The 106656-nt window shown below is 35.5% G+C and overlaps 2 protein-coding genes and 2 pseudogenes across 6 annotated transcripts; all 4 read right to left on the bottom strand.

Moving 5' to 3' along the window:
• Positions 1-8394: 8394 nt before the first annotated feature.
• Positions 8395-44239, bottom strand: LOC141554122 (uncharacterized). Of its 4 annotated transcripts, none has more exons than XM_074285701.1 (5): positions 43843-44239; positions 43187-43268; positions 24177-24303; positions 23391-23486; positions 8395-22056 (listed from the first exon to the last, which is right to left on the bottom strand). In XM_074285701.1, the coding sequence occupies exons 1-5, from the start codon at positions 43893-43895 to the stop codon at positions 20504-20506; spliced, it is 1911 nt and encodes a 636-aa protein (XP_074141802.1). In that variant the 5' UTR covers positions 43896-44239; the 3' UTR covers positions 8395-20503. The 4 variants fall into 4 exon arrangements, with proteins under 4 accessions (XP_074141802.1, XP_074141804.1, XP_074141805.1 ...); XM_074285703.1 differs by having other exon boundaries at positions 43791-43909; XM_074285704.1 differs by lacking the exon at positions 43843-44239 and adding an exon at positions 43521-43689.
• Positions 44240-61547: 17308 nt separating this feature from the next.
• Positions 61548-62802, bottom strand: LOC141553311 (trafficking protein particle complex subunit 6B pseudogene; annotated as a pseudogene).
• Positions 61548-73685, bottom strand: LOC141554123 (uncharacterized). Of its 2 annotated transcripts, none has more exons than XM_074285706.1 (5): positions 73582-73685; positions 72942-73020; positions 66067-66193; positions 65268-65363; positions 61548-63765 (listed from the first exon to the last, which is right to left on the bottom strand). In XM_074285706.1, the coding sequence occupies exons 2-5, from the start codon at positions 72972-72974 to the stop codon at positions 62819-62821; spliced, it is 1203 nt and encodes a 400-aa protein (XP_074141807.1). In that variant the 5' UTR covers positions 72975-73020; positions 73582-73685; the 3' UTR covers positions 61548-62818. The 2 variants fall into 2 exon arrangements, with proteins under 2 accessions (XP_074141807.1, XP_074141806.1); XM_074285705.1 differs by having other exon boundaries at positions 73530-73650.
• Positions 73686-98450: 24765 nt separating this feature from the next.
• On the bottom strand, positions 98451-99035 carry LOC141554124 (RNA polymerase II subunit A C-terminal domain phosphatase SSU72 pseudogene; annotated as a pseudogene).
• Between the last annotated feature and the right edge of the window lie 7621 nt (positions 99036-106656).

Raw genomic sequence — 106656 nt, forward strand, 5'->3', positions numbered from 1 at the left:
TCTGCATATCAAAAGAAAGGAATTCAGTTAAATGCAGGTAAACAGCAAGTTACGCTTTTAAGTTAGCCACAGTCCTTGTCACCTAACTAATGACATAAGAAAAGAAGAATGGTATTCTCATTGTGGTCAAAGGATATGAATGGGGGTTTTCAGAAGAAATAAGAAGTATCATAGAAAAAATGCTCCAAGAGAAATGTAAATGAAAATAACTCTGATATAACACCTCACATCTATCAGATTGAGTAATGTGATAAGATCAATGACTGATTCTGGAGAAAATGTAGAAAAATAAGAACACTAATGCATAGTTCACTGGTATTCCAACCATTCTGCAAACAATTTGGACCTATGTCCAAAGGGCATATAAAACTGCATTCCCTTTTACTACTTGGTCTGTATACCAGAGATCAAAGCAAAAAAAAAAGGAAATGGATCTATATATACAAAAATATTTTCAGCTCTTTTTGTGGCAGCAGAGTATTGGAAATTGAGCTCATCATTTGGGAAATGGCTGGATAAGTTGTCCTTTTTGGTTTTAGTGGAATAGTAGTGGCTTAGTGCTCTATGCACTGTGCTTGAAATCAATAAATCCTGAGTTCAAATGTGACCTCACACTTAATACCTCTGTGATTCTGTGACTCTGGTCATTTAATTTCTGTTTGCCTTAAACTATTAGAGAAAGAAATTGTAAAACTGTTGCATTGTTTTTGCCAAGACAGTCCCCATAATGGGATCAGGGACTCCACTGAACCACATTGAACCAGCAACAATAACTTGAGGGGGATGGTTTCAGAAAAATCTAGGGAGACCCATATGAATTTATATATAATGAAATGAGCAAAACCATATAGTCTTTGTACACAGAAAAAGCAATACTCTAATGATGATCATTTTGTCAAAGATTTAGCTACTCTGATCAAGATAATTCCAAAGGACTCATGATGAAACACACCATCCACAAACAGAGAGCAAACTGATGAACTTAATGTGAATAGAAGTATAATTTTAAAAAAAATTTTTTAATGATTTTGCCACATGGGTATTATTGAAATATTTTCAGTATTACTTCCCATGCATAATTGATATATTGTCTTATCATTGGGTGTGGGAGGGCCTGGGAAGAATTTTAATTTACCTTTGCATTAATTACATTAAATTTACATTTTCACTTAATTTACATTAACATTAAATGTTACAAATGTCCAAAATAAATTTTATTATTTTAATGTTTATATATATATATATAAACAAGATTTGGAATTATCTACAACATAAATCAGTTTATTGAACTTCTAGAATTTGGTCTTTCTTCAATAGAGTGGAAAAGCCTTTCTGCCTGTCTCATCTCTTAATGGGTATAAAATCCAGGGGGGGTCAGTTTTGGAGGTTTAAGCTTGGGTTGTAGAGCAACAGAAGCTTTGATGAATGACTAATGTACACAGCCAGAAACTGGCTTTGTAGCTACTTGATCAATTCTGGAAAGAGTCAGAGTTGATAACCATGTACAAAGCACTTCTTACAAACCCATTGTTACAGCATTTCCATCTTCTCAACTGCAGATGTTTTCAACAGGTTCAGTTTTTGAAGCTGCTGGCCTCTTCCAGCCCTTCTTCAGTGGTTTTGAGGCATCTTTTCACCTACTGCAGGGGAAGCAATATGTAATCAGGTTGTAAAGGTAGACTTGAGTCACACTTTGATGGGCTTTAACAAAAAAGTATTTTATCTTATAATCAGTAAGAAAGCTATTGAGATTGAATGATATGGTCTGACCTGTGATTTAGGAATATCAATTAGTTAATTTTATAGAGAATTTATTGGAAAAGAGGAAGACTGCCTATGTGTCTGTTTTGGTCTCAATTTGTGTGGTGGTTACCTACACTTATAGAGATGGACAACTCCTTTATAAGTTATTGTCTTAGACAAATCATGATTCAAGAGGACTGAAAATCAATCTGTACTTATCTTGCCTGAGCTCTTCCTAACTTCAGTATCAGATTAAGCCTCTGAACAGATTTTGGAGTGACAGAATTCACAAATCAAACATTTGAAGTGTAACAAATTCACAGCAGAAAATACCTTGGAAGGACTTCAGGAAAGTTCTCTCTCAATTGGGTGGGGGATAGGAAGAAGGGAGACATGAAGCACAGGGAGGACCCACATGGAGAATCTAGTGGAAGGGTATTAACCAAAATACAGCAGCTTCCTGGTTCAGAAGCCAGTGAATCAGTAGGTTAACTGTGAGACTTCCAACTCAATTACAGAAGGCAAATGAGCTCCTGAACCCCAGCATAACAAGCGCAATTTGGCCACATCTTCCCACCCCCAGTGGAGAAGAATGCTGGTAGCAAAGGCCCAGGGTAGTATAAAAGCCCTATTGCCTTGTAGAGGAAATTCAAGAAAATCTCCCCTTTACCTAGGTGTAGACATCAACCTTTAAAAATGAGTAAAAAAGGCAAAAAGAGTTCTGGCTATAGATAGCTTTTATGGAGACAGGGAAGAACAGAATTCAAATCCTGAGGATGTTAAAGGCAAAACAACTCTAGATGGAGTCTCAAAAGGGTATATGAGTTTGTCTCTATCTCAAAAGACTCTCAGAAGAATTCAAAAAGGATATTAAAGAAAAATGGGGAAAGGAAATCTGAGTTTTGCAAGAGAAATTGGAAAATGAAACAAATTGAAGAAACCAAATTACAAAATAAGATTTGATGAAATGGAAACAGAAAACAACTTGAAAAATAGAATTGGGGGGAGGGAATCCAATGAACAAAGCAACTCATTTAAAAAGTCCAATTGGCCAAATGCAAAATGAGGTAAAAAAGCTGATTGAAGAAAATAATTCACTAAAAATTAGAGTTGAATAAATGGAAGTGAATTATTCAATTAGACATCATAAATCAGTTAAAGCCAAAAAAATGAGAAAATAGAAAATGTGAAATAGCTTATTGTTAAAAAAAAAAATGACCTAAAAATAGATCCAGGAAAGACAACCTAAGAATTATTGGGCTGCCTGAAAACCATGATGAAAAAAAGTATGCTTAGATAACATCTTTTAAGAAATCATCAAGGAAAACTACTCTGATATACTAGAACCAGAGAGTAAAATAGGTATTGAAAGAATCCATTGATCATTTCCTGCAAGAGACCCCCAAATGAAAACTCCAAGGAATATTGTTCCTAAATTCCAGATCAAGGAAAAAATACTGCAAGCATTGAGAAAGAAACAATTCAGATATAGATGAGTCATAATCAGGATTACCTAGGATCTAACAGCTTCCACTTTAAAGGATTGAAGGACCTGGAATATAATATTCTGGAGGGCAAAGGAGCTTGGACTGCAGTCAAGAATCAACTATTCAGCAAAACTATTATCTTTCAGGAGAAAAGGTGGATATTTAATGAAATACGGAGTTTTCCATTATTTTTAGAATTTTAGAAAAGGTATGATAAACCTTTGGAGAAAATTGAATGGGGACAGAAAGGAATATATTTTTTTCCTTGGTGGTACATGGAACCTACACAAAAATTGGACATGTATTCATAAATACCTCATAAACCCCTCAAAAAAAATTTTTTTTCCTCTGAGGCTGAGGTTAAGTGACTTGCCGGCTAGGAAGTATTAAGTGTCTGAGATCAGATTTGAACTCAGGTCCTCCTGAATTCGGCTGGTTCTCTATCCACTGTGCCACCTATCTGCCCCCCAAAATTTCTAAAATTGGGTTTACAGCATGTCCAAACCTCCTGCAGTGGAGTGTGTTGACTACCATTGCAAATAGAATAAATATAAGGAAAATAATAAAAAATAAATAGGAATAATAAATTTAAAGGAATAGCAGTGGTAGACCAGGTGAAGGGGAAGCTTTGGGTATTTGCATTTCTTATCTTTTGCTGCTATTGACCCAGACTCTTCCCCCCATGTGAGGGAGTTTTAGTGAGAGAACTAAAATTGGTGAAAAGGCAGAATGGATTTGAGCAGTAATAGCAAACATTCCTGAAGTGGTCAGGAGGAAGAAAAGGCAAGAGATTGAGTTCACAAAGAGCCTTTGTGAAATGTAATCTTTGCAGAGCCACTACCAGATATGACTTTTTTTTTTTTTTTCAGTTAACGAATCTATTTTATTGTCCCCCACCAAATGGTGGTGAGAGTGGAGAGAAATGAGGAATGTGTAGTCCCTTATTAGTAAGGAGACTCAGCAAGTAAATTTTGCCAGGTAAGAGGGGCCAAAGGATGGTGGGAATTGGAAGCCATAGTGGGTAGAGGGAGCAGGACTTTTGGAGCTGTTTGGAGAACTGATAAGCAAATGTAGGGTACTGTTGCCCAAAACAATATAATCCAGAGGAGTTGGAGTTATCACCCAATTCAGGCATAATCTGTTAGGACTGGATACTGATATTTTGTTGCTTTGGGGAGCTGAATAATTTATTCTTTTTTCGCTTGGAGGATTCTGCTTGGCGAACTGATATTACTCTTATATTTATTTGCTGTCTGCACTTTTATAATAGTTTTGACTGCCAAAGGGGGAAAAAAAAATCACCTGGTTTTTATCAAATTCTAAGCAAGTGTTTGCTGTAGATGACTGGACTTTTCTGGAGAAGAATAAAGGGGAAAAGCTGGACAATGACCCTGGGCCTCATGCTCAAAAATTCTCTTCCTCATCCACAGAAAGAAGATACATGTCTTTAATTATGTTAGAGATGGGATAGTTTTGTTTCCTTTTCAAGACTGAACTCTCATTATGTCCAAAATGGCTTCTGGAAATTGCCATGTACTCTAAACAACAGCTGTAAATGCAGTTTGCTTCTAGTTTACATGGAGTTCCAATCAGGAGCAGCTTTTGCTGGAAGCTGAGTGATTTCTGTTCTTTTAGGCAGGAGAGAAACCAGAGGACTTCCAGTAGTGACCTCAGAGACTTGTGAGAGCTGGAGCTCCAGGGGTCTTAATAAAGGGACATTGTTCTGTGAGCGTCCCCTGGGAGCCCCTCTATTTTCTACTCCAGCTTGTACAAGTTCTCCTGGGAGCACGTACTCTTCTTCACTGGGCTGTCTGCAAGTCCAGGACATGGAAGTCCGACGGCCTTGCCCATGAAGAAAGCCCCGGGGCTGGGTAACCAGTAGTCTGTGCATCCATCAGGAGGCCTGGGGTTTTCTTTCTCAATGACACTGGGTGTCCTCGTACTTCCCCTTGGGGAGGCTCCTGCTATCCTGGGCTGACTTCTGCTGAAGGATCTCTCGCCATGGACTCAGTGATCCCCTCACAGCCACAGGCACGTCCAGAACCACGAATGGGTTTCCAACCTCTTCCATCACCATGTCTCGCAGGAAGTTTTCACTTCTCTTTCCCCCAAATTGGTCGTCCTGGGGCTTCTCCCGGGCGAGAGCTCGCCCCTTCCTGCAGTCCTCTCCCGGGCCCCCCGCCCGCTGGGCCGCTCAGAGCTCCCGGGTTCGTGGGGCTGCAGCAATGTCTCTCTCTCTCTCCCCTCCCCCCGCACCCCCCGCGCCCTCCGCGGTGAGTACCTCCTCCCGGAGTTGCCCCCACACCCACTGCCCGGCTCTGAGCCAGCAGGACGCTCGGCTCCGGGGATACTGCGGGGCTCCCGTTACACAGCCGGGCTCCCGCTGCCTCGGGACAAAAGGCGATGAAAGGGTCCGGTCGACTTCTCTTGTCTTCAGCTTTTCTCCCATTCTGCCTCTTCCCACAGTCGGCGCGCGGCCAGGCCGAGAACTTCTGCAAACGGGCATTCCCCACTCTTACCAGGTGATCGGCCCGCCCTTTCACCCTCTTTCTGCCTTGGGTTTCTCTGCCCCGAGTTGACCTGACATGGGATGACCGAGTCACATAATAGGTTTTTTCCCCAGGTTTTTCTAAACCCATCCCCCTCATCATTTCCTAGTGCACAATGGTATTCCATCAGAATCATTTACTACAACTTATTCAGCCATTACCTACGTGAGGGTATCCACTCAATTTTGCAATCCTTTGCTAACACAAAACAAAACAAAAATCCCAAACGAAACAATCAATCCTCCCCCACTCCCTCCCCAAAACACTTAGTATAAACATTTTTGTACACTTTTTCCTGATTCTTTTGAGAATTACTCCTTTTAATATAGTTTGAAATCTGATACTTCTAGGCTGTCACGCTTTACTTTTTAAAAATTAATTTCCTTAATATTCCTGACTCCCTCTTTATCTTTATAAATTTTATTTTTTCCCCTAATCTTGTTAAAAAAAATTCATAACTTGATTGGCATGGTACTGACATAGCAAATTAATAGGTAGAATTGTCAATTTTTAAAAATATTGTTTCTGTGTATCCATGAGCAATTTATATTTCTTCAATTGATTAGATGTGACTTTGTGTGAAGTGTTTTGTAATTATGTTCTTCTAGTTCTTGGGTGTATCTGGGTAGGTAATCTCAGTATTTTATATTGTCTGCAGTTACTTTAAAATGGAATTCCTCTTGCACTTGCAGCTGGGTTTTTATTTGCTACACATATTGATATGTAGATTTATGTGGGCATATTTTGTGTTCTGCAACTTTGCCAAAGTTCTAAATTCTCTCAACTATTTTTCATTGATTCTCTATGGTTTTCTGTCATATCATTTATAACTATCATCTGACAGTTTCATTATTCCTTCAATTTCTTTTATCCCTATTATTACATAGCTAGCATTTCTAGTGTAATGTTGAACAAAAGTTGGTAATGGCCATCTTTGTTTTACCTTGACCTTCTGAGAAACTTATAGTTTTTTCCTACTATAAATAATGCTTTTCCTTGATTTTAAGTACTACTTATTTAAGAAAAGCTTCATTTATTCCTTTGCTTTATAGTGGTTTTTTAAAAATAGGAACGAGTGGTATTTTAAAAGCATTTTCTGCATCTGTTCATGTTTTTATCACTGAAATTGCCAATTATTCTTATAGGTTTCCTAATAAGGAACTAACTCTGCATTCCTGATATGAACAGAATTTGGTTATTCTGTATGATCTTTGTGATAAATTGCTGTAATCTCTCCGCTAATAATTATTTTATTTTCTCAATAGTCATTACTGAAATTGTTTTGTTTTTGTTTTTGCTCCCTCTGGCTTAGGTATCAAAATCATATTTGTGTCATAGATTTTGGGTTGACTTCTTCATTCATTATTTCAAATAACTTAAACATTATTGGAATTAATTCTTCCTTAAATTTTGGTAGAAAATGCATCTGGTGCCAGGGATTTTTTTCTTAGGGAGTTCATTTATACCTTGTTTAATTTCATTTTCTAAGATAGGTTTTAAAAGGTATTCTACTTCCTCTACTGTAAAGTTAATCAATTTATATTTTTATAAAAATTTATCTACTTCACTTAGAGTGTCATCTTTATTAGCATGTTTTTGGGTAAAATAATTTTTTGAGTTCTAACTTCATCTTCATTAGTGATATATTAGTCCCTCCCTCTCCCTTTTTTTTTTTTTTTGTCCTGTTATTTTTTGTTTTCCTTTTCTTTCCTTTCTTAAATCAAATTAACCACTAATTTATCTACTTTGCCAATTTTTCAGTAAGCCAGCTCCTGGACTTATTTATATGTTCAATGGCCTTTTTACTTACAATTTTATTAATCACCTCTTGTTTTTTTCAGGATTTCTGTTTCGATTTTTAATTGGTTACTTTTAATTCATTCTATTTCTCATTTTTTTTTTTTTTGTTACATGCCCATTTCGGTGAGCTGTGCTTTTACTTTCTTTTAATCATGTAATTGTCCAAAGATATATATATAAATTCTTTTGTAAGTAGTGCTGTGGCTCTATCCACTAATTTTGGCATATTATTGTTATTATCTTTGAAGAAATTATTGGATATATCTCTGATTTGTTTTTTGACCCTCACATTCTTTAGGTTATTTTATTTTCAATTAATTTTTAATTCATGCTTCAAAGACCTTTATTGAGATGATTTTGATTTCATTATGGGCCAGAAAATTTATGTTTTTTTTTTTATCTGTGGGTTTTATGCCCTAATACATAAAGAATTTTGTGAAAGTACCATGTACAGTTGAGAAAAAAGATATACTCCTTTCTGTTCCCATTTATTTTTCTCCCTAGAAATCCAATTTTCTCTATCATAGCTAATTTTCTAAAATTCTGTTTATTGCCTTAACTTCTTTCCTTTTTATTTTAGTTAGATTTTTCTAGTTCTCAGGGAAAAGTTGAAGTTCCTCACTCACATGGCTTTACTGGCTATTTCCTCCTGTAATTTATTTAACTTTATATTTAAGAAATGGAATGCTATGTATGTTTAACATTGATATTACTCACTGTCTCTGGTACCTTTTAGCAAGATATTTCTCCTTTACTCTTTTAGTTTAGGTCTGTTTTTCCTTTGCTTTGCTTGAGATTATGATTCCTATTCCTGCTTTTTTTTTTTTTTTTTTTTTTTTAATTTCAGCTGAAGCCTAATAGATTCTGTTCTAGTCTCTTATTTTAACTGTGTATTTTTCTCTTTCTGATGTGTTTCTTATAAACAGAATATTTTAAAGTTCTTGCTTTCCTCTTCCATTTCTTTATGTGAATTAATTCACATGTCATGCTTACTAACTTTTCCCCTCCATTTTATTTTCTTCTTTTTAATCTTCAGTCTCCTTTTATTTTTACAGTATCCTCCCTCCAAAGTTTTTTTTTTCTTCTCATTTGCTTCTAATTATGCCTTTTAATTGTCCTTTCCTCTTTTCTTCCCCCCCTCCTTTTTTGTCTTATCTTCTTTTTCTACTTCCATATGGGGTAAGAGATTTCTTTACCCTACTGAGTTTGTTTGTATTCTTTCTTCTTTGATCAGATTAATGACGTTCAAGCATTGCTCATCCTTTCCTCCTCCAGTGTAAGAGTACTTCCTTTTGCACTTCTTTTATGTGAAACAATTCTCCCCATTTTTCTACTTCTTTCCCCCCTTCTCCTAATGTATTCTTTTTATTCATTCTTCTATTTTTGGAGATCCTCCCAACATTATCAACTCATATTCTTTCCCTCTCTGTCTTAACAATAAAGTTCTTAGATATTACATGTATCATATTCTCATGATAACACAGTTTAACTTAAAAAGTGCCTTAAGATTTCTCTGTCCTCTTTACTTTTCAGTGCTTCTCCTGAATCTTGTGTTTTAGTGCCAGTTCTTTTACTGAGTTCTGGTCTTTTCCTCAGGAATCCTTAAAAATTCTCTATTTCATTAAAAGCCATTTCTTCTCATGAAGGATTATACTCAGTTTTGCTGAGTAGGTTCCTCTTGGTTATGTAATCTTAGCTTCTTTCCCTTCTAGAATATAGTATTCCAAGCCCTTTGCTCCTTTAACATATTAGTGGCTAAATCTTGGATGATCCTTGACTTTCACTCCATAAATTTGAATTCTCTTTCTGGCTTCATTGGGTGTATTACCCAATTCAAATATCAAAAGAACAGGTAGAACCAACTGTTCTTATTATACTATCTTTGAAAATAATTGGGAATAGGAATCTATTTTACCATACAGGACAATAGGAGAGGAAGGTGGTAGAAGGAATGGCAGATTAGGGAAGGGGATAAGTTAGGAACAAAACACTTTTGAGGAGGGACATGGTGAACAGAGAGAAAGAATAGAGTAAATGAGGGGAAATACAGTTTGCAAGAGTGATTGTGAAAAAAACATTGAAGCAAGTTTCTTTGATAAAGTCCTCATGTCTCAAACATATAGAACACTGAGTCAAATTTATAAAAGTGGGAGCCATTCCCTAATTGATAAATGATCAAAAGATAGGAAGTTTTCGGATGAAGTAATTAGAGCTATGTATAGCCATATAAAGAAATGGTCTAATTCACTATTAATTGGAGAAATGTAAATTAAAATAATTCTGAAGTACTACCACATAATTTTTAGAGTAGCTAAAAGGAGAGAAAAGGAAAATGACAAATCGTGGAGGGGATTTGCAAAACTTGAGACATTAATGCACTATTGTGACTGTGAACTGATTCAAGTATTTTGTAGAGTAGTTTGGAACTCTGCCCAAAGGGCTGTAAAACCATACATATCTTTTGACCCAGAAATACAACTATGATATCTGTATCTCAAAAGAGATAAAAAAAAACCAAAAATGAAAAGGACTTATATGTACAAAAATATTTATAGCAGCTCTCCTTTGAAGGCAAAGAATTGGAAATTGAGGGGATGTCCATCAATTTGGAAATATCTGAATAAACTGTGGTATGTGATTATGATAGAAATCTATTGTACTATTAAGAAATGATAAGCAGGATGTTTCGCATAAATACACGTGTATAATATATTGAATTGCTTGCATTTTTAATGGGAGAAGGAGCACTGTGGAGGGAGGATGAGAAAGAATCTGGAACTCAGTTTTAAGAATTTTTGTTAAAAAATTGTTTTTTATGAGGAATATGGAAAAATAAAAGACTAAAAAATTGGGCAAATGGAAGCTAATGACTCTATGAGATATCAAGAATCAGTCAAACAAAATCCAAAGAATGAAAAAAATAGAAGAAAATGTAAAATACCTCACTGGAAAAAGAACAGACTTAAAAATTAGATCCAGAGGATAATTTGAGAATTATTGGACTATCAAAAAGCCACAATTAAAAAAAAAAAAAAAAGAGCCTGGATATCATCTTTCAAGAAATCCTCAAGGAAAAGTGTCTTGATATCCTAGAACCTGAAGATAACATAGTCATTGAAAGAATCCACTAGTTCCTCCTGGGATCCCAAAATGAAAACTTCAAAGAATATTATAACCAAATTCCAAACTGATCAGGTCAAGGAGAAAATACTGCAAGCAGCCAGAAATAAACAAATATAGATGAGCCAAGGTCAGGATTACACAGGACTTAATAGTTTCTACTCTAAAGAATGGGAAGCCCTGAAACATGATATTCCAGAAGATAAAGGAGCTTGGACCAAGAATCAATACCCAGAAAAATTGAGCATAATCTTTCTGGGGAAAAGATGGACATTCAATAAAATAAAGGATTTCAGTCATTTCTGATGAAAAGAGGAGAACTAAATAGAATTCAATCTTCAAATAGAATTCTGAAGAGAAGTAAAAAAAAAAAAGGTAAACAGGAAAGAAACAAGAATCATGTGATACAAAGCTTAAGCTGTTTAAATACTTACAAGGGAAGATGATACTTTGGAGAACTGTATCTTTATTAAGGCATTTAGAAAGGGATAGACAGAAAGTGTAGGTTAAAGCTGACTGATGTGATAATATAAAAAAAAATTAAGGTCCTAGTTGTGTGACCTTAAGCAAGTCACTTAACTCCAATGGACCTGGGGGGGGGGAAGTACCAGGGAAAAATAAAGGCATGGAAAAAAAAGATTATAGTAAGGGGAAAAAAAAGAAAGGTGGGGCAAACTGGGATAAATTGCATCATATTATGAGGCACAAAAGACATGTTCCAGTAGAAGGAAAGAAGAGAAGTGGATAAACATTATTTGAATCTCAATCTCATCAGATTTAGTTCAAAGAAAGAATAACATACATGCTCAGTTGGGCATAGGAATTTATCTTACCATATAAGGAAGTAGAAACAGACAGGGGAAAGAAAATGGAAGGGGTGGATAGAACTGAGGGCAGTCTTAGGGAAAAAGGGAAAAAAGGAAGAGGGGGGAATGATATGCATGGAGGCAGTAGTTATAAATGGCAGAAAATAGGATGGAAGAAAATACATAAGTAGTAATTACAACGGTGAATGTGAATGGGACGAACTCTACCATAAAATGTAAGCAGAAAGTAGAGTGTATCAAAAACCAGAATTCTGCAGTAAGTTACAAGAAATGCCTCTAAAGCAGAGAGACATGCACAGAGTAAAAGTCAAAGGCTGGAGCAGAATATATTATGCTTCAACTGAAGTAAAATAAAAGAAGCAGGCATAGCAATTTTGAATTTAGATAAAGCAAAAACAAAAACAGACCTAATTAAAAGAGATAAGGAAACTACATCTTGCTAAAAGGTACCATAAACAAAGAAGCAACAGCAACTCATGATCTTTTTATTTTATTCATGTAAGCATTTAGAAATGTAAAATTTCCCAAAAGAACTGCTTTGTCTACATTTCTTAAGTTTTGGTATATTGTCTCATTGTTATTTGCTTTGATAAAATTGATTCTGTGATTTGTTTAATCAATCATTCTTTAGAATTAGATTAATTTCTAATTAGTTTTGTCTATCGTTCGCCCTTTACTGCATGTAATTTTGTTGCATCATGATCTGAAAAGGATGCATTTAATACTTCTGCCTTTCTGCATTTGATTGAGGTTTTTATATCTTAATGCATAATCAAATTTTGTGTAGGTCCTATGTGCTGCTGAGAAAAAAGGTATATCCTTTCTATTGCCATTTAGTTTTCTCCAGAAGTATATCATATCTAACTTCTCTAAAATTCTATTCACTTCCTTAACTTTTTTTTTTTTTTTTGGTAATTAGATTTATCTGTTTTTGAGAGGGAGAAGTTGACATACCTCTTTTCACTCTTTTCTTCACCAGTGATTTCTGACCATCAATTCCCTCAATCTTCCTTCTCTTCCATTAGCTCCTCCCTTTCTTTCCCCTTTTCCCTCCCACTTCTACTCTCCATTCTACCAGTCTTCCCTTTTCCTTTTCTTTCCCCTCCTGTTTCCCTATAGGGAAGGGCTTCTTAAATTTTTTTTTTAACTTTCAACCCCTTTTTCCCAGAGAAATTTTTACACTATCCAGGTATATAAATATATAAAATAGGTATACAAATCAAACATTTACTAATAATAGATCATAAAGAAGTTTATTTTAAAACAATTCTTTTACACATATAATTTTTACCATTTATTAAATATGAAGGCAAATTTCCTTGTTAATGAGATGGATGTGCTTGGTTGTTTTTTTTTTTTTGTTGTTGTTGTTGTTGTTGCTTTTTACATAAAGAATTAAAACTTGGTGGTATATTTGACTGTTGCTAAATTTTTTGTGACCCCCACATTTTTACACAGCCCCAAATAGGGTCACAACCCACAGTTTAAACTTTGCTATAGATAAGACAAATTTCTATATCCAAATGAGTGTATATATTATTCCTTCTTTGAGCTAAATCTGATGACAAATAAGGTTCAAGTCATGTTTACCCCCTGCCTTCTTTCCCTCTACTGTAACAGGGTCTTTTGCATATCTTCAAATGATGCAATTGCTGTATTCTGCTTCCCACTTGCTCTTCTAGTACAATATTTATTTTTCATTCCTTAATTTTTATATTATCATATCAAAGCCATCTTATACCTACATCCTCTATGTATATTTCTAACGGTCTTAAAAGAGATACAAACCTCAAGATACTTTTATCATCTTCCCTTGTAGGGATGTAAACAGTTTAATCTTATTCAATAACATGTTTTTTTCTTTCCTGTTTATCATTTTTTGCTTCTCTTCAGTTTTAGATTTGAAGACTGAATTTTCTATTCAGCTGTGGTCTTTTCATCAGGAAAGTCTGAAAGTCCCCTATTTTATTGAATAGCTATATTTTTCCTGGTAGATTCTCAGTTGTAATCTTGGCTCTTTTGTCCCACAAAATATCATATTCCAAGCCTTTCCATCCTTTAATGCAAAAACTGCTAAATCTTATGTAATCCTGATTGTAACTTCATGATATTTAAATTGTTTCTTTCCAGCTACTTGCAATATTTTGTCCTTGAACTAGGAATTCTCGAATTTGGCTATAATATTCTAGGGGATTTTCATTTTGGCAACTCCTTCAGGAGGTAGATTGGTAGATTCTTTCGATTTCTATTTTACCTTCTGGTTCTACAATATCAGAGCAGTTTTCTTTGCTAATTTCTTGAAAGAAAATGTCTAGGTCTTTTTTTTTGATGATGACTTTCTGGTGGACCAATAATCCTTAAATTATCTAAGCTCTATTTTTCTGAGTCGATTGTTTTTCTAATCAGATATTTTACATTTTCTTCTATTTTTTCATTCTTTTGATTTTCAAACTCACTTTTTGATGTCTCATAGTCATTAACTTCTACTTGTCTAATTATTTTCTTCCAAGAGCTTTTTGTTTCCCCTGAGGCAATTGGGGTAAAGTGATTTGCCCAGGGTCACAAAGCTAGGAAGTGTTAAGTGTCTGAGGCCACATTTGAACTCGGGTCCTCCTGATTTCAGGGCTAGTGCTCTATCCACTAACAAGAGCTTTTGTATCTCCTCTTCCAATTATGCTTTTTAAAGAGTTCTTTTCTTCAGTGGATTTTGTACCTCTTTTTCTATTTGATTAATTCTGCTTTTTAAGCCTGGTCAGTGGCTTTCTATGTCAGGACTTCAGGAGCCTGTAGCTTCCCTACTTTGTTGGGATGGATTGGCCTAGTTGCACTATGGTTAGAGTTCCAGAAGTCACAATTTTCTTCTACATTGGGGCAGGAAGCCTCACAACTGGCCTTATAAACCAGGCTTGAGGGGCTTTGGTTATAATCTGTGCTGTGAGCAAGTGTATTGTCTTGTCTATACTGGGCTGCACTCAAGAGACAGAGTTTCTCAGTTAGCTCTCTGGAGGGGAATAGCCATTTTGAGAGCTTAGGAACTGTCTTGGATTACTGTCTTGATCAGAGTCTTTTAGTTGATCATTCTTGTAATTACTATTACTGTATACAAGGTACAAGGGTGTGTTCACTAGGTTTTTTCTGAAATTGTCCTTATCATTTCTTCTAGCACAATAGTATTCCATCACAGCAATATTCAAAATTTGTTCAGCCACTCCACAATTGATGGACAGCTCCTCAATTTTTCTTTCTTTTTTTTTTTTTGCTACCACACGTACACCAAAAAAACTACTAAACGTATTTTTTGTACACCTAAGTCTTTCTCTCTCTCTCTCTCTCTCTTTTTTTTTTTTCTTTTTTAATATATCTTTGGAATACAAATGTAGTAGTGGTATTACTGGGTGGAAAGGGATGATGCAGTTTTATAGCCTCTGGGAAATAGTCCCAAATGTTTCTCCAGAAATGATTAAGCCATTCCCACCACTATTTGTCATTTTCTTTTTCTGTCATGTATACAATATAATAGGTATGAGGTGGTACCTCAGAGTTGCTTTAATGTGCATTTCTCTAAAGCATTTTTTCACATAACTATTGATAGCTTTAAACTTTTTTTTCCTGATAACTGCCAATTATTAATTGGGGAATCACTGTTATTTTTATAAATCTGGCTCATTTCTTTATAAAGAAATCAAATCTTTATTAAAAAAGATTGAGATATATCTGTTTCTTTTGTATGTGTGTGCACATATTTTAAAAATTTCACATAACCAAAATTGAATAATTTTACTTTGTGACATTGATTGGTCATAACTTTTTCTCTTATCCATAAATCTGACACATTTTCATGCTCCTCTAATTTACTGATATTTCCTTTTATGTCAAAATTATTCACCCATTTTCACCTACTCTTGGTATTCAGTTTGAGATGTAAGTCTATGCCTAGTTCCTAACAAGCTACTTTCCAATTTTCTCAGCAATTTTTGTCAAATAAGGAGTTCTTGCCCCAAAAAGTTTAATATATATATATATATATATATATATATATATATATATATATATATATATGTATGTATGTATGTATTTGCTGAGGCAATTGGGGTTAAATGAGTTGCCCAAGGAGACACAGCTAGGGAGTATTGAGTGTTTGAGGTCAAATTTGAACTCAGGTCCTCCTGACTTCAGGGCTGGTGCTCTATGCACTGTGCCACCTAGTTGTCCCCATAATGAATATTTCTCCAGTTGTTTAGCACTGTCTTTACTTATGTGAAGTGTTTTATAATTATTTTTATATAGTTCCTAGGTTCGTCTTGGTAGGTAGGCTCCTAAGTGTTTTAAATAGTGTGCAGGTAATTTTAAATGGGATTTCTTTTCTATGTCTTCCTGTTAGGTTTCTTGGAAGTATATAGAAATTATGGCTTAGGTGGGGTTTATTTTAAAAATTGCAACTCTGCTGAAGTTCTTCATTGTTTCAACTAGCTTTTTAATTGATTTTCTAAGTTTTCATCATCTCATCTTCAAAAAGTGATGCTTGTTTTCACTCCTTTAATTTCTTTTTCTTGTCTTACTGCAATAGCTTGCATTTCTGGAACAAGACTAAATAATAGTGGTGATAATGGATATTCCTGTCTTAACCCTAATCTTACTGGAAATCCCTATTACAGATATTTGCTCTTGGTTTTGGATAGATACTTATTTTTAAAAAGGCTCTATTTATTCATATGCTTTCTAATGTTTTCAATAAGAATAAACATTATTGGGATAATCATATGGTTTATGTTGTTTTTGTTATCGATATGATCATAGACTTTCTTAATAAGTGTCACCTTCTACAAACTATTCAATTAATGATTAGAGACTCACAACCTAGGACTGAGGTTTTTTTCATATGGATTCCATTCCAAGAAGAGCTTTTTTTCTTGCTCTTTTCTTTTCGTATCATCCATTATATAAGAATCGAAAAAGGGGGGGGCAGCTAAATGGAGTGGGGGACAGAGCACCAGGATTTTATCAGGAAGACCAGAGTTCAAATGCAGTCTCACTCAGACACTTAACATTTCCTAATTGTGTGACCCTGGGCAAGTCACTTAACCTCAACTGCCTTGCACAGAAAAGAAAAACAAGTGAAAAACACAAAGAATTCCACACTTATGCAAGGCCTGGTAAAATGTTAATTCTCAATAATGATTCTATGAATATCTAAGGAATAAAATAATGACTACAAGGATCAGGCTGAAATCTTTAAACTAATGGAAATAAAGACTTGCAAAAACACAAAAGGGTAAAAGATATAAATCTAAAAGCCCAGGCTGTTTCTTCTTTTGCAACATGACTAACATAAAAATATGCTCTGCAGAATTACAGAAACAAAATTGTATCAAATAATTTACTATCATAGGGAGGGATAGGGAAGGAGGGCGGGAGAAAATTGGAACTTAATTTTAAAATAATAAATGCCAAAAATTGTCTTTATGTGAAACTGGAATAAAATAAAATACTACTAAAGATAAAATAGAATGTCCTTAGGAAAAAAAAAAAAACTGGTTTAAGGTTATGTGTCCCTAATGTTGTAAACCATTCTGGAGAGCAATTTGTAACTATGCCCAAAGGACTATCAAACTGTGTATACCCTTTGATTCAGCAGTAGTTCTAAGGGATCTGTATTTCAAAGAGATCATAAAAAGGGGAAAAGAACCACATGTGCAAAAATGTTTGTAACAGACTTTAGTAGTGGCAAGGAGCTGGAAACTGAGTGGATGCCCGCCACCTGGGGAATGGTTGAATAAGTTATGGTATATGAATGTAATGTAATAGAATATTATTACTCTAGAAGAAATAATGGAAAGACTTAACATAAACTGATGCTAAGTAAAATGAGTATAACCAAGACAACATTTTATACAGCAATAACAATTGTAATGGACTTGGCTCTTTTCAATAATGAGGTGATTCAAGATAATTCCAATAGATTCATAATGGAGAGAACCATATGCATCCAGAGAGAGAACTATGGAGACTGAATTTAGATCAAAGCACAGTATTTTCACCTTTTTATTGTTATTGTTTACTTGTTTTTCCCCTTTTGATTTGATTTTTTTTTTCGTGTAGCATGACAAATATGGAAAAATTTTAGAAAAATGAATGGAAAACTATTTTTACATTTATTTGGGAAAATGAAATATGTTTGTAAAAAAAAAAGTGGGGCAAAAAAGTAAACTTCTATGGTTCTTATTCTGAATGGGGGCAGAGAATTTTTTCCGCTTGTGACTTGAGAGAAAAAAATGCTGAATGTGAAGAAAAATGTTTTAGGGTCCTTGGATGTCCATGAGCTATTGCTGAGTCTTGGAATGCGGAAGGGTCGGTGACCTGCAAATGTTGGATTTAAGTCTCTGCTTAAGTTGCGGATCAAAAGGGCCATAATGCCTCCTTGAGGAGCTCCCCAGTGGATGGTCCTCACTGGTGGGGCTTGTTTGGGGAAGTAGTCCCTTGGAGCTGGAAGCAGTGAGTCCATGTTTTCTTGTGGAATTCTGGGGTTCCGAAAGTCCAATGGGATCGAGTATATTGGCTTTGCTTTAATCAGAGTTCTATGAGTTCAGGGGTGTCCCCGGTGAAGTGAGGTTTTTTTTTTTTTTTTTTTTTTTTAAGAACAACTGCACTTGTTTAACCTATATTGGATTGCTTGCTGTCTAAGAGAGTGGGGAAGGAAAGGAGGGAGAAAAATTTGAAACCTAAGGCCTTACAAAAGTGAATGTTGAAAATTATCTTTGTATATATTTGGAAAAATAAAAAGCTATTTTAAAAAATGTTATGTGCCCAATAAAAACAAATTTGCGTTAACAGAGTTCATTTGCAATCCAGAAAACAAATTTTAGTTTAAAATCCACAGCAGATCTTCATCTGTTACATTATTTAGAAGAAAAATAAGGAGTTTTTCTGTGTCTTTTTCCCTTATAAAGAGAAAAATATGTATTTTAGTAAAAATTCATCTAGCAAGAACATAGACATCATTAAGAAGATTTGTTAGGTCAATTTCAATAGAATTTTGATGGAGAGCCATCTGCATACAGAAAGTGGACTATGGGGACTGAATGTGGATCACACATTTTCACTTTTTTTGTTTCTCATTTTTTTCCCTTGATCTGATTTTCTCGGTGCAACATGATAAATGTGGAAATATATTTAGTAGACTTGCACATATATAATGCATATTGGATCACTTGCTGTTTAGGGAAGGGTGTAGGGTAGGGGAGATGAATGGTTAATACAGATTAGAAGTTCTTCCAAGTCTCTGTACAGGTCCAGCATGAAAGCTGTCATATCCTATGGGTGACTCCCCTGCCTAAAGAAAGTATCTGCCCCTCTAAAGAAACACATTTGAGCACCAATCCAATTAAATCCTGAGAACTGAGGAACAGGGGGCAGGCTGTAAGCCAGAAAAGATTGTGAGGTAGGAGGATGGATGACCTCCCGATTGCTCTCCACAAATATTTTGCAGAAACTCGGCCAAATTCCTGCAAAACATTGACACATTGCTTTCTTTGTTCAAATGAATATTCAAATATTTAAATGACTGGGATACTTACAAGCTTTGGAATCTCACCCATTTTCTGCCTGGGACTTTCCCATTGGGGAACCTGAGAATTAGAATCTGGGATCTCCCAGATGAAAACCTCAGGAGTTGGTGCTCCCCTGAATTGGCAATGTTTTCTACTACTTTTTACATTTACATTAGTATTGCTATAATTACATTAGTATTAAGGCTTATTAGCTATTGTTGCTGTTACTGCAAATTGCCTATGCATTTGCCTTTTTTATAAATCAATAAAACATCTATCTTCTTTTTCTTGTGTGTCTTATTGTAAGTGTGAATCTGAACCATAAATTTTCTTATTCATACAGGAGGGAGAAAAATTTGGAACACAATATTTTGCAATGGTGAATCTTGAAAACTATCTTTGCATGTACTTTGAAAATCAAAAGCTAGTATTACAAAAAAATTCAAAAAGAAGCTATGATAAATGGGTTTAGCTTCTTTAGGAGAAAGTTCCAAATTACTTTATAGAGTTTCCACTGTTTATTTAGAAAGGAGGGTGGTTCTGAGAACATAATACCAAAGGAAAATATTATGGAGGAAAACTCAAATCAAATACTAAATCTTTTGGATTTATCTTTCACTGTATGCTAGCTCATAAGGAGATGTACTTTCTGATTACTGCTTTACAAAGGTCAGATATATATTGAACTGATAGAAAAGAGTTAAATTCCTCCTCCATTTTTTCCCCTTAAGTTTTTACATAAATTGATTCAACTATTGCTAGTTTTGTTACTTCTGAAGAATTGGGGCTTCAGACTGAAATACTGGAATATTATTTACTTCTCATTACTTCTTAAAGAAATAGGAATTCTCAATTGTGTAATTGCATAATTTAGGGCTTTTGATGGTATTTTGAGACATGCCAATAAAATCCTAATTAAAAAGAAAGAAAGAAAAGAAAAAGAAAAGAGACACAGGCAAAAGGTTACCATCAAAATGACAGAATTTGAAGAATTACATATCGGGCCTTGATTATTCCAAACTGCTTTATACAATATAAGTTGGGACAACATCATAGCCACCTTCTGTCCATCTCCCAATACCACCATCCACTTATTATCATCTTCAACCTTTGGCAGCATAACTTCTCCCTACCTCAGGAAAACACTAAATCTTTGCCTCCCTTAAAGACTTCTGCAGAGGATAGGACTATGACCTTCTCCCATGAGGGCTAAATAAGGACTCCCTGAACTTTATGTAGGGAATCAGAATCAGAATCTAATCATTTAGGGGCTCTTCCCATTCTTCTCACATTCACAAAGAATCTCTCCAGTAAGAATTCTCTGATGCACAGTAAGATGTGTCTTCCTTCCAAAGATAGACTATTCATACAGATTCTGTCCAGGATGAATTCTCTGATGTTGAATAAGATTTGAGTTTTGATGTAAATCACTAACATCCAGAAAGAATCATGCCAGTATGAATTCTCTGATGCACAGTAAGATGTCCTTTGATCCTATAGGCCTTCCCACATATATTACATTCATAAGGTTTCTCTCCTGTATGAATTCTTTGATGTCGAATAAGTTCTGAGTTGTAGGGGCAAGCCTTCCCACACTCCTTACATTCATAAAGAATCTCTCCAGTATGAATTCTCTGATGAACAGTAAGATGTGCTTTCCTCCTAAAACACTTCCCACATTCATTACATTGATAAGGTTTCTCTCCAGTATGAATTCTTTGATGTCGAATAAGCACTGAGTTGTGATGGAAGGCCTTCCCACACTCCTTGCACTCATGAATAATCTTTCCAGTATGAATTCTTTGATGCACAGTAAGATGTGCCTTCCACTTGAAGCCCATTCCACATTCACTACATTCATAAAGATTCTCTCTAGTATGAATTCTCTGATGTTGAATAAGATTTGAGTTGCAGAGGAAAATCTTCTCACAGTCTTTACATTCATAAAGAATTTCTCCAGTATGAATTCTCTGGTATAGATTAAGTTGTGGCTTCATCTTGAAGGCCTTTTCGCTTTCATTGCATTTGTTGGATTTCTCTTCAGCAAGAATTCTTTGAGGATGAATTATATCTGAGTTGCAATGGAACATCTTCTCATACTCCTTACATTCATCAACAATCTTTCCAGGATGAATCCTCTGATGCAGAGTAAGTTGTCTCTTACACCTGAAGGCCTTCCCACAATCACTACATTCATAAGGTTTCTCTCCAGTATGAATTCTCTGATGTACATGAAGATATTCCTTCATCCTGAAGGCTTTATCACATTCACTACATTCATAAGGTTTCTCTCCAGTATGAATTCTCTGATGGACAGTAAGATATTCCTTCTTCCTGAAGGCTCTTCCACATTCACTACATTCATAAGGTTTCTCTCCAGTATGAATTCTCTGATGCATAATAAGATTTGCATTCTGACAGAATGCTTTCCCACATACTGCACATTTGTAAGGTTTCTCACCAGTATGAATTCTCTGATGTACAATAAGATTTGTATTCTGACAGAAGGCCTTCCCACATACTGTACATTTATAAGGTTTCTCACCAGTATGAATTCTCTGATGCACAATAAGATTTGCATTCTGGCAGAAGGCCTTCCCACATACTGCACATTCATAAGGCTTCTCTCCAGTATGAATTCTTTGATGTTGAATGAGAGCTGAATTGCAATGGAAGGTCTTCCCACACTCCTTACATTCATGAAGAACCTCTATATTATGAATCCTCTGATAGATATAAGATTGTGGGCTTTGCCCAAAAGATGTTCCATATTCATTATATATAGGAGATATTTCTCCAGTATGAATTTTTTGATGTTCAATAAGATCTGAGTTGAAATGGAAGGTCTTCCCACACTTCTTACACTCATACAGAATATCTCCAGAATGAATTCTTTGATGCACAGTGAGATAGTTCTTTATCCCAAAAGCCTTCCCACAGTCACAACTTTCATAAAATTTCTCTTCAGGAAATTCTTTGGTCTCTGAAAAGAAGAATAAAGAGCCAATTATCCCTGCCTTTTATTCCCTTTTCCAAAGTGCCTAGTTGCTCAAAGATTTTAGAGCTATACTCTTGCCTTCTGACTTGAGAGAACTAATCTCACTGGTCTTTCAGTAAGGATCATGATTTCGCTTATAGAAAACTATAATGACTCAAAGTTAACAGACATAAATGAATTGATTGAAGATGAAATTACCTGGGAAACAAGTAAGTCTTATTCTTCTGTTAATTGTTGACATTTGAATGGAATAATGAAATGACTATCTATGAAAAGTAGATGGCTTTGAGAGCTTGCAAATGTATCCTTACCATATGAAGTAAAAAGAAGAGTAAAGTTACTGAATATAAAAAAAAAAAGAATTAATAAGTTCAAAGTGAGGAGGACAACTATAGAGATGAACTAAAGAGAGTAAAGAAGAAATATGAGAAAAGAGGTTTATATCAGAGAACTGTTGCTATAAATTTCCACTAAAAATCCAACAAAATCTACCTTGTTAGAAACAAATTCAAATTTGTATAAATAAGATCCAATCCCAAAACAGTAAATGATCAAGAAATATGGGTATTTTTCACAATACATTATTAATGGAACATTACTCAAACCCTGGCAAACAAAGAAGTAAAAATGAAAACAACTTGCAGGCGTCATCAAATAGCCATTTGGGTAGCAAAGATATTTTAATACAACAAATTTTGGCAGATATGTTGAAATAGGTACTTGTAAAGCTATGGTTCTTATTTTCTAAAAAGCAACATTTGATTTAATAATCTTAACATGCTTAAACCGTTATTAGAAATAAAGCGCTCTCTCAAAAAATTCACAATAGACTTTGGTGAAATAGTAAAATAATTAAAACCTACAGGTCCAATGATGGGATGATGGTTAAGCAAGTCCTGTTATAAAAACATAATACTTTGCCTTTATAAACATAATTTCAAAGAATAAAGAAAAATAGGATGAGATATGAAAATACCAGAAGGTGATTCAAAAGCAAAAAGGGTATAAAGTTAATATTTTAAATGATATGCTTTTTTTTTTTAAAGGAAGAAATGTGATAGAAGTGCGGCAGAAGAATAACAAAAATAAGATAACAAAATCTTCAATGAATAGAAATATGGATCCTACACTGAGGCAACAACTTTGAGAGTGGGGGTGTACATGTGAGTAAAGAGGAGAAAAAAACCTCCTTAAGTTAAAATGAAGTTTTAAAGTCTCAATTCCGCTTGGGAGAAGCTTTAATAAGACTATTGTGTTCAACATTTTATAAAACTTTGAACTAAAATAACCAACAGAGTTGATGATTTTCATGCAGTCACCTGGATAGCTGCTTCTTTGAATATCTGGCTCTGGCATCCAAGATGCTTCCTTTGTTTCCAACTGGTTGATCACATCTGGTTTGGAAACTGCAAATCCTGTTTGTTGAAAATGAAAAAAATCCTAGGGATAATCACCTCATAATTTCATTATATAATAGACATGAAATACTCCTCCCAACTCTTTGTATAAAGGCAGGGAAATAAGAATGTATCTTAAACCACCAAAGGTACAGTCTATGTTGGTTGCTTTTTTCTGACATCATCGAGGGCTCAATGGGCTGGTTAGACAAAGAGATAGGTTGGTTATTTACTGTTGTTGTTTCTGGTGGAGAAAGAGGGTAGGACTACTTACATTTTTTAAAACTATCCATGAAATATTAATAAAAGAAATCAAGCTAGTTCAAGCTCTCTTTAGGAAAAATATAAGCAAAGTAAGAAGACCTCAAAGATATTACAAAGAACCACTGAAAGATGTTTTAGATTATGGTGGAATGGGTTACAGAATAGGACTCAGAAAAAATAATTCATCTCATCACTTTTTGCTTAGACAATAGGAACATTTGGTGTAATGATTCCTACATTGGGATTAAACAGAAAATCTTGGATTTGAAGGAACAGAGAAGGAAAGATATATTCTAAAGGATAGCACAATTAAGCAATCATTTTTTTTTCTTGACTATAAAAGGATTAGGAATACCTTCCTTTTGTATGCCAAAGAATTACTTTTAAAATCTTGAAAATCTCCATGGTATATAAATTAAGATTGTAAAAGGGAAGCTGTCTTACCCAAACAGACCAAGTTTCTATAGTTCTCCAGCATCACCTCCCTGTACAAATTTTTCTGAGATGGGTTCAAATGTTCCCACTCCTCCCAGGTGAATTCCACAGCCACATCCTGGAATGTCACTGATTTCTGAAACACCAAAAATATTTTTTTACTCAAGTATATCTCTAACTGTCATAAAGTTTGAATGTAAATTCCTTGCCAGTTATAATTGTTCCATTTACTTATTTGTAGTTCCAAATAGTGCCTGGGATACAGCAGGCATTTTAAGAATTCCACTCTCATTAGACTGTAAGCTAGTGGTTATGGTTGCTTTCTTTGCTTTTTTTTTTTTTTTTTTTTTGCTTTTAGCACACACTGGATGCTTATTGTGTGGCCCTAAGTCTCTGCTTCCAGGCTAAACACCCCCATCTTTGATCTCCCTCACCACTAAGACAGTTGCCTTCATCTCTTCATTCAATAGCTGTGCTTCTTAAAATGTGGTGCTTTGAAATGAACAAGATTGTGTTCAATGTTCTTGGAGCCATAAAAGCAAAGAGCAGAAAGTGTGTGAAAAAATTTTATAGCTGCAAGTTGTGTTAAAGGACCATTAATTTCCAATTCATATATTAAAAGCTGCAAGAACCTTTAGAATCCAACTTCGTCATTTTACAAATTAAGAGAAGGACCAGAGAGGGCAAATAATTTGTTGAAGATCAAAAGGACAGTAAAATGGCAAATCTGCACTTTGAGTCCAGGTCTTCTTGATTCCAAATCCAAAGTTCTTTTCACTATACCATGCTACCATACTCTGTTTCTACAACCAGCCCAAGCTACAACTGAGTTTATTTATATACAAAAAACATTCATAAGGGCACTCTTTGGGGGTAGCAAAGAAGTGCAAACAAATTGAATCTCACTAACGAAGAATGGCTAAAAAAAAAATTGGCATATGGATACAATGAACTATTATTTTACAATAAAAATGACAAATATGAGGAATTCTGAGAAACATTGGAAGATATATATTAATTGAAGCAGTGTGAAATAACCAGAGCCAAAACCCATTAATATATAATGACTAAAAATTTTTTTTAAATGAAAAAGATGCTGAACTTCGAGTAACTGAAATAAAATCACCTAATAGATGGCAACCACTAGAAGAGAATATTTTATGAATTGTGAGGTAGAGTTATTGTAATGGTCACTTTTGAATAACTATAATTCTTTGGTATAAAGGAGAATAAAATACAGAGAGTGAGGAAGAGAAGATTTTCCCCCCACAAATGATTGGTGAAATAACAAAAAGCATTACAGAATAAAGGTAACACTCTTTTCTAATTATTCATTTACCACTCATTTACCAATGTATTCCTACTCCTGTGGCATCATCCCTATTCTCCAAGATCTTTCAGGGACATGTGATAATGGCTAAGTAATCATTTACTTGTTTCAGAAAAGTTGGATTCTGTCTCCTTTTACTTTGGGTGTCTACTTTCTATTGATAATTTCTGGGCTCTTATTCCCAGTTCAAAGTATATTATTCTTCAAAGAGAAAACTCATCATCATCATCTTACACAACCTAACAATGGTCTTCATTTTTCTCTGATCTCTTGCTTGCCTCCAACCTAGATTTGTAAAATCTTTTTGTAACATTTGTCACCAACTGCTTTACTACTTAAAAAAATTACTGCTCTATTTCTCTTTTTAAAAATTCATCCTTAATGATACTTAAATTTTTTTATTATCATGATTATATATGCTTTAAGTCAATCAGCTATTAAGAATTATAGCCAATATCTACAACCATTTTGAAAATGTTCTAAATCCCTACTGATTGGAGAAATGCAAATCAAAACAATTCTGAAATACTATCACATCCCACTGGCTAATAAGACAGAAAAGGGAAATGACAAATGTTGGAAGAGGTATCAGAAAATTGAGGCATTAATGCATTGTTGGTGGAACTGTGAACTAATTCAACCATTATGTAGAAGAAGATTTTGGAACTATGGAACCATGGACTATAAAACTATATATATATATATATATATATATATATATATATATATATATATATATATATATATATATATATATATATATATATATATATATATCCTTTGATTCAGCAATACCACTACTAAGTCTGAAACCCAAAAGACAAAAACAAAAAGAAAAAGTTCCTATTTGTACAAAAATATTTAAAACATCTTTTCTAGTGACAAAGAATTAGAAATTGTGGGAGAATGCCCATCAATTGGGAAATTGCTTAACAAGTTGTGATATATGTTTGTGATAGAATACTACTGTGCAATAAAAAATGATGAGGAAGATGCTTTCAGAAAAACCTAAAAAGACTTTTATTAACTGATGCAAAGTGAAATGAGTAGAATAAGGAGAAAATTGTACACAGTAACAAAAATTATTTTAAGATGATCATCTTTGAATGACTTACTTATTTTAAGCAATACAACAATCCAAGATAATTCTGAAGGACTCATGATGAAAAAATGCTAGCCATCACCAGACTCTCCTCCCCCATTTTTGATACTGGCAACTTTCTTTTTCTTTTTTTTTTTTTTTTTAATTGCTTTTTCCTTCTGATTGGAAGGTAGAGAGCAGAGGAATAAATTCCTCCCAAAGCTTTTCTTTATAGAAAACTCAGACTGTTTCAGCTGATTCTTCACTTTCCAGCAACTGTTCTAGTTGATTTCAACCCCAACAATATGCCTACACATTGGGTACCCTATTGTAGCCCTCTTTTTCAGCTTGCTTTTGCATATTATTTTCCCTCATTAAATTGTAAGCTCCCTGAGCACAAGGACTGTTTATTTTCCTTATTTGTACCCCCAAAACTGAATACAGTGCCTTGCACATAATAGGAGGCTAATAAATGCTTATTTATTATTGACTTATTGAGTTGCATGTACAATTGATATTTTTTCTCTCTTTTACTGATAAATGCATAAGGCATATTAATATACTGCTGTTGTATCTATTAATTAATAGAATCATTATAGGAAGCAATTTGGTATTATGACAAAAATTCTACTAAACAGTGTGCATCTTTTGACCTAGCCATAGACACCCAAAGACATCAACAACAAAAGGAAAAAAAGGATTCATAGGTTTCAAAATATTTGCAACAGTTCTTTTTCTTATAGCAAAGTACTAGGAACAAAGAAATACCCATCAACAAGGGAATAGATGATCAAATTATACTAAATGCAATGGAACAAATATCATGCCATAAGAAACTACAAAATAGTGATAGTTTTAGAGAAACTGAGAAGACTTCTGTGAAGCAATGTAAAGGGAGAATAGCAGAACTAAGAAAACATTTTCCAAAATGACAACACCATATAATGATCAACCATAATTCCAGAAAAAAAGATGACAAAACATGCTCCCCATCTTTTGACAGAAAAGTGATTTTTTCCTTTTAAAAATTGTTTTTATTCTGGTTATATATGTACATTCATTTTTATTTGAATGCACATTTCGTTATGAATCATGTTGGGAGAGAAAAACCAGAAGAAAAGGGAAAAACCATGGGAGGAAAAAAAGTGAACAAAGCATGTGTTGATTTATATTCAGTCTCCATAGTTCTTTCTTGGATGCAGATGGTTTTCTATCCAAAGTTACTGAGATTGCCTTGGATTCCTGAACTGCTGAAAAGAGTTGATCATCACACAATCTTTTTGTTATTGTGTCCAATGTATTCCTAGTTCTGCCTGTTTTGCTCAGCATCAGGTCATGTAAATCTTTCCAGACCTTTATAAAATCAGCTTGCTCATAATTTTTTGTAGAACAATAATATTCCATTACTTTCACATACCACAACTCATTCAGCTACTCCCCAAGTGATGGGCAGCTCATTTTCCTTTTCCCTCCTTTATGATTTTCTTAGGGTATATTCCCAGCAGTAGCACTGCTAGGTCAAAGGGTATGCACAGTTTTGGAGCCCTTTGGGCACAGATCCAAATTGCTCTTAAGAATGTTTGGATCCTGATAGAAAAGTGATAAGAAATGGATTTCTTTTTCATGACTATGCTAAGTCTTGGCAGCTTTTCTTTTTTTCCTGGAGGTGGGGGAAAGGGAGAAACAGATAGGATTTGAGCGGATGACAATTAGCAATGAGTTATCAGAAAGATAGAAAAAGAGGGTCACTAATGATTTTTTTAAAATGTACAAAAGAGAACAGAAGAAAGTTCAAAAATAAAACTGGATAGCTTTTAAAATCATATGTTCAAGCTTTATATACACATGCATAAAAATAAGTTAAACCTAATTGAGATTTTGGATCCTGCAAATATAATCCTGTTTCTTTGTATATTGAAAGGATTTTCAGGAAGATCTGTTAAATTCAGAATAAAAAAGAAATAAAAAATAAGGCCAAATAATTAAGTAACATCCTTCCTCCCCCCATCCCACTATAAAATGAGAGAATAGCCCTCTATGTCCAAGTAAAGCTCCAAGAATGGTTTGGACATAAATACTTTGTGAACATTTAGAAGAAAGACTTTCTCTTCATGTCTCAGCTATCACTTCACCCTTGAAGTCTCATTCTGTAATAACTTTTCAGTCCATTACCCCTCTTTGACACACTGGTCTCTTCATATTGTTCAGTTCCTCTTGGGGTGTCCACTTTGGGAAGGGATACAAGGAACCTTGTATACATTGTCTCCTCTAGGAGATGTTTGCTAGTAATTTCTATTTGCTTGATTGTATGTATATAGATACATAAATGCAAGTATGGATAATATGTGTATGAGTGTGTGTATGTATATATGTAGAGACCAAGGAGGGAGAGAGAGACAGAAAGACAAAGGGAGAGAAAGAGAATCTGGTACATGACAAGCATTTTAACAGTCGCTGTCTGCCTGCTGGGATGAAATGAAGCAAGAAATTAAAAAACGAAATTAGAGTTTTTGAGGGAGAAAAATGGAAAGACAAGACACTTAGAAATTAAGAAACCTTACTGAAGTAGCAGTATCTCTAAAAAACCAGAACTAAGCAAAAAGAACTCAATTACACAAAATAAAGTTAAAACACTGAAAAAGAGGAAAACAAGCAAAAAAGAGATAATATAACATCAGAATTCCTAAAATACATAACCAAACAAAAAACCTGGATACCATATTAAGAAATTATAAAACTTTCCAGATATATTAGAACCAGATGTCACATAAAGAAAGGGAAGATTCTTTCTCTGTCCTCCTGAAAAAAAACAAAACAAAACAAAACAAAAAAAAACACAGAAAACTGAAAATCATTATTAATGTCAGAAAAAATTCAGAGCAATGAACCACTGTCAAGGTCCCACAAGACTACAATGCAACTGTTACAAAAGGGGAAAATCTTATTTATTTCTGTTCAGTTGGTTTTTAGTTATGTCTCAACTCTGGGGGCTTTCTTGGCAAAGATACTGAAGTAGTTTGCAATTTCCTTTTAAACTTTAATACTTTTTAAAAATTAAAAATTTTGATAAAGCTTCAGCCAACTTAAAAGGAGGAAAAGGAAAATTACAAAATATATGAAGAAAAAGATCAAATAAATCTGAATGGAATTTTAAGCACAAACTAAACAAAGTTATATGTTTTAAAAGATGAGAATAGTTTTTAAAGTTACCTTTAAAAATATAACATACTTAAATTAACAGTAAACAGAATAGAATTTTTAAATAATCTGATCCTAAATAGAAAGTAACTGTCCAAAAAAAATTGTTACTGTTTCATGTAAGGTGCTAAGTGAGTTGTCTAATTTAGCATAGTACTTAGCAATTCTCCAGCTCAGATTGCACACCTTTAGTTCACACCTTTAAACTTCTTAAAGGAGTTTACACTTTTAAAGGAGTTTACACCTTTAGTGTTCTGAAAGGAGCTTATACCTTTAAAGGCATTTACACCTTGGGAATACCCACAAGCCCATTTTCTGGGAGGATAAAAGGAGCCAGGATTCAGGAAGAAGAGGATTCTAGATTCTACCTTTGCTCTGGCTGGAGGCTCCAGAAGCCTCCCAAGAAACCTGCTCACAGAGAAAAGGATTCCTCCCAGAGGATTACAACGTGGGGCAAGGACTTATTCCTAGAATAAGGCACCCTTCAGGGTGCTAGCTTGGACTTCATATTTTGGCACCTGAACAGTCCAGTGCTTTCTTTGAACTAAAATGCTTCCACTAAATGTTTTCAGGAGGGACAGATACTTCCAAAGAGATGAAAAGCTGAGAGAAGATGAATTTGGAGAGCTATAAGAGATAAATACTATCTGTTATGACTGTCTCTTAGAAACATCTAAGCAAATCACTCTTGAATGTGGACACACTGTGTGCAAGTTTTGTCTCCAGAAAAAAGTTTTTGGATCTTCATGTTGCACTGCATGCTGGGAATTCTCCCAGCTCAGAAATCTTCAAGTTGATATTGTCATGTTCCCTGAAGGAGAAGGCTTTTGTGAGATGCACGGGGAAGACCTGAAGTTTTTCTGTGATACCAACAAAGCGCTACTCTGTGTGACCTGTTCTAAATCAGAGAATCATGAGAACCACATCCATTGGCCAATTGAAGTGGCTGCTCTACTTTGTAGAAAGTATATCCTGAAGTATTGGAAGATATTGAAAGAGTTTATGGAAGAACTCAAGAACTTATAATAGAAGAGGAAGAAAAAACGATGGCATGGGCTGTGCAGGACACTGGCTACAAAGTTACATACTGGAGGATGTCTGAGAAAGAAAGTCTTGCAATAGAAGAACACCTCCTGGGTATGAAGGATGAAACTGAGATAGTGCAACATGAAGAACTTATTGTCCAGCAGACGGATGAGACAATTCAGGGAGCTCTATCAGACGCTGAAGGACTTGGAGGCTACCCTGCAATGGAAAATAATGGAAGAAAAGAAGAAGTGGGAAGCTATGATAACCAGACAAAGCAGACTTCTAGCAGAAGTCATCCAAAAATCGGAAGAAATGCTCCTGAAGCCAAATATCGAACTACTCCAGGATGTTGTCCATGGGACTTTCCATAGGGATTATCAAAAGGTTTATGGAACCTTACACTTTAAGTTTTGATTCTCATTATTATACTGTGGCCACGCAATTTATGCAAATTTCACAAATTTAAAGTCACCAGAACGCTTTTATGTCTATAGCTTGTCTGGTAATAAAAAGATGCATTATGGTTCCAGGTAGCTCCTCTGGAGAGAGATATGCCATTTATATAACTGGCTGTGAGGAACTTGAGGCCATGATAGAATCTTGGAAGAAGAATGATATTGTTGGGAAATCCTAATAACATTGTGTGGTCACAACCCTGCAGGACTGAGAATTCAGACCTTTTGCTGAGAGGATAAATTTACTCAATGCTTAAATTAGGACCTACAGTACCTTAACCATAAACTTTAGATCTGAAGATACAAGATGTTAATGTCATTGTAAGTCAGCCATTGTTGTAGTTATGATCCATGTAACTTACTGGGTAGAGTATTGAGCATGGAGTTAGGAAGACCTGGGTTCAAAATCAGTCTCAGACCCTTATTGGCTGTGTAATCTTGCTCAAGTCAATTAACCTGTTTTCCTGTTTTCTTAAATGTAAAAGAGAGGAAAGAACAGGTTTTCCTATGGATTAAATGAAATATGTGTAAGGACATTGACAGTTTCTGACAAATTTACAGTTGACTTTTGTGTATTCTGCTGTTCAGAATGAGATCCCCAGCAGCCACTAGCAGGTGGCTCCTGCAACAGAGTTCAAAAAAAAAAAAAAAAAAAAAATCCAAAACCAAAAAACAAACAAAAAAACTTAATGACAATATTGCAAAAATTCTTCTCAAAAATTGAAAAAGGTACATAGCTAGTCTCCTTAAAGATGATAAATATCCAGAGAAAGATAAAAAATATTGGCTTACCTCATTAGTGAATATCAATTTTAAAATTTTAAATAAAATCTTTTCAGACAGACTATGGCAAATTATTTAAGAAGTCATTAATTATGAACCAATTATATTTAAATCAGGGATACAAAGATGATTCAATAATTAAAAAATAAACAATCCACATCACTAATAATTAAAATGATTAATTATGTAATAATTAAAATAATTAAAATTAAAATGTTGATCATCTCAACAGATGTAAGAACATTTTGACAAAAAGTGACATTTTGGCACTTATTTATATTCAAAAACAAAAATTGCCACATCTGGGCAGAAAGGAATTTTTCTTTTCAATTTAAAAAATATGTGTTAAAATCCAACAATAGGAAATATGCAATGATGATAGAATAAAACTGAAGTTCTTAATCTTTTTGTAGAACATATACGCTTTTGACATTCTGGTAAAAATCCTTTCAGAATAAAGTTTTTACATGCATAAAATAAAATAAAAAAGAATTGTAAAGGAAATAAATTATACTGAAATATAATCAAATATATTTAAAATACGTTCACAGATCCAAAGCTAAGAACCCCTGGATAATAGGGAGTTAGTGCTTGATTAACATTATGGTTCCTTGGGGTGCAATGACTTCTTTGAAAGGGATGCCGCTTCCTTTTAGAATATCAAGAAAGCCCTAAAAAGGGACCAACAGATGGGATAAGCCAATAAACTTGTAACAGGGACCTAAATAAATCATTCCAATCAATTAAAAAACACTGAAAAGCACTTTCAGAGTACCTCCTATGTGCTACATCAATATGTGCTTTTATTGGCTTTTATTAGCGATTTATTAGAGAAGCATGCTGTTAAAATTTTTCCTCCAGTTCCTAATTTTGGCTAAATTGGTCTTATTTGTGCAAGAGCTTTTTAACTTCATATAATTAAAATTATGCATTTTATTTCCCCATAATTCTGTTAATTGTTTGGTCATAAATTTTTCCCTTATCCATAGATCTGAAAGGTACATTTTCCCATTTCTCCTTTAATTCACTTAAGGTAACACCCTTCAAACCTAAATCTTTTATCTATTTTGATTTTACATTGGCATATGCTATCACTTATGCTATGCTTAATTTCTGCCAATCTGCTTATCAGTTTTCTCAACAGTTTTTATCAAATGAGGACTTCTTAGGTTTATCAAATACTAGATTACTATGGTCATTTATTACTGTGTATGTGTACTTAATCAATTACCCAATCTACTTTTTTAAGCCAGTACAAGACAGTTTTGAAGTTTACCACTTTGAGATATGGTTTGAAATCTGGTACTAATAAGCTGCCTTTTTTTACATTTTAAAAAATTCACTTAATGTTCCTGAGCTTTTGTTCTTCCAGATGATTTTAAAAATTATTTCTATAATCCTATAAAATAAATCTTTGGTCTTTTGATTGGTATGGCACTGAATAAGTTAATAAACTTAGAATAGAATTATTTTAATTAAACTAACTGGGCCTACCGAAGAGGAAATACTGTTTCTCTAATTATTTAGATTTGGTTTGCTTGAAGTATAACTGTATTTACATGTTCCCTAGGTTTGTCTTGGGAAATAAACTCAGAAGTATTTTATATTGACTACAATTATTTTAAATAGAATTTCTCTTTCTATCTCTTTCTTCAGTGTTTTCTTGGTAGTATAGGGAACTACTAAGAATTTATGTGGGTACATTTTACCAACTGCCACTGTACTTAAGTTCTTCATCACTTCAACTAATTTTTTTTAGTTGGTTCTCTAAGTTTATCATCACATCATCTGAAGAGTGATAATTTTTTTTTTCTTCATTGCAAATTTTAATTCTTCAATTTCTTTTCCTTATTGCAACAGCTGGCATTCCTAGCATAATATTTAATAATAGTGATAATAGCCCTGCTTGTTTCACCCCTGATTTTACTGGAAAGGCTTTAAGTTCATGCCTATTATGCATAATGCTTATTCTTAGTTTTGGATAGATACTACTTATCTTTTTAAGAAAGGCTCCAATTATGTTTATGCATTCTAGTATTTTGTTTTTTCCCACGAGTGTTGTATTTTGTCAAAAGCTTTTTCTACATCTATTGAAATAATCATGTTTTGTTTTTGTTATTGATATGGTCCTAATATGTTGACATATTAATGTTATTGATATTTTAAAATTATCATTATCTCCTACATACTATTCAGTAAATGATTATACACTCAGCCTCACTTTCCACAACATTCGTGGCCTAGAGCAGTGGGCCTCATATTTCCCATCTTCATCACCATAGACGTAATTTGCTTCCTTTTTATGCCAATCCCTCCACTGTCTCAGGTCACTCACCTCATGTAGATAGCTGTCACTCTAAAATAAACTTTTTTCTTGCTCTTTTATTTTGTCCATTATATGAGAACTAAAACAAAATGAATTTCACACTAGTGGTAAAATGAAGCTTCTCAATCATGATTCTATGAATACTTAAGGAACAAAACAGTGACTACAAAATTAAGACTAAAATCCTTAAACCAATGAACACAAATATTCCTGAAAGCATAGGAGTAGAAAGTTTAAGTCTGAAGAAGCAGGGGACACAAAGAGATGAAGTGAGGGTATTAATCATAACAATCAGTTACAATACCAGGCCTTCATTATTCCAAACTGTTTTTCATAATATAAATTGATTCCCAAGAGGTGCCTTTTGTCTATTTCTCTCTTTGTAGGCAATTTGTTTTTATGTTACAAGTACTACCTTTTCTAAGAAACAATATATCTTACCAAAAACTTCAATGATTCACTGAAGAATGCAGGAAAGATTGATTTACCATTCTTGCTAAAAATGAGTGCTTAGGTTAATAGACACATCTTTGAAACTGCCAAGTGTTTTATTTCCTATCCTAAAGCACAAGTCTCTCCCCCATTCTCCATTAATTGGCTGTTTCAAAAATTACAGAATGTGAATCTCTATCCTTCATTATTTAGCCAGTCCCATTCCTAAGAAGCTTCCATTTTTATGTGGGAAGATAATTTGAGAGGCAAAATTCAGAGGGCTCCTGTTCAAATCTAAAACTATATCCTTGATTTTACATTCTTTAATATTCTTGTGGGTTTCAATTTTCTAATTTAGGTTTCATTTCTCCAATTTAATTTTCATAACTCTGTGGAGACTAAATTCCCATTTAATTGTCACAATCCCCCACCTGTTTTTTTTTTAATTCATAACTTCTAACCCCTAGAAATTGCCTAATACTTTTTATATCCCACTTCATAAAAGTATCTTAGCCTCTGTGCAAATCTCACATAGGACAATATCCTGCTACATTTAAAATCCCAGCAATTGCTGTTAAGGTCAGGATAAGAAAAACCATGACTCCAGCCATTCAGTCAATGGATAATTAATCCCCAAATTTTCTGTTAATTCTTCTGACAGGGCTATATCAGGAGTGAAGGTATAACAACTTGCTCCAATTGTAGCACATTTCTTCTTCTCCTCTTTTCCCTCCTTTCCCCCTCACCTCCTCCTATTCCTTTTCCTCCTTCTCTTCCCTTCTTTTTCTTTTTTCTTTTGCCAACAACCTATCCAGAACCATTCCCATTCTGCTAATGTCATGCAACTGCTCTGTTATTCCCTTCACTGCTTCCTCTGGCATAGTTTATCCAATAATAGTTACCCACCAGAGTAGGAATGACCCAAATCCAGAGCTACTAGATTTCTAGCCTGGATTCACCAGATACTACCCTTGACTTAATTCTTCCTGATTCAGCTAGGGTAAAAGAAATAGCCAATTGTCTCTTCAACAATGAGATGATTCAAACCAGTTCCACTTGGTCAGTGATGAAAATAACCATCTACACCCGGAGAGAGGACTGTGGGAACTGAGTGTGGAACACAACATAGTATTCTTACTCTCTCTGTTGTTATTTGCTTGCATTTTGTTTTCTTTCTCAGTTTTTCTTTTTCTTCCTTCTTGATCTGACTTTTCTTGAACAGCAAGATAACTGTATAAATATTAACATGTATTTTAACATATTTAACATGTATTGGACTACCTGTCATCTAGGGGAAGGAGTGCAGGGAAGAAGGGGAAAATTTGGAACAAAAGGTTTTTCAAGAGTCAATGTTGGAAAAATTACCCATGCATATGCTTTGTAAATAAAAAAAAAACAATTAAGAATTAAAAACATGTACAACTAAATGCACAGTTATATAAACTAATTTAAAAATTATAACTCTATTGAAAAATAGTTGAATTCTGATAATCTCAGTGAATAAACTTAATCTCCAAGTTAAAAAAAAAATAAATCCAAAAAGAAATAGCCAGTTGGATCAGTATACAGATGCCCACTCAATCCCCAAAACAGGTTTGAGAGTGCTATCTCCACAATACCACCAGGTTAGCTTACGGTAAAATCATGGCTGAGAAAGTGCCAGAGCAGTACGTGTCACTAAAGTCCCTATGTTTTGTAATCTCTAACTGCCATGAGAAGCAAAGTGATTTCCAGAGTTGGCATGAGGGGCTGGCTGGTATAATCTGGTGGATTCCCTCACAGAAGGGATTAGGCAGAACAAAGCACTGCGATTTCCCACAGGGTTATTGTGGGAACAGGAGGATCATGCACTTGAATTCATCTTCATGTTTTTCCACACCCAAGGGGAATGGTACTGTCTGGACAATGGGACAACCAGTTGCACAGGTTTAGAAACTGCTTTTGTTCAGAGTAAAGAGTATTTTTACCAGATCTACTCGGGCATTGGTGTCTCCCATTTGCCTTGAATCCTTCACTTTCATCTTTGATTTAAGAACTGTGATTCCAAATCCTCCTCAGAGATCTATACCTATTACATCTATCCTCAAGCCATATGTTTGGCTTACTCTTTGATCTGCATTTTTCTAAATGTAGTCTAAATGCAGGCAAACCAAACCTTATTCCAAATTGGACAGACTGTTCCAGAAAATCCCCTTTCTCCATCAGGGCACAAATGCTTATTGTGATTACTTGTCTGTGGCTAATCAAGCCTTTACATTCTATAATTAGACAAGCATCAAACTGAATTGTTTTTGAGGTATCTTTTCCAGGAATACATACCCAAATTTTAACCTGATATCTCCCATTCTAAGTGGCTGAGAATTTCATATCAAATAAGTTATTTAAAAGAAAACATGTTTGTGCCACAGAACACACAGGACAGACATGTTATTCCCACATTAGGAATATATATATATATATATATATATATATATATATATATATATATATATATATATATAATATATATATATATCAATAAATCTCTCCTAAGAAAACTTCTCCACTTCTCTTCTCCAAACTATACTAAAGTTGTTTCAGATTTAATTTTAGTAATTAATAAAATAACAGCTGGGTGCCACAGATGCATTAGTAGGTAAATATTCTTACATTTTGAAAGATTTCAGCCTTAATACAAACTTATTTCTAGTAAGATATATCTCTAGTAACAGGCAGATGACTAGGCCAAATATCCATTTTCCCCTATGATGGAAAACAATTATTTACCTGATAACTACATTTTTCCAGACAGAAGTCTGCAGAATTTTTTTTATACTTACACTTTGCTCATGACTTTTAATCTGACACTTGCTCTGAATATAGACCCTTGCTGGATTCAAACTAAAGAAATAATATTAGTTATGGTGTCCTGTTAGGTTCTTACTAAGTGCTAATGAGAAGTAAAACTCCCAGTCATGGCTGGAACTAGAGAATTGTCAAGTACCGACTTAGCACTTAGTAAGAACCTAATAGTGTCCCAAGAAATTTTTTCTTAAATAGCCAAGTCTCACACCAAAGGCCTCAGATCTAAAAAGAAGGCTTATAAATCATTGTGCATAATCTCAACAATCTCAACAGATATGGTGGCAAGCATTCTAATGCTATGTTTTCTCTTTTCACATGTGCTTCCAGGGCACAAGCAAAATTAGATTTAGGACTGTCAGGTTAAAATCCTGCTTTTAGGTATTTTATTTTATTTTTAAAAATTAAATTAAATTAAATTTTATTTATTTATTTATTTATTTTTATTGAGGAAATAGGGGTTAAGTGACTTGCCTAGGGTCAAACAGCTAGGAAGTGTTAAGTGTCTGAGACCAAATTTGAACTCAGGTCCTCCTGACTTAAGGGTTGGTGCTCTTATCACTTAGTTGTCCCTTTTTAGGTATTTTTAAAAAGCTATCGATCATATTTGTTATCTTATTTATTAAACAATGAGACCATGATGTACTTAAATAAATTTAAATATTTGCTGAAGAAAAATGGTAGAAGTAATGTGTTTTGAAACAACTATTTTCAGATAATTACAGTTAATCAGAAATCTAACAAATTTCTCTTAAAATTTTCATTCATTAGAATGTTTGTGGTAGCCCTCTTTGTGGTGGCCAGAAACTGGAAAATACGTGGATGCCCATCAATTGGAGATTGGCTGAATAAATTGTGGTATATGAATAATATGGAATATTATTATTCTGTAAGAAATGACCAACAGGATGATTTCAGAAAGACCTGGAGAGACTTACATGAACTGATGCTGAGTGAAATGAGCAGGACCAGGAGATAGTTATATACTTCAACAACAATACTGTATGATGATGAATTCTGATGAACGTGGCCCTCTCCAACAAATCAGTTCCAATAGAGCAATAATGAACCCAACCAGCTACACCCAGCGAAAGAACTCTGGGAGATGATTATGAACCACTACATAGAATTTCCAATCCCTCTAATTTTGCCCGCCTGCATTTTGGATTTCCTTCACAGGCTAAATGTACACTATTTCAAAAGTCCAATTCTTTTTGTTCAGCAAAACAACTGTTTGGTCATGTATACATATATTGTATTTAATTTATACTCTAACATATTTAACATGTATTGGTCAACCTGCCATCTGGGGGGGGGAGGGAGGAGGGAAAAAATGGGAACAAATGGTTTGGCAATTATCATTGTTGTAAAATTATCCATGCAAATATCTGGTAAATAAAAACTATTAGATATGAAAAATAAATTTTCTTGCATTAGTAAGCATTAGAATTCTTGATACAGAATCTTATCTAAGTAGATGTTTACCAGATTTAAGTTTAAGAGCTAAATAATGAAAACAATTTTATTTAATCAACATGGGGTGAAGGAGTGAGGGACCTGAATAGAATAAATTTTTTTTTTCTCACCACCCCACCAAGGGAGAAGGGTTCAGGCCAGGGCTAAGGAGCAGCCTATGGGAGAAGGATGGACTATGCCCTCACCTTCCCAGGCCAACTGATCGAAAAACCAAGAAATTATGCAAATAACTAGTATGCAGTTTTCAATTCTAAATTTCCAATTAACTACTAAAAATCCTAATTAAGAATTTTCAGAAATTCATAAGTGAAAACATTTCTAAAGTATTTCACTGCACATGGGAATTTTATATGATACAGGACCAAGCTTTTTTCCTAGGGCTGATGAGTGATCTTGCTAGCAAAATGGTTTCAAGAAACTTGGCAAATGGCAAATTAGGGCAAGGGACCCCAGAAGTGGAGTTTGGAATGCAACTTCCCTTTTTCTTACCCTTAGAGTTACTGTGGATTTTTCCCCAAACACAATAATTATCAATTTTAGTTTTTAATATTATCCCCAAATAACTTAATTTTCATAAGTGATAATCAGATAGTCCTAAAATTCAGATATAACATAATTGATCACAAAAATGATAAAAATTTCATGTAATTTAGAGTCAAGTTTTTAATTTTAGTACATATACCAATTGGAAAAAAATTATTTTAAAATCAACTAATACTTCAAGTTTGTAAGATTCCCTAAATTCTAACTGGATGTTTCATTCCAATTACTTTTGGTTATATATCCCAATTCATACAAATCTTTTCTCTTTTTGTGAGCCAGAAAAGGTTCAAGTGCCTCAACTTTTTTTTTTTAATCTCAAGATGCTAACCTTTTCATCTTGAGATTTTCACCAGCACAAACCTGATTCCCATTTATGCCAATATAAACTTCTTACTGCCCTTTCTAAAATCTTATCAATTGCTTTTCTAATCAACCTTTCTCACCCCTTGTTTTTAAAACCCTTTAAAAAAAACTTTCTATAAAATTTCATAAACTTTTTAAAGTATGTTTCTTTGTTAAAAGGAGAAAGCAAGACAAACCTAAAGATTAAGAATATAGGTAATATTTCAATTATTTTGGGCAAAATTTTACAAACTTCTACCACATGTCCAGCAGGGCTGACAAAATTTTAAAATATGGCTCATACAATTTTTACAATTTAGAAAGCAACATAGCACCTTAAATATATTTCACTTATTTAAGAGATACAAACATATGACTTCTTTAGGTAAATTACTAGAGAATTTATTTATTTTTGGGAGGGGTGGGGGGCTTTAAAATCAAATCAAGTATAGTTTTAAATTTTTAGTAGCAATACTTCAATATTAATGCATATATAGTTCTAAAATCTTATTCCAAAATGCATCAAGTGAAAGTAATTCTGATCATATACAATTTAAATTTAAACACATAGAAATTTAGGTTACTTTTTTGGGGAAAAAACTCTTCCCCCTCAAAACTCTATTCTTCTAGACTCCCTAATATTTTGAAATGACAGGAAACTATCTGAGATCCGAGATAGAAACACAGGATCTTGGGAGCAAAATGGTAGTGGTTCTGATCTTCCCACAAACCTTGTATTCTCAAACCTATGTAGATGGCTTGTATTTTACTGCTCCTATTGAGAAGGGAGAGATGCTAAAGTGTAAAGTGGATTTTCCTAGTTTTCCCCAAGCCAAGTTGAATAAAGATCACACCCTTCCAAGTGCTATGAAAATAATTTTTGGACTCAGGAAGTCCCCATCTGGAGAGAAACCGAGGCTGAACTCCAGGGTATGGGGCAAAGATTTTGGGGAGCTTACAATTCTTTGAAAAGGCTGTATTGGACATACCACCTCACAAGCTGTGACCCTGGCCATTCCCCAGTCCCTACAAGGAAGAGAGAGTGTTTTTAAGAAAAATTCAGATTAGTTTGAATAAAGAACCTGATAAGCTTCTCTGACAATGGAGTAGGGGCTGGAGAGTAGTGCACAGGGCAGCAACACCAATTCTGAGCTTTGCAGCAGCAACAGTTCATGTTACTCTCATGATCTAGAGCCAGAAAGCGACTGGAAAATTGGTCAGAAAGAGATGACAAGGGTTTTCTGTGTTGGTACTGGGTGTGGGGCTAAGGACCTCTTGGCAATTCAATCGTGCATGACCCAGTTCTTTTTTTTCTTTCTTTCTTTCTTTCTTTCTTTTTTTTTAAATTAAAGCTTTTTATTTACAAAGCATATGCATGGGTAATTTTTCCAACAATGACCCTTGCAAAACCTTTTGTTACAAATTTTCTCCTCCTTCCCTCCACCCTCTCCCCTAGCTGGCGTAGTCCAATACATGTTAAATATGTTGAAATACATGTCAAATCCAATATATCTATACATATTTATACAGTTATCTTGCTGCACAAGAAAAATCAGATCAAGAAGAAAAAGAAAAACTGAGAAAGAAAACAAAATGCAAGCAAATAACAACGGCTAGGTTGTGTTCCACACTTTGTTTCCATGCTTCTTTCTCTGGGTGTGGATGGCTCTTTTCATCACTAAACAAGTGGAACTGGTTTGAATCATCTCAATGTTGAAGAGAGCCACGCATGACCCAGTTCTAGGTTGAAGGGGCAGGGTGAAGATAAGTGCTTGGGGAACAAAAGCTGCAGCTGTGGTCACAACGCCAGGATAGAGAGACAATAGGAGCCCTTATTCCTGATCACAGTTCCAGAGAGAGAGGAATGTTGATGCTTGTGATCCCAAGGGAGTAGGGCTCCTTCCCTGGGTAAGGACCAAAATGCAGAACAGGGGAACAGTGACCACGCCTCTCTGCAGGTTTGAAGATTCCAAAAGCATGCCTATCCCCAGATGTAGCTTATGAAATCCCTTGGGAGTTTCTAGACTAAGACTGCTCATCGGCAAGGGTCCCAGCTGTACACCCTGGTTGATGCCTGTCTTGTAGTTGGTTCCCCCGTTAATGGGGTAAAGTTTCTGGGGTAGAGGTGTGTATTCATTTTGGACTCATTCAGTGCATCCAGCATGCCCCAGGTCCAGTGTTTATAGAAAATACAGGAACTCCAGAACACAGGTTAAATTAGCTTCAGGGGAACAAATAAAAGACCCATTGCTACTAAAGACACTAGAATGAATGCACAAGAATAAAAGAAACTTTTCCTAAACTGGTAAGTAGCCTCTATCAAAAAAACATTCAACAACAACAACAACAAAGCAAGGTATTATCAATGATGGGGATAAACTAGAAATCTTCCTCATAAATCAGGCATGAAGCAGGGGTGGCGATTATGAAGACTTTAATTCAACATCGTAATAGAAATTCTGTCTACAGAAATAAGACAAGAAGGGCACAAGCAAACAAAACTATCACACGTTGTGATGATATAAAGATATACTTGGGAGAAGCCTAAATGAAGAACTTTATCAAAGTTGCAGGGAATAAAATAAACCACTAACAAAATCCAGCAGCAAGAGAAAGGAAAAGGAATTCCTTTGAAACACTGCAGAGTGTTGTAACTGGGGTCTCTCTCATCCAGGAACCAGCTGGCTGCAATTACAACTCCCCCGAACACAAAGGCACTGAAACACTCGGAGAAAAGGGAATTTGTGGTAAGCGAAGCCAACGTAACAGAAGTGACGATACCGTCAAAACTCGCTGATTCAGGATCGGCCCAACCAAACTCCCAAAGAATTCTTTATAGAGACAAAAAATGATAACATTTATCGGGAAAACAAGCGGCCAAGAACACCAGGAGAACCAATGACAAAGAGAAGGAACGCAGCCCAATCAAAGGCAGAAATCATCACCACCCTGCGTTAAGGAAGCAGAAACCCGGCGGGTGATCAATGGATCGATCAGGCCCCAAATGCACGGGAACTCGGGGACCACCGGAGCCTGGCTTTGGGGGAAAAGAACTCACTATCTGACAAAACCTTCTGGGACCATTGCTGGGGGTGGGGAGACCGCGGGCACCAAAGAGCACCAGGAACCTGGGACAGTCGGGGTGCAGGGGACGCTTGGGGTTCCGCAGCAATGGTTACTTACCTGGCCGGGCTCGGCGGTCACTACGGGGGCCATTGCCTCCTTCTCCTCAGGGGCAGAGAAGAGACCACCAGAGGCCGAGGTCCTGGGGAGGAAAGGAGGCCCATGAGAAACTCCTTTTCTCATTGAGGAGGACCTCGGATGGCGGGGGAGATGGGGAGAGAAAAGGGGTGAGCCACAAGGCCACGAGCACTTCTCCGGAGGGGACCCTGGCTTCAGGCTGACACCTCCCCAGGGACAAAGGACACTTGACAGGCAGCCCCGAGGAAACCCCAGCAACAGGGAAGGCTTCCTGGGGGAGGTGCCCAAGAGAATTCTAGGAGGACAGGAAACCCACGTGACATCAGGCCCCAGGATCTTCCTCCCCAAAGACAGTCTGCTCAGCTGCAAGGAATGAGGGAACAGCCTGGGCCCTTGGGGGCGGAGCTTTGAATGCGGCTCCGCCTCAGACTCCGCCCTCAAGATCCGCCTTTCTGTTTAGGTGCGGCCTCTAGACCGCAGTAATCCGAGACAGGGGTACCTTCTCCCCCCGCCCCCCCAGCGGACGCTCCGCCCATTCTCTATGTGCTCCCCCCCAAAAGTCCCCGGCGCTCCGATCCCGCCGCACCCCTGCAGCGGGTCTCTGGCTGGACCCGGCTCCATTTTCGGATCCCGCTCACCCCGTCCCGGATCGGTCAGAAGAGAGAAGAGGAAAAGTGTCACAACAAAGCATGGAAAAGGCGAGAAGAAGGCGGGGTGGAAGTGACGTCAGAGAGCCTTGGAAAATGCTCCTGGGATGAACGAGGCATTCTGGGAATTGTAGTCTGGAGGATTCGCCGTCTTCTACATATGGCTCTGATTTGGACCCTTTTCGGTCCGGATCTACCCTGGAAGAGCTGGCAACAGGAAAGACTGTTCAGACTTCTCCCTCCTTCCCTGACTGCAGCAGGGTGGTTGGATGAGGGAGAAAATATACTCAGTGTAGTGAAAATTATTTGAGATTTGATGGTAAAAGCATGTTGCCTTGGAACGTTACCTTGAAAGATTTAAAATTTGTCCGGTCAGAAAAACTTCTAAGGGCTGTACTTAGTATACTGGGAAAGATTTATTAAATCTATTAACTCCCACCTTAAGGTTTCTACAGGAAACTGCAAGGGGGCAGCTAGGTGGCGCAGTGGATAGAGCACCAGCCCTGAATTCAGGAGGACCCGAGTTTAAATCTGGTCTCAGACATTTAACATTTCCTAGCTGTGTGACCCTGGGCAAGTCACTTAACCCCAGCTTCAGAAAAAAAAAAAAGTAAAAAAAAAAAAAGGAAATTATAAGAAAAGTGAGACACTTTTCCCCCCCTGTGCGTCCTACCATTAAAATTGGGACTACAGAAATAAACTTATTTAATTAAAATTGTAGAAATGCTAAAAACTTCTTAACAGATTCTGGAAGATTTGAGATTAATCATTAAGGAGTTTGGCAATTAGTCATTTTTTAGATTACAGGAAGAAAAAGCTGAGTCTTTGGGGTTATTCTGAAAACTCATTTTCTTCTGAAACATATTTGTAAGTTTTGAGGTACCACTCTAGAATTTATTTCAAGGAAAAATAAGGATTAAATCTTATGTTGTTTTTGTAAAGGTTTCTAACATAATTGACAAGATTAATAGCTTCATTGTTCTGAGGCAGTGAAAGAAAGTTACTTGGCAGAAATGAAGAGAATGAAGAAAAATAGGTAAATAACAACCTTTTGTTAACCCTGTCTTGACTTCCAATTATGTCGGTGAGTGTCCTACCACCATCAGGAAAGGAAAATATGGTCTTCAAATAAAGACTAGGGTAGATACTAAAAAGGAGGAAGCACCCCAGAAAGTTTTGAGGGACCCTCCCCACAACCCCAACCATTCAGCATCTCACTCCCCTCAGAATCATGGGTGTATCTCATTTGTATATATCACTAATAAGATTATTACAGCCCATGTCCCTTTGTTAACACTTCTCATTTCAGATCAGATTGAGGGAAAATAAAAACCTCATTTCTAAAATATGTAAAGAGATGTACCTCAGAGTTGTATCACCTCACACCTCTCAGATTGGCTGAGAAGGAGGGGAAAAGTAATAATAAATATTGGAGAGAATATGGGAAAACTTGTTTTGAGGGGAGAGCAATTTGGAGTTATGCTTAAAGAGCTATCAAATTGTGTATTTCCTTTGATCCAGAAATCTCATTACTGTTGTACTGTTGGGATATTCTGTATCCCAAAGAAATCATAAAAGAGGGAAAAAGACCCACATGTGTAAAATAGTTGTAGCAGCCTGTTTTTGCATTGGCAAAAAATTGGAAATTGAGTGGATGCCCACCAGTTGGGGAATGGCTAAATAAGTTAGGGAATATTATTGTTTTATAAGAAATGATGAACATGCTGATTCAGAAAAATCCTGGAAAGATTTAACATGAAGTGATGCTGAACGAAGTGAGCAGAACCAAGAAAACTTTTAAACAGTAATAATTTATGTAGCTTTTTTTTTTTTAAACCAATGAGATGATTCAAGACAACTTCAATAGACTTGTGATAGAAAGTGCATCCAGAAAGAGACTGAACATGGATCAAAGCATAGTATTTTCACCTTTCTTGTTGTTGTTTGCTCTTATGTTTTTCTCCCCATTGAACTGATTTTTCTTGCTCAGCATGACACCTATGAAAATATGTTTGGAACTGCACATGTTTAATCTGTATTGAATTGTTTGCTGTCTTGGGGAAGAAGGGAAGGAGGGAGAAAATTTGGAACACAAGGTTTTGCAAAGGTGAATGTTGAAAACTACCTTTGCATGTATTTGGAAAAATATTATTTTCAAAAAAGCTAATAATGATTTAAAAAATATAACCTAGAATTTTGTCAGAAAATAAAAGCAAGTTCATTGAACTTAGTTTGTTTAATCTGTTCTTATTCCTTTTTGGAAAATTTAGACATTACTGTTTTTCTTGCTGCTTCTGTTTTGTTGTCTGTTAACACTGGCTATTCGATGGGCAATGGCTCAGCAATGCTACCTGTCAATTCTTTCAGTAATAAGGGATAAATAAAGGGAAGCTAAGTGGTGAAATGGGTAGAGTTCTGAGTGTGGAATCAAAAAGTCCTGCATTCAAATTGAACTCAAAAGTATTTGCTAGCTATATGACTCTGGCAAGGCACTTCACCCTAGTTTTCAAATGCAGAAAATGGGGATAATAATAGCATCTGCTTCCCAGGATTGTTTTGAGGACCAAATAAGAAAATTATCATACTAGAATTTTGTATAATAATAAAAATTATTGTATAAGAAAATTATTAGCAAGGTGCTTGAGACATAGTAAGCTCTATGTACACATTAGCTCTTATTTTTATTTAGTCTGCCTAGATTCTCTAAGTACAACTAAATGAGTTCAATATCACCTATATACCTTGGATCAGTCTTCTTGACAGGGAAAGCAGAATGGAGTGTCTGTGACTTCTCTCCCTAGTCAGTTTTCATCATACCATGGATCCCAAACAGGTGCTGTGGCCCTTCTTTGATTTTTTCCCTACATAGTTTTCAAAAACCCAGGACAAAGCAAAAGTTTCCAGGAACCTTCATTTTCCCAATGGTCAGTTGGCGCTCTCTTGTCCTCTCCTGCATGCCCTGTACCTACATGTACCCTAGGCCTCTGGCTTACCCTCTTCTCCATCTCCTATGTGTATCTTTTAAACATTTAGAGTTGTGGGGAGACATATATCAACTCATGAAGTGAGCAGAACTTGGAGAACATTATATGCAGTTAACAATATGATATGTTGAACAATTGTGAAAGATTCAGTTGCTGTAAGGTCGAAAACACTCAATTGCTGGAACTCTGTCTTCCCAGAAATCAGCTGGAGTCAGGATCACTAAACGTCTTTATTCTTGATCTTTTACGGTCAAGGTCAGGGTCTTAGGCCTACCTAGCTACCTCACACACACCTTCCTTCCTCAAACGCCAGGAGAGACTGAGTCAGCTTCTTCCTCTCAGTTCCTCTTCCTCCTCCTACTCCTCCCACACATGTCACTTACCTCCCTTTGTCCCACCAATCAAGTCAGCTCAGACCAGCTGGGGAAGGTCAACCTTCAAACAAGTTAATAGGGAACTGTCCAATTGGCAATTTGTCTGAGGCAAAAAGGGTAAGTGACTTGCCCAGTGTAGTATATGTCTGAGGTTGGATTTGAATTCAGCACTCTAGTCACTGAGCCCCCAGCAGCCCCAAAGCTCCACTAATCACAATCATGACTCAAGCCAATTTCAAAGGTGATATGATGAAAAATGCTTCTCCCCTCTAGAGAGGTGATGAACTCTAAATGCAGAGTGAAGTATGTTTTTTTAAATTTTTACTTCATTTTCATTGTTTTGTTTCATTTTATCTTTCTAGCCCTCCCCACTCTATCTTCTGAAGCCATCATTGTCCAGTGTCATGAGAGTAAAGACAACTGGTGATGACTCAAGATGCAGTGGAAAACTTTGGTGTCCTCAATGACTAACAGCTCTAGGTGCTCCATAGCACTTGCTTCACCTGCCTTCATGGTGGTTGGAATAAATTTTTCTCTTCTGCCCATTCCGACAGGAGAACTCTTTACAGAGATAGACACCCCCCCCCTGCTAATTCACCACAGGGTTCGGGACCTACATCCTACAGCACCAAGACACAGAAAGATGCCAGATACCGAGGCCCTCTCTAAAATTAAACTGCCCAGCATTCCAATTCTACTATAGAGGACACAACTCTTTTGGGCTGGCCACATTGTCCGAATACCAAATGTACAAACTTTCCAAAAAAAATTATTTTATGGAGAATTCATAGGGGCGAGATCTCACAAGATGGTCAGAAAAAGACCACAAAGGCACTCTCAAAGTCTTTCTTAATTTAAGAATTGATTTTTGACATGGAAGACACTGGCACAAGACCATCCAGTATGGCGTGCCCTCATCAAGGAAAGGTTGTGCTCTGTGAGAAGTAAAATTAAATTAGCCCAAAGGAACCACTAAATACAAAATTGGAGAAACAACCCTAAATGTTCATATTGACTATTAGCGTCCAGCCTGTGACATCCAATCCAGTCACCCTGGATGGGCCACCGTCTGACTCACTGTAACTCCCTTCTAACACAGTGATGTCATTTTGGTCTTCTAAAACAAAGGACTACAAAGATCTCATTCAATGCCCGGGAGGATGGGGGGAGGGGAGAAGGATGAGCTTCAGGCATGCGCAGAAGACACAGCAGTTTCCAGACTACGACTCCCAGAAGGACTTGCTCTCCTAGAGGCATTATCTGAGCCCTGGGTTTCAGAACTGGCTCTTGCTTCCAAAGTCACTTCCCTGCAGCCTCTCTCACCTCTTCTATACTTCCAGCACTTATAACAGGGTGAGCAGTAGCTGATAGCAGATGCTGAGGTGCGAGGACCCTGGAGCCCCAGGGGCTGACCTGGGAACCTACAACTGAACACACTAAAGGGGGTGAAGGAAACCATACTGAAGCTGTGTTCCTGCCAGGGCGCATGCGCAGAGATGTAGGCGGGGGTGGACTAGGATAACGTTAGATTGTTAATTTATATTTACCTTAAACATTTTTTTTCTTTTGATCTTTCAGCTGAAGTTAAAAAAAAAAAAAAGGCAGGGGGTAAGACGGTGGCAATCATGATCTCAGACAAAGCAAAAAGAAAAATATACCTAACTAAAAAAAAGATATAACCAGAGAAGTTTTCCTAAAAGATACTATAAACAAGATAATGTTAATGTTAAATAATATTAATAAACACAGACACTCAAAGATATAACATCCAAATACTTAATGGAAAAGTTAAAAATGAATTGAAAGAGAAAATAGATACAAAACTTTATTAATGGAGAACTTCAGCTTTTCCATCCCAAAAGTAGATAAATCTAAATTTAAAATAAATGAGAAAGAAGGCATCTTAGTACCACTGGGAAAAACAGAAATTGATAGAATTCACTGTTTACCTCCCAAAAAGATGCCAACATAAAAACTCCAAGAAATATGATAGCTAAAATCTGGAACTCTCAAGTGAAGAAAAAAAAAATACTGCAATCAGACAGAGAAAGAGAGAATTCAAACATAGAGAAATAGTATCATAAGATTTAGCAGCTAGAGGAAAGAAGAGCTTGAAATATGATTTTCCAGAAGGCAAAGGATCTAGAATTACAATAAAGAATAACTTACTCTGCAAAACTGAGTATAATCCTAGAAATGTAATGAATTAGAAGACTTTAAAGCATTCTTAATGGAAAAATCAGAGCTGAATAAAAAAACTAACAAACACAAAACTCAAAAGGATTAAAAAATGATAAACATGATTGAGAAATCATAAAGCATCTAACAAGGTTAAAGTTTAAATTTTGATATGGGAAAATGACACATCTAAACCCTAAGAACATTATTATGGTTAAGGCATTAGAAGGAGTCTACTTAGAAGGCATGGATATGAGTCTGTCATGTTGGGGTTATATCAAAATAAAAATGGAAAGGGGAAAGGGAAGTATGAGTTGAGAAAGAGGTGAAGCATTAGCAATCATAACTGTGAATGTGAAGAGCATAAATTCACTAATAAAAATGCAAGATAGCAAAATCCTCTACGCCTCACTCCTTGTGCTTTACTTGGTTTCTGTTTCAAACTTATGATTAAAAATATTCTCATACTTTTTATATTTAACAGCTTTATTGATCTTCATTGTTTTCAACATTTACTTTTATAAGATTTTGATTTTGATTTTTCTTTTCTCTCCCTGCATTCCATTCCCCATCTTCAAGATGGCAAGTAATCTGATAAAGGTTATACATGTACTGTCATTTAAAATGTTTCCACATTAGCCATCTTGTAAAAGAAGAATCAAAAAAGGAAACGCACAAGAAATACATCCATCCCCCCCAAAAAATGTGAAAATGAGTACTTTGATCTTCATTCAGACTCCCTAATTCTTGGGATGTGGATAGCATTTTCCACCATGAGTCTTTTGGAATTGTCGTAGATCACTAGATCTGAGAAGAGCTAATTCTAACAAAGTTGATCATCATACAATGATGCTGTTACTGTGTACAATGCTCTCCTGGTTCTGCTCACTTCATTCACTTGGCATCAGTTCACGCAAGTCTTTCCAGGATTTTCTGAAATCTGCCTGCTAAACATTTCTTTTTCTTTTCTTTTTTGAGAAGTAATTGGGGTTAAGGCTCTAGCCCAGAGTCACACAGAAACAAAAAAATTGTTTTTGAGGTTAAATTTGAATTCAGGTACTCCTCACTCCAGAGCTCTACCCACTGTGCCATCTAGCTGCCCCTCATCATTTCTTTAAAAGTAGTTGTATTCCATTATATTCACATACCATATGGTTGATCCAGCCATTCTCCAATTGATGGGCATTTTCTCAATTTCTAGTTCTTTGCCAATACAGAGAGCTGGTATAAAACATTTTGTACATGTGGATCTTATTTTTTTTATAAATGATTTCTTTGGGATACAGACCTAGAAATGGTATTGCTGATATAAAAAGTATCCAGTGCCAAATAGCTCTGCAAAATGGTTGAATTGGCTCACATCTCCATCCCACATTTTCTCCAATATTTATCATTTTTCTTTTCTGTCATATTAGCCAATTTTATGTGTGAGGTGATACTTCAGAATTGTTTTGAGTTTCTCTAATCAATAGTGATTTAGAGCATTTTTTTACATGTTTATGCTTTAATTGCTTCATCGGAAAACTGCCTGTTCATATCCTTTGACCGTTTATCATTTAGCAAATGACTTGTATTCTTATAAATATGATTAATTTCTGTATGTATTTTAAAAATTAGACCTTTATCAGAAACACTGGCTGTAAAAATTATTTCCCAGAATTTTGCTTCCTTTCTAATATTGTTTTGTTTGTGCAAACCCTTTTAAACGGTACTTATAGCCTACTGACTATTATGCCATTGACAAAATGCCTCATGTACCTAATTTTCCATTGATCCATCATTCTATTTCTTAGCCAGTACCAACTAGTTTTGATGACTGCCATTTTATTTTTTAATTTTATTTATAAATTTTTTACAGTATATATGCATGAGTATTTTTTTTATAACATTATCCCTTGTATTCATTTTTCCACATTATTCCCTCCCTCCCTCTACTCTCTCCCCTTGATGACAGGCAATCTCATACATTTTACATGTGTTACAGTATAATCTAGATACAATATATGTGTGTAAATGCCATTTTTTTGTGTTGCACATTAAGTATTATATTCCGAAGGTATAAGTAACCTGGGTAGATAGACAGTAATGCTAACAATTTACATTCATTTCCCAGTGTTCCTTCTTGAAAACTATGCATATGTTTTGAAAATTAAAAGCTTTAAAAATAAAAAAGTTTTTTGTAATTGTTTATACAACTCCTGGGTTTGTTTTTACAGGTAGACTTTGAAATTTTATACTGTCTACAATTCTTTTAAATGGAATTTATCTTTTGCTGCTGGGCTTTGTTAGTAACATCAGAAATGCTGATGATTTTATGAGGATTTATTTTATATCATGCACCTTTGCCAAAAGATTTTTAATTGATTCTCTAAGATTGTGAGAATATCATATCATCTGCAAAGGGTGAGTTTTATTTCCTAATTGTTTAGTCTAATTTCTTCGATTTCTTTTTCTTATTGCTGAAGGTATTTTTAGTATTGTATTGAATTACAGTGGTATTAACAATCATCCTTGCTTCACCCTTCATCTTACTGGAAAGCCTTCTAGCTTATCCCCATTACTTTTTTTTTTTTTTTCCCCTGAGGCTGGGGTTAAGTGACTTGCCCAGGGTCACACAGCCAGGAAGTGTTAAGTGTCTGAGGCCTGATTTGAACTCAGGTCCTCCAGAATTCAAGGCTGGTGCTCTATCCACTGCACCACCTAGCTGCCCCCCCCCCCAACTTATCCCCATTTCATAGAATGCTTGCTGATGGTAAGACACTACTTAATATTTTAAGTAAAATTCCATTTATGTTCATGCTTTTTAATTAAAAAAAAAAAAAAACACAAAAACCTAAAAAATGGTTGGATTTTTTCAAAGGCTTTTTCTGCATCTACTGAGGCAATCATGATTTTGTGGGTTTTGTTTTTCCTAATATTGAACTAGTTTTGCATTCCTGGCATAACTCCCACTAAGTCACAGCTTGTGATTTTGGAGATAAATTGCTGTGATTTCCTTACAATATTTTATTTAAATTTTTTGGAGCAGAATCCTCTTCCTGGTTTAGGTATGAATACCATTTTATTTTAAATTGAAATACTTTTTGTGCACATCCAGGGATTATTTTCGGGCCTGAGATGAATCCACATTTTTCTTTGTGGTTTTGTATATAGCATTTTTGACTTGTGTTTTGACCTTCCCTGTCACAACAGTAGCTTAATTGATCAGGTTCTCCTTTTTGTTATTTGCTCATTTTTCTACAGCCTCTTTTCTCGATTTTTAACCCTACAATTAAGTTGGGCTCTGCTCCCAAAGTGGAGAGAGCATCTTCTCAAACTCCAGGTTTTTTGTGCAGCTGTTTTCAGACCTTATTCTGAAGATTTGTAATTTTTCAGTTCTTCCAAGTTGGTATGATTTAAGGAAGTGTGTTTACTACTTTCCCAGACCAGTGGTTCTCAAAATGTGGTCCAGAGAATTATAGAGATCTCTTAAACTCTTTCAGGGGCTCTACAAATTCAAAATTAATTTTTTATGTCTAAAAACATAAACCACATTAATAACTCTTTGGACAGATTCTCAATAATTTTAAAAGTATAAAAATCCTTAGAACAAAAGTTTGAAAATTAAGCTTAGTCTGCGAGCTTATGAAATGGGAAAAAGATGGGAAAATTATAATCATTGATATTGCTCATTTTTACTACCTAATACACACTTGAAGTTGTCCCAAACAACTTGAGATGGATCAGAAAGGGTTGGAGAAAAGAAAGTGGACTATGGGAGGAAATGAACTTATGTTCAGTTGTACTGATAATTGCAACTGAGGATGAAACATCTCTGTGAAGAGTTAATAGAGAATGCTGGATGGGAATGGGATGGGGAGTGGGTCCTCTCTGAGTTATAAGGCAATGATAATTAAGAGGACAATTATTACCTGATGTACAGTTAATATCTTACTAGATTATGGAAAAAAGGCAAAAGACCTTCAAACTACTATTTTATAATTTCCTCAGATCACTGTTGGGGCATTGATAAGGAATATCAAAAAGGAAAATCCTTTCCTGGTATCCTTTTTTTTTGGCCTTCATTCTGGGCTAAACTGAGTAGTGATCATTAATACAAACATAATAACTTAAGTAAACATTTCTTATATATGTACTGGGGATAAAAAGACAAATTTAAGTCTTTTCCTCAAGGAGTTTATTCGATGGAGGTTACTGGGAAGAGATAACATACGCACCTATCAGACAAGATAATTATTTTAAAAGTTACTGGAAAACTAGAACTTGGAGCAATGAGTAATTGGAGAGAGTGATGGTTTACTCACCTGTAAAGAAGGGACTAATATATTTGCATTTTCTGGACATATCCAGACGTTGCTGCCTGCATTCTGGCCATCAATCTTATTCTCTTTCCCATAAAACCTTGCACTCAAAATGTTTATAGAAACCCTTTTTTGTCATGGCAGGAATTGGAAACTAGTAGATGCCTATCAGCTGAAGAATAGCTGAATATGTTATGGAAGGTGAATGTTATGGAATATAATTCTATAAGAAATGATCAGCAGGATGATTTCAGAGAGGCCTGGAGAGATTTATGTGAACTGATGCTAAGTGAAGTGAGTAGAACCAAGAGAACACTGTATACAGCAACAACAAGATTATGAAATGATCAATTCTGATGGACATGGTTCCTTTTCAACAGCAAGGTGATTCAGGTCAGGTCCAATAGTAATAGAGGTATCTGCACCCAGAGAGAAAACTGTGAGGACTGTGTGGATCACAGTATAGTATTTTCACTTTTTTTGGTTGTTGTTTGTTTGCATTTTCTTTCTCAATTTTTTCTTTTTGATCTGATTTTCTTGTGCAGAATGATAGTTGTGTTAATATGTAAAAATGAATTACACATGTTTAGCAATGGATTATTTGCTGTGTACAGGAGGGGGTGGGAGTGAGAAAATATTTGGAACACATGATTTTGCAAGGGTGAATGTTGAAAATTATGCATTGTTTTGAAAATATAAAGCTTAAAAAATTAAAATAAAACCTTGCATTCTGCCCTTGGGATCTAGGGTTCTAGGTGACTTGCTTCATCTTTCTTGGAAGTAGACCTTCACATCACCTAGTCATCTTCACATTATGTACCTCTACCTTTCTGGTTTCTCTATGTGATGTCTTTTAGTATTGCAATGTAAGCCCCTTGAAGGTAAAGACTGCTTTATTGGGTTATATGCAGTGGTCCTCAAACTTTTAAAATAGGGAGCCAGTTCACCCTTAGACTGTTGGAGGGCCAGACTATAGTAAAAACAAAAACTCACACTTTGTCTCCACCCCTCAGCCCATTTGCCATAACCTGCTGGGCCGCATAAACGTCCTCAGCAGGCTGCATCTGGCTGTTGGGCTGTAGTTTGAGAACCCCTGGTATAGAGTTAACACATAAAAATTATCTACTTAGTTGAAGGCAATGCAAAACTTAGTACAATGTATCATGATACCTTTTTCCAAAACCACATCTCCACTTGTTCCTCAGATTTGTCCCTCTTTTCTCCTGCTACTTGACTGGTGATCTGACTGCTGAACCCACATATTTTCCCCAGTAACTAAAAATACATTCAATGAATATTGAACATGAAGTTAGAAGAACTGAACTCCTCTCAGAAGTTTTCTTCTATTATAACCTTAGTCAAGTTACTTAAACCTAATATGTCTCAGTTTTCCCAACTGTAAAATGAGGGTAGACAAGATGGCTTCTAAAACATCTTCTAGCTCTGGATTGTGGTTTTAGGAACTTTCTCATTTCCAAGTTTATAATCTGTGACCCAAAACTCCAATTTTAGGGGCCCCCAGCTTCTGCCTAATATTTGGAGCCTGTTTGATAGGTTGAAACCATCTGGAACTTGATCTGTTTTAATAGGTGAGTGAGACTTGAGACTCAAATACTAAAAAACCTCTCCCTTATCCAGAGATCTCAGAAAAGCTCTGTTTGTATATATGCATACATGTATGCACAGGTCTGATTTATTACTTTCTGATTCAATAAGTTCCATAGGATTCTTATTACCAATGAGATCAAGATGAACTTCTTTGGCACTTAGCTCTCTTGACAAACAGACCTGTTTGTTGATCCTTATATAGGACATTCCATCCTTCATTTCCTGGCCTTTGTACTGCTTAACCTTCATGCCTAAAGTGTATTGCTCCTACCTTTAGGTTTAATAGCATCCTTGGCTTTTCCTTGGTTTCTGATGAGTAAATGCCTAATGCAAGAGGCATTTCTTATCCCCTTACTGCTATTGCTTTTTCTTGGAGATAGCCCCCTTACCTTGCATACATTCCCTCCTCCCTACCTCCCTTGATGTGTTCTTTGAGGCCATGGACTCTTTTTCCTTTTTCTTTTTATTCCATGTGATCAGCACAAGTGCCTGGGATATAGAAAGCACTTAATAAGTAATTGTTATGGGACTGACCATTTTCTTCAAAATGTGGATGCAAGTGGAATACTGTGACTCAATTAGCAGCTGTTTCCCTGTCTCCAGGAGAGAGTCATCATCAACTGTTAGACCAGTTCAGATGTTAATTATGAAATTGATTGATACCAACAAAAGCCAAGGCAGGTCCCCAAATTCCTGATCAATTATTAATCAATTAATCTATGTAATGGGCTTCCCTCCTTGTTCAGTGGCAGTGACTACAGGAGAGACATCACATTCACCACCAGGAGCATGGAGACTGAAGGTGCTGTAGTCTATTACTGTTTGCAGGACTAGAGCAGATTTCTCAACATGCTACAGCCCAGAACAAAAATCTGTATGGAACTGATCTCTGATTTAGATATCTCAATTGATACTATTTCCCTAACAACTGTGACAAAATGCAGGATTTCTAGTCATGTTCAGATGAAGGGTTTATTGAACTTCACAGAACAGTACAATGCTTGACCCAGTTTATTTTTCAGAAATGTGATCATAGTAAATGGTTTTTGGCCTCAGCCAAAATCTTCTCATGAGCCTCTCTTCTGGACAGTTTGAGTACCTGTCCTGATTATTGTCCATTTTGGGATCTTAAGTAAAAACTGAAGGCAGTATTCTAAGATGGCAGAGTTAAGACAATTGTCAAGCTTACTCCAAAACCTCTCCCACAAAATGATCCCAGAAGAAAATGCCAAGTCAAATTCTGAGTGGAAAAGCCATCAAAAAGTCACAATGAGACCTTTTTCTAGGGCAGCTGAGGAATAGAAAGATGGGTCTGCAGACAATAGGGTTAAGGATGCTTATACATTGCCAGGTATAAGCAGCACAGGCCATCAATGATGGTGATAGCAGTGGTATGATATCAAGAACATCTGATATAGTATAAAAAATAGCACAGGAACAGTAAGGGGACTGAACACTTGGCAGAAAGGGACCTCTATGTTAATGTGAACAGAGGATCACATGCCATTTGGAAAATACTTTGTTCATTACCCAGTTCAAGTTATAATTCCAGGGTTGAAAGGTGTAATTGCAGTCATGAGGGAAAGGGGACCTTAGCTGTATAAGGATTGAAGCACAGAACATAAGGGCAATGATCAGACTTCTCCCTATATCACAGCAATCTTGGAAGCAAAGAAAACCTCCAGGCTACAAGACTTAGTTAGGAAAGCATCAGGACATAAAGGACATAAAGCTCAGGACAATTGTTCCTTCAAAGGTGTGCAGAGCCCAACTTTAATAAAAAGCCCAAAGTGAAGAAATAGGTTGAGAAAAGGAGCAAATAACAATGAGAATCTAACCATAAAATACTTCCATAAAGAGAAGGAAGTTCAAGACACAAAAGAAAACAACAATGTGAGAACACTGACAAAACAAGCCTCAGTGAGGGAAAAATGCAGATTGGACACAAATGCAAAAATTCCTACAAGAGTTAAAGAAATAAATTTTAAATAGAGCAAAAATTAAGGAGATGTACACAATTTTAGAAATGTTAGATATGATAGAACTTGGAAAAAATAGAATAAAAATGGAAAAAAACGCATCTTTTTTCAGTGTCTTATGGCACTTATAAAAAAACTGTCTCTATATTACAACCAAAGGTAGAAAAGCAGAAATGCAGAAAATGCAATAAAATTACATTAAATAAAAACATGTGGAAAGATAGATTAAAAATTAATTGAAAACTAAATAATCTAATTCTAAAAAAAGTGCAAAAATCATAAAAAAAATTTCATTAAAGAGAATGAAAAGAAAGAAATAACACACCAAAATTTATGGGATGCAGCTAAAACAATACATAGAGGAAATTTTATGTCTTTAAATGCTTAAATCAATAAAATAAGAGAAAAAGTAGATCAATGCATGCATCTTAAACTAAAAAAAGATAAATTAAAAATCCCTAAATAAACACCAAATTGGAAATGTTGAAACTCACAGAAGAGATTAATAAAGTTGAAAGTAAGAACACTATTTATTTAATAAAGTAGGAGCTGGTTTTATGAAAAAATAAAACCCCAATAAAATAGATATACCATTGGTTAATTTGTTTATAAAAAAGATAAAAGAAAACCAAATTAGTAGTATCAGAAATGATAAAGTTAAATTTACCACAAATGAAGATATTAATACAATTATTAGGAGTTATTTGCTCAATTATATGCAAGAAATTTGATGACTTAAGTAAAACATAAACATTTACAAAAATATAAATTGCTCAGATTAACAAAAGAACTAATAGAATACTTATATCAGGACTTCTTAAACTTTTCCCACTCATGACCCCTTTATGCCTGAGAAATTTTTACATACATTGGGTATGCAGGAATATAAAGTAGGTATACAAACCAAACATTTACTAATAATAAATCATAATTTCATGACCCACCACATATAGTTATGAGACCCACATATGGAGCTGTGACCCATAGCTTAAATAACTTAAATAACCCTATTTTAGAAAAAGAAATTGAACAAGCTATCAATGAACTCCTTAATAAAACTCCCAGGACCAAATGGGTTCACAAATGAATTCTATTAACCATTTAAAGAACAATTAATTCTAATACTATGTAAACTAGGGGCAGCTAGATGACACAGTGGAGAAAGCACTGACCCTGTTGTAAGGAGGACCCTGAGTTCAAATCTAGCCTTAGATACTTAACACTCACTAGCTTTGTAACCCTGGGAGAGTCACTTTAAACTCAATTGCCTTGCAAAAAAAGAGAAGAGAAAAAATACTATATAAACTATTTGGAAAAATAGGCAAAGAAATCATACTAATTTCCTTTAATGACACAACATGGTGCTGATATGCAATCCAGGAAAAGGCAAAACAGAAAAAGAAAACCATATACCAATTTTTCTAGTGAATATTGATGGAAAGATTTTAAATAAAATGCTAGCAAGAAGATTAAAGCAATATATCACAAAAATCACACCAGATGGGAATAATACCAGGAATGTGGAGATGCTTCAACATCAGGCACATCAATAAGAAAAAATCATATGGTTATCTCAACAGATATAACAAAACCATTTGACAAAATGAATATTAAATTCATTCCTATTAAAAATACTAGAAAGCCTAGGAATAAAAAGAGCTTTCCTTAAAGTAATAAGGGATATTGATAAGGGATAGCTATTTAAAACCATCAGCAAATGTTATCTATAATAGGGATAATCTAGAAGCCTTCTCAGTAAGATTGGGGTGCCTATTATTTAGTCTTATGCTAGAAATGCAAAATATAGCAATAAGATAAAAAAAATTGAAGAAATTAGAACATATAATGAAAAACAAAACTATTACCTTGCAGATGATAAGATGCTACACTTAGAGAAATCAATCAATTAAATGAGAATCAATTAAAAAACTAAGTGAAAAAATTAACAACTTCAGAAAAGTTGCAGGATATAAAATAAATATACACAAATCATTAGCATTTCTATATATTGTTAACAAAGTCCAGCAGCAAGAGATAGAAATAGCAGTTCCATTTAGAATAACTGTAGACAAAATAAAATATTTGGGGATCTATATGCCAAGATAAACCTAAGAACTATATGAACACAATTACAAAACACTTCTTACACAAAACAAATCAGATCTAAACAATTGGAAAAATATCAATTACTCACAGATAGGTTGAACTAATTCTGCCTAAATTAGTCTACTTGTTCAGTGACATACCAATCAAACTGCCAAAGGATTACCAAACTACCAAAAAGTATTTTTCAGAGCTAGGAAAAAACAGTAAGAAAATTCATTTGGAAGAACAAAAGATCAAGAATATCAAAAGAATCTATGAATAGAAATGGCCTGCCCTTCTTGCCACTATTATTATCAATCAGAGAACCTCAAGATTTTGAACTGATGTTGACTCTTGGACCTAGGGTGGGTGGGAGAGATGTAAAAGTAAATGGATAGGAGAGGCAAATAATCATTGCTTTTTGGCCTTGTATGAAGGCATTGTTGGAATCTAAATCATATACCCTTTTTGACTTCACCATAGTGAAGCTGTGAGCTGTTGGCCTATGTTTTAGTTCCTGCCAAACTGCTTTCTAGTCAAATGGTTCTTGTCTCAAATGTTTAGAAATTTGCATTTATGAAACACTAGATCACTAAGATAATTTAGTAAAGCATATTGTATACCTAATCTATTCCACTGATCTTCCATTTTGATTCTTAGCCAATACCAGGTGTTTTGGATTTGTTGCTTATTTATTTATCCATCCATCCATCCATCCATCCATCCATCCATCCATCCATCTTAGATAATTGCTTTATAATACAGAGATTGGATGCTACTGGATTAACTTCTTTCATATTTCTATTCAGTGATTCCTTTGATATTCTTGATCTTTTGTTCTTCTAAGTGAATTTTGTTATTGTTATTTTAGCTCTGAAAAACAATTTTTGGCCATTATCCACTTTGTGGAATAAAGAAATAAGCTTTATTTAGAACTAGAAAAGACTGTCTGGGATAATGGAAGAATTTAAGACAAAACAAGAGATAGAGAAGATCACATTCACTACCTTACACCTATCAGATTGGGTAATATGACAGGAAAAGAAAAATGATAAATGTTGGAAGGTATGTGAGAAAACTGGGATGCACTAATGGTGGAGCTGTGAACTGATCCAACCATTCTAGAGAGCTGTTTGGAACTATGTCCAAAGGGTTATAAAATCATGCATACTCTCTGATTAGAAAAACCACTTTAACTTAAAGAGATTTTTGTTTTTTAAAAGGAAAAGGACTGACATATTTAAAACTATTTATAGCAGCTATTGATCAATCGGGGCATGGCTGAACACATTGTAGTACCTGATTATGATTATATTCATCAGTTTTCTCCACAGAATGAATGCTGTTTCTTAGGAAACCATGTCCTCCATCTGAAGATCTTCCCATATTTAGTATATTCATAAGGTCTTTCTTCACTATGAATGATCTGATATTGAAAAAGATTTATAATCCATAGGAAGGTCTTCCCACTATAGTCCAAGGTGAATTCTTTGCTTTTTACTTTAAAAAAACAAAAAGAAATCAAACAATATTTGGTGCATACTAAAATCCATGGAGACACAATGCAAAGGACACATTTAAACATATGTAACATGTTTAAAAATGTTGGAACTGAAAGTTCCTGTTAACTGGTATAGTTCAAAAATGGACATTCTTAATTATTCATTAGCTGAATGTAGTGAAATTGACTTGGACAAGTAACCTTTTGTATATGAAAAGTCATCCTGTTTAGTCTCAAGTATTTATAGAAATATAGTTCTTTAACCATTTTTGTAATATATTACCCTTTCCTTCAACTTATTTTCTTTCTCCAGGTTCTTCCAGTTCCCTTCTTTTCACCCTTACTAATCTCAGAAATCTTCTACAATTTTTTGCAATCCTATGACCAGATTTAAATGCAGAGTCCCTTCATAAAAATAGGAAACTTTCTTTTTACTAAGAACAAACATTATTCCAGTGTCATTTATAATACCATTTAAGTTAATTTTAACACATACTCCAACTTCTAAAAAATTCACTTTGTCTGAACCTGAATCTGAAAAAATCAGATATAAATGATGTAACTTTTTTCTTCCCCATAAATTGACTAAGACTTTAATTTTACCCTCCTTTTTAATGCCAAATAAATAGTAGGAACTAATGAAAGTAGAAGCTTGAAGAAAAATTGTTACTTGGTTTCTGTGCTTATTTAACAATTTTTTTAATGAAATAAAGTTGCATTTGGCATACTGTAATAAAGCTACAATATATGATGTCTCAGTAAAATTTTCTTTGATATTCTCCCATTCCATCAGATGATACATATACTATAATATAATACTCTTACTTGAAAGTAGGTATTAAAACATGAAATAAATTTAAAAAGCTTACATGAATTAATGTATCATAGAAGCTTATGACAACTTCAGTCAGTCAAAAGTTACTACCCAAAAATCTTGATACATCAATAATTTAATCTCCTTACATTGTAAAAGCATTTGAGTGCATGCTTCTGTGTCATCACTTGAAATTTACATGGTGGCACTGCTGACACTTCAGCTGTCTAAATACTTTTTTATCCCCATATTTGATAAAAAATCTCTGATTAAGTAAATGTAAATACTTAGGTCTATGAGATAAATACCATTTTCCTGAAGACATCTGAGTCAGAAGTCAAAAATCTGTTGTCTTGAAGCATATAGATAACCTGATAATTTGATCTTATTGTTAATGAAAACATTGGTCCCCAGAACCCTGCAAATGAACTTTGTAATATCTAATTTATTCTTGAGTCTTGGCAGTGTCCTTTGAAAATCTATTAAGTATTGTCCCACCCTAAAAGCCATGTTCTTCAGCTTAGTAATGCATCTTCCATTTTCCAATTGCCCCTGTCCTGTAAATTTATACTTGCTGGTTACCATGTTATTGTAGAGAAGCAAAAAAACCTCTTTGTATGCTTTTTTTTTTTTTCCCTGGGCAGTCGCCAAGACTCAAGCAAGGCTGCTGCCATAGTGGATATTGTTGCTCCAGGGCTGCTGCCAGGCCACATTATGCCAAAGTCTCATTCTAGTGGTGACTTTCAAAGCATACCAGCCTGGGAGCCCAGCCACAGGTATACTATCAGAGACACAGAAGAAAGCACCCGAATTCCTTGATGGCTCTTAGTCTAAAAATCTTCTCACATTCATAATACTTATCTCCAGAATAAATATTCCAATTCATATATGTTTCTCTTCAGTAAGAATTCTCTAATACAGGTAAAAAGTCCCTTCCTCCTAAAGACCTTCCCAAATTCACTAAATTCATAAGGTTTCTTTCCAGAATGAATTCTTTTGTATCTAATAAGATCTGAATCATGATGGAAGGCTTTCTCACACTCTTTACATTTATGAAGAGTCTCTCCAGGATGAATTCTGATGAACATAAAGTAGTGTTCTTGGTCTAAAAGACTTCTCACATACATTACACTTAAAAACTTTCTATCCAGAATGAATTCGTTGATGCTGAACAAGATATTTCTTCAGTGTGAAAGTCTTCCCACATTCATTACATTCAAAAGGTCTTTCTCCAGTATGAATGCTTTGATGTTGAGTAAGATCTACAGTCCGGCGGAAGGCCTTCCCACATACAACACATTCATAAGGTTTCTCTCCTGTATGAATTCTTAGATGTGGAATAAGTTCTGAGTTGTAGTGGAAAGTCTTCCCACATTCCTTACATTCATAAAGTATCTCTCCAGTATGAATTCTCTGATGCACAGTAAGACGTGCCTTCATCCTGAAGGCCTTTCCACAAACATTACATTCATAAGGTTTTTCCCCAGTATGAATTCTCTGATGTAGAATAAGTGCTGAGTTGTAATGGAAAGCCTTTCCACACTCCTTACATTCAAAAAGAATGTCTCCAGTATGAATCTTCTGATGAACAGTAAGTTGTGCCTTCCTCTTGAAGGCCTTTCCACATTCAGTACATTCATAAGGTTTCTCCCCAGTATGAATTCTCTGATGCACTGTAAGATGTGGCTTCCTCCTAAAGGCCTTCCCACATACAGTACATTCATAAGGTTTCTCTCCTGTATGAATTCTTTGATGTCGAATAAGTTCTGAATTGTAGTGAAAAGTCTTTCCACATTCCTTACATTCATAAAGAATCTCTCCAGTGTGAATTCTCTGATGCACAGTAAGTTGTGTCTTACTCCTGAAAGCCTTATCACATTCAGTACATTCATAAGGTTTCTCTCCAGTATGAATTCTTTGATGTAGAATAAGTGCTGAGTTGTAGTGAAAAGCCTTCCCACATTCCTTACATTCATAAAGAATGTCTCCAGTATGAATTCTCTGATGCACAGTAAGATGTGCCCTCCTTCTGAAGGCTTTTCCACATTCACTACATACATAAGGTTTCTTGCCATTAAATTCTTTGCTCTCTGAAAGGAAGAAAAGAGATCTGATTAACTGCCTTTTCTTCCCTTTTCCCAAGATTCCTAGTGGCTCAGAGGTTTTAGAACTATTCTTTTGTTTGTCACTTGAGAAAGCTACTCTCACTGATCTTTCATTAAAGATCAGTTTATCTTATGCGAAAATATGATGACTCAAAGTTAACATATGTAAATGAACTGAGAGGATGAAATTACCTGGAAGATGAATTGAGTCTTGAGTCTATTCTAAATGGCTGAATGGAATACAGAAATGAAAGACTATTCATAAAAAGTACATGACTTGAAAACTTGCAAATGTACTTTTTTACATATCCAAGTAAAAATAGAAAGGGAAAAAACTTTTGAAAAAAAATTGATGAGTTTAGAGAGAGGATGAGCTATAGAAAGAGACATGAAGTAAACAGAGGGGAAAAAAAAGAGAACAAGAAATAATATCAGACAATTGATGCCATAAGTTTCCCCTAAAATTCTAACAAATCTACTTTATAAGGATTCAATCAAATTTTTGTAAGATTCAATACCAAAAAAGTAAATGATCAAGACATACAGGTATTTTTCACAAGAGAAATAATTAATAATTACCAAAAACATTACTTAAACCCTGGCAATTAAAGAAGTAAAAATGGAAACAATTTAGAGCTGTAAGCTATAAAATTACCAAAGATACTTTAAAAATGATAACACATTTTAGGAGTTATATGGAAATAAGGTACTTGGTAAACTGCTGCTGCTATTTTTTTTTTTTTCTGAAGAACAGCAAAGCAATTTAAGTTAGATCTCCAAAACTGTTCACATGATTTGACCCAGTAATTCTATTATTCAGTCTACATCCTCAAAATGTTATTGAAGGCAAACAAAGATTTTTCTTAAAAAAATATACATAACAACCTTTTCTGAAACAGCAAAATACTGAAAAAGTTAGAGATATGGTTAAATAAGACCTGTCATATGAGCATATTAATGTATCTTTATGAACATAATTTCAAAGCATAAATAGTAACAGCATGACATACGAATGATAAGCTGAGGAAACAAGAATCAAGTTATGACTTACTATTTTAAAAAGAGAGCGGAATGAAGCAACATAATCATTAAAACAAGACAGAAGAAAATATCAGAAGAGGACTCAGAAATAAAAAAATCCATATTGTTAATATCTTGAGTAATATGTTTATTTTAAAAGGGAGACTGAATTGATAAAAGTGAAGTAACCAAATACCTGTTTAAGACAATTTTCAGGGAACCAAGAAAAATACCTATTCTATACATTGAGGCAATATCTTTCTTTGAGATTGGAGATATATGTGAGTAAAGAGATACATAAAAAAGTAATTTGAGTTAAAAAATGAAGTCTTAAAGTCTCAGCTTCTCTCCTAAGCTGGAGAAGCTTTTATAAGACCATGTTCAACATTTTATAAAAGCTCTGAATTAAAACGACCAACAGAGATATATTTTGCAATGACCGATCTGTTTGATTTTTATGTAGTCACCTGGACAGCTGCTTCTTGGAATATCTGCCTTTTGTATCCAAGATGCTTCCTTTCTTTCCAACTGGTGGATCACATCTGGTTTAGAAACTGCAAATCCTGTTAGTTGAAAAAGTGCTAGAGACAGTTATTTCTGAATTTTATCATAGAACATATAGACGCAATACTCTTTCCAACTCTTAGTAGAAAGGTAGGGGAATAGGAACACAAAATAGATCAAAGATGGTGGATATATTAATAAATTTTATCTTCTTTTTTTTTTTTCCCCAACCAAGGAGGGCTAAACAAGTTGTTTGAAGGAAAGGTAGAGTTTTTATTTGTTTGTTTTAGGTGTGGTAGAAGATAAGGGAAGGGGAAAATTTTTTTAAAGCATCCATAAAACACTAAAAAAATTTAAAAACTATTAAAATAAAATTCTCTTTGGAGAAAAAATAATTATGATAAGAAGAACTGAAAAACAGTTACAAAAGACCATTGAAGGATATTCTATCTTATGAAGAAATGGGTTATAGAATGGGAATTGGGAAAAAATAGTTCATTTGACTCACTCATTCACTGCTTAGATGATACTTAGACTGGGGTTAAACAGAAAATTATGGATTTGGAGCAACAGAGAGGAGAAGATACATTTTCAAGGATAATAAGCAAAGGCCTTTTTCCTGGAAAGAGCCAGCTCAAATGCTGTCTCTTGGCAACAAAAGGATAAAGAATATATCTTCTTTTTGTATATCAGAATAAACTGTTAAAATTTTGAAAGTCTCCACAATGTATGTCAAGACTGAAAAGGGACAGCTGTTCTTACCCAAAGATACCAAGTTCCTGTAGTTCTCCAGCATCACATCCCTGTACAAGTTTTTCTGAGATGGGTTCAAATGAACCCACTCCTCCCAGGTGAATTCCACAGCCACATCTTTGAATGTCACTGATTCCTAAAACACCAAAATATTTGTATTTACTCAGGTATACCTCTGTTTTAAAATTCTAATGTAAGTTCCATCTAGTAGAAAAATCTTCATTTAAATATTTGTAATCAATAGAGTCTTTTTTCAGAAATGACTGGTGAAATAACCAAAAGCATTATAGAAAAAAATAAAACAGCCTTTTTAAAATTGCTCCCTAGCTACTCATTTAGCAATGTAGTCTAGGAATCTGCCAAAATTCGAAGTCACTGGTCTAGACTTTACAGAATTCATACTCTTTTTTGAAACCTGGCACATGCCCCTTTTCTAGTTCTGTGGCATCTCTTCCATTCTCCAAGATCTTTAAGGGATAAATTAATTTTCTAAACACATACATTTTACACTTCTATCACTGTGGATCTTCTCCGGATCCTGGATTCTTGTCTGTTTTTACTTTTGGAAAAGTCAAAACCTTTTCCTTCTTTTACTTTTGGTATCCAATTGCTCTCATTTCAGTTTAAGGATAATCATTCTTCAAAAAGAAAATTAAAGCCAAGGACGATTTTACTTGTTTAACTTTCTTGCAGGTATCTCTTTGTATCACCATCATCCCATCCATGCCTAAACATGGTCCTCGTTACTCTGAGCTTTTGCTTGTTTTTAAAAATCTTTTTGTATCATTTATCATCAGAATTAGTCCTTTTGGGACTCTGACATTCTCTACATTTTTTTTTTTACAACAATCTATTTCATTTTTTATTCATACTCTATTAATGTTATTTTAAAACATTTTTATTACTATGATTACTTATGCTTCAAATTAATCAGCTATTAAGAATTAAAGCTGAATTTCAAATACAAGCCTACTGACACAATGTCTGATATTTTTTTCTTTATGTTTTGCTGCCTCTTATTCTTTGGTTTAATTCATTTTAACACAGCACTTTCCCAAAAAAGCAGATTTAAATCAAGCACCTGAGTCTTAAATCCCTATGAAAGATTAGATAAAAAAGCAACATAGCAGGATACCCGAAGAGAGGACTACCCACACCAGAAGGGATTCACCTCATCCTTCTTCCTCCATCCTAGGAAGGAGGACCATCATTTACAAAAATCTTATCTTCTAGCATTCCCACTTCCTACATCCTATTTGGAAACAAAAAGATAAGTAAAATCTTTACAGCAAATATTCAGAGGCAAGCAAAGTAAATTCTTGTACTGACTGTCTCCAAAATAAGGGCAATTCAATCTGTACCTCACAATTGCCAGAAGTTGGTTAACATGTTTCATCTTAAGTCCTCTTGAAAAAGTTGGTCACTGTTTTGATCAGATTTCTAAAGCTTTCAAAGTGATTTGTCTTTATAATTTGTCATGGAACAAATTTTTCCCCTGGGCTGCTCATTTTACTCACTGATTCAAACAAGCCTTCCCTGGATTCTTTGAAAACATTATTTTCATGATTTCTTAATTTGCAGTTTCATGTACACTAATATTTTCAGTTATTCTACAAAAAGAGCTGCTACAAATGATTTTATACATATGGATCCTTTGATGCCTTTGGAACAGTAGAGATATTGCTAGGGCAGAGACTATGCATCCTTTAGCAATTTTTCTAGCATAGTTCCAAATTATTTTCAAGAATGCTGGTTCAGGTCACAGCTCCCTCTCTAGCATCTATCATTTTACTTTTTTTGTCAATTCTGTCAATCTGATAAGTGTGAGGTGGAACTTCAGAATGCTTTAATTTATTCCTATGCTTTCTATTTTTAACAGAAATAGGTATTGTATCATGCCAAAAGTTTTGTTTATATCTATTGATGTAAGTTTTGCATGATTTCACAAATATAAGTGATATCAAATTTCTTGCCTTTTCAAGGGAGGAGTAAGAAAAGGGAGATAGGGAATTTGTAATCCAAAATTTTTAAAATGGATATTAACATTTTTTTCTCACATGTACTTGAGAAGTATTTAATGAATTAAATAAAACATATTTTAAAACAAGATAATCATAAAACAATGCAAATAAAAATCTAAACATTCTTATGTTAAGGGGAAAAAGGCAAATAGTCTGGGATTAATTAGTCCAATTGTATTTGGTACTTCAAATAGCATTAATTTGTTGGCCAGTAGACTGAGTAATTTCCCATGGATGTATAAAGTATAAAGTAGTAGATTTTCTTAGGGATAGCAATAATCCAGCTATCTCTTAAGAGAACTACCAATCCCTTAAGCCACTTAGTTAATATCATCCTTATAGGAATTTGATAGTGCCTGGCACATAATAAATACTAAAAAAATACTGGGCTGAGAGACAGGAAATTCTGAGTTCAAATCTACACTTATACACTTATAAATTGTATGGCCCTGGATAAATGATCACTTGACATCTTTCTTCCTCAGTTTTCTCAACTGTAAAATGGAGATAATAATAATAGTAGCACATACCTTCCAGGTTGTTGTGAGGATCAAATGAAAGTATTTGTGCTTATCACAGTAAGTGGACACTTAATAAATGCTTGTTTTCTTCCTTCTGTCCTTCCTTTCTTCTATCCTTAAAGGACAGAAAGTTCCCTTAATCTTAAGTTCACACAAAATAACTTCTGTTATTTTAGAAGTATTTATGTATTGATTAGATTCTTTGAAGGAAATATTGATCTTCCACATTTCACATTATACATAACCCAATATTCAAGTGCCCAGAATCCTTTAATGGCTTAACTTATTCATCTATTCTTTTTTAATTAATTTACGTTTTCAGGGATATAATTTTTCTTCTGAAGATTATTTTAACTATTACCCAGAAAAGGTGATATGTATTTTTGTCATTATCATATTGTCTTTTAAACAATTATTGTTTCTTTGCTTTATTCTTAAACCTACTTACTTAGGATTTAAAAAAAGAACTGCTATAAATATTTCTATACAAATTAGTCCTTGATCTCTTTGGGATACAGACCTAGCAATGATATTGCTGTGTCAAAGTATATGAACATGTTATATCTTAGGGGGTATATTGTTCTCCAAAATGGTTGGACCAGTTCACAATTCTACCAATAATGCATTAGTGCCCCCCCTTTTTTCCCCCAAATCCTCTTCAGATTTCTGTCATATTAATAAATCTGATAATTGCCAAGTGGTACCTCAGAGCTATTTTAATTTGCATTTCTCTATCCATTACTGATTTAGGGCATTTTTCCCCACATGAATATTGATAGCTTTTTTTTTTGTTGTTGTTCTGAAAATTGTCTGTTCCTATTTTTAACTATTTATTAACTGGGAAATAGTTCTTACTTTTATAAATTTAGCTCCCTTCCCTTAACTTGAGAAACAAAATCTTTACCAGAGAAACCTGTTGTAAAAAATTTCTTCCCCCATTTCCTTTCTACTTTTGGCAGTATTAGTTTTGTTTGTGCAAAAGCTTTTTAATTTCATGTAATAAAAATTATTAATTTGCTCCACTACTCTATTTCTTAGCCCTTTCTGGATTGTTTTAATGATTATCTCTTTGTAATATAGTTTGAAATCTAGAACTGCTAGGCTGGCTTTCTTCACATTTTTTGATTTATTGATTCCCCTGATAATCTTGACCTTCTTTTCTTTCAGATGAATTATATTATTTTTTCTATTTCTATCAACTAATTGTTTTCATAGCTTGAACATTATGACACTGAATAGAGGTAGAGCTGCCATTTTTATTAAATTGGCTTAGTTTATCCTTGAAAAATATTTTTCAAATTTTTAGATCTTTAGTTATGTGAATTTTTTTTTTTTTTTTTGTAATTGTGTTTATATAGTCCCTGGGATGTGTCTTGACAGGTAACCCCCCCCCCCCAATTTTAATATTAAATACAGTTATTTTAAAAGGAATTTTTCTTTCTATTTCTTCTTGCTGGGTTTTTTTTTTTCTTAGTGGTATATAGAAATGCTGATGATTTATATGGGTTTATTTAATATGCTGCAAATCTGCCCAAGTTCTTTACTTTTTCAACTTATCTTTTTAGTTGATTCTCTAGAGTAAATGAAGTACATATATCATTTACATAGGGTGATAGTTTTGTTTCTGTTGCTTATTTTTATTCTTTCAATTTCTTTTTCTTGTCTTTTTGCTTTAGCAAGCATTTCTAGTACAATATTAAGTAATAGTGGTGATAATGGCTATATTTGCTTCATACCTGATTTTATTGGGAAGGCTTCATGCTTATTGCCATTGTCTTTGTTTTTGACAGATACCACTTATCTTTTTTTTTTAAAAGCTGCTTCTCCCTGAAATTGCTTGTATTCAAAGTAAAGACTGAAAAGTTTTAAAAAACAAAATCAAGAGTAAAGTTTGATTCTTCCCACAATTTTACACTGAAACTAGCCCAAGGAGAACCAGATGATACAAAGGAAAACGTTAAGAGTTCAATATAAGTTTTTTCTTGTCCTTTCTTCTCTGAACATTTAAAGACATTAAGAATTCTCCCAGAAAGATAATATTGAATTTCCTGTAAAACTGACATACCAATTCAACCAGTATTTTTTTCTCCACTGATCTTGGAGTAGGTGAGAAATGGCGGAAGCTCAAGCTCCTCCTTGTCAACTTTTTCTATTGCTGGCTCCCAATAAATGATTCTGGCAAATGATTCTCTTTTTAAACTTCAATTTTCTTATTTATTAAATGATATTAACACCTATCAGTTTTTTCAAGGAAAATGTTTTAAAATCTTAAATCAAGATATATTTAATGCTATTACTGTTCTTCCTTTGAAACAGCAAGATTAGCACTTTGAATGGGTGAACAAATGAATAGGTAAAAGTTGGATGAAGAGGACAGTAAGTACTCAGAAAACATCTATGTGAAGAATGTTACTTAGGAGGACTGCACTGGGTTATAAATAATTTGGTTTTGGAGGCATAATTATGGACAGGTTTATATGAGTTAAGGTTTATATACCTGTAAGGAAATTTTGGCATTCTTAATATGAGGTCTTTGCTCTGACTTATTGCTCAATCTCTTCCATTTCGAGAGACTTAGCTTCTTCTTTAGTAATCTACAAGTATTCATTAAGTGCCTACCATGTGAAAGGATACTATGCTAGGTACAGGAGACATAAAGGAAAATTAAATATGTTCTACCCTGTAGGAGTCAACATTCTTCAGGTGAAAAAAATGCACAGTATTATAAATACAAATGCAAATGTGCAAAACATATGCAAAGTGTGAGGGAGCTTTTTCAAATATTTCCAAAATTCCCTTCCTAAAATAATGTATCAAATCAAATACTGGAATACCAAAAGTGAGACCTTTTTTTCAGTCATACTAGGGGGCTGGCTTAAAGAACCTGGACAGCAGCACCAGCTTTGGGCACTGGAAATAGTGGAGGTTATAAGAACAGCAAGTTTTTCTGATTAAAAACTTCATTTCTAAAGTGTATTGAGAACTGAGCCAAATTTATAAAAATAGGAGCCATTCCCCAATTGGAAAATAATCAAAGCATTTGAACAGACACTTTTAGAAGAAATCAAAGCTTTTAATAGCAATAAGAAAAACGCTCTAGATCACAAATAATTAAGAGAAGTACAAATCAAAACAACTCAGAGATATCACTTCATATATATTGGATACTTTATATGACAGAAAAAGAAGATAAACCCTGGAAACAATGTTTCCAGGGAAAATCTGGGCATTAATGCAATATTAGTAAATTGTGAAGTACTTCAATCACTCTTCAAGAACAATTTGGAATTATGCCCCAGGGACTATCAAATTGTCCATACTTTTTAATAATCTTTTTAAGTCTGTATCCTCAAGAGATAAAAAGGAAAAGGACCTAAATGTACAAATATACTCATGTCAGCTTTTTTTTCCCCCAGTGGTAAAGAATTAGAAATTGAATGGATGCCCATTGGTAGGGAATGGCTGAATAAGACTTAGTATATGATTATGATGGAATACTATTGCACAGAAATAAATGAGGAGGCAGTATGTTCAGAAAGACCTGGGAAAACATTTAAGATCCGAGGCAAAGTGAAATGAGCAGAATCAGGAGAACATTGTGTATAGTAACAGCAACATTGTAACAACGATCAGCAGTGACTTAGCCATGCTCAGCAATACAATGCAAGACGATTTCAAAGGACTCATGATGAAAAAAATGCCATCCCAAAATTAATGGAGTTTGAAAGCAGATTGAAGCATACTTTTTGTGCTTTATTTTTTTGTGTTTTTTTTTCCACAACATGACTAACATAAAAAAATGTTCTGTATAACAGCACATGTAAAAATGTGTCAAATTGCTTTTCTGCTCAATGAAGGAGAGAGGAGAGAATTTGGAACTCCAAATTAAAAAAAAAAAAAAGTTTACATGTAAATGGAAAAAATAAAGTATTAAATTAAATTAAAAAAAAAAAACCCTGAAGTATCCAAAGAAAAAAATTATCTACTCTGATCAATATAATGATCCACAGAAACTCCACAGGACTCATGGAAGAAAAATGAAGAGAACTGATGAACTCAGGGCAGATGAAAACATAGTTTTCACTTTCTTTTCATGCATAATGAGTATCCCATTGCTTACCTTCTCAATGGGTGGGGGAGGGGCTGGAGGGAGAGAAAGATTTTGGAACGTTTAATGTGGCGTAATTTTGAATTTGGTAATTCAAGATTTTGGGAGAATAAATAGATGATCTCTATAGTATCGTTTAGCTTTAAATTTATGACTCTCTGATGGCCACAGTTTCTAGCATTAGAGCATGTTCAGACTGAGTGTTTCAGGACAGCAGCAGTGGCGGTCACTCACCTCGCATGGTCTGGCGGTCACTCCGGGGGCCATCGCCTCCTCCTCGGGGGCACAGCGGAGGCCACGAGAGGCCGAGGTCCTGGGGAGGAAAGGAGGCCCATGAGAAGCCCCTCTTGTCACTGAGGGGGACCCCGGGGCGGAGGGAGGCGGTCACCTCTGTTCTGCAGGGGACACAGCCTTCGGGACATCTCCCTCAGAGCTCAGGCAGGACAAGGGACGAGCGAATAACAATTAATGTGGAAGGAGGCAGGGATGCTGGCCCGCAGCGGACCCAGAGGGATGCTGTGGGGAAACGAGGCCGCAGGGAAGTCTGGACTAAAGACCATAAACTTGACGTTCACTTTCTAAGACTTTTGGCAAGAGAGGTAGGACTGAGGCCAGGCGGGTCAGAAGTTGCCTAGGGGTCATGGGGCAGGGCGTGAATGAGACTACATTTGAATCTGGCTCCGCCCCCCCGTATTTTCCTCTGCGCGTGCGCCATGAGCAGGCCACCGTAACTGCCTGGAAGGCTTCCATCGCCCTCTGGCGGACACTCCTCCCATTCTGTGTGTTCCTCAACCAGACCCTGGTACTCCCCACCCGCCGCACCCGAGAAATCGGCCTCCAGCTAGGTTTGGCCCCTTTTTCATCTGCTGCTCACCCCGTCACAGGTCGATAAGGATAGAGAAGGGGAAGCGGCTACAAGAAAGCCTAGAAGTGGGCGGGGAGGAAGTGACGTATGGGCGACCATCCTCACTGAACTGTTCCCATGGCCTTCTGGGAAACGTAGTTTGCATGCTGTCACATCTTTTGCGCATGCTTCAAGCTCCGGCGCCTCTTTGAAGAATGTGATCCTTGCTTGGCTGAATGCATCACTCTTCTCGGCTTTTTCTGTATTGGAGGTCCACTTCCTCTACTGATCTCGTGCATGATCTTCATAACCTCAATACCTGTGGGGAGTTAGGAATCAGATCAAAGTCTTAATTTGTCACTGTGCCCAAATAGCTATGAAACTGCAGACCGTTTGAACCAACAGTGCCACTAGTGGGTTTATATCCCAAGGAAATCATAAAGGTGGGAAGAGAGTGTGCAAAAATGTTTTTAAGCAGCTCTTCTTTTGGTTTGAAAACCACAGGAAAGGTTTGGAAAATGAATGGATTCTGGTCAATTGGGGAATGCCTAAGTAAGATATGAAGGTAAAAAAGATGAACAAGCTGATTTTAGAAAGACCTAGATTTACATGAACTGATGCTGAGTGAAACAAGCAAATCCAGGAACACTTTTTTTATTGAAGCTTTTTATTTCCAAAACATATGCAAGGATAATTTGTCAACACTGACCCTTGCAAAACCTTGTGTTGCAATTTTTCCCCTCCTTTCTCTCACTCTCTGCCTGCGATGGCAAGTAATCCAATATATGTTCAACATGGTGAAAATATTTGTAAATCCAATATAGGCATACCTATTTATACAATATTCTTCCTGTGCAAGAAAAATCAGATCAAAAAAAAATGAGAAAATAAAATTCAAGCAAATAACAAAAGAAGTGAAAATGCTATGTTGTGATCCACACAACATTCTTACAATCCTCTCTCTGGGGGCAGATGGCTTTCATCATCACAAGATCATTGGAACTGGCCTGCATCATCTCATTGTTGAGATCAGACTTGATTGTTGTATAGTCTTGTTGTTGCCATGTACAATGAGCTCCTGTTCTGCTCATTTCACTTATCATCAATTCATGTAAGCCTCTCCAGGCCTCTCTAAAATCATCCAGGAATACATTGTATTCAGTAAGACTATATGATGATCAACTATGAAAGACTTGATTCTACTCAGTGGTTCAGTAATCCAAGTAAATCCCAATAAACTTTGGACAGAAGATGCCATCTGTATCTGAAAGAGAACTATGGAGACTGCAAATCAACATGTGCTATGTTCACTTTTTTTCTAAATTTTTTCCTCTTATGGTTTTTCCCTTTTGTTCTGATTTTTGTCTCCCAACATGATTCATAAAGAAATTTGTGTTAAAGTATTAATACATGCATATTAGCAGAAAAAATAATAAAAAACCTAATCCATCCTTGCAGTCCTTCCTGCCAACTCACTTGTTAATATTTATTAATGCCAGGAATCTTTCTACAACAGTCACCATGCTCTAAGTGCTTCCTGGGGTCTAGATCTGCCCAAATGAAATGATGAGAACATGAAGAGAAGCAATGTTTTTGGGAAGAAAACCTGGATTTATCTGGTGGATTCCCAGAGTGCTTGCTCACCTCTGTGGGCTTCAAAAGATACACATTGGAGATGGAGGTGAGGGCAGGTCAAAAGACCAAGACACAAATGAGCACAGGGCAGGCAGAAGAGGTCAAGAAGATGCAAACTAACAGCAGGAAAAATTAAGGATAACAGCAGAGTTTGCTTTAATTTGGATTTTTTTTTTTGCTTTGTTTTTTAATAGCCAAATTGGAAAAAAAGTTGGTTGATTGATAATTGTTCTCTAGAGAGAACCAAACTTACATGACTATGTTGGGATCATTGTACAATGTGTCCAATTTTGGTTGAATTTGAAGGCTTTACTACATTTTGGGCTCAAATAGTCCACATAAACATTTGGAATGGAGATGTCCCTAAATTTGAATATTTCACATTTATTTTATCCTATTGCAATTCTGCTTTGCCCACAAAGCACCTTCTTTGATGTGGGCACACTATGCTAGATGTTCCTCTGCTAGTGTCTCTCATGTCTCAAATTGGTTTCAGAGTTCTTTAGAGAGACCTTGAGAGAGCACTTCTTCTGACCTTCATGTGAGCTCTTGCTTCATGTGAGTTCCATCAGAATTACTCCCTATGGAACAGGGTTTGAATATTGGAAATTTAATTCAAGAAAGAACCTCATTATTTTGCTGGGTGATTTTCAGACTTTTTGTAAGACAATTCAAATAGAAGCAATTCCCGTTTCCTAACATGAAGCTAGTATTACTGTCTAGGTTTCACAGGCATGTAAAACAATGACAACAATATAACAATGACGGGTCAGCGCAATGGTTAGGTAGAACTTCAGTTTGGCAGGCATTCCAATACCTCTTCTCTTTCACTACTTCCTTTGGAGTCTCTTAAACACAGCTGGCTCTGGCAATGTTTGCATCAAACTCATCCTCTTTTCACATCAGTTATTGTCCTAATAAGTAAACTTATCCACAGCATTCAAGATTTCTCCATGATCTAAGCAGAAGACCCATTTCTTATCAACACATTTCCCCACATGTACAATTTCCCACTTCCCAATCATTAGGAAATACCAATAGGTCATGGACTCTGCATCTTTTGAAATTCTAACATGGTTTCCTTTATAGATTCCAGGAAAATGATCACTTCCAGAAAGAGTAAAAAAGACTCATAACCTGGTAGTATACTGCCTGAAATTTGTTAGGCAACTTCTTTATCTGGTGTCTCATACCTTTGACCAGATTAAAGAGCTTTTTACCTATTTTTAGATGAGGCATTCTAATCCCTGCATCTTATCATGAGAAGTGATGGTGGTCTTGAAGAGACAAAGCCATAAAATCAGTTACCAGAGAAAAACAGTGATCAAGAACATAGCAACTCTCCACATAGATATCATGTCTGGAATGTCAGGAGGGGGAAGATGGGAACCCCAAGGCTTGACTGCCTTCTTCTGATATCCTAATTCTCCAAGGATCTTTTCTCTGACATATAACCTTGATAATACATTACAGAGCACAGGACTGCTCATAATGGAGAAGGGCATAATTTTGTTATCCCTGTGTTCAGATTTTTTTGGGAAATAATCCCCAGATTTTAGTACTGTTATAGAATAGACTCTATAGGCATCCATTGAGACCATGGACTCTCATTTTTGTCAATGGTTGATGTGGACAAGAAAATCAAATAGTATGGAAAAAGAGAGAAGGATCACTATTGTAGCTGAACAGAGCTAATAAAGGGAAAAGATCTCTCTAATTTGATTACTTATAAAATATTTCTCTTCCTAAGTTGCCAACATTGGGGATTTTTAAAAGTTGCATGGACATAACTTTTATAGTTAAAATATATTTAATATGGAAAGATTGCAGTTGGTGGGAATGAAGCTAATATTACTGTCCAAGTTTGAAAGCTCAGCTTTCCCCCAACAGGCCATTCTACTTTTCCTGCTCTCATCCTCCACCATTCTGTTTCTGGTGCTCAGAACCTTTACTAATGAACTTGTCTTTATTGCCACCCCAGGGAATAGTATTGAACAGAATAGATAGCATTGAGTTGTGGTCACCAGCTCAGCATCTTTGCTTCCTATTGCTCTGACTTCCAGGTAAGAAAGAAGAATATAAAGTGGTCATGGGATCACAATCATTATTTAATTCTCATGTTTACATTATTCAAAGCTCACTTCTGAGCTTTGTTCTATTTTGTTATAATTGTTTTATTAAACAAATATTCTTCATTATTTGATTATATAGTACTTGCAGTTAAGTAATATTAGTTCCATTAGTTTTTCTTTAAAGCCAGTAGCTAGGTGGTACAATGGATATAGCACTGGACTTGGAAGCAGGAAAGTTTTTTGTTTTGTTGTTTCGGGAAGATCAGATTTCAAATCCTACCTCAGCCATTTATTAGCTGTGTAAACTTGAGCAAGTCATTTAACCCTTATTTACCCCAGTTCATCAACTATAAAATGGAGGTACACTGGAAAAGGAAATGTCAAAATTATTCCAGTAGCTTTGCCAAGAAACCATGGACTTGTCCATGACGTCACAAAGAGTTGGACATGACGAAACAACAATGAGATTAAAATTAGTTAATCATAGGAGAAAAGATATAAGAAAATCGGACCATCTGAAAGCTATGACCAAAAAGAGAATCTTGATACAATTGTAAAATAAATAAAGAAGATTATTCTGATATGTTAGAATAGGAAAAGAAAGTAAAAATAGAAAAAAAAATTCACCAGTCATCACATGAAAGAGATCCTACAAGTAAAACCTCCAGGAACATCATTGCTAAATTCTGAAACTGCCAGATCAAGCAGAAACATAATTCAAATAGTGGTGCCACAATTATAATTACACAAGACCTAGCTGTGGCCACAGTAAAAAACTATAGGTTTTGGAACACTATATAATGAAGAGCAAAAGAACTCTGATTGCAGCCTAAAATATCATACCCAGAAAAGTTAAGTATAATCCTGAATAGTTTTTTAAAAAAAAGGACATTTACTGAATTGCCAACTTTCAAAATTTTACCAAACAAAATAAAACAAAAACACTCAATAGAAAATTTGATACATGAGATCAGAAATATAAAGTAAACATCTTTGAACCAATTAAGATTCATATTATCCAGTAATCGCCTCCTCATTTTTCTCTATATTTAAAACTTTCTCACATACCTCTTGTAAGATAATTTTTTCTACTTTCTCCTTCCCTCTTTTTCCAATATATCCCTGTTTCTCACCCCTCAATTTTTAAAATCATCCCAATGTATTACTCATATCATGTTCTCAAAGTAGCCTTTTTTAATTTTTGAGGGTTTATATGTATCATTTTCCCATGTAGGAATATATACAATTTAATCTCTTCAAATTTCTTCTTATTTCTTTTTGCCTCTTTTGTGCTTCCTTTGACATCTGTTTGAATGCCAAATTTTCTGCTCATCTGTGGTTTTTTCATCAGGAATTCTTTAAAAATCCTCTGCACTTTTAAAAATTAATTTTATAATTGTAACATTTTTTAACAGTACATATGCATAGGTAATTTTTTTTACAACATTATCCCTTGTACTCCCTTCTGTTCCGAATTTTCCCCTCCTTCCCTCCACCTCCTCCCCTCCACCTCCTCCCCTAGATGGCAAGCATTCCCATACATATTAAATATGTTATAGTATATCCTAGATACAATATATGTGTGCAGAACCGAATTTTTTTGTTTGTTTTTTTGTTTTTGTTGAAAAGGAAGAATTGGATTCAGAAGGTAAAAATAACCTGGGAAGAAAAACAAAAAATGCAAACAGTTTACATTCATTTCCCAGTGTTCTTACTCTGGGTGTAGCTGATTTTGTCCATCATTGATCAATTGGAACTGGATTAGATCTTCTCTATGTTGAAGATATCCACTTCCATCAGAATACATCCTCATACAATATTGTTGCTGAATGATCTCCTAGTTCTGCTCATTTCACTCAGGATCAGTTGATGTAAGTCTCTCCAAGCCTCTCTGTATTCATCCTGCTGCTCATTTCTTACAGAACAATATTCCATAACATTCCATAACATTCATATACCATAATTTACCCAACCATTCTCCAATTGATGGGCATCCATTCATTTTCCAGTTTCTAGTCACTACAAAAAGGGCTGCCACAAACATTTTGGCCCATACAGATCCCTTTCCCTTCTTTAGTATTTCTTAGGGATATAAGCCAAGTAGTAACACTGCTGGATCAAAGGTTATGCACAATTTGATGACTTTGTGGGCATAATTCCAGATTGCTCTCCAGAATGGTTGGATTCATTCACAACTCCACCAACAATGCATCAGTGTCCCAGTTTTCCCACCTCCCCTCCAACATTCATCATTATTTGTTCCTGTCATCTTAGCCAATCTGACAGTTGTGTAGTGGTATCTCAGAGTTGTCTTAATTTGCATTTCTCTGATCAATAGTGATTTGGAACACTCTTTCATATGAGTGGATATAGTTTCAATTTCATCATCTGAGAATCTGACCATTTATCAATTGGAGAATGGTTTGATTTCTTATAAGTTAGAGTCAGTTCTCTGTATATTTTGGAGATAAGGCCTTTATCATAACCTTTAACTGTAAAAATGTTTTCCCAATTTGTTACTTCACTTCTAATCTTGTTTGCATTTGTTTTGTTTGTAAAAAAGCTTTTTAATTTGATGTAATCAAAATTTTCTATTTTGTGATCAATAATGATCTCTAGTTCTCCTTTTTACACAAATTCCTTCCTCCTCCACAAGTCTGAGAGGTAAATTATCCTATGTTCCTCTAATCTATTTATGATCTCATTCTTTATGCCTAAATCATGGACCCATTTTGATCTTATCTTAGTATGTGGTGTTAAGTGTGCATCCATGCCTAGTTTCTGCCATACTAATTTCCAGTTTTCCCAGCTGTTTTTGTCAAATAATGAATTCTCAAAGTTGGGATCTTTGGGTTTGTCAAACACTAGATTGCTATTTTTATTCACTAGCTTGTCCAGTGAACCTAACCTATTTCACTGATCAACTAGTCTTTCTTAACCAATATCAAATGGTTTTGGTGACTGCTGCTTTATAATACAGTTCTAGATCAGGTACAGCTAGGCCACCTTCATTTGATTTTTTTTTTCATTAATTCCCTTGAAATTCTCGACTTTTTGTTCTTCCATATGAATTTTGTTGTTATTTTTTTCTAGCTCATTAAAATAGTTTCTTGGGAGTCTAATTGGTATAGCACTAAATAAATAGCTTAGTTTAGGGAGTATTGCCATCTTTATTATATTTGCACGGCCTATCCAAGAGGACTTAATATTTTTCCAATTATTTAAATCTGACTTTATTTTTGTGGCAAGTGTTTTGTAATTTTGCTCATATAACTCCTGACTTTCCTTTGGTAGATATTTTCCCAAATATTTTATACTATTGACAGTTATTTTGAATGGAATTTCTCTTTGTATCTCTTGCTGTTGGATTTTGTTGGTAATGTATAAAAATTCTGAGGATTTATATGGATTTATTTTGTATTCTGCAACTTTGCTAAAGTTATGAATTATTTCTAATAGCTTTTTAGCAGAATCTTTGGGGTTCTCTAAGTATACCATCATATCATCTGCAAAGAATGATAATTTGGTTTCCTCATTACCTACTCTAATTCCTTTAATCTCTTTCTCAGCTCTTATTGTCGAGGCTAACATTTCTAGTACAATATTGAATAATAATGGTGATAGTGGGCAACCTTGTTTCACTCTTGATCTTAATGGGAAAGGTTCCAATTTATTGCCATTACATATGATGTTTACTGATGGTTTTAAATATATAATCCTGATTATTTTAAGGAATTGTCCATTTATTCCTATACTCTCAAATATTTTTAGTAGGAATGGATGTTGGATTTTATCAAATGCTTATTCTGAATCTATTGAGATTATCATATGGTTTTTGTTAATTTGATTATTGATATAGTCAATTATGCTAATAGGTTTCCTAATATTGAACCAGCTCTGCATTCCTGGTATAAATCCCACTTGATCATAGTGTATTATCCTGGGGATGATTTTCTGTAGTCTTTTTGCTAATATTTTATTTAAGATTTTAACATCAATATTCATTAGGGAGATTGGTCTATAATTTTCCTTCTCAGGTTTCAGCCTACCTGGTTTAGGTATCAGTACCATGTTTGTGTCATAAAAGGAATTTGGTAGGACTTCTTCAATCCCTATTTTTAAAAATAGTTTATATAGCATTGGAGTTAATTGTTCTTTAAATGTTTGGTAAAATTCACATGTAAATCCATCTGGTCCTGGGGATTTTTTCTTAGGGAGTTGGTTGATAGTGTGTTCTATTTCTTTTTCTGAGATGGGACTATTTAAACTATTTACTTCTTCTTCTGTTAATCTGGGCAAGCTATATTTTTGAAGGTATTCTTCCATTTCATTTAAGTTATCAAATTTTCATAAAGTTGGGCAAAGTAACTCCTAATTATTGTTCTAATTTCCTCTTCATTAGTGGTGAGTTCTCCCTTTTCATTTTTAAGACTAACAATTTGCTTTTCCTCTTCCCTTTTTAAAATCAGATTTACTAAGGGTTTGTCTGTTTTGTTGATTTTTTCATAGAACCAACTCTTAATCTTATTAATTAATTCAATAGTTTTTTTTTTATTTTCAATTTTATTAATCTCTCCTTTTATTTTTAGAATTTCAAGTTTCATGTTTGTCTGGTGTTTTTTAATTTATTCCTTTTCTAGCATTTTTAGTTGTAAGCCCAATTCATTGACCTTTTCTTTCTCTATTTTATGCAAGTAGGCCTCTAGAGATATAAAATTTCTGCTTTGGCTGCATCCCACACATTTTCATATAATGTCTTATTATTGTCATTTTCTTGGGTGAAGTTATTAATTATGTCTTTGATTTGCTGTTTCACCCAATCATTCTTTAGTATGAAATTATTTAGTTTCCAATTATTTTTCGTCTATTTTCCCTTGGCTTTTTATAGAATGTAATTTTCATTTCATCATGGTCTGAAAAGGATGCATTTACTATTTCTGCCTTACTGCATTTGATTTTAAGGGTTTTATGTCCTAATATGTGGTCAATTTTTGTATAGGTTCCATGAACTGCTGAGAAGAAAGTGTACTCCTTTCTGTCTCCATTTAGCTTTCTCCTAAGATCTATCTTATCATACTTTTCTAGTATTCTATTTACCTCTTTGACTTCTTTCTTATTTATTTTGTGGTTTGATTTATCTAATTCTGAGAGTACAAGGTTGAGATCTCCCACTATTATAGTTTTTCTGTTTATTTCTTCTTGCAGCTCTCTTAATTTCTCTTTTAAGAATTTAGATGCTGCACCACTTGGTGTGTATATGTTTAATATTGATACTGCTTCATTATCTATGCTACCCTTTATCAGGATATAATGCCCTTCCTTATCTCTTTTAATTAGATCAATTTTTGCTTTTGCTTGATCTGAGATGAGGATGGCTATCCCTGCTTTTTTGGCTTCATCTGAAGCATAGTAGATTCTGCTCCAACCTTTTACCTTTATTCTGTATGTATCACCGTGTTTCAGGTGTGTTTCCTGTAAACAACATATTGTAGTATTCTGGCTTTTAATCCAGTCTGCTAACTGCTTCCTCTTTATGGGGGAGTTTACCCCATTCACATTTATGACAAAAATGACTAATTCTATATTGCTTGCCATCCTGTTAACCCCTGCTTATGCTTTTCTCATTTCCTTCTTCCTTATCCTCCTTCCCAGTATTAAACTTGTGAGCACCACTTGCTTTTCACAGCCCGCCCTTTTTAGTATCCCTTCCCCATCTTAAAGTTCCTCCCCCTATTTTACCCCCTTTCCTCACAATTCCCTTCCCCTTAGCTTACTCCTTCCCTTTTCCCTTTTTCTCTTTCCCTTTTCAATGAGGTGGAAGGAGTTTCATCATAAATCAGATATGTCTATTGATACACATTATGTTCAATCCCCTCCTTTCTTTCTTTCAGATATAATAGGTCACTTTTGCCTCTTCATGAGATGTAGTACCACCACTTTACCCTTTTTTTATGATATAATTTCCTTTCCACCTCTAGTTTCTATAAGAAATTATACATGTGTTCTTTATATATCTTTATGACATAAATAAGTCCTCAAGATTTCTTTTTACCTTTTTAGAAATCTCTTGAGTTCTGTATTTGGAGATCAAACTTTTTGCATAGATCTGGTTTTTTCATCAAGAATAGATGGAATTCATTTATTTCATTAAATGTCCATCTTTTTCCCTGGAAAAAGATGCTAATTTTTGCTGAGTAAGTTATTCTTGGCTGTATACAAAGTTCCTTAGCCTTTTGGAATACCATATTCCAGGCCCTTTGCTCATTTAATGTGGACGCTGCTAGATCCTGGGTTATTCTGATTGTGGCTCCTCCATATCTGAATTGATTTTTTTCTAGCAGCTTGCAATATTTTTTCCTTTGTCTGATGGTTCTTGAACTTGGCCACTATATTTCTTGGTGTTTTGATTTTAGGGTCCCTTTCAGTAAGTGAATGATGAATTTTTTCAATGTCTATTTTACGCTCTGTTTCTAAAACGTCTGGGCAGTTCTCTTTGATAATTTCCTGGAAAATAGTGTCCAGGCTCTTTTTTTCCTCATATTTTTTCAGGGAGTCCAATTATTCTCAGGTTGTCTCTCCTGTATCTATTTTCCAGGTCTGTTGTCTTCCTAATAAGGTACTTGACATTCTTTTCCATTGTTTCATTTTTCTGGTTTTGCTTGACTGCTTCTTGGTTTCTCCTTGAGTCATTCAATTCTACTTGTTCGATTCCGATACACAATGATGTATTTTCTTCACTCACTTTTAAAATATCTTTTTGTAATTGTCCAATTGAGTTTTTAAGTGAGTTTTTTTCTTCTATGGAATTTTTTGCCATTTCATCAATTTTATTTTTTAGAGAGTTGTTTTCTTTTTCCAACTCACTAATCCTGTTTTCCTGAGTTGTTTAACTTTTCCAATTCACTAATTTTGTTTCTCAATGATTTGATTTCTTTATCCATTCTGTCTTTAAATGTGTGGAATGACTTCTCCAGACTCTCTTGCCAAGCTTCCCTTTCCTTTTCCAATTTCTATTCTAGCTCTCTTGTGAGAGCCTTTTTAATTTCCTCTAAGAGAGTTTTGTGTATTGAGGAGCAAATCATACCCCCCTTTGGGGATTCCTCTGGAGACATCTGTTTTTAGTCTCTTCAGCATTTGAAGTCTGCTCTCTATCCATATAGAAGCTGTCAATGTTAGAGCCTTTTTAAAATTTTTGTTCATTTTGTCAGGGCAGAATCAAAGAAAACAAACTGATAAGAAAAACAATTGATCTGCTTTTTGGGAGGGGGGAATGGAGCTGGATGGTGTTACTAGGCTTCCTCTACAGACTTCAGAAGACAGCAGCGAGGCACTAACAGGACAGCGATTGGCTGTGCTGCATCTGCGCTCGTGAGACTCTGAGGCTCTAAGAATGCTCTGAGTCACTCCAGGTGGGGGTGGGGGTGGGGGTGGCCAGGTCCCGAGAGACTCTAGCTTTTTGGGGTTTTATTCTTTACCTCCTGTGTTTACTGCTTCTCTTCTGGTCCTGGCTTGCTGTCAAGAAGGAATATCCACACTGGGGTAAAGGTCGTTCCACAGAAATGGTAGAAATTGCAACCCTCCCCTCTCTGGTCTGAGCAGTGTGAGCTGCCAGTCTCACTCTCGCTGCTTGCCCTCAGCCTGCACCCAGTCTGTTCATCTCCCCTGAGCAAAAACAGACCTTTTCTGGCGAATTTCAAAGATGGCTTCTGTTGGTAATTATTTCTGGGTTGTTTTTTTTTTTTTTTTGGTCAAGCATTAATTCTGAGGCTTGCCATGAAGTAAATTATGAGAGAAAACGCAGAGCTCAAGCAGCTGTGTGCCTCATCTCCACCATCTTGGTTGGAAGTCCACAATATGCTCTTTAACTATAAATTTCCCTCAGGATTCTGTCCTGGGTCCTCTTTTCTTATCCCTCCATGCTATTTCACTTGATGAAATATCAGCTCCCATGGATTTAATTACTATCTCTACCTTTCTTGCCCCAATCTTTCTACTGATCTCCAGTCTCTCATTTCCAATTATCTTTGAGACTTTTCAAACTGGATGTCTAATAGATATCTTGATCTCAATTTATACAAAACAAAACTAATTATTCTCCTAAAATTAAAAATCCTCCTCCTGGTCCCTCTAGAAACATCTAGGAATCACTCTAGATTTGTCACTTTCTCTCTCCCATATTCAAAATCTTGCCAAAGTCTAATACCTTTGCAACATATCTTGAGTCCCTTCTTATGTCCTCTGACACTGTGTCCATTCTATTTCAGGCTCTCAGAACCTCACATAGTATTATTACAAATAGTCTATTAGTGAATCTATCTTCCTAAGCTTCTCCCTATTCCAAATCCACTGCACTCATAATTCACAGGTTCCATTTGTATTTGAGTTTGATACAAATGAGGTACAGCACTCTGAGGTTACTTGATTTACCTTTTTCACACTGGTAGTATGTGACAGGGTTAGGATGTAAAATAGGTCTTCTTGGCTTCAAGGTTAACTTTTTTTACTCTTTATGTCACAAAGCCTCATTTCCCTTAATTAACCTTCAAATCATCTGGAAAACAAAACATGTCATGCATTCTCCAATTAATGTGCTTACATTCTATTATAGTTGAGAACAGAAAGAAATAAGCCAACATTATATAAAATTCTTAACAAACTCATAAAACTTAGACCCTTGATAGCTGAACCTTGAGTTAGGAAAATCTGAGTTCAAATTCAGGTTCAGACACTATTTGAATGACTCTCCAGTTGCCTCAAATATAAAAGAGGCATATTAGTAGCCCACACCTTTCAGGATTGTTGTGAGGATCAAATGAAATATTTGTAAAATGCTTAGCACACTAATTAGTATATAGTTGTGCTTTAATAAATGTTGATTATTTCTAAACAACCAGTTTTGAATTGGGGTAGTGACACTTTCACTGCTCAGACTCTTGCCTCAGGGCAATTGTTAATCTGGACATCGAGGTTCTTAGCAGGGCATCCCCTGCAGCCAGGCTGTAGGGACCAGAGTCACTTCCATTGGGGAACTATTTCCCAGAGCACTCCCGTACCTGGCCACTATTGTAGCTGGTTGACAGGCTGTCCATCAACCTATATTTGTTCTGCAGAGAAAGCTAGTAACCTCCTAGACCTGAAGGTTTTAAAAAATTAGTAAAAAAAAAAAAATTAAAAAGACGGTTGGTAGCTTCTATACAGAAAGAGAACAGGTTTTCAATCCTACAGAGACTAATAGCAGACAGCCTCCAGACAATTAATGGTCCCCAACACAAAAGGCTCTCCTAGAAGAGACTATTAAAAATCTTAAAAGAGAGCTAGAAGAAAAATAAGGAAAGGAAAGAGAAGCTATGCAAGAGAGTAACAGCTTCCTGAAAGGTGAACTGGAAAAGGTAAACAACTTCCTGAAAGGTGAATTGGAAAAGGTAAAAAACTTACAGGAAGTGCAGGGAAACAGAATTTGTGAATTGGAAAAGGTAAAAAACTCCCAGGAAAGTAGAATTTGTGAATTAGAAAAAGAAAATAACTAAAAAAAAAAAAATCAGTAAAATGGAAAAAAAATCCCATAGAGCAAAACAACTCATTTAAGAATCAAATGGGAATATACAAAAAGAAGGGAAAAAAAAGCTAATGAAGAAAATAACTCATTAAAAATCAGAACTGAACAAATAGAAACGCATGATTCCCTGAGACATCAAGACTTAGTCAAGCAAAACCAAAAAAATGAAAAAAAAGAAAGAAATATTACATATCTACTTGGAAAAACAACAGACCTGGAAAATAGATCTAGGAGAGATAATCTGAGGATTATTGCACTTCCAAAAAATTATGATGTAAAAAAGAGCCAAGATACTATTTCACAGGAAATCATCAAAAAGAACTGCCCAGAAGTAACAGAACCAGAGGGAAAATAGGCATCGAAAGAATTCATCAAACACCTTCTGAAAAAGACCCTAAAACCCCCCCCCAAAACCCCAAAAAACAAACTCCACGGAATATTGTGGCTAAACTTCGGATCTATCAGACTAAGGGAAAAAATATATATTACAAGTAGCCAGGAAAAAACAATTCAAATACCAAGGTGCCACAATAAGGGTCACCCAAGATCTGGCGGCATCCACACTAAAGGATTGAAGGGCCTGGAATCTGATATTCTAAATTAAATACAATATATGTATACATGTCCAAACAGTTGTCAAACTTCTTTTCTTTAATAAGCCAGGAAAGACTTAAGCACCAATCCTTGTTTTACCTTGAAAATTTTTTTCTCTGGCTGAGTGATGATAACAGGCTCCTTGTTTACAAGAGTGATAGCCACTGTTCTATTATCTCAAAACTTTCCAAACTTTCAATCTATGTTTTTTTTTTTTTCACCTTCTCTCCCCCTTCCTGCCAGACGCAGAGGAAGAGAAAGAGAAAAAAGATTTTCTTGAGAAGCCCAGAATTAGTTCCCAAATAACCAACATATTCTGAGCCACTCTGAAAGAATTACTACTCTGAATGAATTCCAACTCCCAACAATTCAGCCTGAACACAGAGGCTGAATTCTGGTCTCTTATGAGCTTGCTAACTTTTAACACAGAACAAAAGCAATGCAAAGCAGACATACATACATAGACAAATGCAAAACTCTATTTTTATCTTTTACATATGGATTTAAGTCTGATATACCCAAATAGTCCTGGGATATAGATCCTCCCAGTTTTCTTCCCTTTTTTATCTTGGAAGTTCATTCCAGTCTTGAATTCCCTACCTAACTTCCTGATACAAATTATTGGACTGCTTCTATCCCATTTTACCTCCTTGGAGCCAGTCCAGGTTTTGGTGGAGGCCCTTTATTGCCCTCATGCTAAGGCAGAGATTCTTAATTACCCTCACCCCTTTGAAGCAGTCCGAGAGCTTCCTCAGGAAGGTCCTTTATCATTGGGGTGGACAGCAGTCCACACAAAAAACAAATTTAGGAGGGCTAACCCCTCAGGGTCTCCTTCCACCCAGCCAATGGATCCCCAGACCCCCAGGAGCATTATCTCAAGTTTACACTCCTACGTATCTTTCAGGCTGCAAATGCCGGCCATCAGGACTCTACTTCCTTCAGTCTTCAATTCTGCTTTCCACTGAGTATCCCTGCCTTGGTTATTGTCTAAGAGGGGAGGGAGGCTGCTCGCCCAGAGCCATAGACCATGGAGAAAACTACTGTGTGGGTGCCTGCTCTTATCTGGGGTGCACACAGCCATTTCCCTCAAAGACTCCATCTTGGAGAGCCCCCAACTGTGAGGGATGTAGAAGACCCTTACTCAAAATGACTACTCAGGGATCATTCAGTAAAAAGCAGAAAAGTTTTTTTTTTATAGAAAACCTCTGGAGGATGAGCCTTCCCATCACAAGATAAGAAAGAGAAAGCCTGTGGCAGGAGGGCTAAGGAAGTAGTAAAGATACACAGCTTTTAAACAAGAGATTACATCACAAGTAAGAGAGCATTGAGAAGGGGAGGGGGAGGCATCTAATTGGGTTTTGCTATTTGGAGAGATTGGAATGGAAGGTTTCTGTATGGAAGGTTTCTGTTTCCCTGAAATCTCCTGATTTCTAGGAAACAGAAAGTCAGGCCTTCAAGCTTAATCAAGCAGCGAGTGTTCAAGCTAATAGACTAAATATCGAGGAATGCCAAATACTGATAAATGTCATCAGCTCAGGTTAAGTAAATATATTTATAACTAGCCAAAGCTAGTTATATGAGCCTGCAATATTATACAGATCATGGGGAAAACACAGAAATAATGAAAATAAAATATAGAAAAAAAATTCATACATTCCTGTAAGTTCTTCAGCTCATCTGTCTATTCCACATATGACTGTCAAACCCTGGGCAAGTCCCTTAATGCCAATTCTCAGCTAAAACAAAAACAACCCCCCAAATATCCAATTTTCTAATACTCATAATGATATTAAAAATACTAACATATCAGACATTAATATGTGGCAGATACTTTTTAAGTATGATCTTATTTGAATGTTACAACTACTGTGGAAGGCGTGTGTTGGTACCATCTCCATTTTACACATAAGAAAATCAAGAAAAATAGAGTTTAAGTGACTTGTCCATCTATGTGGTTGTTATACAAGGTCTTTTTGATTCCAAGCAACATCTGGAATGCATTTGCTAAATGCTTTGTGACAAAGCTAGGCAAATTTTAGTGAAGGACACTTTTTAAAACGTTCTATTTGATTCCACTTGAAAAGAAAAAGAAAAGGAGGAGGAAGAAAAAGAAGAGGAGAAGCGAAAGAAGAGGAAAAGAGAAGAGAGGGAGGAGGAGAAGAAAAAAGAGGGAAAGGAAAAGATAAGGAGAGGGAGAGGGAGGGAAGGAGCAGGAGGACTTCACTAGTAGATGAAGCAGGGAGGGTTTGTGGGAGGCAGGAAAAGGGAAGAGAGGAAGGAGAGCAACAAGGAGAGGAAGGGGGAGGGGGAAGAAAAGCAGAAGGAGAATGAAGGAGAGTGGGGGACCAAGTAGGGGGAGGAGGGAGAGAAAGAAGGGGAGAGGAGAAGGAGAAGAATAAAATGAGGAGATATAATAATAATTTGGGAATTCTTTGTGTCAGTCATATTTAATTGACCTGTTTCAAAATTATCTACTCAAATATATCTTTCAATATGGCAATGTGAAGAGGTTTTATTGATGATGTCCTTGGCCTGGGGAAGAAAACAAACAAACACACTCTAATGAAGCACCTGAATAAATTGATTCTAGCAGCAAAAATTGGTAGAGGGATTTTAGCAATGATAAATTGCTAGTGCCTTAGGCAGAATATGAATTCAGCTCTTCCTGACTCCAAATGAAACATTAAAATCATAAGTATTTTGATTTTTCAGGAAATATGTATATGCAAATACTTTTAGAAAAGTTGAGAATCTCTCCTATGAGCATTTTACACCAAAGAATGAGTATATGTATATTCATCATTTTTTAAGATGGTTTAAAGAAAATGCTTAAATGATATCGGTTCTCCTTATCAAAGATTCTGAAGCTAAAGGAAAAGAGAGACTAGCTGGTCCAAAAACTTTATTTGACAGATGACAAAACAAGGCAAAAAGTTCTTATATTTGCCAAACTTTACAGAGCTGGAAAGAATTAGGAGTAGCACTTTCAACCAGGTATTGCTTAGTCAAACTCCTACAGTATTTTCATTGTCATTTTGTAGATGCACACACACAAATAGACACACACCAACACATATACACACATATGTGCACAGACACTCACACATGTCTCTTGAGATAATATTTTCAGTAATAATATTGGGACAGATGGATGGATAAGAGAGATAAACATATTATAGACTTATAGGTGATTGATATAAATGTTATAATATTTGTATATTTATATGAATAATTCTAAATATATCAATTCCTTGAATACATAATATATATATGTATATATGTGTATATATACATATATATGATTTGAATGCAGCAAATTCTTGCTTAAAATAATTATAAAATCAGGAACTGTTACAGTTGAAAAACTGAGTGATATTTTACATAATATATACAATTTGTAGATAAAGAAACTGAGATCCAGTGAGATTAAGTAACTTGTCTATGATCTTTCAGTTAGGAAGAAACAAATCTGGAAATAAAACGGAGTAATGTATTTCTTGTGATGGAGTCCATAAAAAAACCCAAAAAACAAAAAACACTGAATCTCAGGAGTAAACCAATATTTATTAAGCCCGTACTACATACCAGTGCAGAAGCACTGGGGATAGCGATGCCAACCAGAGACTTAGGAGTTTAGGAGTTAATGGGGGAAGGGTAACACACAAAAGAAAAGTTCTAAGGGGGAAGGCACAAGGTAAGATAATGTGGTGATAAAAGTTCTGTGGTGGAAAAAAAGTCCTTTGTACATGATGTAAGTATTTCTAATACTCAACATGCCTCAGCTGTGCAAAATTGATCTTCCAGTACTATTGCTGTTACAGTAGACAATGTTCTCTTGATTCTTGTCAATCCCCTCTTCATAGTTTCATACAAGTCTTTCCATATTTTTTGTCCTGATCGTTTATCATAATTTATTCAGACATTCCTCAGTTGATGGGTATTTCCTCAACTTTCAATTCTTTGAAACCACAAAGAGCTGTTCTATGTAAGTTCTTTTTCCTTTTCCTCTAAGTACTTTGGTAAACATATCTAAGAGACTTATGGTTGGTTCAAAAGGTATACACAGTTTTATGAATTGTTGTGACTAATTCTAGATTACGAAATTGTTGGATTGTTTTGTAGTTTCACCAATAGTAAATAAGTGTCCCAAATTGTTGACATTCAATCCAAAACTTCTCATTTCCCATTCAATAATGTTGGCCATTATGATCAGTGCCTGCTAATATCTCAGTTGTTTTAACTTATATCTCTCTAATCAGTCATTATTTAGAGCATTTTTATATAACTATTTGTAGTTTGACTAGCAATTGGGGAATTACTTGTATTCTTATATTTATTTTTTTTCCTCCGAGTCAATTGGGGTTAAGTGACTTACCCAGGATCATACACCAAGAAGTGACTTCAGGATTGGTGGTTACCCACTGTGCCACCTAGCTGCCCCTCTTATAATTGCTTTTTTCAAAAAAAATTATAGATAATATTTATTGGCTAGAATTATAGAATGGATCTTAACTTATTCATCTGTAAAATTAAGAAGCTGTATCAGATTATCCCTAACTGTACTTAAAAAGAAAAAAAGGAAAATATTGCTATGTGCATAGAAGACATTAGGACACGATTTAATACAAAACAATAACTTTTCATTATCAGAAAACCTGTATAATAAATATTACATATTTCTTCAAAGCAGCCTGCATTTTCTTTGCTTTCTTGTTGATTTTCCTTTGCTCTATACTGTGTACTTTTTACTTTATTTTCCCCCCTCTATCCCCACTGCTCTAAAGAAAGCTACAATTAAACACAGATATCTATAATCACACACACACACACACACTCACACACACACAAACACACATACACACACATACTCATACACATTCACATATATTTAAGACCATACTATGATTATTTCCACCTGTCATCTGTTTCTCAGGGACTGGGTAGCATCTTCCTTCATAGGTCAATTTTTTCCCCACGTTTATAAATCAGCTCATTATTTCTCACACAATAGCAGTATTCTAACCCAATTACATCCTGAGAGATTGTCCATGAAAGTTTTCCCCCCCAATTTTCTACAGTCCTTTTTTTCTTGACTACATAGGTTTTATTTATTCTACAACGTAACTTAAAACAAAACTATCCTTTTTAGACTTTGAATGGGAATGATTGGATGAAGTATTTCTCAACATTGTCACATGATCCCTGTTTCCAGAACTGGGACCTTGGGGAGGTCATTTGATCTCTGGAGGAATGAAATTTGAACCTGAAGATACAGGAAGTTGCAGGAAGTGACATGACCTGTGGGAGGAAGTCAACATTTGTTGGAATACACGGGAGAGCTGCTGAAATACATGGGAGCTGCCTAACAGTGGCTTCTTGAAGATCCAACCCAGAATGAATCTCCTCTTGTGAAAGCATAATACAAGGAAACTGAGAGGCAGTTGTTGTTCTCTTGTAATGCTTGACAAACTGAGCAAGACAGAGATTAGAGAGTATTCAATACAGAATTTATTAAATGGAGAGATTTACTGGGACCAGTGGATCCATGTTGGTCCCAGGGCTGAACGAGACTATTATTTCAAAGAATCCAGCCCTGATTATCGGATACAGCATTCTTTTATGGGATAACAATGACATAATGGGGGAGGTACCTGTGTGGGGCTTAACTAATTGGGGGGAGGCACCTAGGATGACATAGCGGAAGCTACTGGAGAGGCTCCTGATATTCTATAGATGTCTAAAATGGATAAAGACCTTTATCCCATTAAACATCAAGAGGGAATAAGTATAGCCTAAGGTTTAAGATGTAAGACCCTTATCCTATCAAACATTAAGAGGGAATGGTTATAACTTGAGGCAGAGTAACTGAATAGCACAATTAGGGAAACTGGGTCAGGACATTAAAAGAAAACTGTGGCATAACACTCTGACATCTCTAAGAAGCCGTTGCATTGTCTGACTTCTTTCTTCTTCCCTCTTGACTCCAATTTATCTCAATCCCAGTCTGCAACACCTGTGTCAGCAAAGGCTGCCTTGCAAATCCTTCTGATGTTATGATCCACAGCTGTGGAGGCTCTCGGGGAAACGACCTGTCCCTTAACAAACATTGGTGACCATTGGTCAAGGATGGTTATGTCCTTTTAGTCTATCCAATGAGTAGGCTCGAGTCTTTTGCTTTTACACCTTGGACAAGCTGGAAGCTGGCCAGGTTCCAGGAGTATATGGCTGAGTTGGGATGGCTCCCAGATGTGTGTCTGGGCCTCAACCTGCAGGGATTAAATGTACCTGATGATGTCTCTGATTAGTTAATTGTGAAGGGGCACCTAACTTGTCCCACACAACTTCAACAAAGATCTCCCTTTCTGGCCCTGATAGCCTGAATTGTAAACATAATGAAGCTGCATCTGCAGCCAGGCTGTATAAATACTGCCTTGGCTTGAGACCTTCCTGATGTCATCCTGAAAGACAAAGGCTGTGAAGCCTGGGGCCCCACCCAACTGAAGAGATGCTGAGGTGTGAAGCTCAGGTGTGAAGTTGAGTTGTGGAGCTGAGGTGTAAACTCAGCCTGCTTGTATCAATTGTGTTTGCACTTGCTTGCTCAAAGGATAGATTATTCCTTAAAGGTTATCTCTAGATAACTTTTGTCCTTGTACCCTGTCTGGGCACTGATAGGCCTCTAATAAATGTCTTTTGATTTTTCATTTTTGTGTAAAAGTCTAGAGAGTATATTATTGAACTTGAAATGCTTTAAGTTGGCTGGTGTGTACATCTTACATGAGGTATTTTTTATAGTGCCCAGAGGAACCTTGTGAGTTCTATTAAATAATATTGTAAAAGTTATGTTTCAGTTTAATGTTTCTTTTGCAATTTTTTTAGATTGAGATGGAATTGCTCTGAGAAGACTTCCATAGACTTCAACAGACCTTTTTTTGTGCAGCAAGATAACTGTATAAATATGTATACATATATTTTATTTAATGTATACTTTAACATATTTAACATGTATGGGACTAGCTACCATCTAGGGGAGGGATGAAGGGAAGGAGGGGAAAAGCTGAAACAGAAGTTTTTGCAAGGGTCAGTATTGAAAAATTATCTGAGCATAGTTTTGTTATATAAAAAGTTATAATAAAAAAAAGAAAAGAAATTTTATCCACATTTACACTGCACATTTCCACAATGCTAATTGGAACAAACAGGTATTATTATCGGACAACCAACTGCCACTAAAATGTCTATGGAAATGAGAATAAACAGATATCTTTATTGGAATATGAGAGTCATTTTCCCAATCACCTCCCAATCCCTTAAAGTTTTGTCTGTCAAGTACCACAAAAAATACAGTGATAACCCAGAACTGGTAAAGAAAACAGGGAATTATCAAATACCCTGGTTTAGAAACCCAGATGATAACAACAGGCTGTTGCCTAGGCTGTCCTACTTGCTTCTTTTATATCTCAAGAGTTAGAATTAAGAAAACCCCTGAGATTTTGTCTGAGGCCTGAACCTGCCTAGAGCATAGTAATGATATAAGTTTTTACTTCTATAAGTTCAGGATTGTAGTAACATATATTTCACATATTATATATGTAGTTATACATATTACATATATTATATAAATGTAACATATGAAAAAAAAATATATATGTCAACATCTACCCACCCCAGAAACTTAGGAGATATTCCTCCCATAATACTGGTTAGCTTCTCCACAGACTATACTCAGGCATCAGTAGGCAATCATCCTCTAAAAGGGCCTGCAATTTGTATTGTATTGTATTTGTATTTGTATTTGTATTGTATTGTATACAACCACAAGTTATATAAATAAGTTAATAAAGTCATTGTATCTCCCTGACAGGAGGTGGGTCTAGAGAACAAAGCAGGAAAAATCATCCATATACTGATGGTTGGATCCCCAGAAGGTTGGAGAGATTGAAGATTTCATTGTCAACTGAATGATAAAGATTATTGGGAAATCTCAGAAACCCTCAAAGAAGCAAGTTCACATGTATTATTCCCCTTTCAAGGTGAGAGCAAATAAAAACTGGTTTCCAGGTGGTTGAGAGGGGGGAAAAGCAGAGGAAAAATCAACTGAAAAATTGGATGCCTCTGGAGGAATACAGGACATTGGCAGATCCCAAAAAACTAATAAGCCCAAGATCTTGAACAAATGGATAAACCTGTTTCCTATTAAGAGTAAACTGTTGTGATTTGAGCACTGTTAGGATAGAGATTTTGCAAGAGGAGTCTAGTCCTGACTGGAACTATTGGGGTATAAATGTTTGACTAAACACTGGCCAAGACTTAGTTCTTGACTAATACACATTCAAACTTCCCTCGTTAACTAAGGTTCTCCTCAATGTGTAGGACTGGTGTTAGGTGAATGATTAGTCAAAATTGTAGAATCAATCAAACATTATAAAAAAAGATACAATTTGTTTTGTGTTAGAATTCTTACAAGGTGCTAAAACACAAAAACCTGTGTCCAAAATGCAACCAAGGCAAGAACTGGGCCTCAGAATGTAGATTGACCCAGGGAAATGAAAGGTGGGGCCCAGCTCTAAGACATCTAATAAAAAACAGGTGGTGCATGATGGCAGCAGAGGTTATACCTTTTAGAAGTTCGGGACTCTGATGTGATCAATTAGCAAAAAAATAAAAAATAAAAAAAAAATAAGATGGGAGAAAGGGATTACATGATCAATCAACGTTAAAGCAATCAGGTGGCAGAAAGGGATTACAATTGGGGAAAATACAGGCTTTTTTTTACTCAACAGAAGAGCAGTGTCTAGTGCAAGCAGCTCCAGCATAATGAGCAGCTCCAATGTAATTGCCAGGTGATGAGATGAAATTTAGAAAGTGGTAAATAGAAGTGACTAGATAGGTTAGCTGCTTGGGAGGAAAGGTTTGCTTGTATCTCTACAATTGGAGAAAGAAACAGATGGGTATCAACAAGCGGTATTCACCTTGTCCATCAGAAAGAGACAGAAAAAAGAGAAAAACCTCAAAACAAAGGAGAAGACCTAAAAACATCCAGTAGAAGCCTTGGTTGCATTTTGGACACACACAGGTTTTTGGGTCTTCTCTCACCCTCCTTTCTCACTCTACCTCTATACCTACATTGGGCTTTCAGATGTTCTATTTTTCCACACTGAAAGCATCAGCGAGTCTCTCTAGAAGTCCCTTGCCAAGAGAGATGCTGTCTTCCCATGTTCATCATAATCTGGGTATGATAAGCACTTGTGCCCAATGTGGCATAGCATCTTATAATCTCCTCTAAAGGAACATATTTGTGTAGTCTCCATATAATTCTTCTGCATATCTCATTAGCATTTTCCTTAGCCAGTTGTCTTATCATAATTCTTATAAGCTGCATTTTCTCCAATGATTCTAGTGACAGCTGTTTGAAAACATCCCACAAAATCCCAAAAGATTCATTGGGACTTTGCTCTATTTTTGTGAAGGTTTCCCCTCGATCTTTTCCTGGGAGGGTACTCTAAGCTTTGATTGCAGTAATAGCAATTTGTTCATAAGCTGGGGTAATTCATCTGGTGATTTGTCTGCATACTGATCTTCACCTGCTAGTTGGGCAAAGGTGACCTGTATGTTAACTCCAATTTGCTTATTACTTTGGGCTTGAATCCTATATAATTCAGATTACTCCAAAATTCACAATAAGTTTTGTCCAGGTTCTAAACATGTCCTTGCTATGGATTTCCAATCACTAGGGGTTAAGATTTCATAAGCCAAATTCTCTAGCTTTCCATTGAACTGCTAACCTGAAATAACAAAAGAATAAAATAATTAAATCCGTGTGTGTGTGTGTGTGTGTGTGTGTGTATGTATGTATGTATGTTTGTAACGGGAGTAATATCACTGATATTGAAATAATTCACTCAAGAAACATTCACTCTCAATCATATATTAATTTTTATATCAATTTTTGTCCTGAATATATCCCTTATCTATCTCTAAATTCATCTCTGGTAACAAAGGAGCCAGCTTCCCCCAAAAAAGAGTAATTGGCCCTTCTCTTCTGAAGGCAGAGGGCAGCCGAATAGTAGTTTTTATCAGATTTCCAATTTCACATATAGCACGTATTTCATTTTGTATTTCTATACTCTAGCCAATTACATTAAAAAAAGACACAGCTAAAGAAATGAACATTTGAAAAATGGAAAATATTTATTAAAAGTAAAGAAATTACAATTAATAACAAAGTGAGATGAGAAAAATAGATAATATAAAGGAAATAAAAAATATTAAAGAAAGGAATGGGGGAGAGGCAGGCAAGATGGTGGAGAGGAGACATGTCCTCTCTTAAGCTCTCCCATATTCCTCAAATTAACCATAAATTGAGGCTCAGGACTGGTTTTAGAATGACAGACCCCACAAATATTTGAAGTGTAACAAATTTCCAGCAGAAGATAATTTGGAAGCTCTTCAGAACAGGCCTGTTTCAATTAGACACAGAGGGAAGTAGGTCAAGCTAAGGCCACCTCAGGAAAATGCAAGCACAGGCAATGCAGAGACCTAGGGCAGATTGGTCTGAGCAAGGAAGAATGTACCAAGAGGAATCTACAGCAGTGTTGGTTACTCTGTCCTGTTTGCAAGCCAGTAGATCAGCAGATTAGCTGTAAAATAATCCCACACAAATACAAGAGGAAAAGCGTGAGCACCTAAACCCCAGAATAAGGAAACAAAGGAATATTACACATCGGTCTTCTGGAGGAGTAGAGAATAGTCAAATAACCTTGACATACATGCTTCTTTCACCTAAAAAGGAAAGAAATTTTGGCTTCAGTAAATTCAGGTTGTATGGAGGATAGTCTTCCTACTTTCCTCCTCCAATTCTGGTAACAGTTCACCAGTCTTGGTTTTCACATCTTCTGTCTGCATACACTGACAAGCTTCTTCTGTGGCTTGTTACTCATTGTCCTGAATGTCCACATGAATCCCATGGACTGGCTGCAAAGTATCTTGATTTTTGGAATACACCTAGACTTCTTTCAACTCTAAAGAAAAAAACAATTTGGGCTTCAGTAAAAGCAGAGGGTATGGAGCAAAGGCCTATCATGTTTCTCCTCTAATTTCAGTAACAGTTTATCTATCTGGGTTTCCATGTCTTCCAACCTCTGTATACACTGACAGAGTTCACAGATGAGAAACGCTCCTAGAATGGCTTCTTCTTCATTGTCCTCAATGTCCACATTAATCACATGCACTGGCTTCTGAGTCTCCTGATGCTTGGAATTTACATGTTCTACTACCTTGTCATAGACTCTCTTTTCACAGGTAATGATGAGATCAAACTCATCCCTGCAGTTCTGGAACCTCTCTGGCTGGGGCTTGATTCTCTTATTTCTGCTCAGCATGTTCAAAACCCCATTGCTTCTGTAGAGTTCTTGGTCTTTCTTAATAAGATCATTGTACATCTGATGATATGTCGTTTTGAAATCATAGACATTAGGCTGGTCTACTGTGGGTCCCGGAAGTTTGACACAAGTTGCTGTTCCAAAAGATCTGACACAGAATCCTCTTTTTTTGAGGACACTGTGAGCCTCCATGCTCCGGTTCTGGTTATTGGAGCACACCACAGCCACTTTCAGAGAAGAAGACAGCATGGTAGTGGTGAAAGTAAGCAGAAGGACAAAGTTGGTGAAAGTAGCAGAAAAGAGGAGATTGGGGGATCCAGTGGACAGCTAAAGCAACAAACAATCTCAGCTGGTCAAGCAGAACAGAGCTGCTCCTGCAGACAGGCTAAATAAATAGGTACCTTGGTTTGAGACCTTCCTGACTGGAGGGCCAAAGTTGGGGAAAGCAGCAGTGAAAAGGAGACTGGGGCAACCAGTGGAGAACTAAAGCAACAGCCTGAATTGTAAGCAGAATGAAGCTGCACCTGCAGCCAGGCTGTATAAATACTGCCTTGGCTTGAGACCTTCCTGATGTCATCCTGAAAGACAAAGGCTGGGGCCCAACCCAAGTGAAGTATTGCTGAGGTGTGAAGCTGAGGTGTGGAGTTGAGGTGTAAACTCAGCCTGCTTGTATCAATTGTGTTGTCACTTGCTGGCTCAAAGAATAGATTGTTCCTTGAAGCCTAACATTGGTTAATTTTTGTCCTTGTACCTTGTCTGGGCAATGACACGCCTCTAATTAATGTATTTTGATTATTCACTTTTGTGTAGAAGTGTAGAGAGTCTATGATTGAACTTTAAATGCTTCAAGATGGCTAGTGTGTACATCTTAAGTGAGGTGTTTTTAATAGTGCCCAGAGGAACCTTATGAGTTCTATTAAATTATATTGTAAAAGTTATGTTTCAATTTAATGTTTCTTTTGCATTTTTTTTTAGATTGAAACATCATTGCTCTGAGAAAACTTCCATAGACTTTAACAGACTGATAAAGGTTTCTCTGAAAACCAAAATGTCGAGAATTCTTGATTGAGATCTTCCTTTTACCCCCAAATAGTTTTATTTCTATCAGCAGATTTGCTAACAAGACTTTCACTCAAAAATAGATGACACACATAAGAGAAATTGGATTGACTTGCATTGCTCAGCTCATAGGGATAAATTGTTGGTGTTTGTCTTCTGTTTTTGTTGTTGGTCCTTCATTTTCAAAGAGGACCATGACCCTAAAGAGGTAATATAAGTGAGTTGCATTTAAATGGGGGAGGAATGGGCAATTTCACTTTGTCCTCTGGAGCCATCTGTGTCTGGTGGTAAGATGGAGATCAAGAGAAATGGAGATGGCTCTGGAGGTGGGGAATCATGATGAAGTGCTGAGTTTGGCAACCAAGGAGTTTTCCAAGTCCTTATTGGATGACCAACTCTCAAGGAAATTATAGAAATGATGAGGTAGTACTTGTTTATTTGTTTATTTTCAGAAATAAGTTGAATGAGATGACATCTGAGATCTTTCTCCCCCATGAAAAGAACTTGAAAGCTCATTTTTTCTTTGGTGTTCCAACCTTCCAGCAAAATGCCTGACAGAATTGGAGCTAATGTTTGATTATTAATTGAATTAATGATCATATGAATTATAGCATCATTGGGTAGAATTGGATGAGATAGATGAGATAATTTAGACCCAGAAAAGTTTGGTGATTTGCCTAGATAGGGAATCTCTATGGATTCTCTGTTGAATTTGCCTCTCAACTTCCATTTAATGAAGGCCAGCTAGAGACACTCCCTTAAATATCTCCTCCTTTCCTAACAAACTTCCCCCTGTTTGGACATCTTTGGTGCATTTATCTTTGGACTTATTCCACCACTGAAATTTTAGCTCCACACCCCTTACATGGTGCCTTCCAAAGTCAAAACAAATCAAATATTCATGATGTGGAGTTTTTTGCTTCACATACACTTATTTTTAAATAACAACAGTGACATTAATTTATTTAATTAGTTCTTTGTTTATTTATTTATGACATTTATTATTTAAAGTGCTTTAAAGTTTGTAAGGTGTTTTTAAAATAATATCTCTTTTCAGGCACTCAACCAAACTAGGGTGTGGAGGGCATTTTTATGCCATACTTAGATATTAAGAAGCTGAAAAAGACAGAGGATAAATGACTTAGTTAGACTTTGTTGCTGAGCCCCTCTATGATTCTACTTAAGGCCCTTATACAATGCCCCTAGAAAAGAGGCCTGATTAGCTAAACTAATCTCTTGCCCCAGCTTTAGCCCTACCTTTTATGGTGTATGTTGGGGTCTTGAATCAGTCCCTGGGACCTGACCCCAGACTCCTTACTTTCTTCTCAAAGAAACTTAATATCTTTGGGGTGACACTCCTACCTTACAGCAGTTTCTGCCTCAGCTCTTCTATTTGAGGAAGCCTCTAAGTTCAACCTAGGCCAACCTTTGAAGGTTCCCAACTTTCACCGAATTCAGAGCATTTTTGCTCTCACAGAGCTATAGAATTGTGGAAAGAAGGAAAGCAAACATCTATACTGACTCTAAATATGCCTTTGATGTTTTACATGGTCATGGGGCTCTACAGAAGGAAGGGGACTTTTGGAAGAAAAGTAAATAAATAAATACCCCATTAAATATGTAGGGGAAATTCTACAATTATTACAAGCTGTTCATGGACCTAGAGAAGTTTCTGTTATATTTTGTGAAGAATACCAGAATGGGGATAAACTTCAGGTGAAGGGAAACAGGCTTGGACATTCAGCTGCCCATGCTGCTGCCTGTTTGGCCCTGACCATGGCATCTTTGATTTTGAAGCTCTCCAACTTCTACCCCCTTTCATACAGCTCAGTTGGAAAAATATCAAGTGCTGTTGGATAGGTTGAGTAAATATAGTAAAGATGACAATACTACCTAAACTAATTTATTTATTTAGTGCTATACCAGTCAGACTCCCAATAAATTATTTTTCTGACCTAGAATTTATCACAACAAAATTCATCTGGAAGAACAAAAGGTCAAGAATTTCAAGGGAATTAATGAAAACAAAAGCAAAGGAAGGTGGCCTAAATGTTCCAGATCTAAAACTATATTATAAAGTAGCGATTATCAAAACCATTTGATACTGGCTAAGAAATAGAGAGTAGTAGAGGAGCAGCTAGGTGGTACAGTGGATAGAGCACTAGCCTTGAATTCAGGAGGACCCGAGTTCAAATCTGGTCTCAGACACTTAACACTTCCTAGCTGTGTGAACCTGGGCAAGTCACTTAACCCCAGCCTCAAAAAAAAAAAAAAAAAAAAAAAAAAAAAAAAAAAAAAGAAAGAAAAGTTCAGATAAAGGCTTCGTTTCTAAAATATATAAAGAATTGACTCAGATTTATAAGAATTCAAGCTATTCTCCAATTGATAAATGGTCAAAAGATAGAAACAAACAATTTTCAGATGAAAATTTGAAATTTTATTTGAAATTTTGAAAAGATTTCTAGTCATATGAAAAGGGACTATAAATCACTATTGATCATAGAAATGCACCTTTCAGATTGGCTAAGATGGCAGGAAAGGATGAATGTTGGAGGGGATATGGGAAAATTGGGACATGAATACCTTGTTGGTGGAATTGTGAATAGATCCAACCATTCTGGAGAGCAATTTGATACTATGCTCAAAAAGTTGTCAATCTGTGCATACCCTTTGGCCCAGAAGTGTTTCTATAGGGCTTATATCCGAAAGAGAGCTTAAAGAAAAGATAAAGACCCGCATGTGCAAAAATGCTTGTGGCAGACCTCTTGTAGTGGCAAGAATGTTGAAAGTGAATGGATACCCATCAGTTGGAAAATGGCTGAATAAATTATGGTACGTGAATATTATGGAATATTATTGTTCTGTAAAAAACAATCAGCAGGACGATTTCAGAGAGGCCTGAATAGATTTTCATGAACTGATGCTAAGTAAAATGTCTAGAACTAGAAGATCATTATACATGGCAAACAATAAGATTATACAATGATCAATTCTGATGGATGTAGCTCTCTACAACAATGAGATGATTCAAACAAGTTCCAATTGTTCAGTGATGAAGGGAGCGTCTATACAAAGAGAGAGAACTGTGGGAACTCAATGTGATTCACAGCATAGCATTTTCACTTTTTATTATTGTTTGCTTCCATTTTATTTTGCTTATCTTTTTTATTGTTTTGATTTTATATAAAAATAACATAAACATAACATTTTAACATAAAATGTTTTTTTATTTTAATATAAAATGTTTTGATTTTATTTTTCTTGTGCAGAACGATAATTGTATATATATATATATATATATATATATATGCATATACTGGATTTAACATATATTTCTATCATGTTTAACACATATTGGAATACTTCCCATCTAGGCGAAGGAGTGGGGGAAGGGGGTGAAATTGGAACACAAGGTTTTCTAAAGGCAACTATTGAAGAATTGTCCACTATTATGTTTTGAAAAATTAAAGATTTAATAAAATAAATAAATAAAAGGAATAGACAGTAATGTAAAAAATAAAAGAGAAAGAGAAGGAAAAGGAGAAGGAGAAGGAGAAAGAGAAGGAGAAGGAGGAGGAGAAGGAGAAGGAGAAGGAGAAGGAGAAGGAGAAGGAGAAGGAGAAAAAAAAAGAAAACTCCTCCAAATATTGTTGATTGTCAGATGCATAATCTGCTGATCAATGATAACTAAATTTCTAAGACAACTCCTCAATTCTACCTATGGACCATAACATTAGCATATCAGTGACAAGAAGAACTGGATAAATTTGTCTCCTTGCTCCTGGTTCTTTGCTAAATTCTTTTGGAACTTGGCCCACTTCAATTGGTGTTATAACTACAATAAAATTTTCCTCTTAACTTGGAGATTGGTTCAAGCATGCAAATTAAAATAATGATTCTTCAGAGAAAAGTCTAGTACTAGAGAGGGATGATCTTGATGGTGAACTTCATAAACAATGTACAGATATGTTAACTGATTTTGAACAGTGTGTAAGTTTTTCATAGAAATATGATGAAAATCATTTACAAAATTTAAGGGGGGAATTGTTGTGTGGAATAGAGAGATATAAGGTGAAGAACTTCCAGTTATGCATGAATTCTTTTTCTGTATTTTATTTTCATTGTTTCCCTGTTTCCCCTATGACCTGTAAAATATGTGCAGGCTCAGATGTACTGGATCATTGGCCAGCTATTAATATATTGACTTAACTTGAGCTGATCACATTTATCAGTATTTGACATTTATCAACATTTAGTCTATCTGCTTGATTAAGTCTGAAGGCCTCGTTTTCTGTTTCCTAGTTATCAGGATATTTGGAGGAAATTGAAACCTTCCATTCCAATCTCTATGAATAGCAACAACAGATTAGATGCCTCCCCTTGGCCTTCTCAATGCTCTCTTTACTTGTGATGTAATCTCTTTTTGAAAAGCTATTTATCTATACTACTTCTTTGGCTCTCCTACCCCAAGCTTTCTCTTTCTCATCTCTTGATGGGATGGCTCATCATCCAGAGTTTTTCAAGAACTAACTTTTCTACTTTTGACTGAATGATGCCCTGAGTAGTTATTTTGGATCTTCTACATGCCTCCCAGTCAGATCTTCCTGACTTCAAAGCTGGTTTTCTATGAAATTCGCCTCCGACATGGCCCCGATTTTGCTTTTTTCAGGTCGTTTTTGTACACATGTGTTTGACTTCTGCTAGCTTGAGTTAGATGATTGCTCTTCTTTTAAAATTGAAAATTATCTTTGGGCATGTTTTGAAAATAAAAGCTTCAATACACAAAAATACAAAAGAAAAAAGAAATAAATTGTCCATGTTTCTTCCAAATGGTCAAAGATGTATAATCTATTGTAAACATACTTGTTGCTGCCCCTTTTACTACTCGAACCTTGTGGCTTCCCTGAAAGCTACTCTTAATGCCCGTGCCTCCACTGCATGGCTAAGTCACACTCACCCATATTTGGCCACCCACCCGCATCCCACAGAGACAGACCACTAGGAGGTAAGGATGAAGTGAAACAAAACTTTATTCTTAGATAGCACATATTGACAACCCCCTGAGGATCCTGGGCAAGGGAAGATCCTCTAGGGTCTGGGACAGTCAGGTCATAATGTCATTGACCAAAGAAGAGAGAAAAATGACATTGAAAATTGAAATCAAACGGAACGAAAGGAATGTTGGATATTGGTCTTCTGGAGGAGTAGGAAATAGTCAAAATAATAATAATTTTTGCAGTATATTCATTACGTTGGTTTTTTTGTTTGTTTTTATTTTGTTTCATTGTTTGTTTGTTTTGTTTTGTTTTGTTTTGTTTTGTTTTGTTTTGTTTTGTTTTGTTTTGTTTTTTAATTTGAAGTCTGTTGTGGGAGCCACCTGCTAGTGGCTGCTGGGGATCTCATTCTGAACAGCAGAATACACAAAAGTCAACTGTAAATTTGTCAGAAACTGTCAATGTCCTTACACATATTTCATTTAATCCATAGGAAAACCTGTTCTTTCCTCTCTTTTACATTTAAGAAAACAGGAAAACAGGTTAATTGACTTGAGCAAGATTACACAGCCAATAAGGGTCTGAGACTGGGTTTGAACCCAGGTCTTCCTAACTCCATGCCCAACACTCTACCCAGTAACTTACATGGATGATAACTACAACAATGGCTGACTTACAATGACATTGACATCTTGTACCTTCAGATCTAAAGAAGTTTATGGTCAAGATGCTATAGATCCTAATGTAAGCTTTGAGTAAATTTATCCTCTCAGCAAAAGGTCTGAATTCTCAGTCATGCAGAGTTGGGACCACATAATGTTATTAGGATTTCCCAACAAGATCATTCTTCTTCCAAGATTCTATCCTGGCCTCAAGTTCCTCACATCCAGTTATATAAATGGCATATCTCTCTCCAGAGGAGCTACCTGGAACCATGATGCATCTCTTTTTATCACCAGACAAGCTATAGACATAAAAGCGTTCTGGTGACTTTAAATTTTTGACATATTGCAAAAATTGCGTTGCCACAGTATAATAATGAGAATCAAATGTTAAAGTGTAAGGTTCCGTAATCTGTTGGTCATAAACCCTTTGATAATCCCTATGGAAAGTCCTATGGACAATATCCTGGAGCAGTTCGATATTTGGCTTCTGGAGCATTTCTTCCGACTTTTGGATGACTTCTGCTACAAGTCTGCTTTGTCTGGTTATCATAGCTTCCCACTTCTTCTTTTCTTCCATTATTTTCCATTGCAGGGTAGCCTCCAACTCCTTCAGCGTCTGATAGAGCTCCCTGAATGTCTCATCCATCTGCTCGACAGTAAGTTCTTCATGTTGCACTATCTCAGTTTCATCCTTCATACCCAGGAGGTGTTCTTCTATTGCAAGACTTTCTTTCTCAGACAGCCTCCAGTATGTAACTTTGTAGCCAGTGTCCTGCACAGCCCATGCCATCGTTTTTTCTTCCTCTTCTATTATAAGTTCTTGAGTATCTTCCATCAGCTCTTTCAAAAGCTTCCAATACTTCAGGATATACTTCCTACAAAGGAGAGCAGCCACTCCAATTGGCCAATGGATGTGGTTCTCATGATTCTCTGATTGAGAACAGGTCACACAGAGTAGCGCTTTGTTGGTATCACAGAAAAACTTCAGGTCTTCCCCGTGCATCTCACAAAAGCCTTCTCCTTCAGGGAACATGACAATATCAACTTGAAGATTTCTGAGCTGGGAGAATTCCCAACATGCAGTGCAACATGAAGATCCAAAAACTTTTTTCTGGAGACAAAACTTGCACACAGTGTGTCCACATTCAAGAG

Source organism: Sminthopsis crassicaudata, chromosome 2 (assembly GCF_048593235.1).
Source record: "Sminthopsis crassicaudata isolate SCR6 chromosome 2, ASM4859323v1, whole genome shotgun sequence".
Taxonomy (NCBI): Eukaryota; Metazoa; Chordata; class Mammalia; order Dasyuromorphia; family Dasyuridae; genus Sminthopsis; species Sminthopsis crassicaudata.

Bases quoted from the DNA above. Each gene is read 5' to 3' on its own strand.
- LOC141554122 (XM_074285701.1), bottom strand. From the start codon at position 43,895: ATGCTTTGTTGTGACACTTTTCCTCTTCTCTCTTCTGACCGATCCGGG. The intron at 23,487-24,176 runs GTAAGACAGCTT...TTCAACAAACAG, and splicing joins TAGAAACTTGGTCTGTTTGG to GATTTGCAGTTTCCAAACCA. The intron at 22,057-23,390 runs GTGACTGCATGA...TCTTCTTTTCAG, and splicing joins TCAAAGAAGCAGCTATCCAG to AGACCAAAGAATTTCCTGAA.
- LOC141554123 (XM_074285705.1), bottom strand. From the start codon at position 73,570: ATGAAAAAGGGGCCAAACCTAGCTGGAGGCCGATTTCTCGG. The intron at 73,021-73,529 runs GTGCGGCGGGTG...TTTCCTCCCCAG, and splicing joins GCTGGAGGCCGATTTCTCGG to GACCTCGGCCTCTCGTGGCC. The intron at 66,194-72,941 runs GTGAGTGACCGC...TTGGTGTTTTAG, and splicing joins TGACCGCCAGACCATGCGAG to GAATCAGTGACATTCAAAGA.